At 35.5% G+C, this 144,179-nt stretch overlaps 4 protein-coding genes, 2 long non-coding RNA genes and 1 pseudogene across 9 annotated transcripts in view; 3 read left to right on the top strand and 4 right to left on the bottom strand.

Moving 5' to 3' along the window:
- Positions 1–17,662: 17,662 nt before the first annotated feature.
- Positions 17,663–22,288, bottom strand: LOC146954598 (uncharacterized). The gene is made up of 2 exons (XM_085745228.1): positions 21,242–22,288; positions 17,663–17,755 (listed from the first exon to the last, which is right to left on the bottom strand). The coding sequence occupies exons 1-2, from the start codon at positions 22,286–22,288 to the stop codon at positions 17,663–17,665; spliced, it is 1,140 nt and encodes a 379-aa protein (XP_085601354.1).
- Positions 22,289–31,464: 9,176 nt separating this feature from the next.
- LOC146954597 (sucrose-phosphatase 1-like) lies at positions 31,465–37,142 on the top strand. Of its 2 annotated transcripts, XM_085717205.1 has the most exons (10): positions 31,465–31,759; positions 31,845–31,893; positions 33,007–33,145; positions 33,226–33,525; positions 33,840–33,941; positions 34,182–34,376; positions 34,675–34,962; positions 35,510–35,696; positions 36,467–36,513; positions 36,821–37,142. In XM_085717205.1, exons 3-10 carry the CDS (start codon positions 33,086–33,088, stop codon positions 36,911–36,913), a joined length of 1,272 nt encoding a protein of 423 aa, XP_085573331.1. In that variant the 5' UTR covers positions 31,465–31,759; positions 31,845–31,893; positions 33,007–33,085; the 3' UTR covers positions 36,914–37,142. The 2 variants fall into 2 exon arrangements, with proteins under 2 accessions (XP_085573331.1, XP_085573336.1); XM_085717210.1 differs by lacking the exon at positions 31,465–31,759 and having other exon boundaries at positions 31,769–31,893; positions 32,998–33,145.
- A 10,386-nt stretch (positions 37,143–47,528) lies between these two features.
- On the top strand, positions 47,529–48,008 carry LOC146954596 (putative B3 domain-containing protein At1g78640). The gene has a single exon (XM_085700411.1). The coding sequence runs from the start codon at positions 47,529–47,531 to the stop codon at positions 48,006–48,008; it is 480 nt and encodes a 159-aa protein (XP_085556537.1).
- A 3,242-nt stretch (positions 48,009–51,250) lies between these two features.
- On the top strand, positions 51,251–56,294 carry LOC146954595 (uncharacterized). Of its 2 annotated transcripts, XR_015014124.1 has the most exons (6): positions 51,251–51,639; positions 52,666–53,314; positions 53,977–54,078; positions 54,180–54,285; positions 54,811–55,777; positions 56,088–56,294. It is a non-coding gene; the product is annotated as an uncharacterized LOC146954595 (long non-coding RNA). The 2 variants fall into 2 exon arrangements; XR_015014129.1 differs by lacking the exon at positions 52,666–53,314 and having other exon boundaries at positions 51,256–51,639.
- Positions 56,295–61,487: 5,193 nt separating this feature from the next.
- LOC146954594 (uncharacterized) lies at positions 61,488–72,197 on the bottom strand. Of its 2 annotated transcripts, XM_085717189.1 has the most exons (9): positions 71,873–72,197; positions 70,867–70,913; positions 69,182–69,306; positions 68,152–68,350; positions 67,683–67,982; positions 67,517–67,603; positions 66,716–67,429; positions 65,589–66,244; positions 61,488–64,424 (listed from the first exon to the last, which is right to left on the bottom strand). In XM_085717189.1, the coding sequence occupies exons 1-9, from the start codon at positions 72,120–72,122 to the stop codon at positions 62,969–62,971; spliced, it is 3,834 nt and encodes a 1,277-aa protein (XP_085573315.1). In that variant the 5' UTR covers positions 72,123–72,197; the 3' UTR covers positions 61,488–62,968. The 2 variants fall into 2 exon arrangements, with proteins under 2 accessions (XP_085573315.1, XP_085573319.1); XM_085717193.1 differs by lacking the exons at positions 70,867–70,913; positions 71,873–72,197 and adding an exon at positions 69,448–69,772.
- Positions 72,198–75,515: 3,318 nt separating this feature from the next.
- Positions 75,516–123,726, bottom strand: LOC146954593 (uncharacterized; annotated as a pseudogene).
- Positions 123,727–143,936: 20,210 nt separating this feature from the next.
- LOC146954592 (uncharacterized) overlaps positions 143,937–144,179 on the bottom strand; it is a 4,877-nt gene continuing 4,634 nt past the window's right edge. Inside the window, exon 4 of the long non-coding RNA XR_015014107.1 lies at positions 143,937–144,179. This exon is cut by the window's right edge and continues 560 nt beyond it. This is a non-coding gene — a long non-coding RNA (uncharacterized LOC146954592).

Genomic DNA, 144,179 nt, shown 5'->3' with positions numbered 1-144,179 from the left:
CCATGTCTTGCACCCACTTCTGAGCTCCATCCGGGTCATACCTACCCTTGAACGTCGGCGGACTGTTTCGCAAGAAACGATCCAACCTCCGCTCCTCCGCCTCACCAGGATCACGATGACCAGCTGCCGCCTGCTCATTAACCTGAGCCAACACCTGAGCCATCAAAGTCAAAGCCTGAGCAATCGCTCCATCATCTCTACCACCGGCCATCTCACTTCTACACAAAACCAACCAACAGATAAGAACAACAGCACAACAACACAAGAACAAGTACCGAAGGTAACTCATTACCATTCGCATACTAACTGGGTAAATCAACAAACACTAATCTACTAGTCTAGACAAGACTGACCACGACTCTGATACCAACTTGTAACACCCTATTTCTTTTAAGCGGTAAAACGCGCGAATATATCAGAAATATTCTAGAAATAGATGTTACGTCTCCGAGTAAACCACAAATCATACATGCATAAAGATCATGTTACATAACATAGCAGCGGAACAAACAGATAAATTCATGAAAATCTCTGGATCTCCAAACATAATACAAATGTATTCTCCAAATCTCAAATAACAGAATATCTCCACAACTCCAAAATACAAAGTCAAATAAACAACATGCAAAGACTATCCTAGATCAGAGCCCTAATCTAGACACTTGCATGAAAAAGAGGAACTCCACTCCTCGGCATCAACAAGCAACAACTAAGCATCCTGCACTCCATGTACCCGTCCATACAGAAAGGTAGGTGGTAAACCACTGAGGGTTAGCATTACATCATCATAATCCACGAAAAACATTTATTATGAACATTGGAAATGAAAGGATATAATCAAGAATAGCAATTCATACATATTATTCACAAGTAATCTCAACTCATGCATATTATCATTCCAAGTTCATCTCCACAAGTGTATCATACACATATACCATTTCACCTTGTCAATCAACAATTAACAATCAATAATCCAATTCACAAGTACAGTTATCAAAACTATCATCAAACACCTTGCAAATGCAATTCAATCCACCAACAGTTGATGCAATGATTCTGGACTCATCTAGATGCATGTGGTACCAAATCACCTCAAGGTCGTCACCTTCGATGCAACAAAAACATCGTACTCACCTCAATTGGATATAAAATCCGCCACCATCAGTCTTGGATATAAAATCCACCACCATCAGTCATGAATACATGAATATATGACTCAACTACAAATGCATATGTTCACACAAACAATAATCACCTCACCATCACCAATACATGTATATATGCAATCATCAATAATTCACCACCAATATATCATATATACAATCACCAACAACATTCAAAAATCACACAACATAAAGTTGTCACATAATTACACCACCAATCATCTTCACATACCATATAACAATTCTCCATAAAGGATTCACAATCAATTGGTTCTCAAAAGTCATCTTTAGCCAAGTTCGTCTCTCCAAGACATAACTTAAAATTAATTGAACAATTAATTCAAAACCAAGTAAACAAGCTTAATAGCCTATGCCTTGTATTCTCACAGTCCACATGTGTGTGCAGTAGAGGTTACGTAAGCATTTCATCGGCCAAATACGATGAATTCATAAAAATCACAAAGTTCGTCTCCATTATCATTTTTCAAAGAATTTCCCAATTTCTAAGTAAAAACAAGTAGATTCACTACATCACAGCTTAACCACCTCTGTTGCACTCTTAAAAAATCAAGATTTCAAGGATTAAAAACATTCCACAAGGATTGGGTCGACTTGGAACTAGTTATGCGGGATTTTTCAATAAAACGTTTCAAGAGTAATTTCCCCATAACTTGCAAACCAAAAATCGTATTCAAGTCAAACCAACGCCCTTAGAAAGATAAAAATATTCTCTACAATTTTCATGTTTGCACCAAAAACCATTTCAAAACAAAAACGAGTGAAAAGACACGAAAACGCAAAAACAGGGAACATTGTCCTGTGACAACTCGCCACTGCGAGTAGGGCTACTCGCCACTGCGAGTTATGACAGTTCAGTCTCGGGAAAAAGAGCCATTTTCACCCCAAAACCCCAATTTTGACTTCCCAATGCCCAAATTTGATCCCAAAGTTTGTCTAAACATTTCTAAACATGAAAAGACACTCAATTCCATATAAAATTTGCCCCAAAACATTCTCTTAACAAAAATCATCATTTGACCCATTTTTCATCAAATATTCAACAACAACACAAAGTCATATCAAACTCTCCAATTATGATTACCCAATGTTTTAATCATCAACAACAACATCTATCAACAACAACAGCAGCTAAACATCATGAGTTCACCAACAATTCATCACAACAACATCTCATATCACCATTTTTGGACAAAAATGCAAAGTATACATATAACCACCACTTAAGCATGTAATTTCATCACTAACAACTCAATTAACATTCAAATTACATACTCAAACATTGCATCAAAACATGAACACGAATTTGAAAGCAATTAGGTTCAATTCAACAATTTCACAAAAATGGGTAAAGAGAAAAAGATGTGAATTATGGTTGAAATCTAACCCTCTTACCTCTAACACCAAGATTTTCTAACCCATGCTTCAATTTTGCTCCTAGATGTTGAATCCCCTCTTTGCCTTCTAACCCCTTGTTGTTGTTGTTGCCTCTAGTCTCTATCTCTTCTCTTCCCAAATGAAATGAAATGAATAATGTTTGTAAAACCTAGTGTTACCAACAACTAGAGTTTATATACTAGCTCTACTCAATTGAGCTTATCTCTTAAACCTTAATGGGCCTAATCCATTTCTATTCTAACACCCAAAATGTCACTACTCACTTAATGGTAAATTATAACACTAACGGTCACTTAATGGTAATTTAAAATAATTACAACCCCCCTCTCTAGTAACTTGGTAAAATAATACTCTTACTAAGCACTAAAAATAACCCTCATCCAAAATTACAAAATTACCCCTGCTCTCAAAATGACCAAAATGCCCCTAAGTCCAAAATGACTAAAATACCCTTCTACACCGAATTCTACAATTCCCAACCAAAAATACACACAAAGGCAAATAATCACATAAGAGCACATATATCACACATAAATAAATAATAAAATAAAACTAGCGAAAATCGGGCTGTTACAACTCTCCCCCACTAAAAAGAATTTTCGCCCTCGAAAATTACCTGAAGGAAACAACTCTGGATACGCAACCCTCATCCTACTCTCCGATTCCCAAGTGGCACTCTCACCGGTCGGTCCAACCCAAATCACTTTAACCAAAACGACTTCCTTGCCACGCAAACGCTTCACTTCACGATCCTCAATCCTAACTGGCTAAGTCTCAACGGTCAAATTATCCCTTACTTCCAAATCATCCACTTGAATCACATGAGACGCATCATACACATACTTCCTCAACTGAGACACATGAAACACATCATGAAGATTCGACAAAGATGGCAGTAACGCAATCCTATACGCTACAACCCCTACCTTCTCAACAATCTCAAAAGGTCCAACAAAACGAGGAGTTAACTTCCGACACTTCAAAGCACGTCCAACACCAGTTACAGGATTCACTCTCAAAAACACATGCTCGCCAACCTGAAACTCAAGGTCTTTCCTCCTCTTATCATGATAACACTTCTGCCTACTCTGAGATGCCCTCATCTTCTCCTGAATCATCTTAACCTTCTTGGTCGTCTCTTGCACAACTTTCGGTCCTAACAAAGCACTTTCTCCTGACTCATACCAACACAAAGGAGTTCTACACCTCCGACCATACAAAGCTTCAAACGGTGCCATTTTGATACTAGAATGACAACTGTTGTTGTAGGTAAACTCAATTAACGGTAAACATTCAATCCAACTGACACCTTGCTCCAACACACAAGCTCTCAACAAATCTTCCGAACTCTGAATAGTCCTCTCCGTCTGTCCATCAGTCTGGGGATGATACGCAGAACTCAACCTCAACTTAGTTCCCAAAGCAGCTTGCAAACTCTCCCAAAACTTAGAAGTAAACCTCGGATCCCGATCCGACACAATACTAGAAGGAACACCATGCAATCTAACAATCTGCTCAATGTAGATCTCAGTCAACTTCGCCACAGACATACCGGTCTTAAAAGGAACAAAATGTGCCGACTTCGTCAACCGATCAACGATCACCCAAATAGAATCAAAACCCTTAGCAGTCTTCGGCAACGCTCCAACAAAGTCCATTGATATACTATCCCACTTCCACTCTGGCACAAACAACGGTTGCATCAAACCTGACGGCTTCTGATGTTCAATCTTAGACTTCTGACACACCAAACAAGCATACACAAACTCTGCAACATGCTTCTTCATTCCAGGCCACCAAAACAACCTCTTCAAATCCTGATACATCTTAGTCGCTCCTGGATGAATACTCAAACTACTCCTGTGACCCTCTTCCAAAATCTGTCTCTTAAGCTCAAGAACATTTGGCACACAAACACGATCATGAAACACCAAAACACCGTGCTCATCCAACCTGAAATCTCCACCCTTACCTTGGTTAACCAATACTACTCGATCAACAAGTTCCAAATCTTCCTTCTGACCATTCTTGATCTCCTCCAGAATATTACTTGTCAGCTTCAACATTCCCAACCTCACACCATCCGGTGTCAACTCACTAACCAAACTCAAATCTCGAAACTGCTCAATCAACTCCAACTCTTTCACCATCAAAGCAGACATATGCAACGACTTCCTACTTGAAGCATCGGCAACAACATTGGCCCTTCCAGGATGATAGCTCAACTGGAAATCAAAATCCTTAAGATACTATAACCATCTCCTCTGCCTCATATTCAACTCCTTCTGGTCAAACAAATACTTCAAACTCTTATGATCACTGAACACTTCAAACTTAGAACCATACAGATAATGCCTCCAAATCTTCAACACATACACAACGGCCGTTAATTCCAAGTCATGAGTCGGATAATTCTTCTCATGCACTTTCAACTGCCTCGAAGCATAAGCCACAACCTGACGATTCTGCATAAGCACACTACCAAGACCCATCTTAGAAGCATCACAATACACAACGAACGATTCCTTCGGATTCGGCAAAATCAACACTGGAGCTGACGTCAACCTCTTCTTCAACTCTTGGAAACTCTTCTCGCACTTAGCATCCCAAACGTAAGCTTGTCCTTTCCAAGTCAACTGCGTCAATGGCAACGCCAACTTAGAGAATCCCTCAATGAACCCCCGATAATAACCTGCCAATCCAAGAAAGCTTCTAACTTCAAAAACAGACTTAGGTGATTCCCACTGTAACACTGCATCAACCTTCAACGGATCTACGGCAATACCATCTTTAGAAATCACATGACCAAGGAAACTCACTTCCCGCAACCAGAACTCACACTTCGACAACTTAGCAAACAACTTCTTCTCTTTCAACACTCCCAACACAATCCTCAAATGCTCAGCATGCTTTTCTTCAGACTTCGAATACACCAAAATATCATCTATGAACACCACCACAAAACGGTCCAGAAAAGGATGAAATATTCTATTCATGTACTCCATGAAGACACCTGGCGCATTAGATACTCCAAATGGCATCACAGAATACTCATAGTGTCCATACCTCGTTCTGAACGCAGTTTTGGATATATCTTCCGCCTTTACTCTAATCTGATGATATCCTGATCTCAAATCAATCTTGCTGAACACTTCTGCACCAACCAACTGATCCATCAAATCATCAATCCTCGGAAGCGGATACCGATTCTTGATTGTCACCTTGTTCAATTGCCGATAATCCACACACAACCTCATGCTTCCATATTTCTTCTTAACCAACAACACAGGAGCTCCCCACGGCGAAACACTTGGCCTGATAAACTGTTTCTCAAGCAACTCTTCCAACTGCTTCTTCAACTCACCCAACTCTAATGCAAACATCCGATACGGCGCAATCGAAATAGGACTCGTTCCAGGCACCAAATCAATTGCAAACTCAACCTCTCTCTTTGGCGATAATTCGGTAATGTCGTCCGGAAAAACTTCTGGAAACTCTTGCACTACCGGCAAATCACCAACTCCTTTCTCACTTCTTTCCTTCAAGGAAGCAAACATCATGAATACACTAGCTTCACCATCCAAGGACTTTTTCACTTGCTCTGCGGTCAAGAACCTCCCACCTTCCTCAACTACCGGCTTAGAAAACGTTACACTCTTGGTCAAACAATTAATGTTAACACCAAAAGTCAACATCCAATCCATACCAAAAATAATGTCCATATGCTTCAACGGAAGACACACAAGATCCAACTCAAAATCAACATTGCCAAAACTAACAGGACACTTAGCACACACTAAAGAAGTAGTCAAGGAACCACTAGCTGGGGTATCGATAACCATCCCACGAGACAACGGAGTCACAACCAAACCCAAACGCTCAACACAACTAATTGCGATAAAAGAATGAGTAGCACCAGTATCAATAATTGCAATCAAAGGAGTACTATTGATAAAACACATACCTCGGATGAGATTATCCGGATGCTCCACCTCTTCCGCATTCAATGCAAACACCTTTCCCGCAGCCTTCTTCGGTTTGGTACACCTAGTACTGATATGCCCCTTCTCACCACAATTGTAGCAAGTGATCTCCTTCTTGCACTCAATAGCCTTGTGACCTGCTTCTCCACACTTGTAGCACTTCTCACTACCCCTGCAATCATTAGCAAAATGACCCAATGTGCCACACTTGTAGCACCTCACCTCAGCAACATTCACCTTAGAGCCTCCACCAGATTCCTTCTTCTTGCCTTTGTCTTTGTTGTACGGCTTCCCGAATCCATGACTCTTTCCTTTCTTCTCATTCTGAGCCTTGTAGTGATTAACCTTAGCTCTTCCAGCATCATCAAACATGCGACACTTATGCACCAAAGTATCAAAGTCTCGAATCTCCTGAACACACATATACTGGTAGAGTCGGGCCTCAAACCGCTCTCGAACTTCACACACTTGGAAACCATAGCATCCTCCGCATTGATGTACGGACAAAACCTCGAAAGCTCCTCAAACTTCGCCGCATATTCAGCCACCGAACGGTTCTCTTGCTTCAAGTTCAAGAATTCCACTTCCTTCTTGGTCCTCAAATCCTCAGGAAAGTACTTCCTCAAAAACTCAGTCTTGAACCTAGCCCAGGTCACAGCTCCACCAGCCTCAAGTCTTCCCTTAGCATTGGTCCACCAATACTCAGCCTCCTCAGCAAGCATGTGAGTAGCCAACATGACCTTCTGGTCCTCACTAGTCACCATAGCACGAAAGATCCTCTCCATGTCTTGCACCCACTTCTGAGCTCCATCCGGGTCATACCTACCCTTGAACGTCGGCGGACTGTTTCGCAAGAAACGATCCAACCTCCGCTCCTCCGCCTCACCAGGATCACGATGACCAGCTGCCGCCTGCTCATTAACCTGAGCCAACACCTGAGCCATCAAAGTCAAAGCCTGAGCAATCGCTCCATCATCTCTACCACCGGCCATCTCACTTCTACACAAAACCAACCAACAGATAAGAACAACAGCACAACAACACAAGAACAAGTACCGAAGGTAACTCATTACCATTCGCATACTAACTGGGTAAATCAACAAACACTAATCTACTAGTCTAGACAAGACTGACCACGACTCTGATACCAACTTGTAACACCCTATTTCTTTTAAGCGGTAAAACGCGCGAATATATCAGAAATATTCTAGAAATAGATGTTACGTCTCCGAGTAAACCACAAATCATACATGCATAAAGATCATGTTACATAACATAGCAGCGGAACAAACAGATAAATTCATGAAAATCTCTGGATCTCCAAACATAATACAAATGTATTCTCCAAATCTCAAATAACAGAATATCTCCACAACTCCAAAATACAAAGTCAAATAAACAACATGCAAAGACTATCCTAGATCAGAGCCCTAATCTAGACACTTGCATGAAAAAGAGGAACTCCACTCCTCGGCATCAACAAGCAACAACTAAGCATCCTGCACTCCATGTACCCGTCCATACAGAAAGGTAGGTGGTAAACCACTGAGGGTTAGCATTACATCATCATAATCCACGAAAAACATTTATTATGAACATTGGAAATGAAAGGATATAATCAAGAATAGCAATTCATACATATTATTCACAAGTAATCTCAACTCATGCATATTATCATTCCAAGTTCATCTCCACAAGTGTATCATACACATATACCATTTCACCTTGTCAATCAACAATTAACAATCAATAATCCAATTCACAAGTACAGTTATCAAAACTATCATCAAACACCTTGCAAATGCAATTCAATCCACCAACAGTTGATGCAATGATTCTGGACTCATCTAGATGCATGTGGTACCAAATCACCTCAAGGTCGTCACCTTCGATGCAACAAAAACATCGTACTCACCTCAATTGGATATAAAATCCGCCACCATCAGTCTTGGATATAAAATCCACCACCATCAGTCATGAATACATGAATATATGACTCAACTACAAATGCATATGTTCACACAAACAATAATCACCTCACCATCACCAATACCTGTATATATGCAATCATCAATAATTCACCACCAATATATCATATATACAATCACCAACAACATTCAAAAATCACACAACATAAAGTTGTCACATAATTACACCACCAATCATCTTCACATACCATATAACAATTCTCCATAAAGGATTCACAATCAATTGGTTCTCAAAAGTCATCTTTAGCCAAGTTCGTCTCTCCAAGACATAACTTAAAATTAATTGAACAATTAATTCAAAACCAAGTAAACAAGCTTAATAGCCTATGCCTTGTATTCTCACAGTCCACATGTGTGTGCAGTAGAGGTTACGTAAGCATTTCATCGGCCAAATACGATGAATTCATAAAAATCACAAAGTTCGTCTCCATTATCATTTTTCAAAGAATTTCCCAATTTCTAAGTAAAAACAAGTAGATTCACTACATCACAGCTTAACCACCTCTGTTGCACTCTTAAAAAATCAAGATTTCAAGGATTAAAAACATTCCACAAGGATTGGGTCGACTTGGAACTAGTTATGCGGGATTTTTCAATAAAACGTTTCAAGAGTAATTTCCCCATAACTTGCAAACCAAAAATCGTATTCAAGTCAAACCAACGCCCTTAGAAAGATAAAAATATTCTCTACAATTTTCATGTTTGCACCAAAAACCATTTCAAAACAAAAACGAGTGAAAAGACACGAAAACGCAAAAACAGGGAACATTGTCCTGTGACAACTCGCCACTGCGAGTAGGGCTACTCGCCACTGCGAGTTATGACAGTTCAGTCTCGGGAAAAAGAGCCATTTTCACCCCAAAACCCCAATTTTGACTTCCCAATGCCCAAATTTGATCCCAAAGTTTGTCTAAACATTTCTAAACATGAAAAGACACTCAATTCCATATAAAATTTGCCCCAAAACATTCTCTTAACAAAAATCATCATTTGACCCATTTTTCATCAAATATTCAACAACAACACAAAGTCATATCAAACTCTCCAATTATGATTACCCAATGTTTTAATCATCAACAACAACATCTATCAACAACAACAGCAGCTAAACATCATGAGTTCACCAACAATTCATCACAACAACATCTCATATCACCATTTTTGGACAAAAATGCAAAGTATACATATAACCACCACTTAAGCATGTAATTTCATCACTAACAACTCAATTAACATTCAAATTACATACTCAAACATTGCATCAAAACATGAACACGAATTTGAAAGCAATTAGGTTCAATTCAACAATTTCACAAAAATGGGTAAAGAGAAAAAGATGTGAATTATGGTTGAAATCTAACCCTCTTACCTCTAACACCAAGATTTTCTAACCCATGCTTCAATTTTGCTCCTAGATGTTGAATCCCCTCTTTGCCTTCTAACCCCTTGTTGTTGTTGTTGCCTCTAGTCTCTATCTCTTCTCTTCCCAAATGAAATGAAATGAATAATGTTTGTAAAACCTAGTGTTACCAACAACTAGAGTTTATATACTAGCTCTACTCAATTGAGCTTATCTCTTAAACCTTAATGGGCCTAATCCATTTCTATTCTAACACCCAAAATGTCACTACTCACTTAATGGTAAATTATAACACTAACGGTCACTTAATGGTAATTTAAAATAATTACAACCCCCCTCTCTAGTAACTTGGTAAAATAATACTCTTACTAAGCACTAAAAATAACCCTCATCCAAAATTACAAAATTACCCCTGCTCTCAAAATGACCAAAATGCCCCTAAGTCCAAAATGACTAAAATACCCTTCTACACCTAATTCTACAATTCCCAACCAAAAATACACACAAAGGCAAATAATCACATAAGAGCACATATATCACACATAAATAAATAATAAAATAAAACTAGCGAAAATCGGGCTGTTACAACTCTCCCCCACTAAAAAGAATTTTCGCCCTCGAAAATTACCTGAAGGAAACAACTCTGGATACGCAACCCTCATCCTACTCTCCGATTCCCAAGTGGCACTCTCACCGGTCGGTCCAACCCAAATCACTTTAACCAAAACGACTTCCTTGCCACGCAAACGCTTCACTTCACGATCCTCAATCCTAACTGGCTAAGTCTCAACGGTCAAATTATCCCTTACTTCCAAATCATCCACTTGAATCACATGAGACGCATCATACACATACTTCCTCAACTGAGACACATGAAACACATCATGAAGATTCGACAAAGATGGCGGTAACGCAATCCTAAACGCTACAACCCCTACCTTCTCAACAATCTCAAAAGGTCCAACAAAACGAGGAGTCAACTTCCGACACTTCAAAGCACGTCCAACACCAGTTACAGGATTCACTCTCAAAAACACATGATCGCCAACCTGAAACTCAAGGTCTTTCCTCCTCTTATCATGATAACTCTTCTGCCTACTCTGAGACGCTCTCATCTTCTCCTGAATCATCTTAACCTTCTTGGTCGTCTCTTGCACAACTTCCGGTCCTAACAAAGCACTTTCTCCTGACACATACCAACACAAAGGAGTTCTACACCTCCGACCATACAAAGTTTCAAACGGTGCCATTCCGGTACTAGAATGAAAAATGTTGTTGTAGGTAAACTCAATTAACGGTAAACATTCAATCCAACTGACACCTTGCTCCAACATACAAGCTCTCAACAAATCTTCCAAACTCTGAATAGTCCTCTCCGTCTGTCCATCAGTCTGGGGATGATACGCAGAACTCAACCTCAACTTAGTTCCCAAAGCAGCTTGCAAACTCTCCCAAAACTTAGAAGTAAACCTCGGATCCCGATCCGACGCAATACTAGAAGGAACACCATGCAATCTAACAATCTGCTCAATGTAGATCTCAGCCAACTTCGCCACAGACATACCGGTCTTAAAAGGAACAAAATGTGCCGACTTCGTCAACCGATCAACGATCACCCAAATAGAATCAAAACCCTTAGCAGTCTTCGGCAACGCTCCAACAAAGTCCATTGATATACTATCCCATTTCCACTCTGGCACAAACAACGGTTGCATCAAACCTGACGGCTTCTGATGTTCAATCTTAGACTTCTGACACACCAAACAAGCATACACAAACTCTGCAACATCCTTCTTCATTCCAGGCCACCAAAACAACCTCTTCAAATCCTGATACATCTTAGTCGCTCCTGGATGAATACTCAAACTACTCCTGTGACCCTCTTCCAAAATCTGTCTCTTAAGCTCAAGAACATTTGGCACACAAACACGATCACGAAACACCAAAACACCGTGCTCATCCAAGCTGAAATCTCCACCCTTACCTTGGTTAACCAATACTACTCGATCAACAAGTTCCAAATCTTCCTTCTGACCATTCTTGATCTCCTCCAGAATATTACTTGTCAGCTTCAACATTCCCAACCTCACACCATCCGGTGTCAACTCACTAACCAAACTCAAATCTCGAAACTGCTCAATCAACTCCAACTCTTTCACCATCAAAGAAGACATATGCAACGACTTCCTACTTAAACATCGGCAACAACATTGGCCCTTCCAGGATGATAGCTCAACTGGAAATCAAAATCCTTAAGATACTCCAACCATCTCCTCTGCCTCATATTCAACTCCTTCTGGGCAAACAAATACTTCAAACTCTTATGATCACTGAACACTTCAAACTTAGAACCATACAGATAATGCCTCCAAATCTTCAACACATACACAACGGCCGCTAATTCCAAGTCATGAGTCGGATAATTCTTCTCATGCACTTTCAACTGCCTCGAAGCATAAGCCACAACCTGACGATTCTGCATAAGCATACTACCAAGACCCATCTTAGAAGCATCACAATACACAACGAATGATTCCTTCAGATTCGGCAAAATCAACACTGGAGCTGACGTCAACCTCTTCTTCAACTCTTGGAAACTCTTCTTGCACTTAGCATCCCAAACGTAAGCTTGTCCTTTCCGAGTCAACTGCGTCAATGGCAACGCCAACTTAGAGAATCCCTCAATGAACCTCCGATAATAACCTGCCAATCCAAGAAAGCTTCTAACTTCAAAAACAGACTTATGTGATTCCCACTGCAACACTGCATCAACCTTCGACGGATCTACGGCAATACCACCTTTAGAAATCACATGACCAAGGAAACTCACTTCTCGCAACCAGAACTCACACTTCGACAACTTAGCAAACAACTTATTCTCTTTCAACACTCCCAACACAATCCTCAAATGCTCAGCATGCTCTTCTTCAGACTTCGAATACACCAAAATATCATCTATGAACACCACCACAAAACGGTTCAGAAAAGGATGAAATATTCTATTCATGTACTCCATGAAGACACCTGGCGCATTAGATACTCCAAATGGCATCACAGAATACTCATAGTGTCCATATCTCGTTCTGAACGCAGTTTTGGATATATCTTCCGCCTTTACTCTAATCTGATGATATCCTGATCCCAAATCAATCTTGCTGAACACTTCTGCACCAACCAACTGATCCATCAAATCATCGATCCTCGGAAGCGGATACCGATTCTTGATTGTCACCTTGTTCAACTGCCGATGATCCACACACAACCTCATGCTTCCATCTTTCTTCTTAACCAACAACACAGGAGCTCTCCACGGCGAAACACTTGGCCTGATAAACTGTTTCTCAAGCAACTCTTCCAACTGCTTCTTCAACTCACCCAACTCTAATGCAGACATCCGATACGGCGCAATCGAAATAGGACTCGTTCCAGGCACCAAATCAATTGCAAACTCAACCTCTCTCTCTGGCGATAATTCGGTAATGTCGTCCGGAAAAACTTCTGGAAACTCTTGCACTACCGGCAAATCACCAACTCCTTTCTCACTTCTTTCCTTCAAGGAAGCAAACATCATGAATACACTAGCTTCACCATCCAAGGACTTCTTCACTTGCTCCGCGGTCAAGAACCTCCCACCTTCCTCAACTACCGGCTTAGAAAACGTTACACTCTTGGTCAAACAATTAATGTTAACACCAAAAGTCAACATCCAATCCATACCAAAAATAACGTCCATATGCTTCAACGGAAGACACACAAGATCCAACTCAAAATCAACATTGCCAAAACTAACAGGACACTTAGCACACACTAAAGAAGTAGTCACTGAACCACTAGCTGGGGGTATCGATAACCATCCCACGAGACAACGGATACACAACCAAACCCAAACGCTGAACACAACTAACTGCGATAAAAGAATGAGTAGCACCAGTATCAATAATTGCAATCAAAGGAGTACTATTGATAAAACACATACCTCGGATGAGATTATCTAGATGCTCCACCTCTTCCGCGTTCAATGCAAACACCTTTCCCGCAGCCTTCTTCGGTTTGGTACACCTAGTACTGATATGCCCCTTCTCACCACAATTGTAGCAAGTGATCTCCTTCTTGCACTCAACAGCCTTGTGACCTGCTTCTCCACACTTGTAGCACTTCTCACTACCCCTGCAATCATTAGCAAAATGACACAATGTGCCACACTTGTAGCACCTCACCTCAGCAACATTCACCTTAGAGCCTCCACCAGATTCCTTCTTCTTGCCTTTGTCTTTGTTGTACGGCTTCCCGAATCCATGACTCTTTCCTTTCTTCTCATTCTGAGCCTTGTAGTGATTAACCTTAGCTCTTCCAGCATCATCAAACATGCGAAACTTATGCACCAAAGTATCAAAGTCTCGAATCTCCTGAACACACATATACTGGTAGATGTCGGGCCTCAAACCGCTCTCGAACTTCACACACTTGGAAACCATAGCATCCTCCGCATTGATGTACGGACAAAACCTCGAAAGCTCCTCAAACTTCGCCGCATATTCAGCCACCGAACGGTTCTCTTGCTTCAAGTTCAAGAATTCCACTTCCTTCTTGGTCCTCAAATCCTCAGGAAAGTACTTCCTCAAAAACTCAGTCTTGAACCTAGCCCAGGTCACAGCTCCACCAGCCTCAAGTCTTCCCTTAGCATTGGTCCACCAATACTCAGCCTCCTCAGCAAGCATGTGAGTAGCCAACATGACCTTCTGGTCCTCACTAGTCACCATAGTACGAAAGATCCTCTCCATGTCTTGAACCCACTTCTGAGCTCCATCCGGGTCATACCTACCCTTGAACGTCGGCGGACTGTTTCGCAAGAAACGATCCAACCTCCGCTCCTCCGCCTCACCAGGATCACGATGACCAGCTGCCGCCTGCTCATTAACCTGAGCCAACACCTGAGCCATCGAAGTCAAAGCCTGAGCAATCGCTCCATCATCTCTACCACCGACCATCTCACTTCTACACAAAACCAACCAACAGATAAGAACGACAGCACAACAACACAAGAACATAGCAGCGGAACAAACAGATAAATTCATAAAAATCTCTGGATCTCCAAACATAATACAAATGTATTCTCCAAATCTCAAATAAAATAATATCTCCACAACTCCAAAATACAAAGTCAAATAAACAACATGCAAAGACTATCCTAGATCGGAGCCCTAATCTAGACACTTGCATGAAAAAGAGGAACTCCACTCCTCGGCATCAACAAGCAACAACTAAGCATCCTGCACTCCATCTACCCGTCCATACAGAAAGGTAGGTGGTAAACCACTGAGGGTTAGCATTACATCATAATCCACGAAAAACATTTATTATGAACATTGGAAATGAAAGGATATAATCAAGAATAGCAATTCATACATATTATTCACAAGTAATCTCAACTCATGCATATTATCATTCCAAGTTCATCTCCACAAGTGTATCATACACATATACCATTTCACCTTGTCAATCAACAATTAACAATCAATAATCCAATTCACAAGTACAATTATCAAAACTATCATCAAACACCTTGCAAATGCAATTCAATCCACCAACAGTTGATGCAATGATTCTAGACTCATCTAGATGCATGTGGTACCATATCACCTCAAGGTCGTCACCTTCGATGCAACAAAAACATCGTACTCACCTCAATTGGATATAAAATCCGCCACCATCAGTCTTGGATATAAAATCCACCACCATCAGTCATGAATGCATGAACATATGACTCAACTATAAATGCATATGTTCACACAAACAATAATCACCTCACCATCACCAATACATGTATATATGCAATCATCAATAATTCACCACCAATATATCATATATACAATCACCAACAACATTCAAAAATCACACAGCATAAAGTTGTCACATAATTACACCACCAATCATCTTCACATACCATATAACAATTCTCCATAAAGGATTCACAATCAATTGGTTCTCAAAAGTCATCTTTAGCCAAGTTCGTCTCTCCAAGACATAACTTAAAATTAATTGAACAATTAATTCAAAACCAAATAAACAAGCTCAATAGCCTATGCCTTGTATTCTCACAGTCCACATGTATGTGCAAAAGAGGTTACGTAAGCATTTCATCGGCCAAATACGATGAATTCATAAAAATCACAAAGTTCGTCTCCATTATCATTTTTCAAAGAATTTCCCAATTTCTAAGTAAAAACAAGTAGATTCACTACATCACAGCTTAACCACCTCTGTTGCACTCTTAAAAAATCAAGTTTTCAAGGATCAAAAACATTCCACAAGGATTGGGTCGACTTGGAACTAGTTATGCGGGATTTTTCAATAAAACGTTTCAAGAGTAATTTCCCCATAACTTGCAAACCAAAAATCGTATTCAAGTCAAACCAACGCCCTTAGAAAGATAATAATATTCTCTACAATTTTCATGTTTGCACCAAAAACCATTTCAAAACAAAAACGAGTGAAAAGACACAAAAACGCAAAAACAGGGAACACTGTCCTGTGACAACTCGCCACTGCGAGTTAGCAGTTGCTCGCTGTTGCGCGTATGCTTGCTCGCAGCTGCGAGTTTTGACAGTTCAGTCTCGGGAAAAAGAGCTATTTTCACCCCAAAACCCCAATTTTGACTTCCCAATGCCCAAATTTGATCCCAAAGTTTGTCTAAACATTTCTAAACATGAAAAGACACTCAATTCCATATAAAATTTGCCCCAAAACATTCTCTTAACAAAAATCATCATTTGACCCATTTTTCATCAAATATTCAAAAACAACACAAAGTCATATCAAACTCTCCAATTATGATTACCCAATGTTTTAATCATCAACAACAACATCTATCAACAACAACAGCAGCTAAACATCATGAGTTCACCAACAATTCATCACAACAACATCTCATATCACCATTTTTGGACAAAAATGCAAAGTATACATATAACCACCACTTAAGCATGTAATTTCATCACTAACAACTCAATTAACATTCAAATTACATACTCAAACATTGCATCAAAACATGAACACGAATTTGAAAGCAATTAGGTTCAATTCAACAATTTCACAAAAATGGGTAAAGAGAAAAAGATGTGAATTATGGTTGAAATCTAACCCTCTTACCTCTAACACCAAGATTTTCTAACCCAAGCTTCAATTTTGCTCCTAGATGTTGAATCCCCTCTTTGCCTTCTAACCCCTTGTTGTTGTTGTTGCCTCTAGTCTCTATCTCTTCTCTTCCCAAATGAAATGAAATGAAATGAATAATGTTTGTAAAACCTAGTGTTACCAACAACTAGAGTTTATATACTAGCTCTACTCAATTGGGCTTATCTCTTAAACCTTAATGGGCCTAACCCATTTCTATTCTAACACTCAAAATATCACTACTCACTTAATGGTAAATTATAACACTAACAGTCACTTAATGGTTATTTAAAATAATTACAACCCCCTCTCTAGTAACTTGGTAAAATAATACTCTTACTAAGCACTAAAAATAACCCTCATCCAAAATTACAAAATTACCCCTGCTATCAAAATGACCAAAATGACCCTAAGTCCAAAATGACTAAAATACCCTTCTACACCGAATTCTACAATTCCCAACCAAAAATACACACAAAGGCAAATAATCACATAAGAGCACCTATATCACACATAAATAAATAATAAAATAAAACTAGCGAAAATCGGGCTGTTACACTCTAAAGAAAGATAAATATATCATTCGATCGACAAAGCGTTCGCCTTCGCTCTGGGAGCATGTTGACTCCCAGGATCCACAAACACAGGCTTCACTGACATATTCAATAGAGACTAGTAAAAAAAGTGCATGGGAAAGAAACATGTCTCCCAATCCTCCTTAGCCAATTTCGGTTAAAGTCAACATACCACACAAAGACCAAATCTCAACTTTCATGTATCCACAACAACAAGAACCAAGCCTTATCCCACTAAATCTTTTCTAATGGTTTCTCGAATGGTTTTCTTAGGTCTTCATCTACCTCTTTTAACCTGACTCTCCTTCATTTGATCTACTCTTCTTACAACGGCATCTACGGGTCTTCTCTCTACATGTCCAAACCATCTAAGCCTATTTTCTACCAACTTTTCTACTATAGGTGCTACCCCCACTCTCTCTCTAATGGTGTCATTCCTAATCCTATCCTGTCTAGTCTTACCACTCATCCATCGCAACATCCTCATCTCCGCTACACTTACTTTACTCTCGTGTTGACTCTTAATCACCCAACACTCCGTACCATACAACATTGCCGGTCTGACTGATGTCCGATAGAACTTTCCTTTCAGCTTAAGTGGTACTTTCTTATTGCACAAAACACGTGAGGCTCTTCTCCATTTCAACCACCCAGCTTGAATATGATGATGTACATCAGCTTCTATTTCTCCGTCATTTTGTACTATGGACCCAAGATATTTAAACCGTGTAACTTGGGGTATGATATGATCTCCAACTTTCACCTCCAAAGTAGACCAACTTCTCCTTTTGTTGAAGTTACATTCCATATACTCTGTCTTGCTTCTACTCAAGCAGAAGCCATACGCTTCTAAGGCTTGCTTCCAGGTCTCTAGCCTCCCATTTAACTCCACCCTCGACACACCAAGCAAGACTACATCATTTGCAAAAAGCATACTGTAGACCATGATTTTCGGGTGTCAATCCATTGATTGGTTTTGAACCCTCAATTGTTTGGACTTTCTTGATTTTTCGTGGGAAGGGAAAATGAGTTAAACCCTTATTTGGATCCGGGGGTCGGTTATGATTAGGGAAGGTGTTAGGCACCCGCATCGTCTACGGTACTCCGTGGGAACCTCTTTCTAACTTTATTTTTATTTGAAAATTTATTGTTTAAAGTCTAAGTGAAAGAATGGAAGGAGAAGAAGTATGAGTTTTTGTTATTTTTATTTGATCGATTTGGAAGGAATAATCCCTTGCCTACGTACCCTTAAAAGGGATCAAAACCGCCGTAGTTCTCTCTCATAAAAATTTTTTTTTGTGGGTTAGGTTGATTTTAATTTGGTTTTGAAAATGGTTTTGAGAAGGGTTGCAAGAGCTCAAGGTATAGAAGAATAAAATAGAAGTGAGGTTGTTTCATTTTATTTGAGAAATTTAGTCTAAATTTAATTAAAGTTCATTTAGGAATTTGATTAAGAAAATAAAAGGGAAAACAACTTGGATTTGGATCCAAGATTTATTAAGAAAACAATTTGACTTTTGCTTATTTGATTTTTGAGATAAAAAAGGTTTTTCTAAACTAACGGAAAGCGAGCATAACGACGTGAAAAATAAAGCGAGAGTAAAGCAATAAATAAGGTGATATGGTGTCGGTGCTAGTGTCGGTGTGTGCAATTACTACGCTATTACATACCCTTCCTAGATACACACTAAGAGAAATGCAAAGCCCAAAACAAATTACATCACTTCCCTAATTATACACACTAAAGATTATAGGGCTTTGCAATAGGAAAAGAAATGCAGGAATAGGTTCTAAAATTAAAGCAATCATGATATAATAAGGTAAAGAGAAATTTAAAGGCATCATATGCTAAAATGCAATGCAATGATGTTAAGAAAATTTTAGCAAGGCATAAAATAAAGCAAGATTCACATGGAAAAATATTGAACAAGACATTAAAAAATGCATGAGATAAAACTTTAAAGCAAAGCACAAAAATAAAATGAGGTATAGAAACTAAAGCTTTAGAATGGATGGAACAATATCAATTGAAAGGAAATTAAAATAAAAATGCATGAAATTGTTTTAAAGATTTATGAAAATGAAGCAAACATGCTGAAGGAGTGCAAAAGTATTACTGGTAGGTGTCTAAAGCAAAACAGTAGAGAAAACATAAAACAGAAAGAATAGGCCTTCACTAGATCCATTGGCTTGGGATTTGATCCTGGCCCTAGAATTGTTTGATCATGAGGCTAGCAACAGCAGGCCTACCGTAAGCAAGAACAAGAAGGAAAGCAAGAAAACAAATAGGATGCTTCAGTAACCGTTAGATCTATCAAATGATAGATCTAACGGTTCACAATCCGCGATACATGCAATAACAGACTAAAGCGCGCAGTAATAACCAATAAAAACGAACAGGAGCCGTTGGATCTAACATAAAGTAATAGATCTGATGGATTTAGAGAGAAGGAAGAACCAAAAGAGACCGGTCCGGTTCAGATGAACCAGACCGGTTCACTCCCTCTATTAGAGGCCAGGGGCCGGTTTTCCTTCATAATTCAATGTTTTCCTTCTCTCTAAAACTTTTAAACACAAATAAATCTCTCCCCTCTCTCTAAAAATGGTCCGCCGGAGAAGAAGAAGGAAGAATGTCCGACGCGGCGGCCGGCCGGTTTCCGGCGGCGGAGCCACCGCGTCAGAAGCTTAAAACCTTTTTTTTTTAATTTTTTTTTCTAATCCTCTTCTTCTTCTCCTCCTTGTTTCGGATCTAAACTTATTTTTTCAAAATCATCACTCAAATGCCCTAGATCTACGAAAACATTTCATAGACAAAATCTCATGCATACATATGAATCAGTGCAGATTTGAAGAAGGAGAGGGTAAACAAACATTACCTCGGTTCAAAATTTAAATTAAAAGCTTTTGAAGGAAATTACAATAAAAACAGGACACTAAACACTTAAAAAGAGCGCATAAAATATTTTAAAATACTGATGCACAAAAGAAAAGATTTAAATTACACGAAGCTTGGACAAAAATGAATTTTACTTCAAACTGTAAAATAAAGCCTCAAAAAATTTTGAAAGACGACTAAATGATTTAAAATAGTTAAAGCTAAAAAGAGTTTGAGACGTTTTAAAATATGACTAAAAAAGAAATGACTGGTCCAAAATTGGGGTATGACACATACATCTCGGTGCTAACTCTTGGATGTGTTCCGTCAGTACATCCAAAACTAAAGTAAAAAGATAAGGACTTAGGGTTGACCCTTGGTGCAGTCCTATTGTTATGGAAAAATCTACGGTATCCCCATCCTGCGTCCTCACACTAGTCGAAGCTCCCTCATACATATCCTGGATAACTCTAATATAGGCAACCCTCATCCCTTTCTTCTCCAGGGCTTTCCACAAAATCTCTCTAGGTACTCTATCATACGCCTTCTCCAAATCAATGAAAACTAAGTGTAAGTCTTTTTTATCCGTCCGCATCGCTCCATCACGCGTCGAAGTAAGTAGATCGCTTCCATAGTCGACCTCCCAAGCATAAAACCAAATTGGTTATCCGTAACGTGAGTCTCTTTTCTCAGTCTTCGCTCAATTACCGTTTCCCATAACTTCATGGTATGACTCATGAGCTTAATTCCCCTATAATTCGCGCAATGTTGTATATCCCCCTTGTTCTTATAGATTGGAATTAAGGTGCTTCTTCTCCACTCGTCTGGCATTTTCTTCGTCCTCATAATCTCGTTGAAAAGTTTTGTGAGCCACACAATTCCTCTATCGCCAAGACTTTTCCACACTTCGATAGGTATGTTGTTTGGTCCAACTGCCTTGCCATTACTCATCCTTTTCAACGCTTCTGTGAGCCACACAATTCCTCTATCGCCAAGACTTTTCCACACTTTGATAGGTATGTTGTCCGGTCCAACTGCCTTGCCATTACTCATCCTTTTCAACGCTTCTTTCACCTCGTGCTCCTGAATCCGACGATAATAGTTATAGTTCCGGTCTTCCTCTCTGATGTCTAACCTGATAGAGTCTGGTAAGATCTCGTATCCTTCATTAAATAAGTTGTGGAAATACTTCTTCCACATATCCTTAATATCTCTTTCTTGAACCAAAACTCTACCCTCTTCATCCTTAATACACTTCACTTTGTCCATGTCTCTTATATTTCGTTCTCGTCCCTTCGCAAGCTTGTATATAGATTTCTCCCCCTCCTTGGTACCTAAAGATTGGTATAATCCTTCAAATACTTGAGTTCTCGCTTCGCTCACCGCATTCTTAGCTTCTTTCCTAGCTATCTTATATTTATCCCAAGTTTCGGCATTTTTACACTTAGACCAATCTGTAAAACAATCTCTCTTGATCCGAACTTTACTCTGAACACTGTCATTCCACCACCAAAATTCTTTACCGCTAGGCCCAAAACCTCTAGATTCTCCCAACATCTCTTTTGCCACCTTCTTAATCTCATGAGCCATCCTCTCCCACATATCATTAGCGCCTCCATGTGGTTGCCTGAAATCTCCCTCTAATACCTTGTGTTGGAATATCCTTTGTTTGTCACCCTTTAAATGCCACCACTTGATTCGCGGAGCCTCGCTACGGTCTCTTCTCTTTGCCCTCCTTTGTTTGTCACCTTTCATGCATCCATTTATCGTAAAAGTGGTGGATGGTCAGTGTGGGTTCTGTGTAGTTGCGGGTGTTACACCCTAATTTTGGACCTAAAAATACTAGCTCAATTCTTCTTTTCTTGTATTTCAAGTCATTTGAAATTATCTCTGACCAATTGCATCTTTCTCTGCATCTTATTCCAATATTGTTTGCAAAATTCATGAAAAATGGTATTTTAGTCATTTCCTGTATCCAAACTCATTTTAGTCCTTAAAAAAATTGTTTGAGTCTTTTCAATTGGTTTGTATAAGTCCTTGTTTAATTCCAAATCAAAATCCATTTCAAAAATTATGTTTAAAGTCATTTTGAGTCAGTTTAGCCCCTAGGGGCATTTTAGTCTTTTCATGTGTTAAAACTCTGTTTAATTTCCAAAAAAATTGTCTCTGAGTCTTTTAATTTCGCTTGTATAAACTCTTGCTTTAATTCCATGTCACAAACCATTTTAAAATTGCATCTGAGTCATTTTAGTCCCTAGGGGCATTTTGGTCATTTCACACGAAATTTCGACAGAGAGAGGTTACTTTAAAGTACCTCATTTAAGTAGTTGGTTCGTTTTAGTCCGTTTTGTCATTTTTAATCGTTTCACTTTACGTTATTTCCCATTTATCAATTTTTAATTCAATTTTATTTTTAAATTTCTATTTTAGTCCTAAAAACTTCTAAAAAATTGCACTTTAGTCCTTCAATTTCTAACATTTGCATTTTAGTCCTTTTTGTTATTTTTCTTTTTAGTTTTTTAATTTTTAATAATTGCAGAATGGTCCCTATTTTGTACCAAGTTTGTTTTTTGTCGTTTCTTATCAATTTTTGCAGGTCAGTCCCTTAATTTTCCAGAAATTGCACAAAGGTCCTCAAGGTCCCAAACTCAGCAAAGCCGAGGCCAACCAAGTCCAAGTACAGGTGTCAACAACACATTGGTCCAGAGGATACACATGTCAGCTATAAATAAGTGCACAGTGTCAAGAATCAATAACAACGTGCCAAATCACCACAAACACAATCCAACTTTCTCTCTCTCTTTTTCAAAGATCAAATCGTAACCGTTTTTCCCCAATTCTCCAGAAACTCAAGAACACATAAACCCTAACCGTATCAATTGAACAAAAACTCAACAAATTAGTGTTGATTCTCAGAGATTTCTTGAGAAATCATCATCATCGAATCCAAATCTCTGCAATTCAAGCTTGAATTCATCACAAAAGTGACAAACTCAAACGATCACAGAGACGGAGAAGTGAGAAGAAAAGAGATCGAAGCAGAATTCGATCAGTGAAGAAGAAGAGGATCAAGAACTGATTTATTTTCAGTTTCTTTTCAAAGCTTACCAGAAAGATCAAGAACGAACGTGAAGTTCTTCGAAAGAAATCTCTGTTTGAATCTCCATTCAAATCCAGGTAAACTCGTAAAACCCTCTCGTTTTCATTCTAAATCTTCATCGAGGGCTCGAAATTGAAAATAAACGGTGAATCGAAGTGGAAACTTCGAAAAGATTTGAAAAAAGTTCGAAACGAAACCCTAAAAATGTAAATCCTCAGAGATTCACCGTTTATTTCATGAATCAGAGTTCAAATCCATAATCAGCGTAGAAAATAGGTTAAATTAGGGTTTAGATTCAAGAAGTTTAGAAAAATAGTTGAAACCCTAGAAACCGAAGGTTTAAGATCCGATCTACTTCGTTTCAGCCACAATTTCATAAAAATAGTCTCAGATTCATAAAGAGGGGAGGAAGACGTTTAGTTCTGGGCAATTAGTTTCAAGAAATAGCTTTAGATCGTCGGAGAAGATGAAGATTCCGATGAATCTTCATCCTCCTCCGCCGTCTTCCGCCGTCCTCCCCAGTTTACGGCAAGGCTGAGTTTCAGAGAGAAGATGAGAGAAGAACGAGTGAAGAAAGAGAATGAGAAGTGAAGAATGAATCAGACCGATCACTAGGCATTTATATAAGCCCTTGAACCGGTCTGGTTCAATTGGTTCGCTTCCCTTTTGCGCCCTGGCCGTCAGATCTAGGGTTTGATCCAATTGGATCAATCCAACGGCCTTCTTTGATTCCTGGTGGATCCAGGATCCACTTCCCCTTAGGCTTGGGTTTGGGCTTAGGTTTCCTGCGTGGTTTCTTTGTTTTTTTGCTATTTTTGTCACTGCTTCTTGCTATTTGCACACCTATATGCTCAAATACTTTGATAAAAATTACTAAGAAATTCCTATGTGTTCTTGATCATTTTCTTAATATTTTTGTGATGTTATTATGTGTTAAATCTTGATTAAAAAATGTGTAGTATTTTCTTGTTAATTGTTTACCATTTTGTCAAAATTTGTGAAGTTTTATATGTTCTCAAGCTTTAAAAATCCCTTAAAAATCCTAAAAAATTTCATACATGTTTCTTGTTATTTTTTGTGATGTTTCTATGCATTTTGTTTACTGAAAATCTTGTAAAAAAATAGTATCACATTTTCTTGTATTATTTCTTGATTTTATGTGAAGAAACCTCTAAAAATTGCTCAATTCCATTCTATGTTCTTGATGACTATTTGATATACATGTTATATGATTCTATGAACATTTAGCTACTGTTTGTACATAATTTTGATGCTTGTGTGTGAATCTTGATTAGTTGCTTGGTTTACAAGTTACATTTGTGAATAAATAATGCAAATATGCCTAAATATATCATGAATCTTGACTTGAATGTGTTCTTATCATTCTCATATTATTGATTGTAATAAAACCTTTAGAAAACTGGCATGATATGAGGATTATAGGCCATATACTTGCCTTGATGTCATGGTAAATTTTAGGTGCATTTTGCCACTTTTAGGTTAAGAGTTTCATTACTTTTTGTCAAGTTTTTTAGGGTTTCTTTTGCTTATGATTTCCATTCTATTATGTCTTATGCTACTAACCCCTTTTATTTCATGTTTCATGCATCCCATAAGCTCCTCTCATCTCATATTCATCTCTATTTTTTTCTTGCAATTTAATTCTTGCCAAGATTTAGCATGTAAAAAAAACCCTAGGGATTTTTGTACTTTACTTTTATGCAATTTAAATTTCTTGCAAGACCATAGAATGTATCTAGGCCAATGATGTAAAGGACAATGGACTCTAATGATGTACACTGACACAAGCACCGACACATGCACACACATCACATAGATATCTTTAGGTATACGCTTAGGTTATGCATGTTTAGATGTATGTTTAGGATTGAATGTTTAGATGAATGCCTAGGATTTACACTTAGGAAAAATCATTTTCCAAAAAATATGAACAACATCACTCAAATCACTTTCTAAATAAACCTTGGGATCAAAATCCCATTGTATTTTTCCTTTTATTTTCTTAATCAAATTTCAATGAAAATTAATCATACTTTGACTTTCTTTTCCAAAATCACTAATCACACCTCACAATTTCACAATCTTATGCCCTTGAGGCCTCTCTCTCTCATTCTTCAAATTCCAATTTTCAAACTTAAAATCAACCAACAAAAACAAAAACATTTTTGGAAGAGAACTACGGTGGATTTGATCCCTTAAAAGGGTATGTAGGCAAGGAAACAATATTCCTTCAATTCAAATAAAATAAAAATTCAAACACATTCTTCTCCCTCCAATTCATCACTTAGAAAACTCTTAGATTTAAATAAACACTTTCAAATAGCATTTAAAAATAAAGTGCGCGCGTAGAAAGTAAAGACGGTTCCTATAGGTTACTATAGTCGTTATGGGTGCCTAACACCTTCCCGTAGCGAAAACAACTCCCGGACCTCGATTCTCAAGGGTTTTGCTTATTTTTCCCTTCCCAAGAAAAAATGAGATATCACCGGTTAAAAAGGTTCAAACGTAATCAATGTTTGACACCCGAAAACCAAGACAAAACAGCAGGCTTACGTAAATTGACTATTGATGATCACCATATGATCTATTACCAACTTCAGAAAGAGATTACCGGTGAAAAAAATGAGCACTATCGACGGTTGATTGGGGTGGATATGAGATATAAACAGGTCGTAGACGCTCTAAACTTTTCTAGTATTGGTCCTACATCACCGGATAAATGGATGTCGAATATGAGTTTTCTCATTGCACGGAGATACAAACATTTGGTCCTTCTGCTATCCATTATGAAAGAGCGATCATAAACCTTTTCCCTCTATGCAGTGAACCGTCACATAGAAACCGATTGATGTGTCTAACACATGTGAATGACAACCATTGTATGATGATATATTTGAATGATGGTTGTCCAATTCCTCCCACTTCTAGGTTATGGAGACGACACTCTCGAGATGATGCAAAAGAATGGCCTAATAGATATGTCCATCAGATGAATGACTATAATGCACTATGTCCTTTAGAGAAGCTGAAAACCGACTACCTAACAACCTAACCAAACCTTTCCCAATTAGAAACAAATGATTATCAAAATACATTAATTTTTTGAAAGGAATTGGTACCTATACATTTAAGGGTTAAATAAACAAATGACTCATCATAAAACAGCATAAATGAATAGTTTTAAAGGAATGAGTACTTATACATTTAAGAGTTAAATACATTTTGGATTTTAAAATTTTGAATGAATAGTTTTAAAGGAATGAGTACTTATACATTTAAGAGTTAAATACATTTTGAATTTTAAAATTTTGATTTTAGTTTATGTTACCAACTTTTAGTCTCTAAGATGTTTTTCATCAATATTTTTGTTCTATTTTGTTAAATCCATAATGTGTGGCAAATGAAATTCTATGAGGCACTTGTCACGTGGACAAGGGTTGGGAGTAGACTGTATCTTTGGGGTAGTTAGGCTACCACATTTTTAAAAAACTATTTAAATTTTTTTAATAAGTTAGTGTATTTTTATATTTAACTACTTTAATAATGTATATTTTACTACTCTCCAAATGTATATTCTATTTGAATTTTCGTCCTTGAAGTTACTAATCATTCCAATTTACCACTGTAAATATTAATCATTTGAAAAATGGTCCTAATTACATCTGATTAGTAACTTTAGGGACGAAAATTCAAATGTCCTATATTTGCAGGGACGAAAGACCTATTTAAGCCGACCACCTCGCCCAATCATCACTTGCCACATGGGCACCACGTCGCTAATGACAGCACACCTCAACAAAAAAACCTCATTAGGAACAAAAGTCAAATGATTAATATTTGCAGTGGCGGATTGGAAGGATTAGTAACTTCAGGGACGAAAATTCAAATGACTTACATTTGCAGGGACGAAAAACCTATTTAAGCCTTTAATAAATAAATTATTTTTGTATAATAATGTAAAGTTAGTGGGACCTATTTAAGTATTTTTTTATTAGAGACCTTATTAGTGCATTGCCATTGTAGTCATTGAGTCTTTAATAGATACTTTCATTAAAAAATTATATATAAATGATTTGTACATATGGAGTCCATTTAAGGAGTCTTTATTAGCATAGTTTTAAAACTCGGTTCAGCCATCGAATCGGCAGGGGTACTGGGTCACTGAGTCAATGGTCGAACCATCGAGTCAGTGGTTCAACCGAATGACTAAATCGAATTAAACCGGATAACTCGGTTAGATGACTCGATCTTAAAATAATTTTTTATATGTATTTAACTAGATTAAAAATATATATCAAACTAAATTTATACTCTATTTGTTATTTGTTAAAGTCGTGGAAGTCAAGATAGAAGAAATTATCTTATATCTATCAAAAAAATTATCTTATAAAAAACATAATATCGCCCTTTAAAAAAGTATAATTATTCAAAAAATAATAATAACATTGCTTTATATTTTTGTTGACACGGGCTTTTCTAATTGCAAGTTCTTGAAACATAGAAGGCCAACGGTGGTTGCCCCCCCAGGTTTTTGTTCAGGGAGGACCAGATGGTTGACGCTCAAAAGCTCCTCAAACTTTTTCTTCATGCCTCCCATGGAGAGACTTGATACTCCACCAGTGATGACGTTGACGGTGGGAAACTGTTCCCAAGTGCACGCATATGGAGTTATTTCCAAGTGCTCTGGGAACTTATCCAGCTGCTCCACAGACATAGCGACAACTGCGTCCTTATCTTTTCCGTCGGTGATTAGTTCGACGGTTTGCCTTTCCGACTCGGAGTTATTGGTGAACTACTTGAGCCGGGCTCGTTGTATGAGGATTTCAATTGCATCCTTCAGGTGGTTGCAATCGTCAGTCAAGTGTCTGTGACACCTTTGGAACCAACAGTACTTCGTTTTGTCGACTCATTTCTTCTCTTGCGAGGGAGATTTTGGGGGTTTGATCCCTACCTCCTTCAGTTCGGAGACCTCGATCTCAACGAGAATCTTTTCCCTGGACATTGCCAAGGGGGTGTATTCTGTGAAGCGACCGACAGGTCCTTTACCTTCACGGGAAGGCTTTCCTTCCTTCTTTTTCTCATGGAAAGGCTTCTTGGAAGACTGAGCGGCAAGTTCTTGCTTCCTGTTTTTGTTGAGAATGTCAGCGTACAACTCCTCTTCATACCTGATGTACGTCTTGGTGATCGCTAGGAACTCCCTCAGAGTCCTTGAGCGATCGAGCTAAATAACCTTTTTCATGTTTGTGCTAGCGCGCAAACCTTTTGCAATGAGATACCTCTTCATAGATTCGTCGGCACCTCGTACTTGCACAACTTTTTTGTTGAACCTCTCGATGTAGTCTCGAAGAGGCTCTCTTTTTCCTTACACTATTGCTTTAAGAGACGCTACCATTTTGGGTTGGGTCCTTGAAGTAGTGAAATGAGCAGTGAACTCATGGCACATATCGTCCCATGAGTCGATAGAGATCCTCCTTAGGTTTTTGAACCAAGTCATGCCTCCTCACCGGAGAGTGGTGACGAAGAGCTTGCATTTGACGGCGCCTCGCACCGATCTGTAGGTGAGGATGGCCTCGATGAATTCCATGTGCTTGTCAGGATCCATGGTTCCGTCGTACGAATCCATCTGAGATGGCTTCTCAATTCTGTGAGGGATTTGGGCTTCACGGAGGTGTCGTGCGAAGGGACCGTAAGCATTACGATCGATGCGAGCATCGCGATCATCTTCAAAACTGGAAGAGGACCAAGAGCGCCTGTTACATCTTGGTGGCGACATCCTTGGAGGAGATCTTCGTGGGGATTTCCTTCTGGGCGATCGCCGACTTTGGCTGGGAGACCTCACGCTGACCGAACGTCTGGGAGTTGACCCTAATAGTAAGTACTTAGGAGGTGACATTATTAATGTTGAATAAAATCTGCTAATCCTAGGAGGTAACTAGTTGGTAATTAAGGAAACAAGTACCTACTTGAAGGAAATAAGTCATAGCCTAATAGAACCATTCTCTTAAACCCTTGGTAAGGTAGACGAGATAGGGTTTCCCGTTTGTAGAACTACTAAGTGTGTGAGAGATTGTGCTATGAGTGTCCTAAGATTCATAGATGGATAGACCTACAAGAACCTTGACCTTCATTTCCTTGGGCAATTTTGGAAAGCTAATATAAAGTATATGCTTTCAATTACCTTAGAGACGGTAAGACCCCACACGTAAAGACCATTGTGTGATCAGCAGGTGCAACCAGACTTAAGAGGGATATACCTAGTTAACCGAGATTTATAGACCCCACAAGTAAGGATCACCGTGTGATCAGCAGATGCAGCTTCCAACCTTCTAGGTTAGTCACGTCCCAATGACCTCATCACTTGTATATTCTACCTAAGATAAATAAACGCGACATGACTGCTATTTAATATCCAACAATATAAATTGAGGGGATTCAAATAATCCTAACCGCTGCTTACTTTTCTGCAAGCAAAAACAGGTAAACTTGCTCTGTTGCAAACTGATAAAAATTGCAACTCTTTCTAACTCTTATCTTTTTTTATATTGTCCACTTAAAAATAAGTAACGTGAATTGTTTGGACTGAACGAAAATCCCTGTGGATACGATACTCTACTTATTACTTTATTACTCGGTAAACGATTTGGTACACATGCCTAATCCGCACATCAGGGTCACACTTCATTCCTACTGTCCCTGCGGCATCTAAGGGTTTTCTTTGGAGGAAAGAGATTCCTCTCAAGGTCTCGATTTTTGCTTGGCGTCTTTTTTGGAATAGATTGCCTACGAAGGTGAATTTGTTTCAAAGAAAGATTATTCAGCAAGATGCTAAATTGTGTGTTACTGGTTGCAGGTTGTTAGAGTCGGATGACCATCTTTTTTTGTTATGCAGTGTGTTCGGTCAGGTTTGGCAGCTCATTCGGCATTGGTTGGGTGTCCATTCAGCAGACTCCTCAACCATAGTCGACCACTTTACTCAGTTTGTCACTTCATCAGGTCTTGCAAAATCACGGTGTTCTTTTATGAATTTAATTTGGTTTGCAAGTTCTTCAGTGATTTAGAAGGAAAAGAATGCTAGAATTTTCCGTGCTATAGAAGCTACACCTTATAAACTTTTGGAGAACATAAAGCTACTTTCATTTTGGTGGTTTAAAGCACAATTTTCGGCTTATTACTATAAATTTCATGATTGGTGTCAAAACCTATTTTTATGTTGAAGAATACTAACAACACTCACTTTTCAACTCTATCTCTCTAGCACTCACTCTTCTATTGGATGAAATCAATGTATCTCCCACCACTTTGTGTTGGTTCAATTTTCAAAGTATAGACTCACAATGATTTAAACCAATAAAAAAGTGAATATTAGAGAGTGTGTTCAAAAGAGAGTGTTGCTAGCATTACTCTTTTATGTTTGGGTGTTGGCTAACTGTTATTATTACTGTTTGAAACTCTGTTGTAATTATTGGTTATTCTCTTTGGCACACCTTGTGTTGGAGGGATAGACCGTTGGTTTTTAATATATCCTACTTTGATTTGTTCAAAAAAGTATTTATAAGAATTGATATTATATGCGTAAGTATGTTGAAGGACTAATATTACAATATCAACGAAACCTTTTAACATACAAGATTATTACGACTATCTTTAATTTTTTTGGTTTCGAGGATGCTAGTGTTGTAAATTTGTTTTGGTCTCGAGGATGCTAGTGTTGTAATTTTGTTTTGGTCTTTTTGGCACGTCTTGTTCTAGAGAGCCGACTCCTTTCGTGTGTTAATGTATTTCATTTTGTCTTGTTTAAAAAAGATTATTGTGACTAATATAGTTCACAATCAAAGACTATTGTGATTAGTCGTTGGATATTAAGACCAAAATGACTGTTGTACTCTTTATTTTCTAACAAAAGGTGACTAGGAATATTGGAAGACGGAAAATGGAATCTGTCAAATTAATGAGACCAAACGTTCTTCGAAAATTATTATTAAATATTTGATGTCAGAGGAGTGTAAATAGGATATCAGGGATTGTAACTAGCAAATTATGGTGATGTTACTGATGTATGTCCTGTTAAAATTTCATATAGGAACATGTTAATTGTTAACAACAAGGTAAAAATGAAATGTTTTCGTCTTGTTTCTGCAATATGGTATCTCTCAATCTTTGATTGCCTTAATATTTGAAACTCTGTTGCAGATTCTGTCCATGTACGCATATATCTTCATGTTTCAATCGTCATAACAAGGTAGCTTATATTATTTACAATTTTCTAAAGATGATTTTATGTTTTGCATTTTCAATTCCTTTTAGGCATGTATATGGTCAAATTAGTAACATGCTTGCTTGAAGATTAGATTTTGGGTTGTTTAGATTTGAAATCATGATTTTTTTGTTTTGAAACTTTAATGTCCTTTCACTTGATCACACATCATATTAGTTATATATCTCTTGTATTTGTTAAATTAATTAATTGGGTATTATGTTGTAAATAGTCTTATTGATATTGTTTTACGACACTTCTACTAATTGTAACACATACGGACACGACACGAACACAGACACGACACACCGACACCGCTAATAATTTGTGTCGGTGTCGGACACAACATGTGTCCGACATCGAGACACGTCTAATCCAAGGAGTGTCCGTGCTTCATTGATTTAGGTTGTTCATAAAAAACAGAGATGTACGGCTAGTGTGAGATTCGGTTCTTGTGTTTGCACTTGATCTGGGTATATTTCTGGTTGTTAGATAAGATAGTTTAGGATTTGAACAGTGGTGAATTGTGGCAATGGAGAAAATACTAACATGACAATTTACATACTAACATATGCCATTCAAAGCAAAAAATGGTGAGTTTTGGGATGTGTAGGAGTTGGAGTATAGGGAGGTTAAGGGTTCGATACCCTCTCTTAAGAGTCCCAAATTAGATGAGATAATAAGACCTGAAAACGGGTTTATAAGTAGGAGGCATCCCTCACTCTACAAGCCGGTTTTAAAGAGTTCAGTTAGGCCCAACCCAAATTTGAAGATGGTACAATAACCTGTCCAATATCCATTAGACCACCACTATCATCGTGCCACTCGTGTCACTCTCTGGATGTTCACTCTTGTGTGTTAGGAGTTTAGTGACTGTCCCATATTTGATGAGATAAAGCCAGCATCTCTCAGTATACAAGCCAGTTTTGTTGGGCTAATCTCAACCCAAATTCTTAGATCCTCCGGTTCTACTAATTAAGGATTAACATCTGACTCATTTGCTGTTCAATTTTTTTTTTCTTATTGTTTTTGAAAGAGAATTTAGGATACTTGTCTGAAGTGCATTATTTTGAACTTAAACTATTGAAGAATTTATAGTTACAGGTATATATATTTGTGGAGATACTTGCAAGGCCAACTTTGGGGGTTTCCAGTGTTACAAAAGTAGAGAAACCTTATGGATCGACTCAATGGTTCTGCCAATCTAATGATAGTTTCAGATCTTGATTACACAATGGTAAAATATAATTTCGACAGGGGTCTGACTTTAAATTTTCTTGAAATGAAATGTGGTGAAGCCTGTGTGTTTCATTGCAGGTAGACCATGACGATCCAGAAAACCTTGCTCTTCTCAGGTTTAATGCACTATGGGAAGCTTATTATCGTCATAATTCTCTGCTAGTTTTCTCTACTGGGAGATCACCTACTATATATAAAGAGTTAAGAAAGCAGAAACCTTTGTTGACTCCCGATATAACGATAATGTCTGTTGGAACTGAAATTACATATGGCGAATCAATGGTACCAGATGACGGGTGGAAACAGTATCTGGATCATAAATGGGACAGGGACATAGTTATGGAAGAAACAGCCAAGTTTCCTGAGCTAGTTAGTCAAGTACGTATCTATCATGTATTCTGTTAATTTATGATTATTAAGATGCTTATCGTTTATTACTTGGGTGAGCCTTGAAGCAACCTTATGGTTGTTGCATTGTAACCTGGAGGTCGTCAATTCAAACCGTAGAAGCTAGAATCAGCCTCTCCGTGAGAGCCTCGTGCATTAGGCTACCCTTTATCGTATATCAAAATTCTTATATGTTGAATCATGTAGGGAGAATGACCTTAAATGCAGTGCTGTATTTGCTATTTTAAGAGCATTTATATTTAATTATCAGTATGTTGTCTTTGAAATTTCTAGAATAACTGCAGTCAGAGACAGAGCAACGACCTCACAAGGTTAGCTTCAATTTGGAGAAAGGGAAGGCATCAAAAGTCATGCAAGCTCTCTCAAAATGTTTGGAAAAACGTGGGGTAAGATTATTGTCATTATCCATAGAAACATGGGATAAGATTGTAATTTGTAATTCATAAACAACCTTACTGGTAGAAATTTGTGTGCTTCGTTTGAGAGCTTTACCTGCATTTTGTTTTTTTATGGTTGGTGCTTAATATGGCTGATCAAGTAGTCTTAATCTAATTTACTTTTAAAATGCCACAGTTTTATTGTATTTGAGATTTTCTTACTTCTGAAATTACTGCTTTGTTTTCCAGTTAGATGTGAAAATAATTTATAGCAATAGTATTGCTTTGGATGTATTACCACAAGCAGCTGGCAAAGGAAGGGCCCTTGCTTTTCTGCTCGAAAAATTAAAAGCTGATGGAATTCGACCACTCAACACTCTTGTTTGTGGTGATTCTGGAAATGATGCCGAACTGTTCAATGTACCTGAAGTGTATGGTGTCATGGTTTGTAACATTATGAAAATTACTAAATTTTCTATTTATATACTCCCACATTTGTCTGCTGTGTTTTTAATTTGTGACTGCTGTCGTGGTTGTGGTTACAATGTGAACCTTTATATTGCTGTAAAATGTGGTGTCGAAATTGCAGTTGCGAAGTTGTTGCGGAGACTTCAAAATCTGCAATATTGTGGCCACAATTTTCAGTTCCAGACCACAATTTAAAACCATGTTTGTCACAGTTGTCTATTGTGATTTTTAATTATGATTATACGGTGAAAAATAATTGCTCGCATATTTACAGGTCGGTAATGCGCAAGAAGAATTGGTTGAATGGTATGCTGAAAATGCAAGGGACAATGCACAAATAATTCATGCAACGGAGAGATGTGCAGCTGGTATTATGCAAGCCATTGGTAACTTCACTCTTGGTCCAAATGTGTCTCCAAGAGATGTTAGAGACTCAATGTTAAACATTAAAATTCTTAGTCCTAGCCATGAAGTAGTGATGTTCTACTTATTATACGAGAGATGGTTGCGTGGAGATGTTGATAATTCTGAGCAGTATATACAAAATATAAAATCAATATTTGTAAGTTTGATACAATTTTCGAATTTAATGTATGGTCGCAAAATTGATTAGAAATCCATTGCTAAGCCTGGTCAGTCAGAGTTGAATTGATCTTGCATGCATGAATACCAAATGCCGACTTTTGCCAAGGCCGGCCGAATTATTTTTAATAGTAAGTGGGGCCTAAAGCAAGGTTGAATATATAGGACCTTGCCTCTTCAAAAAAAAAGAATATATAGGACCTTAGTTGTTAGAATATGTGGCCATTTTGCTTGTAAAATCTAATGAAAAGTAATTGATTGTTGGTGGGCCTAAAACGAGGGCTTTAGCAGCCTTACTTTTGGGCCGGGAGTTGGAATAATTCAGAACTGAAATGAAGTTCCAGTTGACATATATGGTCTAATAAATGCAGAATTTTATATAGCCAAATATTTTCTATATATGATTATATGAAACATTAAATGGGTGGACATGTTTTTTGTAACTTGAAATTAAGTGATGTAGATTTTGTGAACCTAAAGAGTAAAACTGCCAATGCTATTTTCTCACATTTTTTGTTTGTCTGTAGCATTCTACTGGGAATGTTGTCCATCCCTCAGGAGTTGAACGACCTATGCAGCAAATTATTGATACTTTACCAAAGCTGTTCGGTGAGAAGCGAGGCCTAGACTTTCGAGTTTGGATTGATCGTGTATCTTTTGCAGAGGTTAGTTTGGGCTCATGGCTGGTCAACTTTGACAAGTGGGAGTTATCTGGTGAGATTATTTTCTAACTCTCCATGGTCTTTTTTTTTATAACTTTGCTTCTTTATTTCCTTCATGAGTTTTTCACAAGGGTTTGAATATGCAAGAATGGACTAGTATTGTGGGAATGTTTGACATTCCTGTTTAATTATTTGACTTTTTTTCATTTTGAGACATCAATTAAAGATGGAAATTAAAGAATCTGAAAGTACGTGTTAGGATAGAACAAAGGTGAATTAGAGTAGTGATGAGGTATTTGAGCAATTGGTTAGTTAGTTTGTAAAGGAGAGTGCTATTTTGTGTTCATCATATATTCTTTTGCTTTTCCTGTTATTGCTTAATACAGTTATCAGTTTGACATGTATCTTCTAAGCATTAACGTGTTGCGTCCTTCATACCTTAATCTTTACCTTGGCACAATTTTAAAATGTGTTCTCGCATATTGCACAAGTTACATGTACTATGAATGGTTGATATTAGAAATACAATTAGTATTTGCTTTCAAAGTATGACCAGTTCTGTGGGAAGTATCAGTGCTCGTTCTGCAGAAACTAGAACCGGATTTATACGATGAATGATTGTTATACGAGTAATTGTCCGATTTTCATCCGTGATCATGCTTCTAAGTTTCCAAATTCAATGTAGTATGTTGATTTTCCTTTTGCTCATTCAAATTGTACTTAAGGGTTCTTATCTAAGGCTGTTAAGTATAATTTGGTTTTATGACTTTTATAATTTGTCCTGCTCTTCTTTGACTTATTAATTTCTGTCATCCAAATCAGGGACTGAGTTAAGGTGTTGTTTAACAAAGGTTTTGATGAACTCAAAGGTGAGTACTCAAGTCTTTCTAAGTATCTGCTCTTATTTTTTATTTAATAGCGCGCTTTGGTCCCCGACGTTATCTCTCATTTGTACTCAAGGTTTTGATGAACTCAAAGGTTTTGCAAACAGAGAGTGACGTTGTGTTACTGACATGGCATGACATGCGAAATGGTCGTGCCACGTCATCATTCAATAGATGACTATCACACGAGAGACAAAAACCGAAAAGAAAAAAAAAAAATGTTTTATATGAATATTTTGATAAATGTTACCAATTATTAATTATTAATTACCAACATGTGGATTTTTGGCAGGTTGAAGCACCAAATGAGTTTACCTGGATGCATTTACATCAGACTTGGTTGGATGGTTTAGAAGGAAAGGATGATACTTCTTGGTTTATCTAATACTGTTAACCTTTTCAATGTATTTAGCTGAGTATTGGACATTGAAATCTGCACTCACACCTTAGAGGTGACCAAGCTGCGAGGTGTATTTTGTTTGTGTAATAATAGTTCTGTCAAGGCAACCTGAAATGTTGATGAAAGAAGTCTAGACTAATAAGAGAAGAAACTAAATTCTACAGTGTAAAACAGTTGGATGAAAATTTTCAAAACAAGTCAATTTATGGTGTGAGATAGCTCAACTAATTTAAGTTAAAGATAAAGCTAATTGACTGCAGTTGCATCATTTGTTATGGGGTGGTGTTAACTTGTGCCCTTATGCGGTCTAAAACAAAGTTATGAAGTGAAATAAGTTAAACACAAAGAGCAAGAGATAACACAAGCAATTATCCTAATTTCCCTCACAAACCGAGGTTAGAGTCCCTTTACACTTTCAAGGGATTTTCACTATAATCTCACTAGATTACATTTTGCTCAAACACACAAGTAAGATATTTCTTTTGTTCAATCACACAAGAAAGAGACTTCTGCAAACAAAGTTTTAAAAATAAATAAGATTGTTTTTACACTTTATATACAATCAGACGTGTAATAAATTTAAGTTCATATGACTTCTGAGACTTAAGAAATTCTAAAAAATAAAAGTTTATACGAATTCGAGCATGCATCTCTAAAGAATGAGCAATTCCTACTAAAGAGTCACATAATATTAATGTACCAAAAACTCCTAACTCTAAGGATATCAGGACATGTGAAGCTTGTCCTAAATTACATGAAGATATCTAGAACAAGCCTCAAGTTCCCATGACCTTTGCTAAAAGATCAAATAACTTTAACTCATTCCAAAAGGTCCTCCAAAAATAAGTTTCAAAACAAACATCGAAATAACAAAGTTCATGGACACAAAGTTATGTGTCATTATTGTAGAGAAGTTGGGTACACCACACCTCATTGCCGTGCAAATTTTAGTTCTGAAAGGGTTAATGGGATGGGTACCAAAACAATATACTTATTTCACTAATCCCAAGGACCCAACGTATGTTGGGGAGCTAAATCTTACCTAAATGTTGTAGGAGTGCTTTGCGACCACTAGAAGAAAATGATATCTAGATAGTGGTTGTTTAAGACACATGATGGGAGACTCATCCATGTTCATCGACTTTAAAATAAAGGAACACGAGTTTGTCTCTTACGGTGACAATAATAAAGGTTAGATTCTAGGTAAGGGTGTTGTGGTAAATCCCTCCACAACCACAATCAAAGATATAATTCTTGTTGAAGGGCTTAAGCATAATCTCCTTAGCATTAGTCAATTTTGCGACAATGAGTTTACTATAACTTTCAACTCCCATGGTTGCATCATTGAGCATAATGATGACAACGAATTATGTTTAAGGGTTTAAGAGTTGATAATGTATATGTTCTTGATTTAGATGATGTATCACTAAGTGACGCTAAATGTCTTATGTGATACTTGTCAAAAGGGGAAGCAAACTAGAGTATCTTTCAAACCAAAAAATGTTGTTTCTACTTCAAAACCTAGCTTCTCCATCTTGATCTTTTTGGTCCTTCAAGAACAAAAAGTCTAGGTGGAAATTATTACGGATTTGTTATTGTTGATGACTATTCTAGATTTACTTGGACTTTCTTCTTGTATAGCAAAGACGAAACCTTTAATGCTTTTGCAAAATTTGCTAAGGTTATTCAAAATAAATTTTCCCTGAAAATTGTGTCCCTTAAAAGTGATCATGGTGGTGAGTATGTCAACCACCATTTTGAAGATTTTAGTGATGAGTTTGACATTTCACACAATTTTTCATGACCTAAAACTCCTCAACAAAATGGTGTCGTTCAAAGGAAAAACATAGTTTTAGAGGAGCTTGCTAGGACAATAATAAATGAAATGAATCTTCCTAAGTACTTTTGGGCGAATGCGATTAATACCGCATGTCACGTCTTAAATAGGGTTGTCATTAGACCAATTATAGATAATACACCATATGAACTACTTAAAGGAAGAAAGTCAAACTTATCATATCTAAGGGTTTTTGGTTGTAAATGTTTTATCTTAAACAATAGCAAGGATAAACTTGGTAAATTTAATGAAAAATTGGATAAGGGTATCTTCTTGGGATACTCATCTACTAACAAGAGGACCCTCATTGTTGAGGAATCCGTTCATGTTGCTTTTGATGAGACACCTCCCTAAGTGGTTGGGAAAGGTACTTCTTTTGATGTTGTAGGAATAAACACTAAGGATATTGTCGAGGATGATGACCAATAAGAAGCTCATCTGAAAGACGAGGACAACAAGGATAAGGAATTTGCGGAATACATTCACGAGGATGAAAAACAAGAAACCTCACCACTGTCTTCTCATGATTGGATCACCACGAGAGACCACCCTTTGGAAAATATTCTCAGCGACATCAAGAAGGGAGTAAGTACTGTTGCTCTATATGGCTATTAGGTTACCAAGCTAGAGGGGGAGTGAATAGCTTTTTGAAAAGTTTTTCCGGAGTTTTAATAAAAACCAATTTTAACGAAATTGACTATTGGAATCGTGCTAGAACAATCACAAACAATGAATCAAAAAGACAAATATATGTGCAGTAAGATTTAATCTTAGAATTAAGAGATTCACGATAAAAATCTTATTATACAATCAAACTTTAATCAACCTTGAACAATGTACAAAACTTATAACAATTTCAAACCAAACCTATATGAACAAAACTACTAAGCTATCAAATTAAAACACAATACGTGTGTAATTGAAGAATTGAATAGATTTTGTAATCAATTGATCTAAGCAAATTATATGAAACCTAATTCAATGAATTAGATTAATTTTCAATGAAAAACAACTTAGATCAACACTAGCAATTATCCTAACAATTATTCAATTAATCACATGCCATAGTAAAAAGTAAAGAGGATAGGGAAGAGAGATAACACCGATAATTTTATAGTAGTTCACTCTTTCTCGTCCTCGCTAGAGCTACGTCTACTCTTCTTGATGAAGTACGCCTTCACCAAGGTCATCCACTAAGTAACAAATGTTGATTACAATGTGTTTACAAGAGTTCCTTGAAATTAAACCTAATTCTTCAACCCTTATGCAAACACTCCCCCAAACTCCAAGTAACCCTTGAATTTGGTGCTCCTTGAATCTTCGAATCCTTGAATACATGTGCACCCCTTCAAACTCTTCACTCAAGTCTTTAATGCTACGTTCGGTAAACGAATCCCCTTCGACTTCAAGAACGGTTAGAAAGACCCCCAGGTCCTTTGGAGGTGGAATGAGATTATTCACTTTACTTTGAAGCCTTGATTAAGCCCAATCAATCTTCTTGAGAGAACCAACTTACCCTAGAGAACCAATGTGACTCAAAGAACAAAGTGATTCTAAAAAAAATGTTTAATCTTGAAGAATTTATGAACAATGAGTTTTTGAGACCTAGAGAGAAAAGTTGCAAACGATTCAATAATTGGGGTGTTATGAGGAAGTGTGTGTGTGTGTGTGTGTGTGTGTCTATATATATATATATATATATATATATATATATATATATATATATATATATATATATATATATATATATATATATATATATAAGGATGGCAAGTGCAAAATTTAGGTCAAAAACAACAGAGTGAATCGATTCACTTTATGTCTGAATCGATTCAGACAGCTAAATGACAAGCCAGATGAACATTGAAGATTGATGCGCATCAGACACTATTTGAATCGATTCAAATATCCCCATATGAAGATTGATACGATTCAAACTCTTTTGAATCGATTCAGGCAGGGAAGAAGTGAAAAATTGATGTTGTCAACATTTGAATCGATTCAGAGTTTAGGAAAACTGTGAATCGATTCACTATGACACTATTCACGAAAACTGTGAATAGATTCACTGTGATACTATTCAAGAAAACTGTGAATAGATTCACTGTGATACTATTCAGGAAAATTTGACTCGATACAAGGGAGTGACACAAGGAAAATGGACAAAAGGAATTCTTGATATGAATCATGAATCGAATCAAGCAATTAACGGAAGAATTTTCCTATACATGACAACACACAAGACATCAAGGAATCACATGACGCAATGAGACATGGTTTGCTAGGTGCTTTAACAAGTTTCTAAGCTAAAGCTAATTAACATAAAATAGCATCATCAAATAAAAAAGCTATCCTAGACATCATCAAAACATAAACTAAAGCAATAAGGAATCCTATCTTTAAGTACTAGGTCTCAGGTAAAAAAATTATGTGGTTACACTACTTTCTGCTCACAAATTGAGCTAAGACCATAAAGGAAGCAATGATTGACGAAAATTGGATTCTTGCTATGCAAGATGAACTAAATCAATTTAAAAGAAATGAAGTTTGGGAGTTAGTTTCTTGCCCAAAGGAAAATCAATCATTGGAACCAAATGGGTCTTTAAGAACAAATTGGAAGAAAATGGAATAATCACAAGAAATAAGGCAAAAGGAGGAGACCTATGCCCCTTAGCCTGTCTTGAGGCCATACGTCTCCTTTTGGCATTCGCTTGTTGTTTAGGCTTTAATTTATATCAAATGGATGTTAAATCTGTTTTTCTAAATGGTTTACTAAACGAAGAGGTATACGTGTTACCACCACCCAATTTTGAAGATCATGAATTTCCAGATCATGTTTACAAGTTAAGAAGGGCTCTTTATGGTCTCAAACAAGCTCCTAGAGCTTGGTATGAGAGGTTGAGCAAGTTTTTATTGGATAAAGGAATTTCTTGTGAAAGTTTTGACACCACTTTGTTTAGTGAACGAAAAGGAAAAGATATTCTACTTGTTTAAGTCTTTGTTAATGATATATATCATCTTTAGGTCAACTGATGAAAGTTTGTGTAGAGAATTTTCCAAGCTCATGCAGGGTGAGTTAGAAATGTCTCTCATGGGGGAGCTCACTTTCTTCCTTGGGCTCCAAATAAATCAAGCCAGGGAAGGGACATTTGTTAGCCAAACGAAATACGCCTTGGAGTTGCTCAAAAATCCGACATGCAAGATTGCAAGTCTATCTCCACTCCCATGGCCTCGGCTGTTTTAATAGAGAAGAATGAGTTTGGCATTGACGTTGACAACAAAAGTTATCAAAGTATGATAGGTTCTTTGCTTTATTTAACAATAAGTAGACCCGATATCCACTTTAGAGTTTTGCATGTATGCTAGATACCAAGCCTCCCCTAAGGAATCCCATCTAACAACTGTTAAAAGAATTTTGCGCTACTTAAGAGGAACTACACATTTTGGTCTATTGTATCCAAAGGGGGGTTCTTGTTGTCTACTTGGGTTTTCAGATTCTGACTTTGCCGGTTGCAACTCAGACCGAAAGAGCACTAGTGGGACTTGTCATTTATTTTGAAATAGTTTAATCTCGTGGCATAGCAAAAAGAAACATAGTGTTGCTCTTTCTACCGCTGAGGCTAAATATGTGGTGGCTGGTAGTTGTTTCTCATAGATTTATGGCTCAAGCAACAACTACTCGACTGTGATTTAAAACTTGGTTGTGTTCCAATTAAATGTGATAACACTAGTGCTATAAACCATACCAAAAACTCAGTTTTACATTCAAGAACTAAACACATTGAGATTCGGCATCATTTCCTTAGGGATCATGTTGAAAAGAATCATGTGACTTTTGAGTATTTTGACACTATGTGTCAACTTGCTGACATTTTTACAAAACCTCTACCATCCGACTCTTTCCTCAAGATCAGTAGGAAACTAGATATCTTAGATACCTCTTGTTTTAAAAAGACCTAATATTTATTACCTTTTGACCATGTCTTCCTTAGGAACACTCCTTACATTTCTCTAATTTGGTAAGATCTCAATCTCTCCATCTATTTATGACTCAATAAATGTTTCTTCTCATTGGTTTGGACAACATCGTGTTTATTTCTCTGCTTTGCATGCCTATAGTTTGTATTTGTGCTGGCATGCCTACAAGTTTCTAATTTTTTCTTTTTTCTTCTTCCCCATTATTTTCTATTTTGGTTACTATCTCTTTCTGACGTTGTCAAAGAGGGAGATCTATGTTGATGAAGAATACCATCTTTATTACCCATAAATGCATATATACATATGCTGCCATGTTTTGTCATGTTTTCTTGCTTGCTTGTTTGGTCTTTTTGTTATGATATGTTTCATGGGGGACCTAAGACCACATCATCAACATTGCTTGACATCATTAAAAATGGGGAGAATGAAGTTATGTGTAGATATAGGCTTTTTTTTATGATGTTCATTAGATAGTTTAATTGGATGATGTTTAAATATTGGTAGTTATAGCCTAGAATCATGTTAAAGTACCTAACAATTCTTTCCTCTTTGTGTCCTATGGTCCCTTGTTGTCTGTGTTGTTTGTATGTAAAAATCTTCATTTTTCATGGTCAAAATGACTTTCTATAAAATTGATTCGATTCAAACTATTTTGAATCGTATCAAGAAATGTTTATGTCATTTTTCCTCAACGCCTGTGCATTTTAAATCGATTCATGAATTGATGAATCATATCATAATTAATCGAATCAGTCTTGTTTTGATTCGTATCACTGTTTTCTTCTGGTCTTTTTTCATTGTTCTTTGAATCACATCAACCTTCATATGGGGAAATATGAATTGATTCAAATATAGTTTGATTTGTATCAATCTTCATCGCTCAGCTTGTTTGTCTTTAGCTGTCTGAATTGATTCACACATTTAGTGATTCGATTCATTATGTTTTTTTTAGCCACAATTTTGCATTTGCCGCTCTTATATATATATATATATATATATATATATATATATATATATATATATATATACTCATATCATGCAAACTACTAAATCACTTGCATCTATTCTCACTTGAGTCTCCAAACCTCTCCAAACCTCTTTATCCATTTTTTCTTCAGATTAAGCACTTTTTCTAAGAATCATCATGGTCTTTGAGTCATAGGTTTCTAGAGTGTTATAGAGATTGTAATTGATTGCTTTCCAAATCCACTTGAGTTGTCCTAGTGGGGTATTGGCTTGGGACCTGGGAGTGTGCTCCTCCTCGAGGTCTCAGGTTCGATTCTCTCCAGTGTCAATTTAAGTGGGATAATTTAGCTTCTTCAAAAAAAATTGATTGCTTTCCAAGATAGAAAGAACCCCCAATATCCTTAGAGGTGGAATTAAATTACTCACTTCACTTTAGATCCTTGATTCCCAATCAATATCTTGGAATTAAATTCCACCTCTAAGGATATTGGGGGTTCTTTCTAACCTTCTCAAGTTCAAGGGGGTCTAATCACCGGACATAGCAAAGAAGAGTTCGAGGGAAGAGCTTCAAGGATTGCATGAGTGATTCATGATTCGAAGACATTGCATGAGTGATTCATGATTCGAAGACTTGTAGAAACACCAGTTTCAAAGGGTATTTGAAGATTGGGGGTTGTGGTTGCATATGAATTGAAAATTACGGTAATTTAAGGAGTTCTTGTAATCACAACATTGTAATCAAACATTCAATTTTAGTGGAAGTCCTTGGTAGAGACATTTTCTACCAAGAATAGTAGACGTACCCCGATGCGAGGAGGAAAAGGGGAACTACTATAAATCTCAGTGTCGTTTCTCTTCCCTTTCCTCTTTTACTTTGTTTAATTTGAGTATATGATTGTTTGATGATTGTTTAGAATTGATTTGAATGTGATCTAGTTTCAATTTGTTAACCTTGACTTAATTCTTTGAATTAGGTTTTCTTTCAATCCATATTGATCACATTTGAATACAATCAAGTCTCAATGCATCAAACACATATATCTTGTGTTCATTAGTTATAGCTCATTTTAATGCTCTTAGGTTTGGTTTGAGAATTGTCTTGTTTGGTATATTGTGTGAGAATTATTAATCATTTATTCTATTAAGATTCAGAATTTGAATCTCTCAATTGAATAGTAAATCTTATTGTACATGTATTGCATTTTCTTAATCTCTTTGTCATTGTTATCGTTTCAAGCACAAATCTAATAAATCAATTTGTTTTCAAACTCGCTTTCGCTAAAAATGCGATAAATTTTGTAAAACGCTATTCACCCCCCCCCCCCCCTCGCCTAGCGTGTATTCTATCTTGCCATATATTCCAACACTCTAATGTTAAAATCTACATTTTACTCCCTCAATAATTGTTTTTTTATTTATAATAATCTAGCAAAAAGAAATCTAACACACTTTAAAAAAAAAATAGCATTGCGGGTTAATATAATCAAAAATTGAAAACAGCTATTTTTTATTCATAATTTCACTAGCATATAATTTTAAACCCTATTAGAAAATATGAAGCAACCCAAAATAAAATTAAAATATGTGAAAAATTACTAAAGACGATAAGGTACGGTTATTTTAAAGTTAATTTTATACTCTAACTTATAAAATTAATAATATTTAAATTTAATAATCATTGACATTAAAATTATAAAGAAATGAATTTATTTTTCTTAAATGGTGGTTCAAAATTAGTATATATCATAAAGATATTTATTTATGTTAAAATAAATTACTGTGTAGTGCATATTTAATTATTAAGGGAGGGGATTGTAATTTAAGCATCTTATAGGGAAGGAGAGTATAAATTTTAGTTTTCATGATAGGGGAGTGTATATTTTAACATTAGATGGAAGAGAAGTCTAATTTAAGCTTCTCTTAGGGGAGAGGAATGTATATATCATTCTAGCGACAAATTTATTTGTCAAAAAAATAAATAAATTATTTGTCATATCTTATATGTCGTTTTACAATACCAATAAATTATTGATAATTACTTTTCTATTACACTCATTACTATTTATTACTCCTTTTTTCCAATTATTTAAATTTCTCTTTCTCATACCTTCAATGAAAGACAATTTTTTAAAATAAGTAAATAACATTATTTTTCTTTATCCTCTAAAAACAAATCATAATTTCTCTTTAAAATAAAAAATTAACTATATTTTTTGATTGTGTGAAATCGACAAAATGACATATAATTTAGGATAGAAACAAAATCTTCAAAAAAAAAGTTATGTGCATTGAACGGATAAAAGTACTAATTACTTTAAATGTACAAATGTCTTGTTTGTATTGAATTAGTTGTTTTCATTTGAAAAATTCCTTTCAAGAAATGTTTTGTTAAACAAATATGTATGTAAGTAATATATTTTTTAAATATACTCTTAATATTATTCAAAAATTAATAATGATTCTTAGATAAAAAATTTGTTGTCCTCGTGAGCTTAACTCAGTTGGTAGTGACAATGCATAATATATGCAAGGTCCAGGGTTCAAACCCCAACCACCACAAAAAAATATAACAAAATTTGTTATATTTTACTACTCTATTATGTATTAATTATTTTATTACTCTATTATGTATTTAATTATTATTACTCTATTATGTATTAATTATTTTATTGCTCTATTATGTATTTAATTATTTATTTTTGAAGATAAAAAAAGTTCAATAATAACAATATATTTTTTATCAAAAAAATAGATATAAGAAATCGTTATTTCAATTTCGTTTTGATTTTTCAAGTAATCCTTTTATGAGATGGATAATTATTCAATTTTATTAATTTTTGTGTTATATAATTGTATTGATAAGGACTAAATAAAGTAATAAAAACTATATAACTTCTTTCAACATCTTTGTTGAGACGATAACTTGCTTTTTTATTGCTTTAAACGATTTAGGGCACTTCCTAGTCTTAACTTTTTTTGTGTTATATAATTGAATTAGTAATGAATAACATCCTCCACGACAATGTACTCGGAATAGGTCAAATTTATAAGCAAAAAACACATTTTTAGGTTCATTGAATAATTAATGTATCCGGTCACATTTATATGTTAGATACATTAGTTATTCAATGTACCTAAAAAGTTGTTTTTTGCTTATAAATATGACCGGAGGGAGTATATTACTAGCAAAAGAAACCCTTGTTAGCAAGAAGATCAACATGATGAATAGTTTCTCCGCAGGTATATGAAACTTAAGTCATCCATGAGAAAATTTAGGAGAGATAAACCTCTTGCAGAAGAGGTTGCAAGAAAGTATACCTAATATTGCATAAAACAAACATATCCAAAAATGCGTTAGAATAAATCTCGAAAATAACCCAAGGAAGAAATATTGTTGGTGACAGCTTAATACTCTATTTTACCTTTTTTTTTTAAATGATACTAAGACAATAAATTTAAAATATTTCTCTCTGAGGAACGATAAACTTGGTAAAACTAACACTAATTGTTAACAAATTTTATAATACTATCCTGTGTTTTCATTCACACTTAAAATTTTAGTAACCTCATAATTTATTTTATATGTGTGTAATCACAATATTAGTAATTCTTTCGCATTTATATCACTTACCATATATGCTCTATATCATTGTTTCGAGACTTGTCCAGATGGACACAACTGTTTTAATATCAATCAATGTAATTCTTCTCTATAAAATGATTCATTGATCATGAGTAAATCAAGTATTTTAATTTCACAAAAAAAAAAAATTATATCACAAAATCCTTACTAAGAACAAAAATATCTTTGCATTCTATATGTCTTACATTTATCCCTTCAACACAACATGCACCCATTTAACATTGGGTGTGTGTCCATGTCCCAAATTGAACACACACACGTATCATATTGGAAGGAGATGGTGGGGTTATTCAACTAACTTGATGCTTTTTGATGATCCTTGGAAGATCAAGAAGGTTCTTCAAGAGGATGATCTTGCTGATAAGCTATTGCTGGACAAAGATTTGGTAGAGGAATTGGTGTTGCCTGTGTTGAGTGCTCGTGCTGATCTTGAAAGAGGAGCTTTGGTTAGGATTTTTGATTATGACACTGAATCCATGCATGTGCTGGTTCATAAGAGATGTGTTTCTTCAGGAAATTATGGTTTCTTTGACAATTGGTTTTATGATTTTGTTAGAAGAAGGGGATTAAAGAAAGGAGATGAAATTGGCTTCCATTGGAATCCATATATGAAACACTTTGATTTCTCTGTTCTATTTAGGACTATTAGGATGTAGTCGCATGCACTAGAAGAATTGTTATGTACTACTCCCTCTGGTCAATATTATAATTAAAAAACTACTTTTTAGATTCATTGAATGAATGATGTATGTGGTCATTAATATAGATCTTATACATCATTTATTCAATGAACGTAAAAAATAATTTTTTACTTATAATAGTGACTGGAGGGAGTTCTTGACTAGTAGTATTTTCAATTTTAAGTGGTTTTGTAATAATCCTTTTTAATTCAAGAAAAAACAATTGGGTAAAAAACTTCACTCTCCAACAAGACGGTCCTCTCTCTCTCTCTCTCTCTCTCTCTCTCTCTCTCTCTCTCTCTCTCTAGGTTTTCTCTTCCAGTTTCTTCATTGAGGGGTGGTTTTGGGTCAATTTTTGACCTAAAATCACTCATCTTCATCTTTTTCTCTCTATTTCAATCCAAATAAGTGATTTTCACATAGATCTAGGTTTTTTCTTCGTGATTTCGTCTTCTGCGTGTGGTGGTGTGTTGTTCGTGATCTTGTGCGGTATTGTTCGATTTTTTGTCTTGTTGCAGTGTTGTTTGATTTCCCGTCTTGTTGCGGTGTTCATTTGATTCATATTGAAAGATCGATTATTCAATCGAAGATTTGGGCGTCAACGTTGGAGATCCAGAGGCATGGGTATTCCGGTCACTTTAATTTTATCATATATTTTTGTAGACATTATGCCGTTATATGCTATTAATTTGGATGTTGTGAGTTTGTTCGCAGATTCAACCTTTATGTTTTTAGTGGTGTTGAATGATGTACTCTATCGATTTAAATGAATGAATATCGTTTTGTTTTTGTCAAAAAAAATACAATTGGGTTTTTTTTTCACAACTATGCATCGCTCTCTTTTGTTCATATGTCATTTGTTCTTCATTAATGTTGGTTATGATGATAATATAAAATTCAAGTTATTCGATAAATTTCCGTTATGCTACAGCTTTTGCTTTCTATCGAGACAACATTATGTTCTATTTTCTAGGTATAGTGTAAGGGAGAGGTAGTTTTTGATCTTTTTGTTGGCTTGGAATAACCTCTCAGCATTGTTGTTTCTCCTTTAATCTAAATAAGTGGTATCCATAGAAATCTAGTTTTTCTTTCATATTTTTCTGTGATTTCATCGTTTGATTTTGACATTGCTTTGTTTGTCTTCTTGTTCCACTTCCAATCTATTTCAGACTCAATCAATGATTCACGCATCAACATTATTGGTGTTGTGGAAAATATACATGTTGAAAGAGTCTCACATTTCCTAGTATTGTAAAATAAAAGGGGGACAAGGCTACATATTGGACTTTAGTTATTCATTGTAAGATGCACAAATCAAAATCACTTTATGTTTATATTTGAATCATTTTCTATTATAATCTTTTTCTATTAGATTAGTTCTTTATATTATACTCATTATTTAAAGTGTTGCAATGGCAGGTTATATATTTTCTTTGGAGAGCTTGGGACTATTTGGGTCATGGGGTGGTTGAGGGTAATCTATGTGTTGTAACATTTTTTATATGTTATTCTCTAATCGATGTGTTGACACATATTTTTAGCATTTTTACAGCTTCTTGAGATTAGAAGATGTAGGGTCCTCTTGTTTTCCATCTTTCAGATCTAACATGATTTTTTTAAGATCTTTCGTATTTTTTTTCTTCAGTGCAAGCTATCATCTTGGTCTATAGATGGTGTGACCCTCAGTTGTTAGACCAAGGATTTTCACTAAAAAATTTGGGTTAATTTTTTTATCTCAATGCCTTTCAAGTTTGAGACAAGAAGGTTTTTGTCATAGAAAACCCTAGAATGCAAATAAAAAGAATAAAGAAAAATCAAGGGATGTGAACTTCCATAAATTGCTCCAACCAAGAGATTCATTGGTCTTTGTGAGATCAACTCCTCCACTAAGAAGGTTCTCAAATTTATACAACCTAAATGCATCAATTGGGTTGGTTTTTCAATTTTTATCACATAAGAATTACACATCTCATTGGATGAGAGGAACGGAAATCATGATATTATTTTGCAATATATATTTTAAAATGTCCTTTCCTTTTGGAATGTTTTGCACATTTCTCAAAGGATTTTAAAGATGTACTTTTTCTAGATGTGGATGAGGATTTCTTAACAAGTTGAGTTTGTGAAGGTGGTATGGAAATTGGTTTAGGAATTATCGTAGGGATATGTGGAGCTGAAAGAGTGTTCTGAGAATCACTATCATGAATATGGTATGTATTTTTGATTCCACAATAGAAGTGTTCTTTCTAGTTTCAATCCCATAAATTATTCTTCCAGACCTTTAGATTTTGGACGTATCCAGGGATTTTATTTTTCCTGGTTTGACAAGAGTGGGATGAGTAGAAGCTATGATTGGTACATAATATGTCCGGTGAGAACGGTTGAGTAGCAACGGTGGCAGAGAATGCTCCAGTGTGGCGGTAAAGGATTTCGACACGGCAGCGATGAGTCTTCCTGGTGGAACGAAAAGTTTATCCAGACTCGTTAGCACTCCGACACTCAAGTCAGTAATGGAACTGAGAAAGAGTGTGTAAAAAGTGTTGTGAAAAGTGATGTGTACCTTGAGGGTGAAGCAAGTTCACCCGTATATAGGCGCGCGTTGGTCATAACCGTCTCCGGGTTATGCTGCATGTGATTATGGACGGAGCAGGACACATGTAGGGTGATCCTTGCGCGAGGGCGTGCTCCTATGTGGCACAATGCATGCAAGCTGACGTACTCCTTCAGACGCGGAGCCTTAAGGCGGCGTAAGTTTGGCCACGTGTCAACGTGGGGTTGGTCTTCTGACCGGTCCAGAACAGTTGCCCCTAAATGATACTATCATAAGAAACGAATACTTATTTCAAAAAGAAGATAAATAAGAAATGGATAATCATACACTATTTTTTATAAAGTATATGATTCAAGCATATCCGCAACACCAAGATATATTCACTACAACATTTTGGCTCTACGGCAACGCCTAATTTTTTGAATGTAAAAAAACTGATTTGGTAGAGCAGTATAGAAAACGATTTTCTAGTTTTGTTTTGTTAGGGTATTCAATTAAAAAAAAAAAATATTCCAACAATTCAACAGCGTTTTGGTATAGGAAATCAAAACGGTATTTTACTGAAAATTTTCAATAACAATTAATAATCGTTCTAATATATATCTTTTAATTATTTTTAATAAAAATAAACACCATTGTGTGGTTTTTTTTTTGAGAGGTTTGTGGAATTTGTTTTGTTCTGCTCGCTAGTCTCAATTAATCAAACAATCTTCTTTGCACCTTAAAAAAAAAAAAAAAAACAAAGTAGAACACTTCCCAAAATCCCATCGAACCTTCCCACCGGTAAAATCTCGTAACCACCGAACCTTCAAAACCGAAGTAGAAGGAAGAAACAAAAAAAAAAGGGCAATAGCTCACACCAACACAACACTCTCTTCGTATCAGATCTAAATCTCTCTTCCCTCTATTCTCTGATTCTGATCATTGGTTCCGATCCCCGATTTCGGCGACTTGATTCATCGAATCCTTTTCTCGCAATTCGGTCTGATTCAACTTTCCCGGCGAACACATGCAATCATCGATCATGAATCCTCTTTCTACAGGAACACATTTAAGGTAATCAATTGAATCCTTCAAATCGAATTAATTTCACACTGTTCTTGCAATGCGTGTGCAGATGCTTTTAATACGTGTATAGATTTTTTTTAATTTATAAGCTGAAATTGGTTATGTGTGTTGATAAATTTTATTCGCTTATGGTTTTAATGTTATTAGTTAGGCTATGTATTTCGAATAGTATTTAGTATTTGAATCAGACATTGAAATTGAGTGAAATGTTGTTGTAATTTATGTATACATAATGCTGCAATTCAATCCAATTTAAATTTAAAGCATAATATTGCCCATCTTCAGTTATGAGTTATGTCCCAGGCACTAACTCATTGACACCGGTAATGATTTGAGAAAGTGAATTATTTGGTAATCACATGTGTCGGTTTCAGACACGAACACACTTGATCAAAGGTTCCACTGGGGACAATTCATAAACAACACGTATTTTGGATATGAAAATAAAAACCAAAGGATTCTTTTTGCTGTTCTCTATTGATTTGGTAAGCACATGTTAAGTTGGGGTTTCTGATTGTGATCTTTTGTATTTTGATTTATTAATTTTCTCCTACTGATTGTGATTCCAATGTGATTTTTCTATATTCTGATTATGATTGCTATTCTCTATTGATTTTTATTTTATTTAAAAGGATTGAGGAATATCAATATCTAGCATAATGCCTTAGACATAATCATCTACTATTTTTTGTGGTCAAAATATATAACGGTTAATCTAATGATTGATGAAAAGATTAGGAATCTAATCCATATATAAACTTTTGTGATGTTTTATAGTAAGCTATTTGTTATATGTGGGAAAATTTTTAGAATTCGAAGACTAAGAAACCTCTTGAAGAATAATTGAAGAAAAGAAAAGTGAATCAAATTTATTTCATAATCTCTACATAAAAGTACAATGCTTATGTAGAGATAAATGTTAAAGTAAAATCCCAAACTTAGCACAACTATAGGAATTATTTTTTGTAATAGAAATATATTCTAATAACTAAATACGTGTTATGATGCTTCTAGATCCTGGTATATTCTAGCAGAAGACTTTTATTTGTATACCACATAGTCCTTGAGTTTGATGGGCGGATTAGTGGACCTTTTGGGCTTATTAGCAGCTGGCTCCTCATTAGTAGGTGAATTGGGCTCATCTGTTGTCACAGTGTCAGGCTGGTTCATAACACTATTTTTTGTCAAGCCATGATCCTTCCCACTGTGTTATTTTATTTTTTCAATTTGAAGTGGTCCAAGATGAAACACTTGTCGAATCCATGCCAATTTAAACATTCCTTTTGACCAAATAGTGTGGGTGTTATTATTCGACCTTTCAAGTATAAGAAGGGAAAAAGGTCCAATTATAATATACATTCTTTATTTGTTTTATTTTTTAAAATTTTTGAAGCTCAAACTTTCATTATTTTAATCGAAATAAGCTATCCTTTCTAACCATGAGTGGCATCTCGTTTTTGGTTTGTTAGTATAAATCATATAATGTCCTGATCCAATCCCTTTTAATTTGAGTTTTTGACAACAATATAAATCAAAATAACCCTCATTTTTATACCTTCAGATCACTTTTTTAGTAATAGGACTTTGTTTCCTTTGGTGGATGTACCTGTTGTGGTGTGTTTTGTTTATTGGTGGCCTGCAGCTGTTCTGCGTTTTAATATGGGTATTGGTTTTGGTGCATAACTGTGTTTTGGTGTCTTGCCTTTGTATTAGCTGCTAGATTTATTTTCGTGGATGGTTTTGTCTTTGTAGAAGCTTGTTTGGCTTGGTTTGGGTGTGCCGCCTTTGTTTGGTGCCCGTTTGCTTTGTATTTCTTCTGTTGAGGCATCTCTGTACTTCTTGTGCAGGGTTTTTGATTGTTTAAAAAAAGAAGAATATCAAACAAAACGGTTCTTACATCTTGAAAGTCCTCATAAAGTTCCTATTGAATTTGGCACTTGGAAACGATGTCTCTAAAAATTAGTGTAACTAGAAAGAATTATTGATTCTATGATTGCATTTTTTTCCCATTTTCCTTTTGGCTGATTCTGTTTTAATGACACTGTTGAATATGAAGCATGTGATTTTGTAAAACTAGCTTTGATTCCTTTTTGGTTTTTACATTATTAACCACCTAATTACTTTAGTGGTTAATTAGTTTATAGACTTGATTTTTTTAGCATAATTTGCTTTTCCCCACATCTATTCTTCAAGATTGTTATTATCTAATCATTAAATAATGTCTGCATGTGGGTCTACACACACTGGACTACTGAAATTTGTTGTCATCTATCTGTGATTAATAACAGTGATTGTAATTTTTATATGTATCTAATAATATTATAGGTTGCGGCTAGTAACTGAAGTAGTTTCTATTCCTTACTCTAACTTCACCACTCTACCAATCAGGACATTTGTTGTTGCTTCAGTGAGTACTCTTCAACCAAGGTATGAACCATTGTCCAATAGTCATAGCCATGCATTGATACAATTGAAATTGTAAATACACTGCAAAAGAAATAACGGTAACTCTTGTGGTTCTGAGATAGCTGCTACCAAAGTGAGAAGATTGAAACTACTGGCTGATTCAATGGCGTTGATGAGATGAGAGTAGATTTCAAGGACAGTCAAGAGTGCTTTAATCTCTTTGAGAAGGTATTTATATGGTTTAAGCTTTGTAATTTTATTTTTTATTAGCTGGTAAATGGGGGAGTTGGTTTTTGTTGCATCCAAAGAATGGTTTGATTTGTTTGAGGAATCAAATTAATTTCTCCATGACCACTGATTTAACACTACTCATTTCAGTCTAGCCATTTCTGGCCAAGGGCGCACAACACTTTCCCTTAACTTATGAGTATAGGAGCTAGTTTGGACAAGAGTCAATTAATTCTCGGCACTATCTCCTGTTTATCATTGTTTATTGTACATACTATGATTAATAAAATATTTCACACCATATTTCTAATTCCTCTTGTAAGATAGTTAATAGTAACAAAATCAGTTAAGTTAGTTTAAGTATGTTATGAATCTTGTCCATCAAATGAACTATAATAGCCTAGCCTTATATCTACTCATTAATAGTAATATATTCACTTAAGTTAGTTTAACAGCGTTGAAGAGCATATTTCTTCAAGTTTGTATCTTAGTGACATGCTTGTTTTTCTTCTGTATTACAATCAGAGACAATGGAATTGAAGCACTTTATTAGCTCTTTAAAAGATCAACAGTGTTGTGATTGACAATGGCTAGTCAACAAGGTTTATATATTTTTTTCCCCATTTAACTTGTTGTTGGGTCATGCAATTAACCTTCTCTTTTTGTTTATTTGTATTGTATTGGGTCAAGTACAAGCATGTGATTGATGTGTGGTTCTCGGTGAAGGAAGATGGAGTGTTGGACGTAGTGATTTATAATTTGTGTGTTCTTACTCTTAGTTATAAGAACTTTAATATATTTTAATTAAAGATATAAGTCTTTTATTTTGAACAATGTTATTTTGATAGATATATGAATGATCTATGATTGAGAAGTATTTGAATTTGTCTGGTTCTAGATTTCAAGAATGGTTATTGAACAAATAAAAGAAAAGTTACTACTATCTGATTAGAACCTACATACTAATAAGTTGGATGAAGGCCTATGGTTTATAACAATACAAAACTTTAGAAAATCACTCTAGGTAAAGTTTCAATTACTTTGTTATAGGATTACATACTTTTGATGTTGTGATATCAGCATTGTTGGTGCATTTAATGTCTTAAATTCAAATAGTTATATGTATGCTATAAAGTTAAGCTTAATCACTTAATATTAGTGGTTATAGAGCTCATGCTTCCACTTTTAGCACTATTGGAGTTGATTTTTTTTTTTTTTTTTGATATTGTTGTGTAGATCAACAAAACTATATGGTCTACTACTACTCTAATATAAGAAGACTTAAGTTTTTTTTTCTCTGGGAGTGTATATGGTCTGTTGTAGTTGACAAGTCGTTTGCAGAAGTACGAGTTCTGAAAAAGGAAATTGGAGGCTGGACCAATGAGTACTTCTACTATTAATTTTCAAGATGGTTTTATTGGTAGTTATAAGGCTCATATCTCCACAGTTGCATAGTATGGAGGACAATATAGTTATGTTGATGGTTCAGCAGGTATGTTATAATATTTTGTAGAATGTGAAATTTAATAACGTGTGTTGTGGAGCAGTTTGTGATGCAGTATGAGTTTTGTGTTAGTCTTAGAGTAGAGAAATATTCTATGTAGGTGGCCTAGGATCTTGATTGAGGACCTACTAGTTTAGTATTATCATATGAAAAGAAGGATAACAAATGTTTGAAATATAATAGTTTAGTACACTTTATTGTTGTGTCTCTTTGGAAGGGAGTGGCTTTGAAATTACTACCTCAGTGTTTGACATATACAATTTAATTGTTTATTGAATATATTTCTTTTATTTTGTAGATGAATCGTTAATGATGATATCAATGAAGAATTTCAAGATTTTGGAGTACAAGAGATGAAGACATATGTTGATGTTTAAGTGTTGTTTAGATTGTGAAAATGATAATTGACATTTTGACTTAAAAGTGTACATTAAATATTCGAGTACTTTATTGGTGAAGAATGTTATTTTTGATACGTATCTGAATGATATATTATTGGCAAGTATTTGGTATGTAATTTTGAATTTAGGAGTATATTTGAATTTTGTATGTATAACATTTCACTGAAGTCAAATGATAGTTTTATTTCTGACATGAACAGAGTAAGGGAAAAAATAATGATTAATGCAACATAATTTTTTAAAAATTACAAATTTATTCACAACGGTGAAGAAGCGTTGCAGTAGCTTACAGCAGATATTTACCCTTGGGTCTAAGAGAACGCTTTCTGGAATAACATCAATCCAAAACCGTTGGAATAACGCCGAAAAGGCCGTTCTTAATTTGAGGCAATGGCAACGGATTTTTTGTCGGGACGGCTTAAAACCGTTGAAAATGTGAAATTTCAAAACCGTTTTAAAAGTGTACCTAAGACCACGGTTTTATCTATGCCGTTACCGTTTATGGAAAAAACCGTTTCGAAAGGATAAGACAACGCCTCAGTCCGCCACGACCAGAAAAGCGTTCTGGTATCCTACGGAAACGGTTTTTTTATATTACACAACAGAATTTTAGCGTTTTCATAGGATGGAAATGTTGATTCAATATTATAATCTGATTTAGTCAAGGTTACTAACTCTCCAAGAGTTGTTTCCCTTCACTTTGCTTCCAAATCTTTCATCTCAAATCGGTTCAAGAATCGTATAAAACTGGATTGAAAATCATTTGAAATATATGAATTAGAAAGAAGAAAAAAAAAATCTCGTCCAAACGTACACTTAAAAATATGTGTGATGTTTAAAGAGTAGACATAGAGAAATAGGATACTTGACTAGTCAATTTAGTTGAACATACATATAAGAGTGAGTGGTGGTTATTTATAAGTATGATGTGTTCTTTACAAAAGGTTTCATGATTGCCCCTAAATTCGTTGATGCCTTTATGGCTCAATGGCTTTAACAGAGGAGGCGTTCGACAAGGGCACTGCTGATGGGGCGGCCTTCGATGTGTTTGTTAGGAAATTTTGATATCGTTCGCAAAGAGGTGGCGCCCGATTGTGAGTTAGTGGAAGTAGTTGACATTTAATGCTTCAGCGGAAACGGTTGCGACGTGATGGATGTTCAGTTTCACTTTTCCACGTGTCTGATTCATGTGCTACACCCGTTCCGGGCTTTGCGCCGCAAGAGCGCACTACTTTAGTATTTTCCTCAGTTCGAAGTTGTATCTTGACCGTTGAATTGAAAACCTTTGGTTTCCTTGACCCATAGCCGTCGATCCTTGGTTACTGAGTCTTATAAAAGGAGGCTCTTCCTCCATCTCAACTTTTACTTCTTGTTCTCTCTATTTACAAAAGGTTTCATGATTGGCCTTTGGTGAACTCTGTTCTTTGGAGACACTTTCTAAGAGTTTAAGAAATTATGAAGGAAGGTTTGAGTTTAATGGGTTATATTTTATATATATATATATATATATATATATATATATATATATATATATATATATATATATATATATATATATATATATAGGGGTGTTCAAATCTAAACCGATCCAAAACAAAACCGCAAACCGATCCAAAAAAAACCGAAAACCGCAAAAAATCAAATATTTTTGGATGTGTTTGGATGCTGTTTTGGAAAAACCGCTATGATCGAATCGGATTTCGGATTGCCTTTTCAAAACCGAACCGAACCAAACCAAACAGAACCGCAAAAGTAAATTTTTATACTTAATTATTATTTTATTAGTATTATATATTGCATTAATATATTTCTTATTGGTATTTAATCTTAGATATTGCATTAATTTAATCTATATTGTTACTACTTCATCTATTTCAAATATAATTAATCATTTTCATTGGGTAATGTTAACTTTTTTTAATAAATTTGTGTGATATTTTGTATCAAACTTATTATTTTACGGTGTATCAGTAATATTAATATTAATAAAAAAATTATATGTTGCACTTTGGATATCCAAAAATCGATCCAAATTAAACCGCACATATTTGGATCGGATCGGTTTGGATTTTTTTAACACAATCATCCAAACCGAACTGAACCGCACGTGATTTTTATTTTGGATCGGTTGATTTTTTTACCTCAAAACCGATCCAAACCGAACCGCGAACACCCCTATATATATATATATATATATATATATATATATATATATATATATAGAGAGAGAGAGAGAGAGAGAGAGAGAGAGAGAGAGAGAGAGAGAGAGAGAGAGAGAGAGAGAGAGAGAGAGATGTTTTGTTGGGAAAGTACACGAGAGTACACTTGGAATATTGTAGCGGTTGTTTTCTTGAAAAACTAAAAAAGAATAAAACTTGAAATTTCATATTTTGACGAAATTGTCTCATATTTAAAAGAACAGTGTTCTTGTAACATTCAGAAACAATTACTTAGTTTGCAAGAATGTTACCCAACAAATTTTGCTTGAATTCTTAATAATTTTCAAATTTTGTTTGATTAAATTGAAATGATATTCACCAAGAGGTTTTGTAAAGATGTCATGTAATTAATTTTCATTATAAAAAAAAAAAAGAATTTCAATGTCCTGTATACTTATATAATCACGAATAAAATGGTTTTCTTTGACAAATCAATTTCATCGGTATTAATGAGAAATCTTTAAGTTGATTTCTGATATATAGTACTTGTGAAAAATAGTTAGCAGTTGAGACATATTCAGTTTTAGTTGTTGGTTATGCTATGGTTTTTTGTTTTCTACGACACCGACTTACAAGAGATTTACCAAGGAATAGATAGGAATCACTTGTTCTTTTTCTTTCAAACTTATCGCCAGAAAAGACAACATCACAGAATGTTATAAGATTAAAGTGTGAACTTTTTCTATACGAAAGGCCAAGATCAATAGTATCAACTAGGTATATGAAAAATTATCTTAACTACAGTAAGATAAAATTATTTAGGAGAACGTTGAAATCTTGCACATAGACCAACGGAAAACACAATGACACGTCTACTGAAAGTTAAGTATAAAAGAGAACTAATCATTCCTCTATATTCCTTTTCATAAATATTTTTTCATTTTATATCATTGTCTAAATTAGATTATGAATGCATGGGAGTTGTCATAGATTTGGATTCACTTTGGATGAGGCTTAAAAATTCCTCACACATATTTTTCATTAGTTGTACCAAATATTATATCACCAACATACGCTTGAACAATCAACAAATCATTTTTATTTATTTTTTCTCAAACGTGTGTTGTCACTTCTGCCTCTTGAAAAACCATTCTTAAATAGGAATGAACTTAAACTCTTCAACCTTCTAGGAGATTGTTTAAGTCCATATAGAGCTTTTGTAAGTTTAAAAATATGATTTGGTTTTCTTGAATCTTCAAATCCAGAAGATCGATGAATATGAACTTCTTAATTTAGAAATCCATTTAATAATTCACTTTTAGCATACATTTTAAAAGTTTGAAACAATTTTGAGATGCATATGAGAGCAAAATTATTATATCTTCTAACCTTTCCATTGGTGCAAAAGTTTCTTAATAATCAATACCTTCTTGTAGACTATAACCATGGTCTACAAGTATTGCCTGGTTACAAATTACATTGCCATTCATCTAGCTTATTTCTAAAAATCCATCCAGTACTAACGATAGATTGACCTTGAGAATTTGATACCAGGAGATGATTTGGTTGGTGATTGGAAGCAGTAGGACTTGATGCCATTGATAGATTATTGTAGGTTGTCACCTCAGTTTAGAGTAAATGATTAGTTTAGATTTCTTCTCGTAGAGTCTTATGCTTATTTACTCTAATTTTGTTTAGACACCATTGTAAATGATACTATCATAAGAAACGAATACTTATTTCAAAAAGAAAATAAATAAGAAATGGATAATCATACACTATTTTTATAAAGTATATGATTCAAGCAGATCCGCAACACCAAGTTATAATCAATATTATAATCTGATTTAGTCAAGGTTACTAACTCTCCAAGAGTTGTTTCCCTTCACTTTGCTTCCAAATCTTTCATCTCAAATCGGTTCAAGAATCGTATAAAACTGGATTGAAAATCATTTGAAATATATGAATTAGAAAGAAGAAGAAAAATCTCGTCCAAACGTACACTTAAAAATATGTGTGATGTTTAAAGAGTATACATAGAGAAACCGGATACTTGACTAGTCAATTTAGTTGAACATACATATAAGAGTGGGTGGTGGTTATTTGTAAGTATTATGTGTTTTCATCGAAGATTCTTATGTTTCTTTTCAAACTTTGCTCGTAACAATAAGGGAGTATTTTATTGGAAATTACTTTTAGGCTTTCAATATATTTTCAAGCCATCCGAAAATTACCTAACTGCATGGCGTTGGGGAGACTTTTAAATCGGTTGCACTGTTTTAAAAAAGTGATTGAATCGTTCTAAAAAATATCGTACGCACTTAACTGTCGTTAGGAAACCGAAAAAAGTGATTGAATCGTTCTAAAAAATATCGTACGCACTTAACTGTCGATAGGAAACCGAATGATACTTAAGTACTGCTGAGACCGGCAGTGGAGAAAAAGAGAAATTGAAGAGACCTAAAGAGTAATGTTCTATTTATTTTTTTTATGATTGCATTATTCCTTAGAATAATTTACCCATTAAATTATATTCTTATGGATTATATTCTAAGAGTTTGACAAATTAACATTCAACTATACTATTGTTTCAAAAAATAATGAAGAAAAAAAAAAAAGTTTCCTTTTAAAAAACATGGACCAAACTGCTCTCAAAATTAACAATGCTAGAGAGGGCAAGGGAGTGTCTACGGAACCCAATTTCTTTTTTTTCCTTTTTTTTTTGTTAAATAGTCTACTTGTGAAAATCACATATTATAAATACGTTCAAATATACATAAAATATCGAGACAAATAATTACAGAATATTGGAATTCAAACATATGATACTTGTTGTCAGCAAAATGGTTAATAAATAATATCTTGTTTATATTCATCAATCATCTACTAAACATAATGAACCATATATTTAAATTGCATTCATCACTCAATTTGTTGTCAAATACAGTTCTTTCATTGTGTCAAATAAATACACCTCTTGTTCTTTTTTTTTTTTTTTTGACATTAAAGAAAATTCATTAATGAAAGTCTGGCAATAAATCAAAAGCCAAAACTACAGAAATACAAGGTGGAGTCTCTTCGATCCATATTTGATCTAAATTATGAAGAGCATGTTTAGCTAAATAATGGGCAAATAAATAAATAAACATATCTCTTTAGATTAAAGTATTTCAAGTCGTTCACCAAACAGAAAGCTTGTGCTAGAATAAATGGAGGCCCTACAAGAATAATCGACAGGCTCCGCCCAGTTGAAGTTATTTGATCACCAACTAAGCCATATATCAAATCCATGCCTAATTCGGGCTATGATACAAGTAAACGATAAAATACAAGGATTTGAGAACAACACAACAGATCAAATCTTGATCTAGAACTATTACAGATCATAGTAGTTAATAGCGGATAGCGGCGCGTAGCGGCCGACCCCAAAAATGCTATAGCGGGATAGCGCCTAGCGCTATGACCGCTATTTCATAACTTTTTGGACAAATTATATAAATAATACACTAGAGTTTACATCACCCGAAATTCCTAATTGGTGTCTTCTTCCCCTACTAATTCCTCCACCGCTGACCTTATCACAGAAATCACAGTAAATCTTTTTCTTATCATTCAAATCCTTCCAATGATTAAATTGCCAAGCAATGTCGAGATTATCACCGGTCCGTTTATGTCTTTGAGCACATGAGTCAACAGACACAGAGTTTGATTGAACACCAGAAGCTGATGTTGCCATGACTGTGTTGTCCACAAAAGCAACAAAAATAAGGAAAAAATAAGGAAACAGAGAGCAGAAGAGAGGATGAACAAAACAGAGGATGTTTGTGATATGTTTATGAACAAGCAGAAGAGAGGATGAACAAAACATAGGATGTTTGTGATATGTTTATGAACAAAACAGAGAGGAAGATTTATAGAAGAGAGCAAACAGAGAGGAAGGTTTATAGAAGAGAACAAAACAGAGGATGTTTGTCAAGAAGTTACAAACCTGAGAGAGCAGATGCGAACAGATCTGAAGGAAGATGCTTTTTAGAGAGAAGATGCTTTTTAGATCTGAAAGGCGATGTAGTAATGAATGAAAGAAGGAAGAGAGAAAGTGAAGTTATTAGGGTTTGACGAAAATGACAAAAATACCCTTGTTTTTTTATTTAAAACCAAGGAGAATCTTGTATTTTCACGTAAAATGAAATAGCGGTGCAAGAGTGCAAAACCGCTATGCAGTGTTGCGGCCGCTATTGCGCCGCTATCTCATAACGCTACGCCTTGGCTTATTGCATAGCGGTCCGGTACCGCACCGCACCGCGCGGCCGCTATTGGCCGCTATAGCGCCGCTATTAACTACTATGTTACAGATACATCAAATAATGTAATATCATATCATATACTAATACAAAATTTTGCAGAGTTATACCATGCATTGTATAAGAAGCAAGACAAACGAGACCGACCTGCATGTGTTGATTTTTTTTTCTTTTCTCAATAGCATCACTTGTCCAGAATTCAACCTCAACAGTTAAATTATGGAATAATAACTCACGTTTCGAGCTTATTTATTTGTTGCACTAATCAATAGCAGACTGTAGCAGTGACAATAATAACCATTTCCATAAACAATAGTCTTATTTCTTACGTTGCCTGTTGTGTTTAATACTAATACGTTTTCGACCAGACTTGTCAACACCACCAGTGCCCAACGAGAAACTCCCTCCGGCATTAAATTCTAGACTGCCAGAAGCCTGAAATGGAGATGGATTTTGAGGAGCAATATTCTGTTGACCCCCAAACTGGAAAGGATTCTGTGGAGCAATATTCTGTTGACCTCCAAATACAAAATTTGATTGAACTGGGACAGGTTGTTGACCAAATACTGGAGTGACGGGTGGTGTTGCTTGAAATGTGTCCTCAGCCATACTGTCCTCCATGCTTGTCTGATCATTATTAACAGAAGCTGAACCAAATGGAAAGACGGGACTAGGATTTCCAAAAGTAGGCTGCGCATTGGTATTAGCTGCAGCTGAAGTGAATGAGAATTGAGGAGCTGATGCACCTGTGGATGATCCAAATACCATCGGAGAACTGGTAGAGGCAACGGGAGTGGATGCTCCAAAGGAGAACTCAGAGGTAGATGCAGATGAAGATGACAATGATGAACTAAAGGGAGTACCGAAAGGAGAAGATTTGCTGGGCTGCCAAGCGCCAAACAATGTAGAACTTGTGCCATTATTGGAGCTAACAGGGATGGCTTCCGAAGAGGAAGCAGGGGTGCTTTGTCCAGAAGCTGTACCAGAGTTGAAAACATTTGTTGCAGGACTTGAAGAAGGGGCCGATGAACTCCCTGAAGAAAAAGATGTATTCCCAGTCTGCCCAAACAACGGGGATGATGAAGATGAACCAAATGCCACAGGCTGACTCTGTGTTGAAGTTGCAAAACCACTAGTAGCACTAGGTGCTAGAGTACCAACGGTGGACCCACTTATAGTGCTGCCAAAGACAGAACCCTGAGTCTGAGACTGACTATTTGCAGATGATGCCGACGAACTAAACCCAAAAATGCCAATTCCAGCATTCTGTCCGCCCTTGGTTTCCACTGGTTCTGAGCCAGAAGATGATACAGGTAAACTTATTGATGGTAAAGGGGTGGATCCAAATTTGAAAAGGGAAGTTGTTGGAGACGAAGATGATGTCACTGAGGCAGAGGAACTGCTACTGCTGGATGCATTTACAGCAATGTTGCTAGTTGTCATGCTAGTACTGAAAGTTGCAGGGGCACTAAGGCTGCTGCTACTTGTTGCAAGGGTTGAACTGCTGAACATATTCTGACTTGTAAAATTATTTGTAACCACAGGTAGAAATGGGGAGGAAAATGTAGAGCTTGAAGCAGCAAATCCATTATTTTGACTTGAAATGTTGCCAGAGGTAAATACATTCGTCGTTGATGTTGACAATGATGTAGATACTGCAGACGGTTCTGATGATTGGGCAGGGAATCCAGAAACTATATTAGTCTTGGCATCAGCATTATCCGGTTCAGGAACTTTTGGCACGGAAACAACATCACCAGCAGCAGTAAATGAACTGTAAATGAAAGGGTAATTAGTGCATTGAGTGTCTGTATCACTTTACTGAATACAATGCAAAATGCGTCTATATCTCTTTCAATTCAACAGGGCATCAAAAATTAAGACAACATAATTATAATTATGATAATCACGGATATCAGAGTCAAACTGTATAATGTGCGGGATAAATTGTCACTGATACAAATTTTAAAATACCTATTATACACGGGTAAGTTATTACTGATAAAAATTTTAAAAATTATTATTATACACAGGACAAGTTACAGATTTTAAAATGACTATTATGTACGGGATAAGTTGTCACTGTACAAAATTTAAAATAATTATTATACACAGGACAAGGTGATGTTATTAGTTTTTAAAATCGCATAAACAAAATGCCAAACTGAAACAAATCATCCACATCATCGAGCGCCCGTGCGTAATTTTAATAGTTATGACAATCACGGAAATCAGAGTCAAATTGTATAATGTATACAGGAAATAAGTTCAAAATGCATTTTCAACAGTAAATGATAAAACTGAAGTTGAAGATAACACACAACAGAGCATGATAATTTTGTTGAGCCAATGAGTAGACTCAGAATGTGAATGCAAAACGTGTTGTGCAAATCAAAATGATACCTAAACAATAATAGGGAATAATGAAAAACATTAAATGAATACATATAAGTTTGCTCTAGCAAACACAGGAAACATATTATTGGGAAAAACCCAAGTCCCACATTGAATAGATAAGACTTTTGATAAGAGTTTATAAAGAGGAGGCACTCCTTACCTTATGAACCGGTTTTGTAAGGATGAGTTAGACCCCAAATTTCAACATGGCATCAGAGCTTGTCGAATTCAAGGGCCACCTACCTATTAACACACCAAGCCCAAAAAGAGAGCTGGGTGTGATGGGGGTGTATTGGGAAAAACCCAAGTCCCACATTGAATAGGTAAGACTTTTGATAAAAGTTTATAAAGAGGAGGCACCCCTCACCTTACGAACCGGTTTTGTAAGGATGAGTTAGGCCCCAAATTTCAACATGTATAAGTTAATTGTGAAAGAAAATATATACTCCCAAATTCCCAATGAGATTACTGGTCCAGAGACAAGTTCTAAACTGATGAAAATGTCAATAAAACAGGCAGAACAAAATACAATTGCACCAACCTGGTCGAGCTCAGCTTTGAGTCGGAAGCTCCACCAAATTTAGAAAAAGTAGACTCTCCACCAACCGATGAAGAGAAAGTAAATGGCACTTGTGGAACACTGTCAATATTTTTGTTGAAACCAAAATTAAATGATGGAGCATCAACACTTGTTTCCTTTGATGGTGCAGCTTTGTCCAAACCAATTGGACCTGTTTTAGTGGACTCTTTCGATTGACCATCAGCACCTGACAGCTCTGTTGATTTCGATTGAGCATCAGCACCTGACAGCCCTGTTGAAGGAACAAAACTTTTCCCCAAGTTAAACAGGGGAGGATTAGCAGCTGATCCATTTGGTGTAGACTTGTCGGAATCTAAAATAGTGTGTGTCGATGCTTTAACTGAACCCGTATTTGGCTTAGCTGTAGAACCAGCAACAATAGATGAAGTTATTGGTGTTGGTGTGTCAACCTTCTCATCAACTATAGAACCATCAGCATTCCTAAGTTTACCATCTGCTATAAAACTTTTGGATGACGACACTGCAGATGAACCTGGTGGCGTCTCCTGTACAGGTTTTTCGATGGCAAAGGTTGTTTTCTCAGCCGCATGAGTAGAGACAGGGGATGCATTTTCATTAGGATAGGCATCATCATCATCATCCAACTCCAGATAATCCTTTGAGGGAGAGAAAAATAACAGTCAATAATCAGTCAAAAAAAAAAAAATAATCATGTTTCAATAGAAAGCTAAGAACCAAAATCAAAGGTGTAAAACAAAAAACATCTAGAAATCTGCTCCAATCATCATGTGAGAACTAAATGGAAGAAAGCAATAAATCAATATATAAACACAGTTGAGGGCTCATTTATCTAAAATCTTAAAAACGTGATTTTATAATGCAGTTTTTAAAAGATTTTTTCACAAGTTACAATTATTTAGTTCCGTGAAGAGCAATGACAGATCTGTCATGATTTTCTTAATTTCAAGAAACATGAATGTTTGGAAACATCTATTAAATAAAAACAAGAATGCAAACAAACTAACGGTAATAGTCAAAGACTCGTAACATAATAATTCCAAACACTTACAGATAACTACAACATAACATCAACTAGATAACAATTAAGCCAAATATAAGTCTCAAACCTCATGTGCACTCATACAGAATGCCCTCTTTTTTGAGGGAGGGTTGGAAGAATCTCTAGACTTTCCGATAGATATGACTTGGTTTCTTGGGACAGGTGAGTCTGAACCAGTTACTGCAGGAATTAATCCATCATTCGGTGAAACAGACTTCAGGCCATTTTCCACCTTGCTTACCTTTGATGTCAACTTTTGAGTACTAGCAGACAAACTTCTAAGAGTGCCATTTAATTCATTATCATGTAGATTATCCAATAATTTTGATGAATCTACTGTCTCCATGCTTCGAAGAGCTTGTCCTCGTAACATGGAAGATGACAACTTCGATGGAGAATTATCATTCACATGTGGCAGCCTTAGTACCGATGGTTTTTCTTTGGGAGAAACCATCTTATCAACTTGCTGCAGAATTTTTGATGCCATCTCACTAGATTTTGATGGTAAAGGAGGAAAGCTGCTACTAGGCATGGTGTGATCATTTTCCACTGACAATTTGGCACGGCTATGCTTAACTTCACCCGTTAGAATAGGCTTCTGCATGGAAGACGATGGTTGCTGCGCAACATCAATCTCACTACTATTTATAGATACAGGGATGTCTGAATTGGTCAAGGTCAATCCTTTTGAGGATAGAAGACTAGCCTTGTGACGGATTCGGCGTATAGGACCAAAAGACCCTATATCATTGCCTAATACAGTACTTCTGCGTTTTAATCCCTGCAAGGTGGGTGTATCAGTAACATATCACTTAAAGAACTCGAAATATTATAAGAAGATAGACCTAATAATCGAAAGTAATTGTACCCCTTGTTTAGTTCCAGAAAGCACACCATGATCGAGTGCATGCTGAGATGAAGATGACGGCCCATCTTCAACACCAACCCCAGCACCCTGTAAAGTTAGAGAAACAAGATATTAATTTCGATGTTAGAAACATCGCGATCCAATATACTTTAAGTAAATGGCAAACCTTGGGTGTGGAGTCTGGATAAACTCTAGGATAAGGTGTTCGAGCCATGTTATAAATAACCGATCTGCCACGAGATCTTGGGGTCAAAAAACCATTTTCATAAACCCTGGCATGGTTAATAACCCTTGGTACAACTGACATAATAGGGGATTTTTGAGCAAAGTGATGGCCTTTTAGTAAAGTTGAATCCTCCCCAGTAGGACTTTGCATGCTTAACATTGATGGGGAAACCTTGGAAGGCCTGCTCCCAATGTAAGCTTTTGCTAGTTGCACAGGTGAAGCAACATCTTCAACAGAAACCTATACACAGTATATGGTTGTACATGTCAATTAGATCATGATAGGGTTGTACATGCCAAGTATGTGTGTGTGTGTGTGTGTGTGTGTCTATATATATATATATATATATATATATATATATATATATATATATATATATCAAAGATAGGTACGAAAAAAATTGTCATACACTGGAAGTGGCATGTGCTGTTGAAACAGGATGGATTTTTATCCCATTTTCTACTGCTGGGGTACGGGGATACTCTTCCTTTTGGTTAAGAGGCAACATTGATTCTAATGGATCTACTTCTGTCTTCTTCCCTTCTTCCCCAACAGCTGTATCTACAGATCTTGAATGCATAAGCTCTACCAAATGATCAATCTCTGATCTGTGGAAAAGTAGACAATTATCATGTACAAATCAGCAAGAAGCTATCACAAAAGACACGTGAAAATAAGAAGAAACAGGTTGGAAATTTAACCACAAGAAATAAGCTTCAATGAATTAGACAGGAAGTGCAAATTACATTGCCATCAAGTATAACCCACCAAGTGGACACAGCTACATAAATCATACAATGACATCGGTGATTGCTTGTATGAAAAAGAACAAATGATTGCATTACTGTTCGCCAATCCGTGTCATCAAGATTCAAAACATCAACCAACCCAACAGAAACCTCCTCTTTTATTTATATGATAAACATACCAAAATTATTTTACTGACACAGCACAATACAAACCAGGTAAAATTTAATGTCACTCAATAAGCAAGCCTATATTACACTATATGACACAGCATAATCACGTAAATGCACATCACTATAAAAAATAAAATTGAAAATCACATGAATATCTGCTTAAACCACTGATAAAGCAAGCCTATACTACACTATATGACATCACAGGCAGCACCGAACTTGGTCTTTCATGGGAGGTGGATGTAATCCATAACATACTATAGTATAGGACAATTCGAATTAAGTAAAATAATCTTAATTATTTACACATTATTGGACAATCAAAATTAGCTCTTCTCACCTCTAACCTGATACGCCTAACGTGTTTGTGTTTGTTGTGTTAGAGTTTGAGATTATTGAAATAAAAAAATCCGAGAATTCAATGCAGATAAGATTATTCAAATGCAGGCAATAAATGCATTTCTCAAGCAACCCAATACTAAAATCAGTTATGCCACACGCACTTCATACCAAGCATACCTGGTGAAAGTCTTCTGCTTTAACACTTCCTCAAGTTCAGGTAAACCAACTCCATCAGATAGGTTAATTTGATCACTACTTTCACCTAAAACTCTTTGTTGCTGGCCAGATGACTCATTTGCAGCCTGTTCCTCCTCGTACAACAAACAATAACAAAAACCATCAATGATGCAACCTACCAACTTGAAGAATGTCGACTAAAAAAATAATTAAAATTAGACAAGAATCATGCACAGTGACTAATTGGAGCATGGATGGCTCTGTACATTGAAGGAAGCATATTCGGATCCAGTCCAAGTTCTCGTTGATCAAATCATGAGTGTTGGCTTGAAGCATACCCATTATCTCTAAAACAAGAGTCCAAGTAATTGCCTAGAGAGGAAGGATACAGGTGCTATGCAAAGTTCCTCCACACTTCCTTAGTTATTGATCTCTTTAAACAAGATCTGAGTATACCTCCTTTTCACATGCTTAAAGCATCCATGCTATTATCAATAATAACAGCAACCACTCCACAACCAATGATGAATAATGCTCTCCAACACAATGATATCAATACCAGATGCCGGATCTTGACGGCCAGCAAAATATCTGCCATATAAATATGGCTCATTGATAAAATTCCTTTTTAATTATATTTTGTTTGGTGAATAGCGACGGAAAAAAAGGGAAGTTTTATTATTGGCCATTACCCAACCATCATGAATTCCTATTTTCAAAAAAATAAATATAGGGTTTCATAATCTTAAAGCACCATAAGTACAAAAAATGATAGAACCATATCATTTCACCATGCACAGTTTATATTTCATATACCTCAAAACTGCTATTAACTATTAAAACTCCATGCTTACAATGTTACCGATGGTAAATGGCGGACCATGGCAGAAAGCCAAAAATCAACCAGAAAACGCCATGACGTGGCTATTGTAAAAAAATCTACCATAACCGATATTTGACAACACTGTGTGCTTAGGTTTCCATTAACCAAGCATTAAGCAATAGTTTATTTAAATGGAATAGGTATATTGTTCATCACAAAAATGCCATATCAAAACACACATACCCACTTCATCCAGAAGATTACCAATTTAGTTATTCCAATTCCAAACACAAACACTTTTCAGTTTACTTCATCTCCTGCTGAGATAACTAACAATAAAATGCAATACCCAACCAATTGTGCTACAACAGATTTCAAAACACTGCAATACTACTGAACAACACAACTAAATCATTCCATGAAAACTCGATTTGTTACAAAATATGTTGTAATTAAGTATCATCAAAGTTTTAAACAAGTTTCTTTTCATAAAAAAATCTAACAAACTCCTATAAGTAATGTTCATTAGTCTTAAGCATGGATTTCTACTCAATGCAGAAGTAGGTTCAATCACCGTCAGTTGAACATGCCACAATAACCCATATTGAGGGCCTAGAAAAATGAACAAATAGTACTTAACTAACAAAAGATAAAAACAGACAAACATGATGCATAAGTTAACCAAATTTCGTCAAGTTTTGATTAAACAAATGAATAACCAGATTGTTATTAGTAGTAGCTTTATGAAAACACACAACGATATACAATTTAATTTAAAATGAAGTAAATGCAAAGCACATCTAAGGAATGACTCTTTAAGAAAAGCAAATAGTGAATATACATCAGAAGCAAGCATACTTACAAAGATAGCTGCTTCCTGGCGATTGCCCCTTGCTTCTTGTACTGTTTCTGTGCCCAAAAAAATCACAAAGGATAAACATGTAATCATGAGATTGCTTCAACATCAGAGAATAACTACGCACAATTTTCATAAGCTTTTTTAAACTTATTTTCATAATTTTGCAAATAAAGCTTGCAAAAGCAACTTATAGCGTATGCAAAACAATTTAACAATATTTTATCTTTTGCAATAAAAATAGCTTATGCAAGCTTATCACGATAAGCACTTGTGCTATAAGCTGTTTATCCAAACAGGCCTTAAATGTGTGAACTAAAAATTCTTTTGCTTAGAAACATTCTGATTCAAGTGTAAAAATTATACTATTTTTATCATATTCTTGAACATACTTAATGTTTAAAAATCAAAGTGTGTTCAGTGATCCAGTCCAGCTCAATAACCGCATAAGCACTTTTCTCAAAAACAACATCATTTCCATAACTTATTGCTGAGTGACCACAAGGGTAACTTGTATATAAACAAGTCTCTACTATCTCTGTAACTAATATTCTCATTAAATCATAATCACAACTCAGATCTAACAAATCATAATCACAACTCAGATCTATCAAATTTTCCCTCTCTTTCTCACTGTTCTCTATCATCATATCATGAATTTCTCAAACTCTGTTATGCCTTAACTACTAAATCCCAAGGCAACATGCAGAAAATATAATACAATGAATTGTAATTTAATAAGCACCACAACATAAAGTACGAATCACCGACACATACACGACAGTGAAACGTCGACATAGTAGTAAATTTAAGTAAATGACATAATTGACTAATCATGTAATCATATGTGTCAGTGTCAGTGTCAGACACATGACGTACACATCTTCAATCAGAAGTGTCGGTGTTAAATCTTATAGCATTAGTAAATCTTCTACTATTCGAAACTAAAATTCAATCAATTATGAAACGCAATTATTCAAACGAAAAGCTAAAAAAATGAAAGAAGAGGAACCTGAAGGTGGCGGTGGATTAAGGCGTTTACGGAAAACGGAGGAGAAGAGCTTATGAGCGCTGTAAGTGATGAACCTCTGTGCGGGATCAATGAGTTTCGAGAGCCAACCGTTGTTTCGGTTAGGGTTTCTCAGAGCTGTCGGCGGTCGATCGTACGGCGTCGTTTGAGTTCTCTTGAAGGGCCGTTTTCGGAACTTTCCGTATCCTCCACCTCCGTTTTCGTAACCGTTTTCTTCACGCGCCGTCGCCATAAGAGAAGAGAGAGAGTGGTGAATGAGCTTTGAATTCGAAGGTTGGGATCGTGCAAAAATTAGGGTTTAATCGGCGATTGAGAGAGAGAACGAGAAAGTGTAATAATATGAGAGGTTTTTGCTTTTGTCTAAAATAATTAATGTTTTTTTTTAGAGCAAAATAATATCTTTTATGGGAGCAAAAATAATTTATTTTTTTGAGCGAAGGGGGGCAAAATAATTTTCTTTTTTAAGGGGGAGCAAAATAATTATTGATGTTTTTTTGACAAAAAACTAATTATTGATGTTGAAAATGAAAATAATGATAATAATGTCAGAAAAAAAAAAATAATGATGAATGAAAAAACTATTCATGTGAAAATGAAAATAATGGTTAGGGGAATGAAAGTGAAAACTATTATTGATCGTTATTTACATACTTCCCCCATTCCTTTTCAAGTGTTTTTTTGGTTAGGGTGAATTATGCATTCCTATTTAATTGTCGTTTTGATATTTTAAGGGTATAATTTGTCAATTATACCATTTGTCAATTACTCTTATATTTTTCAATAAAACTAATTAATGCTACAGATTTGAAAAACTAAAGTTTATTTTTTAAACAAAGTTTGTTTGTTTTGTTCTAAAAAAAAATTGTTTCTTGTTATCTTCAAGTTTAAACAAATTTTTGTTACCTATAATAATGGTTTCATGAAAAGTTTAAATTCCAAAAACAAGATGAGTAGTACTTGTTAAAAATTTCAAGCGCAAAGTAAAAGAACATATATATGTCACACAGTGTGAATCTAACAGTGGTTGAAGCTATAGTTGAAGCCTTAATTTTGATTAAATGAGTCGGAGGAAAGTTCATTCTTTCTTATCTTTTGACTAAGTTGAAGTTGGAATAATTTTGATACAGACTTAAAATAATTAAAGATATATGCACAATATTTAGAGAATTGAAAATTGTTTGTTTTGAGAGAAGGATAAAGCGCGCAAAAAAAAAATTGAAATTTTTGGAGAAAGAGAGTAGTAACTAACAATTGTCAGTTACATATTAAATTTATTAGAAACATAAAGTGTGTGCAAAAAAATAGGAAATTATTAGTAGATTAAAATGAGGGTATAATAGGAAAAAAAAATGTCCAAAAACTCATTTCGCTATTTTATGTTAAAATTCAAAACGACGATTAAAAAGGAACGGAGGGAGTATTAAATACCACGACCAACGAAAGGCCACACAGTGTAGGACATGGGCACCATAAAAGACACAACTGGCAGACCAAAAGGAACACACAGATTTTGCACCACTTATTTGGGAATACTATGCCAATTGAACAACACGAATTTAACACCTAAACTGGAGATTTTGTCATTACAATTCCTCTCAGTGGGCAACAGCTAGGAAAGCAAATAGCAGCAAAAGCAGAAAGGAAAGCCCTGTCAAACCACATCTAAAGCTGTTATAATTTTGACCAACGACCATAACACAACACTATGATTTGTAAAAAAACAGTAACATCCTCATGTGAAGCAACAGCAGCAATAATATAAATTATGCACACTACACTCTATAAAAAAGATCATCCTCCCCACACATTCTTCACTCCAATTATAAACAATTTGTTCACAGTACAAAAATTGGGTAAGTTTTTTCTCATCTACATTACTTTGTATTTATTTTCTTCCTAGTTACCATTATCAACATCGAAGAAGTGGGCGCATACAACGTAGGAATTATCATGGTTTGCATCTTACCACTGTTAGGCCTTGCATGGATCGTTACTATTTGTTTCGAAAGACAAATGTAGTAAGGTTGTGCCTGGCCTCTTGTAATTTCAGCAACTAAATGAGGTAATTAGGTCATGTTTGGGATTCAAAACAGTTCGTTTGCTTCAAAGTGGGATGCTGATTTTGATCTCATGTCTCATGCTTCATCGTAAGACAACCCATAAGATCAAATCGAAGTCAACATGTTGCTCGCATGGTTGCATTCAAGTATGGTCATTAATCTTTAAATTAAACCTTCCAACTATATTGTAATATCATATATCACTTAGTTAAGATAGGACCTTATGTCATTTTGTTACAATTGTTGATCAGTAGTTTTAACTATATTTCAGCTGGAAAACAAAGTAGTTTTAACAATTGTTGATCAGTAGTTTTAACATTATTGTTGCTCAAAAATTTAAGTTTCGAAATGTTCGACGGAAAAGAACATTTAAGGTTCTTAATCAAACATATGAAAATGGGTTGGGGTTCTGGAGAGGGATAAAAATGAAAAAAAATAAAATTGAAAAAAAAGATGGTCTTGTAGTTTGGAGGTAGTGGTAGGAATAAGGATGTAAACTGCGAGATGTACAAAAAGTGTAGTAATTAAATTGAGGTAATCAGAGCTTCCTGATAAGGTAGAACTCGGGAGGTTCTTTCCATTTAGGTGCAGCAATCAAGGAACCATGGATTTTGACAAAGCTAGTAACAGAAGTAGGAAATGGATAGGAAGAGCATGGTAGGTAGGACATGTAAATTGGATAAATAATTACACTAATAAAATTTCCCTATGTCAATGTGAAATAAAAGAAAAAAAATGGACTTTAAAACGAATTACATAATGCACTTAACCAAATAAATATTAAATTACAGTGATTAAATTACATTGATTGAATTGCATTCTTCCAATGTATAGTGTTTGACAACCCTTATTTTCCAAATGTTGATAAGATCTAATTCAATAATTATTAGTGCTTGAACCTAATTAATGTTAATAACCAAATAGACCATATAACTCTTATATTTAGTGAGGTGTTCCACCATGGATATAGGGCAATTTAAAGATTTTCATAGTACTTGGATTTTTTATATATGGAAGGATATCAGGAAAGGATGCATATGTAGGTCAAAAACTCTTAGCCTAATAATTTGCTAATAACTTCACGATTACATTATAACTAATGAAAGATTGCAATTAAAATAGTAAATTAAAAATTTCCAAAAAAAAATAACAAATTAATATCAACATGGAAAACAAAGTAGCCGAATTTCCTTGGAATAAAAAACACAACTTATATATACACATCAGAATGCAACAACACATAATAATTAAGCTTAAATCTTAATAGACAAATAGGTAAAAACACTTAGCAAACTATAAGGACATTACCTATCTGGTGAATAAATCTGATAGATAAGGGATCTAGAACTACATAATAATGATCAACCTTGAGAGCCTATCTCAAAACTTTATTCATAATCTTTATTACACATTACCACTATGGGTTGTCTTCAACACTTCTACCATCGTCCATAACATTTGAGCTGTAACCAAGACACCATATAGCATCCCCATACACACAAAGGTAACGCAATAACAACCTCCAAACAAAGGACATCATCATAAACAGTCCGCATCCCATAAATCTATATCTTTCGAAAAACTTCTTCGTACACCATATTTATAGTAGAAGTTGACGGCTATCCATCATCACCAAGCTCTAATATCTTCAATCGCCGTCTACTTTTCACGCGAGATACCGCCACATACAATTGCCCGTGAGTAAACACAGGTCTAGGAAGATAGAGACCCACGTGCGACAATGTTTGACCTTGAATCTTGTTGATAGTCTTCGCAAAACATAGACCCAGTGGAAATTGCCTCCTCTGAAAAGTAATTGACTCATTAGCATCCGATGAAATTAAATTCATCCTAGTGATGTATACTCTTACATTACTATGAGAACCGTTGACAACCTGCGCACAAATGACATTTTTTCTCAACGATACAACAGTCAATCGCGTACCATTGCATAGTTCAGACGCAACATCAATATTTCTATGCAACTTTACAAGAACACCCACTTTTAAAACCAACATGTGGTTAGCCATACCAGAACACTTGATGTCATTCAGGAATTCTATCGTAATCCATCAATGATCAATACCCACATCGTCGTCTCACTTGCATACAATATCATAACTCAAGTACTCCCTCTCCTCCGCTGGCATCAAATCAATAACAAAATCATTGACCTTCTCAACTATCTCAAGACTAGGTGCCAAAATAGCCCGATCTTGGAAAAACATCGGATCTTGCATACTTTCAAGCAAATTAGGGTAGGTCGAACCAACAATATTCACTAGATGATTTCTAGAACTTCTCACACAAAAATCGTCGGGAATCTGAATCAAAGCCTCACCATCCCTCACCTCTCCCAACTTACCATCACCAGTATCAAGAATCCACTTTGAAAACTCTCTTAATGAACAATCATCATTGTCATTTGAAGAATTTTCCTTAGCTTTAAAACTTTACATCCTCGCCATAACAAAGATGAGTTAATCACAGCATGAACAATATCTGCGTGACCACCCTTCGGAACAACGGGGAGGATTTGGCGAAAGTCTTCCCTAAACACTGTAGTTTTACCACCAAATGGTAAATTAAAGGAACCTTTATCAAACGTGTTCATTATATCACGCATAGTCCTGTCAAAGGCCTCAAAAGCCATCCTATTAATCATCAGAGCCTCATCCCATATAATCAAACTCATCATAGCCAATAGCTCAACTTTTTTGCTTTCTCTATCTATTCTACAACATGATTCCTCAACCAAAACCAACGGAATTGCAAACTGGGAATGAGCAGTCCGGCCACCAGGTAGAAGCAAAAAGGTGATTCCACTTGAAGCAACATTGAGCACAATCTTACATTCAAAACGAATGCGAAATGAAAGAGTGTTCCATAAATAGGTCATACCAGTAAGGGTGGGAATAGGCCAGGCCAGGCCAGACTTTGATAGGCATGTGCCTGGCCTACTAAAATATTTACAAGCCTCAGCCTGGCCTATGGCCTATCATAGACCGTTTTTCTTAGCCTGACCTATTTAAAAGCCTGGAATGACTTAAAAGCCTATTTACATGCCTACTTTACATAAAGACCATCAAATAGTTCATTTGGCCTACTAAACAGGCCTTAAAGCCTACTTAAAAGCCTATTTCACTCCAAGTAAATTTTAACTAGATTAAAGCCTACTTAAAAGCCTATAACAACAAAGCCTATTAAGGGACTAATAGATAGCGAAAAAGATGTTTATATTTTTAATGTGCAATTATTTTAATATAAAAAAAAACATTTTTTAATAAATAAGTATTAATAGGCCAGCCTATTAGGCTTAACAGGCTTTTATGGAAGCCTAAGCCTGGCTTATTGAATTAAACTGGCTTTCTAAAAAGCCTAAGCCTAAGCCTATCTATTAAACAGGCCAGGCCAGGCTAAGCCAAAACAGGCCAGGCCGTAGGCCCCTGTAGGCCGGCCTGGCCTATTCCCAACCCTACTTACCAGTACCACCGAAGCCATCGACAAAAAACATCCCTCCCAAATTTTTTTCAACATTTACAATGCGGTGATAAGCAGCCAACTGATCTTCATTCAAATTGACATACAGATCATTGTGCTTCGATAGCATCTCAGACACTTCATATGACAATTCATTAGCCAACAACATGTTATCGAAGGGAACAATAACATGAGACTCAATCTCAAGCATGCGATCAAAATCTTCAAGTGATTTACCATTCAAGCGTAAGAATCTGCCACTCTCAACCAAGCAAAGCTGCTACAAATCATCATTAGAAATGACCAAATCTGCAAAAGGAATCGAAAGAAACATACTTTAATAATTTAGAAAATATATCATGACATACTTAAACATCAATACCATAGATATCTTTAACATGTCCACTCAACAACTCTAAACTGGATTATTGAGCGAACGTTGTCGATCATACAAAATTCCATCAACCAAAGTTTCCCAGGTCTTCTCCCAAACATTCGTCGGATCACTCAACGAAGATCCCATCAACAACTCAGCGAAAGTTTTTCGTGTTGGTACTGTAAGCCCTAATAGCCAATCTATATTGATTGGGTTTGGCTTTGTATCATGATATTGATATAAATATATATTGTGAAAATATAAATTATAAGGCGTTTCTTTATTGATTTTGTTTTGTTTCAAAATAATAAAGTCCCTAGAATAGTTAGTCCGTTTAATGGAACATTAAGTATAACTTAATTGTGGGACCTCGTTAAACATAAGGAAACTATTCTAAAAGTATCCGTAGTCAAGATTTATTGAGAAGTGGGATATCATTAAAGCATAGAGACTATTATGTGGGTAGACTGATGATCACATCTCACAGATTATGGATAAAGAGTTATCAAGTCTTCACATAAATATAAATATTAGGAGTAATATTTATATTGGATTGACCCGCCATGAGAATACTACATAGTAAGTTATGCAATTGTCATAAGATATTCTCACAATGATAATAGTGTATATCGCTCTTAGTCCAGAAACCACTATGATCCCTAGATGTGGACTCAAGTGCTTTGTTGCCATTCTAACGTTGTCTGTAAAAGGATAACCATAACGTTAGTTGATGGGTACTTGATGAAGCATGCTGAGGGACATGAGTGTCCTAGATGGGATTTGTCCCTCCTCATAAACAGGAGATATATCTTTAGGCCTCTTGATGAAATATGACTGTAAAATTGCATGGCCATGCCGAACTAAGTCAATATAAGATATTGGACTTATTCGTTATTCAGTATATTTCGGAATCAAGAAATATAAACATTGATCTATACAAGGGTGACAATATCTATGCCTTGGGAACAATAAAGATATCGAGACAAAGGAGTAATTGTACACATAAGTATTATCATGGAAAGGTTTCGTCAGATCACTTGACATTCTTGTCACTTGGGTAGCAATGATGTGTTGCTAGATACCACTCATTGTTTATAATATTCAATATTAGATTTAATATTATTGCCAACGTGACTAGAACCTATAGGGTCACGCACAAAGAACAATCAAAAGAGAGATATATCAGTATGACTTATATAAGGGGTGCATTTAGTAAATAGCGCTAATTAGTTAGCAAAATTACTAAACTCGTTGTTGGGCTTACTGAAGTCAAATAGTGACTTCTGACTTGCAGAGCACACTAGAAGTTCTATAAATAGAACTCTAGTGCTGAAGTTTTTGGTTACAAGTTTTGGAGCAACCCTTTCTTCTCTGCACTTCTGATTCCTTGGCTAGCACCGAGTTTTGGAGGAGCACTGTTCGTGTGGACTAACTAGAGGCATCACTGCTTTGCTTTGCTCGTGGTCAGAAACAATTCTACTACAAAGGTTCTGCTCTTCAAGAGGTAAACACATGAATCCTTAAATTGTTTAAGCATGTGTTTGATTTGTGATTAATGATTTAATCAAGATCCGTTTCAATGGGATTTCTTCCGCAAAGAGGATTAAAATTTTGAAAAACTCCTCTTAAAATCCCTTCATTCCGAACATAAGACCCGAAGCAAAGAACAACTATTTCGTTAATAGCATCAATGAACTCCCTATCATCAGATAACAACCCTAAAGCGCACATTTTTCGCGGTAGGTATCGAACACTTGCCCATCAACCGTTCTTATATCCTCAAAGCTCGTGCAACCAACTTGAACATTCGACAAAGGCCTCATGTAGTATAACTCACGCGTGCTAGGTGGAATAAAAGTTAATCTTCCCATACGATTGCTTGTGTCACATACGAACTTCGTCGAAAATTTTGTATAAGTTAGACCCCTCCCAGCAACATATTTCTTGTTAGCTTCCATCCACGCAAGAAACATTGTATTTTTGTTCTTGTCTCCAACACCCTTTCTAAATTAGAGTTCTCTTTAAAAACAACCCTCTGCTCACCCTTGAGATGAAATGTCAAACGTTCTACTGGAGGCCACCTCCTTTGGATATCAAACTTGAAAATTCTCCACCTTGAATCACATGGGGATAGATACCGACAACCACAATATTGCTGAATCTCATCAATCCACTCCTCATCATTTGCCTTCAAAGTAGCGGTGACTCTATCAACACCCTTTGTTATATACTTAAAAAGATACTTAATGCAATTTGACCTATTACAGTACTCAGTGTTGACATGTGCATTATACCTCATTATAAGGGTAGGGTTATATGGCACAACATTGCAATTATTCAACTCCACATGCTTCTTCACAACTTTGTAACCAAGGTCTCTACGTTGATAAACAGGATATCCCCTCTCATCAAAAGAAGTTCGAGAAACGAATTTTTTTGGATAAAATTTTGAACAACATCGATCTTTCATGCAAGGAGAGTTAGGTCTAGCAAAATCACATGGACGATGAATCATGAAACTCGTAACTGATGCATATAATCTAGGGTAAATTTTTTGATCAGGCAACTGTTGGAACAAAATGTGTTTAACAATGAACCTTAAAGAGTTTTGATGATAACAAGGTATTAAAAATTGTAAATTGGACTAGCTAATATTTGTTCAAGTGTACAGGACCACAGTTAAAAAGTTACATCATTGATTGGTTCTGAATGAGCAAATAAAGAGCAAAAGAAAATGAAGCTTAGATGATTCTGAAGGCAAAGCGCTCCTGAAGTCAAGCTGCTCCTGAAGAAATAGCGCTCCTGAAGAAAGGCTGCTCCTGAAGAATAGTGCTTCTGAAGACAAGAGGTCCAGAAGCCACCTCATCAGAAGCTGCATCATCAGAAGCTGCCTCATCAGAAGTCATTTCACCAGAAGCTGAAGATCAACTGGATTTGCAAAACATTCAAAGATTGAAGAATCTACATTGCAAAAGCTGTCTATTGGTTTCGAAAACACAGCAGAAAATCAGTGGAACATTGCAACGGTCATTTCAAAGGTGTTTGAAGGCATGTGCTTGCAATTTGGACGAAAGCGTTGACATTGTACTATTGTACGAATTGTACAACCACGTTCTCCACTACTCTGTTTTGTGTCCACGCTACAAGACAAGAAAACAGCTCCAGAATACGGTCTCGCCTACATATATGTTCCTTTGGATAAGGAATGGATTTCAAATTGGTTCTTCATAGGACAACAACAACCAAATCAGGCAAAAGATCATTGGTGAAAGATCAAGCTTCAACAACGACTCTTTGGTGTGCTGGCAATTTCACAACGTCTCTTTCACACCTCTATATAAAGGAATGAAGACCTAAAGATTTGGTAATGCAAGAACGCTGAACGAAAGACTCATAACATTTTTACAAGTGCCAAATCTCTGCTGAAATTGTTCTGCATTCACTTAGAATTTCTGTGTCTCAAAGTCATATCTTAGAAATTCTTAAGTCCATGGAGTCTGTATCTGATTTGTATTGTGAGCACCTCTGATTGTATATCAAGTGTTCAACCTTAAACAATTTTCTGTGTAATTTTGTTTAGTTAGGAAGTCTCTTGCAGTTGTGCTTGAGCAGGAAGTCTCTTGATTGTGTTCTTGAGCAAAGGAAGTCTCTAGCTTGTGTGCTTGAGCAAAGGAAGTCTCTTGCTTGTGTGCTTGAGCATTTGTAATCAGATATTACTCATAGTGAAATCTCCTTGGAAGTGCAAGGGGGACTGGACTACTTCCGGATTGTGGAAGGAACCAGTATAATTGCTTTGTGTCGTTCTTCTTCTCTCTCTCTGTTTTATTCCGCTGCATTTAGATTCTGATTATCACTTCAGAAGCTGTCTCACTTAGCTTCTGATCAGTGTGTTCAGTTTTTAGGAGAAACGAAGAATTTTTAAAAACACAATTCAACCCCCCCTTCTTGTGTTTTTCTCACCTTCAATTGGTATCAGAGCCTTGGTCTGTTGTGTAACACTTAACCGTGCAACAGTCAAAGATCTGAGAAAAACATGTCTACTCCTCCTCCTTCTGGTTCTGATGATACTAGCTATAAACATGTCTCACATGATTATAGTGACAGTAAGAAATCCAGTGTTGGAAAGATTCCAAAATTCAATGGAGATGCTGAAGAGTTCTCTTGGTGGAAGACCAACTTTTACAGTTACATCATGAGCCTGGATGAAGAATTATGGGATATTCTGGAAGATGGTGTTGGTGATTTAGTCCTTGATGAAGAAGGAGCTGCTGTGGATAGAAAGAAACATACTCCAGAACTGAGGAAACTTTACAAGAAGCATCATATTATCAGAGGAGCTCTTGTCACTGCCATACCCAAAGCAGAATACATGAAGATGAGTAACAAATCCACTGCTAAAGCTATGTTTGCTTCTCTCTGTTCAAATTATGAAGGGAGCAAGAAGGTCAAAGAGGCAAAGGCTCTTCTGCTCGTACATCAGTATGAGTTATTCAAGATGACGGATAATGAAACTATTGAGGAAATGTACTCAAGGTTTCAAACCTTAGTTTCTGGGCTACAGATTCTAAAGAAGAGCTATGTTGCTTCTGATCATGTAAGCAAGATACTCAGAAGCTTACCTGCCAGATGGAGACCAAAAGTGACTGCCATTGAGGAAGCTAAAGATTTAAACACTTTAAGTGTCGAAGATCTTGTTAGTTCTCTCAAAGTTCATGAGTTAAGTCTTAATGAACATGAGTCTACTAAGAAGAGTAAATCAATAGCTCTTCCATCCAAAGGCAAGTCATCAAAAGCTCTCAAAGTGGTTGAATCTGAAGAGGAAGAACAGTCAAGTTCAGATTCTGAACCAGATGCTGCTGAAATGGCCATGCTCTCAAACAGACTTCAATATCTGGCCAAGAAGAACAGAAAGTTTCTCTCCAGAAGAGGTAACTCCAGAAGCTCAAAGAAAGAAGATCAGAAGGGATGCTTCAACTGTAAGAAGCCTGGACACTTCATTGCTGAATGCCCTGATCTTCAAAGAGAAAAGTCAAAGGACAGGTCAAAGAGGTCTACATTCAAACCAAGCAAATTCAAGAAGCAGATTAAGCAGAGTTTAATGGCAACCTGGGATGATTTGGGTAGTGAATCTGGATCTGATAAAGAGGAAGCTGATGAAGATGCAAAGGTAGCTGTTGGGTTGGTAGCAACAGCAACTTCAGAAGCTGGATCAGATTCAGACTCAGAAGATGAAAACGAGGTATATTCCAAAATTTCCAGAGATGAACTTGTTAAGTCACTTAAAGAACTTCTTACACATTTTGAAGTAAGAACCAATGAGTTGAAGGATTTAAAAGAAAAATATGCTGATTTGGTACAACAGCAAAAATCAACTCTATTGGATCTGAAAGCTTCTGAACAAGGACTTAGGGGCTTTGACTTCATGTGTAAAACATATGAAGATCAGCTCAGGTTCTTATGTCAGAAGCTACAAGAAAAGTGTAATGAAAAACCTTTAAGTAACCATGAAATTGCTCTTGAAGATTTTATTATATCTGGCATTGACAGAAGCAGAGTAGCTTCTATGATTTATAGCATTTACAAGAACAATGGCAGAGGAATTGGTTTTCCAGAAGTGAAACTTGAGAAAACCAATCTAAAATCTTGTTGTGAATGCATCAAGGAAGGTCTGAAAACATTCTTTGTACCAGAAGGGGCTGAGTTGGAAACTGTTGTTCAATCAGAACCTGAAACTTCTAGTTCTAAGGCTAAGATTACCTCAAAGCCAAAGAACTCTAAGTCAAAGGCTATGATCAAATCTGATTCCAAGACTTCAAAGGTTAGGATCCTAAAAAGATCAGAACCTATTCCTCAGAGTCTGGTGAAACCAAAATCTGGGGTTCTGAAGTCTAAGTTTCAGAAGAAGACAGTTACTGCTTCTAAAGTACCAAAACCTAAGGTGATGGTTAATCAGAAGCAACCCAACTCACAGCACAAGGTACAAGAAGTGAAGAGTAAAGCCTTAAGTACTAACCTTCCAGGACCCATAGAACAATGGGTACCTAAATCTAAAAATGTCAATGATGCAGGTATGTCTAAGAGCAGTGCCAAAGCAAAGATCATGGTACCTAGACAGCGGTTGCTCAAGACACATGACAGGAGACAAGTCCATGTTCCTCAGCCTAACAATGAAAGAGGGAGGAAATGTGAAATTTGGAGGCAACCAGTCAGGCAAGATCATAGGTACAGGAACTATTGGTAATTCCTCTACCTCAATTAATAATGTATGGTTGGTAGATGGTCTTGAACATAACCTTTTGAGCATTAGTCAATTTTGTGATAATGGTTATGATGTGCTTTTTGAAAAACCCAACTGTACAGTAATCAACAAGGAAGACAAATCCATTGTGTTCAAGGGAAAGAGAGTTGACAATGTCTATAAAATCAATTTTTCTGAACTGGCTGATCAGAAGGTGATTTGCCTACTATCAGTGAATGATAAGAAATGGATGTGGCACAGAAGGTTGGGACATGCTAACTGGAGGTTAATCTCTAAGCTTAGTAAGTTACAACTTGTGAAAGGGCTACCAGACATTGACTATCATTCAGATGCACTCTGTGGTGCATGTCAGAGAGGGAAAATTGTGAAATCATCTTTTAAAACCAAAGACATTGTTTCAACCTCAAGACCTTTAGAATTACTCCATATTGATTTATTTGGACCAGTGAGTACTGCATCCTTATATGGAAGTAAATACGGATTAGTCATTGTTGATGATTACAGCAGATGGACTTGGGTGAAATTCATAAAGAGTAAAGATGTTGTGTGTGATGTATTCAGTAGCTTCTGCACTCAAATTCAATCTGAAAAAGAATCAAAAATTTTGAAAGTCAGAAGTGATCATGGTGGAGAATTTGAAAATGAGCCATTTGAAGCTTTTTGTGAAAAACATGGAATTTTCCATGAATTCTCTTCTCCTAGAACACCACAACAAAATGGGGTTGTAGAGAGAAAGAATAGAACTTTACAAGAAATGGCCAGAACCATGATTCATGAAAACAGTTTACCAAAACATTTTTGGGCAGAAGCAGTGAATACAGCATGCTATGTTCAAAACAGGATCTATATCAGACCTATTTTGGAGAAAACAGCATATGAACTCTTTAAAGGAAGAAAACCCAATATCTCTTACTTTCATCAATTTGGATGTACATGTTACATTCTGAACAACAAGCTCTACCTAAAGAAATTTGATGCCAAGGCCCAAAGAGGAATCTTTTTAGGTTACTCTGAAAGGTCAATGGCATACAAAGTGTATAATTCAGAAACACTCTGTGTTGAAGAATCTATGCACGTTAAATTTGATGACAAGGAGCTTGAAGATAAAACTTCAAAGCAAGGTGAAAGTTTTGCAGAGATACAGGTTCCTGAAGCTACTCCAGAACCTGATCAGATAGCTGAGTCTGAAGATAGTCCAGAAGCTGAACCCACATCAGAAGCGCAAGATGAAGCTGCTTCTGATGAAGCACAAGATGGCTCACATCAAGAAGATCCTCCCAGAAACACATTCAAACACAAGTCTTCACATCCTGAGGAGCTAATCGTTGGAAACAAAGATAGTCCAAGAAGAACTAGATCACATTTCAGACAAGTAGAGTCAATGATTGGACTAATCTCAATGATTGAACCTACAACAGTTGATGAAGCACTTTCAGATGATGGATGGATCCTAGCTATGCAAGAAGAGTTGAATCAATTTCAAAGAAATGATGTGTGGGATCTGGTACCCAAACCTCAACACAAGAACATTATTGGAACAAAATGGGTATTCAGAAACAAGCTGAATGAGCAAGGTGAAGTAACAAGAAACAAAGTCAGGCTTGTTGCACAAGGGTATAGTCAACAAGAAGGCATTGATTACACTGAAACGTTTGCTCCAGTTGCAAGATTGGAAGCAATCAGGTTACTTCTTTCCTATGCAGTTAATCATGGCATAATATTATATCAAATGGATGTCAAGAGTGCATTTCTAAATAGTGTCATAGAAGAAGAAGTGTATGTCAAACAACCTCCTGGATTTGAGGATATTAAATATCCTGACCATGTTTTTAAACTGAAGAAATCACTATATGGCTTGAAACAAGCTCCCAGAGCTTGGTATGATAGACTAAGTAATTTCTTAATCAAGAATGATTTTAAAAGAGGACAGGTTGATACTACACTCTTCAGAAGGACCCTTGGGAAAGATATTCTTGTTGTGCAAATATATGTTGATGATATAATATTTGGTTCTACTAATGCATCTCTTTGCAAGGAATTTTCTGAGTTAATGCAGGATGAATTTGAAATGAGCATGATGGGAGATCTGAAGTTCTTCCTTGGCATTCAAATCAATCAATGCAAAGATGGAGTCTATGTTCATCAATCAAAGTACACAAAGGAGCTGATATATCTCTGGCAAGTGCACCAAATACTATCGAAGTAGTAAAAATATCGATCCCACGAGGACTGTTTTTAACTTCAATAATTCAATTGCGTTATATAATTAGGATGTATAAAAGTTATTTTTGGTTTGCCACTAGGCAGTAGATTTGGTTTGATTTTACGAAATCAAATAAAAGAAGTAAAGATTTGATTAAGAAAATATGAGAGAAAGATGAGATCAGATCCTTCGAATCCTCTAAGTTCCCCTAATTGGTCTACTGCACCTATTTGTTATGAATCCTCTTCTAATTTACGATGATTAACAAAATAGCCCTAATCAATCCCTTGAGTTAGGACCCTCTTCTTAAACTACAGCCCCTAATTCCTTAGGTGGTCTAATAATTCTTGAAGGTTTTACCGAACGTTAACCTATTATCACTAACAAACGATTATCTATTCCTAGACTAACCCTGTTTATTAGAACAATTCAATTAGGTCTAAGTCGAAAGCCATGGTCAGTGGTCGTTCGTTCTCACGAAATCAAGTTATATGTGATCAAGATATAAAAAGCATTAAGAACAATTGAATTGAATAAACTAGAATTGAATTCATAAACAAAATAGAGTTTCACAGCAACATGTGTCAATTAGGGTTACAAAGATTCATCTTGGATCTAATCTCTAAGAGATTTAGCTACTCATAATCGAGTTTACAAATAGCATAATCAATGAAATAATTAAAACATACATGAATTGGTAAAAGGATGAAGAAATCGCCCTTCTAGCCGTCTCTGATGTCTCAAAATCGCACTTTGCTCTCCAAAATCGTAACCCTTGTTCTTCAGATTGAGTGTAGTATTTATAGAAGTCATGGGCCTGACCCATCAAAATCGCGCCGCGCCTTGTTAATTGGCGTGCCGCGATTTCCCCTTTACAGGAAGTGCGTATTTTTGCTTCAAAAATCGCAGCACGGCTTGAAATTGGCGTGGCGCGATTTCCTTCGAACAGACTTCAAATTTTAAGCTTTTTGCACTCCAGAACAGTAAAAATTGCATGAGAACTCTATCAAAATGTCACAATAAGTCCCTAATATTACGTAATGACAGAATGTCATCACAACCCCAAACTTAAACCATTCCTTGTCCTCAAGGAATTTGCTTGCAACAGTGACAAACGACAGTAAAATAACAGTTACCTGACAAAACGATAGTACCCAAAAGTTCATTCTCCTTCTAGCTAAAGATGAGCTAGTTTGACTTGTTCGCATCCACCAGTTCACAACTCCACGCATCAATATGAAATAGGGTTCTACCAGTCGACATGCAGGTCTACATATTACCATACGCTTGAAAAGTTTCTAAACATCAATCAAAGTCAATATCATTACACACTTTTGAGGTCTTTAGGGTTATAACGGGGCTTAGGTGAAAGGTGGGATATATTTGGATAAGTAGGCTACACAAAATTTGAGTTAGGCATTCCTACGGAAGTTAAAGCACAAAATTCATTCCTTCATTCATTCACCTTGTGGAAATACAATCAATGCAAAGGTACTAGAGAACATTTTTAACATTTAGGGACACTCGAGTTTGAAGTTACTCGGATTTTAGATGTTTTGTCCCTTTTTCATCATTCAATTTTTTTTTTTTGATACACATTTTTAACATTTAGGGACACTCGAGTTTGAAGTTACTCGGATTTTAGATGTTTTGTCCCTTTTTCATCATTCAATTTCTAGAAATTTTTTTGATACACCATTTTTGTGTGTATTTTGCATGTCAATTTCATATTTCTTTCATTTTTGTTCTCTAATTCTCTAGTACCCCCACCCCAAACTTAGTTGGTTGCAAATTCCAATAGCAACCCCAAACTTAATTTTTAGCAACATTCTACAATGCCTTAACTCAGAAAATACATTAAGGGACAAGTCCTAAAAGTTTCTAGGCTTGTAATGTAGTTTGTCACCGAACAAAAAGTTCTAATCCTACCGGCTCACAATTGGTTAAGAAAGGATAAATTTAACAAATTAAAACAGGGTAGGCTTCAAAAAGGCTCACAGGACCAAGCACTTTTGCCTCAGTGTGTAATTGACAGAGACCAATCAATAATAGAGAAACAATGCAAGTTCTAGAAATGTAGTCGCATGGAAAACTAATCTAAATATAAGTAAATTGAAAAACAAGATTTGGCAATGAACCTTATGGCTGAGATTTCTGGGAGTATGTGACTACCTAGCAACGCCGTACACTTCGCCTTTGAATCAAGTCACCCCTCCTTTAGAACTTTTGGAACACCGTTTCATCAAACAACTGTTACTAAACTGGAATAGGTCACATGAAACAAAACAAATTCATTAATAATAAACAAGTGCAGGAGCAATTACAATAGGGAAGTAAGTTCAATGGACTTCGACATTAAAAAGAAAATAAAAAGAAAATACACCAAAAGAAAAATGACTGAAAAATAAAATACAAAGCAGAAAATGCTAATCCATCAGTAGATCAGCCCATGTCCTGATCATCATCCGAGTGTCCAGCCCCCGGTGTCCTCAATCCTTCAAAGATGCCATCCCCTTGATCTTGCTCGGTGGTATTGAAATCATCAGTGATTTCCCTCCTCATGCGCAGCCCATACTCTTCTTGATGTGTAAAATATTGCTCCATGCGCTCACGGGAGCCTCCAAACCTCTCATAAGACCCACTAATCGGACCCATATGCAATTGAGCCTCCGCAGCAAACGCAGCTGAGAACCTAGGACGGTTCACCCACAGCTGGTCCGAAGTCTCATTCATCCAATTAGCTTGCACATGCATGAATTCCTCAAGCTTTGGGTGAAGGGGAGCATAACCCCCTTGGCTACTACTCCCTCCTTGCTCCATTTGTTGTTGCCTCGCTGCCTCCCTCTCTCTCTCCTTCATATAGCCCTCATATTTCTTCATAAATCCATCCATTACCGAGTCGGTGATTGGCTTCATATTGCTTGTGTTGAGATCACTATCATAAGCCGGCACCAACTCTTGCTCACACAACCAATTAATTAGACTCCCATGCCCCAATTGTGTGGTGTTTCCGGTTGCTAGATCATGAAGACTATTGGCCAAGAGGCGGCCAATATCTATAGGGTGCTCCTTGATGATGGCATAGGCAGCAAGCACCCTCTTGAGAGGAATTTCAGAAGTGCAAGATGCACTCTCAAGAGTCTGGACCACATAAGACACCCATGCCTTGGGTACCGGCAGCATCTCCGCATAAGTAAGCATCCGGGACTTTTTCCAAGTCGACCCAGGCCTACACATGGTGGTGATGATCTCATCAAAGGTATCCTCCGTAATAGCAAATCTCTCCCTCCTCAATTTTTTAACCCAACACTCCTCCGGTGCTTGAACATTCAGCCATGCGTTGAGAGCATCCGGGCTGAAATCAATGTACTTTCCTCGAACAAAAGATTGAAAGGGTGTATCGGACACCCTTGCATTTGCAAAGAATTCGACGATCACCGTTTTGTTGTTTGCTTCGTCGATCATATCATTCAACCTCGTCCACCCCCTCCTTCGTAATTCAGACTCAAAGAAAGGATATTTCACAAGCTTTGTGAAATCAAACTTCCTCTCCCCTATGACCTCGAAACTCTTCATAGATTGATGGAACTCTTGGGCTTGGTCATTGATGAAATGGATGGCGTTTTCGGGTGGTTCGGATGCGGCACGAGGGCGTTTGGATTTGCTTGTGGATGGTTTGGGGTTGGTGGCTTTCTTTGAGCGGGTGTTTCTTTGGTTGGAGGCCATTTGTGAGTGAAAGGAAGATGGTGAATGGGAAATTTTGTGAAGTTTGGGAAACTTGTGAATTGTGAAGGTTTAGGTTGATGAATGGATGATGAATTTGTGGTTTGATGATGTTTAGGAAGTGAAAAAGATGATGATAATGAAAGAATTTCGTGGTTAGGTTTCTAGGGAAATTTTGACAGAGTAACGGTAGGAAAATGGGAATGGGAAGAATGGTGAAAAAGGCTGGTTTTATAGGCCTGTTTGGTGAAAATCGCGGCACGCCAAAATGCAAGGCGCGGCGCGATTTTGTGTTGTAACGGCTAGTAACGGCTAGTTTTGCAACGGTTGGGAAATGGTGGGTTGAGTAACGGTCAAATTTTTTTTTAAAAATCTGGGCAGACACCATTCAAAATCGCGCTGCGGCCAAAGGATAGGCGCGGCGCGATTTTATTCAAACAGGGAGGCTGCCTTTCTGTTCCTCAAAATCGCAGCACGCCTAAATACACAGAGCGGCACGATTTTGAGCAAAATGGGAGTGTGTTTTGCTTTTTCAGGCCAAAAAAATTTTGTTTTCTTGAAAAATGCCTGAGTTCCTTTAATTTCTGAAAAACTTTTGAGGAGAGAATCATGCAAGACATCAGTACCTTGCATGATTTTCTTGGCAGGAGGTATACTTGAACAAATTTTTTTTTTTAAAACTTTCCTGCCTTGTATTAAAAGAAAAGAAAAAATATTTTTGTGATTTTGTTTTTGAAAGCAATAAAATCATACCTGAAAAATAAATAGTGGGTTGCCTCCCACCAAGCGCTTTCTTTTACGTCATTGAGCTTGACGTTTCAACCACTGTTAGGGTGGCAAATATGTCAAAAAGAACACATCATCCTTCTTCTTCCTCTTGTTTGGTAGGAATTCCATGAATTTGTAACAAAGAAGTAGATGCTCCCATGCACTCACAGTTAAACCTTTGGAATTTAAGCTCTCCCACCGTAAAGAAGGACGTGCATCCATTTGCACACGAGTGATTTCCTCAACCTCCGTTGGTTCAGACTTCGGGAAAATGTCAACACTCCTTACTTTGGGATTTTCTTCCACAACAACCTTGTGACATTCAGTCTCCATCTGAACTAGCTTGCTCTGAGACTCATGTGCTTTCTCAACAAGATCACCACACTGAACATCAAACTTCTCAAATAAAACTTGATTTGACACCAAGAAATCATCTAAAATATTCTGAAGTTGAGTATTGTAATCGATGTTGATCACCTCTTTCTTCCCTTCACCATCACTACCTGGTTGATTCGCCTCATAATGACCACAACTCGAGATTTTGTTGTCCAGAATTTTGATCTTAAAAGATAGCATATATTTTTCATACTGCAACTTAGCAATCTCTTCTGTATCATAGAGGAGTACCCTGTCTATCATAGCTGCAAAACTTGGATAAACTTTTCAGTAGCACAGTACAATGAGAAGAAAACAAAGAGCATAATATTTTTTTTTCTTTTTTTTATAAATATATATACAAAAATATAAATGACAGAAATCCTAAATAAAAACAAAATTGAAAAATTGAAATGACTCAACAGTCCCCGGCAACGGCGCCAAAAACTTGATATATCTCTGGCAAGTGCACCAAATACTATCGAAGTAGTAAAAATATCGATCCCACGAGGACTGTTTTTAACTTCAATAATTCAATTGCGTTATATAATTAGGATGTATAAAAGTTATTTTTGGTTTGCCACTAGGCAGTAGATTTGGTTTGATTTTACGAAATCAAATAAAAGAAGTAAAGATTTGATTAAGAAAATATGAGAGAAAGATGAGATCAGATCCTTCGAATCCTCTAAGTTCCCCTAATTGGTCTACTGCACCTATTTGTTATGAATCCTCTTCTAATTTACGATGATTAACAAAATAGCCCTAATCAATCCCTTGAGTTAGGACCCTCTTCTTAAACTACAGCCCCTAATTCCTTAGGTGGTCTAATAATTCTTGAAGGTTTTACCGAACGTTAACCTATTATCACTAACAAACGATTATCTATTCCTAGACTAACCCTGTTTATTAGAACAATTCAATTAGGTCTAAGTCGAAAGCCATGGTCAGTGGTCGTTCGTTCTCACGAAATCAAGTTATATGTGATCAAGATATAAAAAGCATTAAGAACAATTGAATTGAATAAACTAGAATTGAATTCATAAACAAAATAGAGTTTCACAGCAACATGTGTCAATTAGGGTTACAAAGATTCATCTTGGATCTAATCTCTAAGAGATTTAGCTACTCATAATCGAGTTTACAAATAGCATAATCAATGAAATAATTAAAACATACATGAATTGGTAAAAGGATGAAGAAATCGCCCTTCTAGCCGTCTCTGATGTCTCAAAATCGCACTTTGCTCTCCAAAATCGTAACCCTTGTTCTTCAGATTGAGTGCAGTATTTATAGAAGTCATGGGCCTGACCCATCAAAATCGCGCCGCGCCTTGTTAATTGGCGTGCCGCGATTTCCCCTTTACAGGAAGTGCGTATTTTTGCTTCAAAAATCGCAGCACGGCTTGAAATTGGCGTGGCGCGATTTCCTTCGAACAGACTTCAAATTTTAAGCTTTTTGCACTCCAGAACAGTAAAAATTGCATGAGAACTCTATCAAAATGTCACAATAAGTCCCTAATATTACGTAATGACAGAATGTCATCAGGAGCTTCTGAAGAAGTTCAAACTTGAAGATTGTAAAGTGATGAACACTCCAATGCACCCTACGTGCACCTTAAGCAAAGAAGATGAAGGAGCTAAAGTGGATCAGAAGCTGTATAGAGGTATGATTGGTTCTTTGTTATACCTCACTGCATCTAGGCCAGATATTTTATTCAGTGTATGCTTGTGTGCAAGATTCCAATCAGATCCTAGAGAATCTCATATGACTGCTGTCAAGAGAATTTTCAGGTATTTGAAAGGAACAACTAATCTTGGACTCCTTTATAGGAAATCCTTAGATTATAAGCTAATTGGATTCTGTGATACTGATTATGCTGGTGATAGGATTGAAAGAAAGTCAACCAGTGGCAATTGTCAATTTCTGGGTGATAATCTTATATCCTGGGCTAGCAAAAGACAAACAACTATTGCTATGTCTACAGCAGAAGCAGAATACATTTCAGCTGCAAGTTGTTGTACACAACTACTTTGGATGAAACATCAGTTGGAAGATTATCAGATAACTGCTAACAGTATTCCCATTTATTGTGATAATACTGCTGCTATTTGTTTGTCTAAAAATCCAATTTTGCATTCAAGAGCTAAGCACATTGAAATCAAACACCATTTTATCAGAGATTATGTTCAAAAAGGAATCTTAGATATACAATTCATTGATACTGAAAATCAATGGGCTGATATATTTACTAAGCCTTTAACTGTTGAAAGATTTGATTTTATAAAGAAAAATTTGAACATGCATTACGTGTCTGATTAGATGTTTGCTTGCTCCTGAATAGGATATTTGGTTCTGAAGTTAGTTCAGAAGCAGTAGTCCATCAGAAGCTCTTTATTGAGATTCTGAGGAAAACTCGCTTCTGATGATGACGTCAGCATCTGAAGTCCAGAAGTTGGATTTATTGCTTCTGAATAGTTGAATTAGTGGAAACGTTGGGAGTTACTTTTTAAAAGTAACTTCTGGCCCACTAACTTGGTAGTTACTCTGTGAACTTCTTACGTGGCCTGTATGTGTTGGTGTATAACTAAAAGGGCAATGATGATTTAATAGCTTTGAAAGTACTTTTCACGCGCCCCCAATTTTGTCATTAATGTTATGTTTATTTGTCTCGTTTGAATTGCAATCGTTTTACTTTTAACACTTTGTCAATTCACACACTACTCACTCACAACAAACACATTTTGCTCTCAAACCTCTTGCGAAGTAAGCGCAAAAACCTTAGAACCCTAAATTCTCTAAATCTTCTTCAATCATCATCAAATGGCATCTTCAAGCTCAAAGGTTTCAGAATCTACTTCAAGCAAGCAAGGCGCAACAGGATCTGGGTCAGTCTACAAAAAGAAGACTATGGATATTCCATGGAAATCTTTAATAGTTCAAATAGAATCACCAGTGGATTTCACTTCACTTAAGAAGTACAAGGTGAACATGGAAGGATTGATAGAAACTCAGAAGTTGTCTGAGTATTTCAGGATGCTAAATGGGCCAACATACGTGAACTTGGTCAAGGACTTTTGGTTAAAAGCTGAAGTGTACAATGAAAAGCCTGGGAAGGTAGCAGGTAAACAAGCTGGGTCGAAGAAAGGAAAGATGGAGATAGAGTTGAATCCTACTTCCTTCAGTAGCCTTGAGATAAGGTCTGAAGTGATGGGTATTCCCGTAACCATCACAGAAGAGATAATAGCTAGAGCTTGTAGAATGAATGCAGAAGGAAGGTTTCAAGAAATAGTTAAAAAGGATGATGTCCTGCTGCAAAGCTACTACAACACTCTTCTGGGTGGTAACAAAGATGCTAAGCCTTCTGAAATGGAGATTCATCACAGGATGTTGGTGAAATTCTGTACTGATTGCTTCTTTCTAAGAGCAGGAGGGTCTGACCAACCAAATCATCAACAGAAACTGGCAATCTAATTCATGGCCATGCTTGAGAAGATTAATTTCCCCAGATATGTCATGGATTATCTCTGCTGGGCTATTAATGAAGGCACTGTCAAAGGAAGGAAACAAGTGCCTTGTGGAAGATTGTTATCAGAAATCTTTTATCAAGGAAGAGTGCTGGATTTCTTGAGAAAGACAAGAGATGCTTCTGATAAATGCTTCGAAGTTTCCACTGCTGAGAAGACTATCAGTAGCAAGACATTGCATTCTATGCATGTTTTCAAGACAGCCCCAAAAGATGAAAAGTGGTTGGAGATGACCACAGAAGAATCTGAGATAATCAGGGACTTTCCTTCCATCTTTAAGGAAAGTAATCCTGAACACTTAGCTAAATTAGTAGCTGAGTACGTCTTGGATGAAAATGCGAGCTCTCAGGAGGAAGCTGCTGTTGCTAAAGGGAAAGGCAAGAAGGCCAAGGCAGTTACTGTGTCAGAAGCTGTTTCTGATGCACCCAAAGGGAAGAGAGCCAGAACTAGTTCAGAATCTGATGCTGCTCCTACTAATGGAAAGAGGGCCAGAACTAGTACTGTGTCAGAAGCTGCTGAAGCTAAACCTGTTTCTGTCAAGGATAAAGGAAAGATGCAGAAGGTTGGTGCTGCTTCTATTACTCAGAAAAGAAGAAAAGGTAAGGCAGATTTGGTAATCACCGAAGAGCAGCTGGAGGAAGCTCTTAAAGAAATAGAGAAAGAAGAGGCTGAGCCCAAGCTGAAGAAGAAGAAGGCTCCCCTTCAACTTGTGAGTCCTATGGTTGAGATGACTCCAAGAAAGAAAAGGATGGCAGATGAACATGCTTCTGATATTTTATCAAGCAAAAAGGAACTAAAAGCACAATACATTCAACAAAGAGATGACAAGCTCAAGACCTTGGGTATGGAAGACTGTGATAGGTTCTTCAAAGAGAAATTGGCCGAAGTAAGAAAAATTGCTGGTAAGACTGATGAAGACAACGAGGAAGAAGAAATGATGATCATTTTTGAAGATGCTCCAGAAGATGGAACTTCAGAAGCAGTAGATAACTCTGCAAAGTTATCTAAGGTATCTCAAGTTTCTCACACATCTTATAGCACATCCTCTATTCCTTCTGAGGACACATCCCTTTTAGATCACCTAGAAAGTCATTATCTAGGTGAACTACCTCAAGCTGGTTTTACCACAACCTCAGAGAAAGCCTCTGAGACAACTCCAGAAGCAGCTGCTTCTGATAAAGTTGTTTCAGAAGACCCCCCACAACAAACACCTTTACCAGAAAAAGCCTCTTCACCCTCTACAACTTCATCACCCCCAATTGTTCCTGAACCATCTGTTCCTGAACAACCAACTCCTCAAAAGACCGTTCCTGAACAACCAGTTACTAAACCCACTTCTGAACCTGAACCTGAAACTGCCGCTCCTGAACACATTGTTCCTGAGCTAACCTCTGCTTCCATATCTTCTTCACCAGTTCAAGTCATCAAGCTCATCCACCATACTGGTGTATGTGATATGGACACAGATTCTGAGGATGATCAGTATGATCATGCCTCTGATATGGTAGTTGACCCCACTCCTGACCAACCATCAACCAGCCAATCATCAACTACAAATGACCAATCATCATCAAACCTACCAATTATTCCCCTAGCCCCTCCAAAACCCTCTAAACAACCTTCACCTCCCACCATATACCTGGATTCTCAAGTTCTAAAGGATGTGTGGGAAGATATTGCTTCTGAAGTTCTCAGACTGATAGCAAGTAGAAATGACTTGGGTCATACAATAAGCTATCAGAAGCAATGGAGAAGGATCAAGGAAAGGGTCATCAACCTGATTTCAGCTCTGCATGATTCCTGCATTGAGGCTCAAGAGCAAGCCAAGCAGAAGCTGGAAGATTGGTTGAATGGCATTGAAGAGAATGATGGAGATGTAGAAGTTCTTGGTACTTGGGTGAAGAATCCACTCAGTATCAGAGGCAGAGAACCTGATGAATTCCTGCCTAAGGAGCTGAATCTGATCATTCCTTCTGAGATTCTGGAAAAGATTGATGCACCAAACCTGGCTCTAGCTCAGGAGAACAAGGTGCTCAAAGAAGAAAATGACAGGCTGGAAACAGAGCTACTAGAGCAGAAGCTGAAGATATCACAGTTGGAAGCTGACATGCAAGAAGCCAAGATCAGAGAAGACAACTACAGAAAAGTTATGGACAAGAAGTATGCTGATGTTCAAGAGCTTCTGAAGAAGATTTTAGAGAAATAAGCCAAACCCTTAGTTGCACACTTATAGCTTATTTTTCTGTCTTTTTAGGCTTTTGATATTCTTTGTTCATTTCTGCTTCTGAATTAGTTCTTTTTGCTTCTGATATTAGATGCTTCTGAATTCTTCCTGCTTCTGAATATCTTTAACTGTTTATACCTTGTGTGTTATTATTTGCTTTCATAATAATGCTTGCTATGACTGTTTATTTATTCCTTGAAGATGGTTAAAATGCTTTAAATTTATTTGAATTATGCTCTGAACCTTTAATCTTGAGTTTTTTCTCATCTCTTCTTTTTGTTTATGTCTTTTTGCTAATGACAAAAGGGGGAGTATATGTGATAGTATTTAAAGGCTCTGAGCCCCATTAATTAATGTTTGAAAATTTTGAAAATTTCTACTCTTTTTATCGGTGTATCAAAAAGGGGGAGTATCAAATTTCAAATAACAATTAATTGAACCATTCTTCTTATCTATAAGTCAATTCTTTCAATATTTTTTTTATAGCTCTGATATTATTGTGCGAAAAATGAATTTAATTAACCTGGATAGAACTTAGGGGGAGCTTACAAACCTCACCTTAAAGACTATCAGACTCAGGGGGAGTTAGAGCTTACAAACCTCAGACTCTGAGCTTACAAACCTCAGAACCCCAAGGTCAACTTGTTAATTAGATTAACAACAATTGATCAATTTTTAAATACTATTGTTTGTCATCATCAAAAAGGGGGAGATTGTTGGAACAAAATGTGTTTAACAATGAACCTTAAAGAGTTTTGATGATAACAAGGTATTAAAAATTGTAAATTGGACTAGCTAATATTTGTTCAAGTGTACAGGACCACAGTTAAAAAGTTACATCATTGATTGGTTCTGAATGAGCAAATAAAGAGCAAAAAAAAATGAAGCTTAGATGATTCTGAAGGCAAAACGCTCCTGAAGTCAAGCTGCTCCTGAAGAAATAGCGCTCCTGAAGAAAGGCTGCTCCTGAAGAATAGTGCTTCTGAAGACAAGAGGTCCAGAAGCCACCTCATCAGAAGCTGCATCATCAGAAGCTGCCTCATCAGAAGTCATTTCACCAGAAGCTGAAGATCAACTGGATTTGCAAAACATTCAAAGATTGAAGAATCTACATTGCAAAAGCTGTCTATTGGTTTCGAAAACACAGCAGAAAATCAGTGGAACATTGCAACGGTCATTTCAAAGGTGTTTGAAGACATGTGCTTGCAATTTGGACGAAAGCGTTGACATTGTACTATTGTACGAATTGTACAACCACGTTCTCCACTACTCTGTTTTGTGTCCACGCTACAAGACAAGAAAACAGCTCCAGAATACGGTCTCGCCTGCATATATGTTCCTTTGGATAAGGAATGGATTTCAAATTGGTTCTTCATAGGACAACAACCAAATCAGGCAAAAGATCATTGGTGAAAGATCAAGCTTCAACAACGACTCTTTGGTGTGCTGGCAATTTCACAACGTCTCTTTCACACCTCTATATAAAGGAATGAAGACCTAAAGATTTGGTAATGCAAGAACGCTGAACGAAAGACTCATAACATTTTTACAAGTGCCAAATCTCTGCTGAAATTGTTCTGCATTCACTTAGAATTTCTGTGTCTCAAAGTCATATCTTAGAAATTCTTAAGTCCATTGAGTCTGTATCTGATTTGTATTGTGAGCACCTCTGATTGTATATCAAGTGTCCAACCTTAAACAATTTTTTGTGTAATTTTGTTTAGTTAGGAAGTCTCTTGCAGTTGTGCTTGAGCAGGAAGTCTCTTGATTGTGTTCTTGAGCAAAGGAAGTCTCTAGCTTGTGTGCTTGAGCAAAGGAAGTCTCTTGCTTGTGTGCTTGAGCATTTGTAATCAGATATTACTCATAGTGAAATCTCCTTGGAAGTGCAAGGGGGACTGGACTACTTCCGGATTGTGGAAGGAACCAGTATAATTGCTTTGTGTCGTTCTTCTTCTCTCTCTATTTTATTCCGCTGCATTTAGATTCTGATTATCACTTCAGAAGCTGTCTCACTTAGCTTCTGATCAGTGTGTTCAGTTTTTAAGAGAAACGAAGAATTTTTAAAAACACAATTCAACCCCCCCTTCTTGTGTTTTTCTCACCTTCAGCAACTCATCAACAATTACAGAGTTTAGAGAATCAGCAGACTCTAATTTATCCCTTAGATCAAACCACAATAGAATATGTGCATGAGGCAAGCCATGCTTTTGAAATTCAATAATGTACAAGCCTACAGTTTAAAAAAAATAAATAAATTGATATTTGGTACAATCAAATAAACAGATAATCATCAAATAATCAAAAACAAAAATACCAGCAAAACAATTGCAAATTTTTCGAGAAAACAAATAATAAACAAAAATTACATGTAATAACTCTTCCAAAAACCTTTCCACTCTTGAAATCAGACACCATTTCTTGCAACTTAACCTAAAAAAAACTGCATCAAATATCTGGTCGATACACTGCATGGTTTCCAGACTTCAACAAATGGCGTTGAATCTCAAACCATTTGGGATTACAGATGAATGTGAGAAACAAATCAGGATATCCAAACTTTTTTCATATTGTCATTGCATCCTGACAATTATTGAACATATACTTCCGTCCTCCAATGAATGAAGCAGGCAAAACGACACGATTTCCAATCAACGAAGCATCATATTCCCCACGGCCAACAACCTCCTCAACACCCAACAAAAATCCTGAATGAATGTTACCCTGGTTTGCTCTCATGAATGATAGACGCTGGGACTCTATCATAGAATATAGGTCTACCACAAACTGCTGGAATAGTCGCCTGCCATGCAAAACAACGGAATCCTCAACAACTCTTTCCTGGATCTTGAACGCGACAAACTTACGTACGCTAACGCGTACACGTTTGAAGACAATCCCTGTTGCAGTCAATTCAGTCAACTTAATATGTTCCTCACACTAGTCCTTCCCAAACGGAAACAACAACGGATATTGTAAAGGAATATACTTGGCATGAGTTTCATGTATACGCTGGAAACAACCATCCCTTTCTTTCACCACGATGTCTCAACCATCTTCAGAATTATCAAAATCACCAACAATAAGTGCTGCGACCTCATCAATTTGAGGTACATTATATGTACGGGGGTCATGGTTTTTATCACGAAACAAACGCAAGCGAGGAGGTACATTCTCGTTAGTCAAACGAAAATCACGAACCATCCTAAAAAATTTCACCAACTTATTGTGCTGATTCAACAGACCCAACAAATCACTAATTAGCGATGGATCTAGATACAGTAGAAACTCTATAAATTAATAATGTCAGGACCAGAGAAATTTATTAATTTAGAGAGTTATTAATTTATCGATAAATTAATAATTATTAATTTAAAGAGTTTTTAAGTAATTACTAGACTATGACCCGTGCGCCGCACGGGTCTAATGTGCTATTTAACATTTGAGTAAATAATTATTTATAAATCAACCTATATTAAATTAACTTTCTATCATATAAGATGTATTCCAATATTTAAAGGGTTGAGACGTTAAATAATTTAAAAAAGAGATCCATGGTTCAATTTGTAAGTAGTTGAGTAGTGTTTTTTTACACTGAAAAAGTGTATTTAGACCATCCGCAATAAGAGGATCTTGCTCGGTAAGTACCTATTACGGCAGAAGCAAAACCTGCTGCTCAAACAACTAAACCGGTTGAGAACTTGCTCCAAATAATCTCCCAGTCGATAGATATCTTTCTCGTTTTGATATATAGTTGTCATATTCAGCAAGCAACTTCAATTAATCAAACTATTTGAGAGAAAACACCATTTGATATAAACTATTTGAGAGTCAAATGATTTATGCTATAAAAATAAAATCCTTTCAATTAAAAAAATAGAATAAGGCAACATATGCATTAGAACAGTAAGAATTAGAAAGTAATAATGCATTATATATATCGAGAATTACACAAACAGATACATTACACTATAAAGCAATATCCTTGAGGTTATCATTAAAGAACATGTTCAACTTCACAACCAAAACCAAAGCTAAGCCAACTGCTGGAAAAATTTAGACAAATTGCAAATAATCCAACCTTGTAACACCACCAAACAGCCCCAATATTGATCTAAAACTCTGCTACCCCCAATAAACAGATGTAGAAAACTCAGCAAAAGAGCATAGCAGTCCTTGCAAACAACAAAATCTCATCAGCCAAATAGAAATAAAACAAATCCACTACCACACAAAAGAATTATTTGGGTCCCATTAACACTTGTAAAAGATTGAGTGTTACTCGTGGTTGAAATATGAAATAGTTGTAGGGCCAATTTGTTTCGGAAGTAGAGATAAATTTGAAATAGTTGTTTCGAAAAATAGAAGAGATAAATATGAAATAGTTGTTTCGGAAAATAGAAGAGATAAATATGAAATAGTTGTTTCAGAAAATAGAAGAAATAAATATGAAATATGATCAATGGCTAAAATTGAATGGCGCCTAAATGTGCAAGATCCAATGGCTCAGAAAAGTGGAGGGAAAAATGGGGGGGGGGGGGGGGGAATATTAGGGTTAGGGTTAGCTTCAGGGGTTAAGCTTTAGTAAATAAGATAAGATAAAAGATAAATAAATATGAAATAGTTGTTTCGGAAAACAGAAGAGATAAATATGAAATAGTTGTTTCGGAAAAATAGGGCTATAGATAAATATGAAATAGTTGTAGGGCCAATTTGTTTCGGAAGTAGAGATAAATATGAAATAGTTGTTTCGGAAAATAGAAGAGATAAATATGAAATAGTTGTTTCGGAAAATAGAAGAGATAAATACGAAATAGTTGTTTCGGAAAATAGAAGAGATAAATATAATATGATCAATGGCTAAAATTGAATGGCGCCTAAATGCGCAAGATCCAATGGCTTAGAAAAGTGGAGGAAAAAATGGGGGGAAAAAATTAGGTTTAGGGTTAGCTTTACGGGTTAAGCTTTAGTAAATAAGATACTGTACATACCAAACAAAAAGGCAAATTAGTCTATGCCTCTTAGAATTATGTTGCAGCGAACCTTGGGACTCAACGTAAATTAGTAACTATTGTGTTCATATGTATTGGAAATCAATAATGACTTTTGAACTTTAAAGGAAAACGGACAACTATTGAATCATATTTCAATAGAGTGTAATATATTTTTTTTCAGTTTCTATGAATTATTAATTTATGATTTTCTTGGGACCGAAAATTATAAAGGGATCTCCTGAAAAATTATTATCTTATTATTTTATCGAGTTTTTCAATTTTTTACATTGGCCCAAGTCGGGACAGGACAAATTTATTATTTTAGAGAGTTTATTAATTTACCGAGTACTAATTTAAAGAGTTTCTTCTGTAATTCCCTTTAGAACGATCACTGAAATAAAACATAAAGAAGCAATCTAATAAAAATAACTACACAAATAGGGATGGTGGACCAACAACTATAAGCAACATCATGAAAACAATTCAAGCATAAGTAGTCACTCAAATGTAAAAGTCAGTACAAACCTAAATTCCGACAACCGATTAGACAACTCGTTCTGAGTATCGTATATGTAAAGCTGACAGAACTTTGGGCGTTGACCATCTTCGGGAATAAGACTTCTAATTCTATGATAGTTTTTGGCAGATATAACAAAAGTTGGGGACATCCACCGTCATTACCACCAGATTCAACTTTGCCCCCCATCGATGTGAAAGAAAACATATTGTTGTAAGATCTAATGTTCGTAATAAAGTGGCTACTTCTTGCATCTAACACAAGAAATAAATTTCGAATCAATGGAGGGGGTTCCAACATAAGCGAAAGAGAAATTTTCCTTATTATACAACACAACGATATTTTTGGCGCAATAACGACATAGTGTTTGTCGACCCTCTCAGCATACTGTATTCATATCACCGATGTCTATATATTCTGCATAAATTCAACACAATTATATTCACCAAATTAAGCCTCAATAATATACACACCCCGCACGCCGATAAAACAAAGATACATAGGCCAGTTCAATCACCTTGCTCCTCGCTTCTGTGAAACAAATTCAACAATCCAATGTCATTGTCCATGAAATGAACTTGTGACGAATCCACATCTTGGTTTACATTATTGGCTAATAGAAAAAAAGACACACTTAGCAACAAATACATACATTTAACCATCGAACATCGTACATAATTTGCATAATTTTTTTTACATGATGACACCACATCTATAGAGAGACGACCATTAATGATAGAATGACTCTTTCATCCAATTACCCTGACCACTGCATACCAAAAACATAATAGACACAACCTATATTTTGTTTCAAGGCAACATATTTCTTGGAAATTAGGGGCCAACAATGAAGATTGATATTTTTTTATCCTACTCTAACAAAAACTTTTTTTAAGCCTAATAAGTAACTTTTTAAGTGTGCAACTCTTTTCTGCGACCTAATTAACATTTTGTTGGCTTAATTTTTTTAGTTAAACTAATTTGAATATTGACCTCGATGAAGAAAAAAAACCATGGATTTTAGCGTTTGAAAAAATGGAATGAACAAGTGTGATTTTAATCTATACACAAACACAATATAACCAGTAAAAAATTGCATATCCTATAAGAAAATGCTTCGATGGTCAAATGCTTATTTCTTGTATATTCTGACATTTAAGTGGAGTTTTATAACTCTTTTCACTTCTGCCATTTAATATCTGAAAACTATTACACATAATTAAACTGTTCAAAAAAACTTGATAATGAATGGGAGGAGGTGTAAGTGCAAAAAAACATGATCAATTAGAGACTTGTGTGTATATAACCAATATGCCATACACAGTTATCCACCACACCTCATGGTTTGCCAGTAGTATAACTGCTGCAACTATATTAGGTGTGATTTTAATCTATACACAAACACAATATAACCAGTAAAAAATTGCATATCCTATATTATGAACAAATCCTGTTCATAAATTTGACCATACAACATACATATTCTGACTACACTAAAATTTGAATTTTGACAATACTATTGATCTTAGGCTATACACAAACACAATAAAACCAGTAAAAAATTGCATAACATAACCCGTAAACTACCAAAAAACTCATCCACGTCTGACACCAAGATTGCTTGAACCAGTAGAATGCATGATCCTCTTTGATCTCAGCTTCTGCATCCTATCAAATCGCCTCTGCCTACCTGCATCTGCTCTGGTACAACGGTCCTGAGAACTCATAGCAATTTGGAAATAACTTCTAAATGAACCAAGATGTCAAAAATTCTGAATTAGAACAATTTCAGCAGGCACAATCGCAATAGTGCATTGTATAAACACTACGCCATGACACCCATATATACTTTCCCAACACAAACATATGTCTCCTGATATAAATAAAATATACAGAATAAACCCATAGAAAATTTACCACGTGTAGAATATTATAATATTAAATTAGTTTTCTTCACCAAGGAAACCCCACTTGCAAATAAACAATGGAGACAATGAACACAGTGTACGTAATTGACTTTGGTACTACATGTTAAGAATATAACCAATATATGAATGCTTGACATGTTATAAGCCAAATTGACCTTACATAAAAACAACCAAATCAGGAACAAAAGATTTGAAACATTCCAACATATACACTATGAGACAAAGGAGTGATGCAAATGGAAACAAAATTAGGTCACCAAAGCAAAGGGGTACATAACAAAAGAGAATTCATTTCCTTATTAGGGAAAAGCGGTGCACAACCCTTAAAAAAGGGTAAGTACGATAACAGTTGATGACAACAATAAAAAATCTGAGGAAAGCAAGATCCAATTGTAACATGAAAAATGACTATTATAAACTTCATCTATAAACAAAAAATCCAGTTGATATTTTTCCCACTTCTTAAACTTTGAGGCCCCCAAAAATAACTGCCTCAAGCCTATGTTTCATAAATACAATAACAGGTGAAATTAGAGTGTTATACCCTAATTTTGGACCTAAAAATACTAATCAATTCTTCTTTTCTTGCATTATAAGTCATTTGATATGTCTCTGATCAATTGCATCTTTCTCTGCATTTTATTTCAATGTTATTTGCAAAATTCACATAAAAGGGTATTTTAGTCATTTCCTGCATTCAATTCATTTTAATCTTTGAAAATTGTTTGAGTCTTTTAAATTGGTTTGTATAAGCCCTTGTTTCAATCTCATGTCAAAATTCATTTCAAAAATATCAGTTAAGTCATTTTTTTAGTCAGTATAGCCCCTAGGGGCATTTTAGTCATTTCCTATGTCAAAAGTTCTTTCAGTCTTTTAAAGATTTGTTTGAGTCCTTTCAAGTAGTTTGAATAAGTCTCTGTTTCATTCTATGTCAAAATCCATTTTAAAATTGCATTTGAAGTCATTTTGAGTCAGTTTTGCCCCTAGGGGCATTTTAGTCTTTTCATGTGTTAAAACCCTGTTTAAATTCTAAAAATTTGTCTCTGAGTCTTTTAATTTGTTTGAATAAACTCTTGCTTTAATCCTTTGTTAAAAAATCATTTTAAAATTGCATTTGAGTCGTTTTTAGTCGTTTTAGTCCCTAGGGGCGTTTTGGTCATTTCACATAATATTTCTGATTCGTTTTAATCTGCTTTGTTGTTTTTAATCGTCTCGTTTTACGTTAATTTTCAATTTACTTTTTCAATTCAATTTTAGTTTTAATTTTCATTTTTAGTCCTCGCATTTTTTGTTATTTACATTTTAATCCCTTTTAAGTTTGTTAGAGTCCAAGTGCCATGTGTCCAAATGCTATTGGTCCTTAAGAGTTTGTTACAAGTTCGTGCCACATGTCTCTATCCTATTGGTCCAAGGTCAATGACTTAGCCTATATAAGTCAAACCATGGTCAAATTTTCAACACCAATTATTTTTCATTCATTTTTCAATCATTTACACACAAAAATCACAAAAAACTCTTTTTCTCTTTTCCTCCTTCTTCTTCATTCACGTGAACATCACCACCACAACCAATTCCTAACTAACTTTCACCACCACCAAAGCCACCCTAACTACCTCATTCCACCACCTTAACCACCTCTCCTAACCAACTTAAACCTCCATCATCTACCAAAACCTCCATCTTCCACCACCAAAACCACCACAATCTCCAACAACCTTCATCATCTAGCATCAACAACATCAAAATCTGCATTCAACTATCACCAATTGAACCGAATTATCATCATCATCGACAATCATTTCACCGCCGCATCCAACAGAGCCAAAGCTTCAAGGTTCGGACAAGAAGAGGCGAAGGAAGCAAGGATAGCAACGGCAAGAGAAGAGAAGAGGTGCGAAGCTTCAGCCATACCGGAACACATTCGAAAGAGAAGAATCTGAGGCTTCGGAAGGTAATTTGTTTCTTCTCCTTCCCTAGAGTTTTGAATCAGAATATACGTAGTCGCGCATTCATGATTCCGTTCGGAAAATTCCAAAAAACTCGATTCATCTTTTGCGTGAACAATTCGTTGAAAATGAAGGAGGATTCAGGTTCGGAGGGAGTTTTCGAAAGCTCCGTCGCGGCGGTGCCTGCGGCCATCACCGTGCCGGAGTTACGAAGCTTCGCCGGATTCTGTTTCTTTTCCTTTGCGAAGAAGATGAATCGGAGTCTTTGTTTGTATGGTTTTGCGCAAATAGATGAAGGATTAGGACTGTTTTCTGTTAATTGGTAGTGGATTCTTTAGAACAAAGAAGAGGAACAGTGCACCTTGCCGTTAGAAAAGAAAGAAAATCGATAGGAAGAAGGAGAAGTTGCGTTTTGCTTCTCCTTGTAGATTGGCTTTGTACAGCATGCGTTAATCCATGGCCATCTCTATTAACCAATTCACCACAAGCTTATGGGCCCATATGTTCTCCTTTTATGATTGTTTCTTTGTAGTTTTGTTGTTTGCACCCCCAGTATGCTTACCGCACCCCCCTGTTTGCTTCAAAATTCATGATAAAATCTCTAAAAATTTATCAATATTTTCCTTGTTAGTTTGAGTTGTTCTTGTTGATTTTTTACATGTTAAATTTGACTGAAAAATATATGGAGATGTGTCTTAGTATCCTTGTTAGTTCAATACTTTTTCTTTTGATTAAATTGTATAGAAAAACCTCCAAAAAGTGCTCATGTGTTTTTTATACTTTGATGATGATTCTTGATGTCAAATATGCTGAATCTTTCACCTTTGAAATGTATGCAATTTCCTTGATTTGTGTGTTGAATTTTTGGTACCTTGTGCTTCAAGTAACTTGGTGTTTTCTTGTAAAAATAAGGTGGTGAATACACCTAAAATTTTGCTATGTTTGCTTGGCTTGATTGTTTTTACTTAATTTCCATGTTATGGCTGAAGGAAAAATGCTCTATAAAATTGCCATAATATGGGAACTATAAATCCTACACTTGCCACTATCTTGTAGTGAACTTTTAGGTGTATGTAACATCTTTTCTTTGATAATTCTAGTATGTGTTTAATAGCCTCTTGATTGCTTAATAATCATCATGATGTTTCTCTATATTGTGTTTCTAACCTTTCATCTCTTGTTCTATAAGCACTTCATAAACATTCCCATCATTTCATACATTTTTGTTCACTAACCCCTTTATTTCCATCTTGTGTTTCTTAGCTTTACTTTCCTCGCAATTTAGTTTGTACCAAGAATTAGAATGTAATAATTAGGAGTTCTTGTAATATTTTACTTTTATGCCACTTTTAATTTCTTGGCAAAGAGGCCATAGAATGTATCTAGGGTATGATGTAAAGGACAATGGACTCTAACGATGTACACCGACACAAGCACCGACACATGCACACACATCACTATAATATAGCTAGAATATGCATGTTTAGATGTATGGTTAGGATTGTATGTTTAGATGAATGCCTAGGACTTATACTTAGTAAAAAACCAATTTTCCAAACAAATGTGAACAACTTCACTCAAACCTTTTCCAAATAAACCTTGGGATCCAATATCCCATTGTATTTTCTTTTCCATTTTCTTAATCAAATTTCAATGAAAATAATCAAACCTTGACTTCTTTTGCAATTCACTAATTCAACCTCACTATTTTCCAATCTCATGCCCTTGAGGCCTCTTTCTATTCTTCAAACTCCATTTTCAAACTTAAAATCAACCAACAAAAACAAAAACATCTTTGAGAGAGAACTACGGTGGATTTGATCCCTTAATCGGGTACGTAGGCAAGGAACAAAATTCCTTCAATTCAACTAAAATAAAAATCCAAAAACATTCTTCTCCCTCCAATTCTTCATTTAGTAACTTTTAGGTGTAAATAACATTTTCAAATAGCATTTAAAAATAAAGCGCGCGCGTAGAAATTAAAGACGGTTCCTATAGGTTACTATAGTCGTTATGGGTGCCTAACACCTTCCCGTAGCGAAAACAACTCCCGGACCTCGATTCTCAAGGGTTTTGCTTACTTTTTCCCTTCCCAAGAAAAAATAAGATATCACCGGTTTGAAAGGTTCAAACGTAATCAATGTTTGACACCCGAAAACCAAGATAAAACATAGAGTAAAAAGAGGTGCCTATAGAATGAGCAAGTGACTCTATGGAGACTCCATATCAGAAGAATGAAAAAAGAGTGTTGGAGTCCATTCTAAAGCTAGTATAGAATGAATGGAGGGCTATGTGTAACCCTTGTTTTATAAACATGAGATCAGAGTGATTGAATAATCAATATGACACATGTTCCATACCATGAAAGTAAACCACACAAATTTTTCATTAAAATAACTTGAACACTAATCTCTTGCTCAAGTCAATCAAATATATTCTATTATTCAGTTTAATACTTATAATATTTATGTTGCGTTAGCTTGATTAAATCAATTGTCTTGAATATATAGCTTGCTTCATGTCCTGATAATATACTTCAGTAAGACATATAATTTAACAACACCAATGGCATTGCATCCCAACAAACAAAACAGTTAATATGAACACATACAACAATATAGCACACAAACTAAATGATGATTGCAGTATCATATACATAAAATCAGTACAGACCATAGCTATTAGCCTAGGATCATAGTCCAAAATAACAATACTTTCTCTAAACACAAACGACTATTGATTCAATATAAACCTTTGAGATTATAAAATAAAAGTCGTATTCCATCGCAAAAAAATTCAACGGAACGTTAAAGATATATATGTAACATAAGGTTAATGCCCATTAGACAGATGATGACAGTCAGTCATGCACTATTTTTAGAGTCTTTTTCATGATATTTTTGAGTTCACAAGCAAGTTTAAGCAGCAAGAAGAGCAAGAAAAGCAAGAAAATTGGAAGACTTGGAATCCAGGAATCGCGGTACGATTTTCACCATCGTAATACGATTTTTGAAGTCAGAACACATGTTTTTGAAGAAGCTTAATCGCAGTACGATGAAACCAATCGTGATACGATTTCAAGAAGGATCTGGAAGGAAATTAGGGTTCAAAGAGACCATCGTGGTACGATTTCTAAATCGTGGTGCGATTTTGGGCGATCCAGAAGTTGCCTATTTAAGCTGAAGTCACTCTCAAACATAGGTATTACGATTTTGGAGAGCTAAAGTGCGATTTTAACACCCAGAAGGCTGCAGCGGAGAGGATTTCATCATCTCTAACCCAGTTTATGTATGTTTTAATTCTTTCATTGATTATGCTATTTGTAAACTCAATTATGAGTAGCTAAATCTCTTAGAGATTAGGTCGGAGATGAACCTATGTAACCCTAATTGATATTATGTTGCTGTGAAACTCTATTGTTTATTAATGAATTTCTAGTCTTTATTCAATTCAATTGTTCTTAATGCTTTTTATATCCTGATCAAATATAAACATGATTTCGTGAGATCGAATGACTACTGACCATAGCTTTCGACTTAGACCTAATTGAATTGTTCTGATAAACATGGTTAGTCTAGGAATAGATAATCGTTTGTTAGTGATATTAGGTTAACGTTCATAAAACCTTCAAGGATTATTAGACCACCTAAGGAATTAGGGGCTGTAGTTTAAGAAGAGGGTCCTAACTCAAGGGATTGATTAGGGCTAATTTGTTAACTATCGTGAAACTAGAAAATCATTAGTAATAATAGGTGCAGTAACCAATTAGGGGAAACATAGAGGATTCGAAGACCTGATCTCATCTCTCTCCATATTTTCTTAATCAAATCTTATTCTTTTATTGGATTTCATAAAATCAAACCCAATCTACTGCCTAGTGGCAAACAAAAATAAACTTTTATACATCCTATTTTTATAACGCGATTGAATTATTGAAGTTAAAAACAGTCCTCGTGGGATCAATATTTTTACTACTTCGATAGTATTTGGTGCACTTGCCAGAGATCTATCAACAGATCACTACAACACAATTAACTTAATTAGACAAAAACAATTTCGAAAAAACAACCCTGCACACGTAAATTTCTACCAATCTCAATAGGATTACTAATCTCAAATCAATTAACGTTACCTAAACCAAAAGTGAATTATCAGAAACTTACATCACACTTAATGGGCTAAAAAAACAAACAACACCTACGGTCCAGGAACAAAAAAAGGAATAACCATAGTACCAAATCAATTATTTATGTAACTGCTATTAACACCTAGCTTAGACACACCTAACATCAACTGCAACAAACAGATTAAAAATCATCATCTCAGGCATCTATTTCGCAATCCACCACCAACCATGTTTTTTTACATTTTTTTTAGGAGCGTATCAATATTTTATTCATGCTAAATCAATACTGTAACGTCCTCCTTTTATTTAATTATTTTTTTATTAAGTTGGAATCTATTTATGTGATTTATTTATATATATGAGGTGTTAGTATTTTATTATGTGGCATTATTCTATTATTTATTAGAATATGAGAATTATTAGTGTAAGTAGAATTGAAGGTTAGAATAGAAATAAGAATAAGTTATTGGGCCTAAATAGATTTAGGAAGAGTGATTAGTATTATAAATAAGGAAGCTTAGGTTAGAAAGAGTTTTTACGTTAAACCGCTTTTTGGAGAAAGAGGAGAACTCAGAGAGAGAACCCTAGGAACGAAGAACGCTGCTTTTGATTTCAGAAAAACAATTTAAGGTAAGGGTGAGACTATCTTTCACTAATATTAGGTCTGTGAATCATTAGATTGCATCTAACATGCTTTAGGATGAGTTTGTAAGAGGGGAGTCTCTATTCATCATAAGGGTTGTATAATCATATGAGTAGTGAAGGGTTTTATTTTCTATTGATTTTCATGATCTTTTAATGAATCCATGTTAAATTCGTGTTCTTTTATGTTGCGGTTTATGTTTCTGAATTGTGATGTTCTCATGTTGAATTTGTGATTGAAATATAGTTACGATTAAACCAATAAATTGAACCTGATGATTATATACTTCATCGTTTTTAATGATTCAGTCGGTATGCATAAATTGTTTTGTGAGCCTTTTATTTTGTTTGATTCGTTTTCGATTATATGTGATTAAGAATTTTATTCGTGAGCTGGATCAAATTATCGTGTATATTTCTTATACATCAATATACATGTTCTACTTTTTTTTAATTTGACACAGTTTTTGGTCTTGTCTGATTAGATATCTAAAAATTGGTTTATAGTTATTAATCATATTTTATTGAGAATATGTATATATATATATGCGACTTAGTGCTGTATTCTATTTTTAAATTTCTAAATAAATTGAATTGAATCTTAAAATTTGGATAAGTTTATATACATATATGTATTTCTTCTTGGGTGGCCGTATCTGTTACTATTCATGTTTCATGGTTTAACTTCAATTAATAATACAAAATCATGTTCTAACTATAGTCTAAAATTAGGCATATTCTATGATCTTATATGTTCTCCCCATGTTCTATGTCTCCAACTTTAAGATTAACAACTACTAAAATGCATGTTATGGTTTAATGTTTTAGATAATGAATTATTATTTGTGTGGGTAGAAGATTATAGTTGAAAGCCGTATTTTATAAATATGAAGCTTTTCTTTGAATTATATCCTGAACTCATTATTTAGTGCTACTTTTTGGACTGTTCACTATATTAGTAATTATATGTACATCTAGCTAATGATATTAGAATTGAGAAAATGAGTGTATATAAATATACACGTACAATGGGGAAATGAAATTATAATAGTTACAATAATATACTATGGACTTGGTGCTTTTTATAGAGATCATTGTTACTATGAAAATTATTTGCATTATTTTTTTAATGCGTGTAGATGTGATATTTGATGATGATGCTATTTAAAGATGTGTTATATAAAGATGTGCTATTTGAAGATGTATGATTTAAAGATGTTAAGATGTTAAGACGTTAAGATGATATGAAGTTGTTAAGTCGTCGAGTCGTTATGAAGTCGTCAAGTTGTTAAGATGTCATAGATGTTCATGAAGTTTCTAAGACGTAAGATGTTGAGTCCATGCATACTCATTTAAAGATGAGGGCTCATGCCCTGGAGCTTTTGCTCAACCACGACGATGGAGCTTTTGCTCAACCACGACGATGAGGGCTTATGCCCTAGGAGTATATTTATGCTCAACCACGACGATGAGGGCTTATGCCCTAAAATGGTACCACATACATTTGCATATCAAGATGATTTAAGACGATAAGAGTTGCATAGTCGAGTTGAGTTGAGTCAAGATGATTTAAGACGAAGAGTTGCATAGTCGAGTCGAGTCGTTAAGTTATGAAGTTTTAAAGAAGTATCCAATGATGAATAACATATGTGATGATTGTTTGTGATTATATTTAAGATGATATATGATGTTTATATGTTGATGATATATGATGATGCTTATAAATAATGTTTGATGAAATGTGGTGACGTTTGTGATTAATATTGATGCTATGTGATGATTGTTGGTGACTATTATTTGATGTTATATGATGATGTTTAAGATTAGTAATTGATGATATATGAAGATGTTTATGATTAGTATTATGATAGTTTTATGACTAATATAAGAAGATTAATGATGCTAGTTAATGAAGTTTAAGATGTTAGATATAATTATTGAATTATATGATGTTCACGTTGTTAAGTGTAGTTTATGATTTATATGCTTAATATTATTGTTTGAGAAATCTCACCCCTTTGCTTGAAAATGTTGCTCTTCGTATGGGTAACTTGCAGGCAACCAAGATTAGTTGCGGTCGTGAGTGGACTCCTCACAAGTGTGTGTCTTAGGTGCTCTGATACGTAACGGGATGGGGACTTTGCTATTGTTTTCTATTCCTTACGTATTGTTTTAAGAGATTATGATTAAGTTGTTTGGATTTGAACTAATGAGATGTTTTAGACTTTTTATGAGACTTTTATGATGAGGCCTTTGTGCCAAAGACTATTTTAGATGATGAATAATTCCGCTGCAAAGTATTAATTAATTGTTGATTGAATTTTGAAGAATAAATATTAATTTATTCCATTTATGATTTTTAAGAAATGTGACATTCCGTTTTGCGATGAAAAACTCTGATAATTGTTATGAAATTTTTAAGTTGGGAAAACGGGGTGTTACAATTGGTATCAGAGCAGGTCGGTCCGTCCGGCCAAGTAGATGAGTCGTTGTGTCGTGTCATCATGTTTTGTAGTTAGTAGTTATGTTTTTATGTGATCATGTTTAAGTGACTAACTTGTTGTGATTTTTGTGAAGTTCTATTTTGACATATATGGTTTAAGATGCTGAAGCCAAATTAAATTCATTTTCTCTTATGCTCTGAATTTCAAGGACGAAATTCTTTTAAGTTGGGGAGAGTTGTAACGTCCTCCTTTTATTTAATTATTTTTTTTATTAAGTTGGAATCTATTTATGTGATTTATTTATATATATGAGGTGTTAGTATTTTATTATGTGGCATTATTCTATTATTTATTAGAATATGAGAATTATTAGTGTAAGTAGAATTGAAGGTTAGAATAGAAATAAGAATAAGGTATTGGGTCTAAATAGATTTAGGAAGAGTGATAAGTATTATAAATAAGGAAGCTTAGGTTAGAAAGAGTTTTTACGTTAAACCGCTTTTTGGAGAAAGAGGAGAACTCAGAGAGAGAACCCTAGGAACGAAGAACGCTGCTTTTGATTTCAGAAAAACAATTTAAGGTAAGGGTGAGACTATCTTTCACTAATATTAGGTCTGTGAATCATTAGATTGCATCTAACATGCTTTAGGATGAGTTTGTAAGAGGGGAGTCTCTATTCATCATAAGGGTTGTATAATCATATGGGTAGTGAAGGGTTTTATTTTCTATTGATTTTCATGATCTTTTAATGAATCCATGTTAAATTCGTGTTCTTTTATGTTGCGGTTTATGTTTCTGAATTGTGATGTTCTCATGTTGAATTTGTGATTGAAATATAGTTACGATTAAACCAATAAATTGAACCTGATGATTATATACTTCATCGTTTTTAATGATTCAGTCGGTATGCATAAATTGTTTTGTGAGCCTTTTATTTTGTTTGATTCGTTTTCGATTATATGTGATTAAGAATTTTATTCGTGAGCTGGATCAAATTATCGTGTATATTTCTTATACATCAATATACATGTTCTACTTTTTTTTAATTTGACACAGTTTTTGGTCTTGTCTGATTAGATATCTAAAAATTGGTTTATAGTTATTAATCATATTTTATTGAGAATATGTATATATATATGCGACTTAGTGCTGTATTCTATTTTTAAATTTCTAAATAAATTGAATTGAATCTTAAAATTTGGATAAGTTTATATACATATATGTATTTCTTCTTGGGTGGCCGTATTTGTTACTATTCATGTTTCATGGTTTAACTTCAATTAATAATACAAAATCATGTTCTAACTATAGTCTAAAATTAGGCATATTCTATGATCTTATATGTTCTCCCCATGTTCTATGTCTCCAACTTTAAGATTAACAACTACTAAAATGCATGTTATGGTTTAATGTTTTAGATAATGAATTATTATTTGTGTGGGTAGCAGATTATAGTTGAAAGCCGTATTTTATAAATATGAAGCTTTTCTTTGAATTATATCCTGAACTCATTATTTAGTGCTACTTTTTGGACTGTTCACTATATTAGTAATTATATGTACATCTAGCTAATGATATTAGAATTGAGAAAATGAGTGTATATAAATATACACGTACAATGAGGAAATGAAATTATAATAGTTACAATAATATACTATGGACTTGGTGCTTTTTATAGAGATCATTGTTACTATGAAAATTATTTGCATTATTTTTTTAATGCGTGTAGATGTGATATTTGATGATGATGCTATTTAAAGATGTGTTATATAAAGATGTGCTATTTGAAGATGTATGATTTAAAGATGTTAAGATGTTAAGACGTTAAGATGATATGAAGTTGTTAAGTCGTCGAGTCGTTATGAAGTCGTCAAGTTGTTAAGATGTCATAGATGTTCATGAAGTTTCTAAGACGTAAGATGTTGAGTCCATGCATACTCATTTAAAGATGAGGGCTCATGCCCTGGAGCTTTTGCTCAACCACGACGATGGAGCTTTTGCTCAACCACGACGATGAGGGCTTATGCCCTAGGAGTATATTTATGCTCAACCACGACGATGAGGGCTTATGCCCTAAAATGGTACCACATACATTTGCATATCAAGATGATTTAAGACGATAAGAGTTGCATAGTCGAGTTGAGTTGAGTCAAGATGATTTAAGACGAAGAGTTGCATAGTCGAGTCGAGTCGTTAAGTTATGAAGTTTTAAAGAAGTATCCAATGATGAATAACATATGTGATGATTGTTTGTGATTATATTTAAGATGATATATGATGTTTATATGTTGATGATATATGATGATGCTTATAAATAATGTTTGATGAAATGTGGTGACGTTTGTGATTAATATTGATGCTATGTGATGATTGTTGGTGACTATTATTTGATGTTATATGATGATGTTTAAGATTAGTAATTGATGATATATGAAGATGTTTATGATTAGTATTATGATAGTTTTATGACTAATATAAGAAGATTAATGATGCTAGTTAATGAAGTTTAAGATGTTAGATATAATTATTGAATTATATGATGTTCACGTTGTTAAGTGTAGTTTATGATTTATATGCTTAATATTATTGTTTGAGAAATCTCACCCCTTTGCTTGAAAATGTTGCTCTTCGTATGGGTAACTTGCAGGCAACCAAGATTAGTTGCGGTCGTGAGTGGACTCCTCACAAGTGTGTGTCTTAGGTGCTCTGATACGTAACGGGATGGGGACTTTGCTATTGTTTTCTATTCCTTACGTATTGTTTTAAGAGATTATGATTAAGTTGTTTGGATTTGAACTAATGAGATGTTTTAGACTTTTTATGAGACTTTTATGATGAGGCCTTTGTGCCAAAGACTATTTTAGATGATGAATAATTCCGCTGCAAAGTATTAATTAATTGTTGATTGAATTTTGAAGAATAAATATTAATTTATTCCATTTATGATTTTTAAGAAATGTGACATTCCGTTTTGCGATGAAAAACTCTGATAATTGTTATGAAATTTTTAAGTTGGGAAAACGGGGTGTTACAATTGGTATCAGAGCAGGTCGGTCCGTCCGGCCAAGTAGATGAGTCGTTGTGTCGTGTCATCATGTTTTGTAGTTAGTAGTTATGTTTTTATGTGATCATGTTTAAGTGACTAACTTGTTGTGATTTTTGTGAAGTTCTATTTTGACATATATGGTTTAAGATGCTGAAGCCAAATTAAATTCATTTTCTCTTATGCTCTGAATTTCGAGGACGAAATTCTTTTAAGTTGGGGAGAGTTGTAACGTCCTCCTTTTATTTAATTATTTTTTTTATTAAGTTGGAATCTATTTATGTGATTTATTTATATATATGAGGTGTTAGTATTTTATTATGTGGCATTATTCTATTATTTATTAGAATATGAGAATTATTAGTGTAAGTAGAATTGAAGGTTAGAATAGAAATAAGAATAAGGTATTGGGTCTAAATAGATTTAGGAAGAGTGATAAGTATTATAAATAAGGAAGCTTAGGTTAGAAAGAGTTTTTACGTTAAACCGCTTTTTGGAGAAAGAGGAGAACTCAGAGAGAGAACCCTAGGAACGAAGAACGCTGCTTTTGATTTCAGAAAAACAATTTAAGGTAAGGGTGAGACTATCTTTCACTAATATTAGGTCTGTGAATCATTAGATTGCATCTAACATGCTTTAGGATGAGTTTGTAAGAGGGGAGTCTCTATTCATCATAAGGGTTGTATAATCATATGGGTAGTGAAGGGTTTTATTTTCTATTGATTTTCATGATCTTTTAATGAATCCATGTTAAATTCGTGTTCTTTTATGTTGCGGTTTATGTTTCTGAATTGTGATGTTCTCATGTTGAATTTGTGATTGAAATATAGTTACGATTAAACCAATAAATTGAACCTGATGATTATATACTTCATCGTTTTTAATGATTCAGTCGGTATGCATAAATTGTTTTGTGAGCCTTTTATTTTGTTTGATTCGTTTTCGATTATATGTGATTAAGAATTTTATTCGTGAGCTGGATCAAATTATCGTGTATATTTCTTATACATCAATATACATGTTCTACTTTTTTTTAATTTGACACAGTTTTTGGTCTTGTCTGATTAGATATCTAAAAATTGGTTTATAGTTATTAATCATATTTTATTGAGAATATGTATATATATATGCGACTTAGTGTTGTATTCTATTTTTAAATTTCTAAATAAATTGAATTGAATCTTAAAATTTGGATAAGTTTATATACATATATGTATTTCTTCTTGGGTGGCCGTATTTGTTACTATTCATGTTTCATGGTTTAACTTCAATTAATAATACAAAATCATGTTCTAACTATAGTCTAAAATTAGGCATATTCTATGATCTTATATGTTCTCCCCATGTTCTATGTCTCCAACTTTAAGATTAACAACTACTAAAATGCATGTTATGGTTTAATGTTTTAGATAATGAATTATTATTTGTGTGGGTAGCAGATTATAGTTGAAAGCCGTATTTTATAAATATGAAGCTTTTCTTTGAATTATATCCTGAACTCATTATTTAGTGCTACTTTTTGGACTGTTCACTATATTAGTAATTATATGTACATCTAGCTAATGATATTAGAATTGAGAAAATGAGTGTATATAAATATACACGTACAATGAGGAAATGAAATTATAATAGTTACAATAATATACTATGGACTTGGTGCTTTTTATAGAGATCATTGTTACTATGAAAATTATTTGCATTATTTTTTTAATGCGTGTAGATGTGATATTTGATGATGATGCTATTTAAAGATGTGTTATATAAAGATGTGCTATTTGAAGATGTATGATTTAAAGATGTTAAGATGTTAAGACGTTAAGATGATATGAAGTTGTTAAGTCGTCGAGTCGTTATGAAGTCGTCAAGTTGTTAAGATGTCATAGATGTTCATGAAGTTTCTAAGACGTAAGATGTTGAGTCCATGCATACTCATTTAAAGATGAGGGCTCATGCCCTGGAGCTTTTGCTCAACCACGACGATGGAGCTTTTGCTCAACCACGACGATGAGGGCTTATGCCCTAGGAGTATATTTATGCTCAACCACGACGATGAGGGCTTATGCCCTAAAATGGTACCACATACATTTGCATATCAAGATGATTTAAGACGATAAGAGTTGCATAGTCGAGTTGAGTTGAGTCAAGATGATTTAAGACGAAGAGTTGCATAGTCGAGTCGAGTCGTTAAGTTATGAAGTTTTAAAGAAGTATCCAATGATGAATAACATATGTGATGATTGTTTGTGATTATATTTAAGATGATATATGATGTTTATATGTTGATGATATATGATGATGCTTATAAATAATGTTTGATGAAATGTGGTGACGTTTGTGATTAATATTGATGCTATGTGATGATTGTTGGTGACTATTATTTGATGTTATATGATGATGTTTAAGATTAGTAATTGATGATATATGAAGATGTTTATGATTAGTATTATGATAGTTTTATGACTAATATAAGAAGATTAATGATGCTAGTTAATGAAGTTTAAGATGTTAGATATAATTATTGAATTATATGATGTTCACGTTGTTAAGTGTAGTTTATGATTTATATGCTTAATATTATTGTTTGAGAAATCTCACCCCTTTGCTTGAAAATGTTGCTCTTCGTATGGGTAACTTGCAGGCAACCAAGATTAGTTGCGGTCGTGAGTGGACTCCTCACAAGTGTGTGTCTTAGGTGCTCTGATACGTAACGGGATGGGGACTTTGCTATTGTTTTCTATTCCTTACGTATTGTTTTAAGAGATTATGATTAAGTTGTTTGGATTTGAACTAATGAGATGTTTTAGACTTTTTATGAGACTTTTATGATGAGGCCTTTGTGCCAAAGACTATTTTAGATGATGAATAATTCCGCTGCAAAGTATTAATTAATTGTTGATTGAATTTTGAAGAATAAATATTAATTTATTCCATTTATGATTTTTAAGAAATGTGACATTCCGTTTTGCGATGAAAAACTCTGATAATTGTTATGAAATTTTTAAGTTGGGAAAACGGGGTGTTACAATTGGTATCAGAGCAGGTCGGTCCGTCCGGCCAAGTAGATGAGTCGTTGTGTCGTGTCATCATGTTTTGTAGTTAGTAGTTATGTTTTTATGTGATCATGTTTAAGTGACTAACTTGTTGTGATTTTTGTGAAGTTCTATTTTGACATATATGGTTTAAGATGCTGAAGCCAAATTAAATTCATTTTCTCTTATGCTCTGAATTTCGAGGACGAAATTCTTTTAAGTTGGGGAGAGTTGTAACGTCCTCCTTTTATTTAATTATTTTTTTTATTAAGTTGGAATCTATTTATGTGATTTATTTATATATATGAGGTGTTAGTATTTTATTATGTGGCATTATTCTATTATTTATTAGAATATGAGAATTATTAGTGTAAGTAGAATTGAAGGTTAGAATAGAAATAAGAATAAGGTATTGGGTCTAAATAGATTTAGGAAGAGTGATAAGTATTATAAATAAGGAAGCTTAGGTTAGAAAGAGTTTTTACGTTAAACCGCTTTTTGGAGAAAGAGGAGAACTCAGAGAGAGAACCCTAGGAACGAAGAACGCTGCTTTTGATTTCAGAAAAACAATTTAAGGTAAGGGTGAGACTATCTTTCACTAATATTAGGTCTGTGAATCATTAGATTGCATCTAACATGCTTTAGGATGAGTTTGTAAGAGGGGAGTCTCTATTCATCATAAGGGTTGTATAATCATATGGGTAGTGAAGGGTTTTATTTTCTATTGATTTTCATGATCTTTTAATGAATCCATGTTAAATTCGTGTTCTTTTATGTTGCGGTTTATGTTTCTGAATTGTGATGTTCTCATGTTGAATTTGTGATTGAAATATAGTTACGATTAAACCAATAAATTGAACCTGATGATTATATACTTCATCGTTTTTAATGATTCAGTCGGTATGCATAAATTGTTTTGTGAGCCTTTTATTTTGTTTGATTCGTTTTCGATTATATGTGATTAAGAATTTTATTCGTGAGCTGGATCAAATTATCGTGTATATTTCTTATACATCAATATACATGTTCTACTTTTTTTTAATTTGACACAGTTTTTGGTCTTGTCTGATTAGATATCTAAAAATTGGTTTATAGTTATTAATCATATTTTATTGAGAATATGTATATATATATGCGACTTAGTGCTGTATTCTATTTTTAAATTTCTAAATAAATTGAATTGAATCTTAAAATTTGGATAAGTTTATATACATATATGTATTTCTTCTTGGGTGGCCGTATTTGTTACTATTCATGTTTCATGGTTTAACTTCAATTAATAATACAAAATCATGTTCTAACTATAGTCTAAAATTAGGCATATTCTATGATCTTATATGTTCTCCCCATGTTCTATGTCTCCAACTTTAAGATTAACAACTACTAAAATGCATGTTATGGTTTAATGTTTTAGATAATGAATTATTATTTGTGTGGGTAGCAGATTATAGTTGAAAGCCGTATTTTATAAATATGAAGCTTTTCTTTGAATTATATCCTGAACTCATTATTTAGTGCTACTTTTTGGACTGTTCACTATATTAGTAATTATATGTACATCTAGCTAATGATATTAGAATTGAGAAAATGAGTGTATATAAATATACACGTACAATGAGGAAATGAAATTATAATAGTTACAATAATATACTATGGACTTGGTGCTTTTTATAGAGATCATTGTTACTATGAAAATTATTTGCATTATTTTTTTAATGCGTGTAGATGTGATATTTGATGATGATGCTATTTAAAGATGTGTTATATAAAGATGTGCTATTTGAAGATGTATGATTTAAAGATGTTAAGATGTTAAGACGTTAAGATGATATGAAGTTGTTAAGTCGTCGAGTCGTTATGAAGTCGTCAAGTTGTTAAGATGTCATAGATGTTCATGAAGTTTCTAAGACGTAAGATGTTGAGTCCATGCATACTCATTTAAAGATGAGGGCTCATGCCCTGGAGCTTTTGCTCAACCACGACGATGGAGCTTTTGCTCAACCACGACGATGAGGGCTTATGCCCTAGGAGTATATTTATGCTCAACCACGACGATGAGGGCTTATGCCCTAAAATGGTACCACATACATTTGCATATCAAGATGATTTAAGACGATAAGAGTTGCATAGTCGAGTTGAGTTGAGTCAAGATGATTTAAGACGAAGAGTTGCATAGTCGAGTCGAGTCGTTAAGTTATGAAGTTTTAAAGAAGTATCCAATGATGAATAACATATGTGATGATTGTTTGTGATTATATTTAAGATGATATATGATGTTTATATGTTGATGATATATGATGATGCTTATAAATAATGTTTGATGAAATGTGGTGACGTTTGTGATTAATATTGATGCTATGTGATGATTGTTGGTGACTATTATTTGATGTTATATGATGATGTTTAAGATTAGTAATTGATGATATATGAAGATGTTTATGATTAGTATTATGATAGTTTTATGACTAATATAAGAAGATTAATGATGCTAGTTAATGAAGTTTAAGATGTTAGATATAATTATTGAATTATATGATGTTCACGTTGTTAAGTGTAGTTTATGATTTATATGCTTAATATTATTGTTTGAGAAATCTCACCCCTTTGCTTGAAAATGTTGCTCTTCGTATGGGTAACTTGCAGGCAACCAAGATTAGTTGCGGTCGTGAGTGGACTCCTCACAAGTGTGTGTCTTAGGTGCTCTGATACGTAACGGGATGGGGACTTTGCTATTGTTTTCTATTCCTTACGTATTGTTTTAAGAGATTATGATTAAGTTGTTTGGATTTGAACTAATGAGATGTTTTAGACTTTTTATGAGACTTTTATGATGAGGCCTTTGTGCCAAAGACTATTTTAGATGATGAATAATTCCGCTGCAAAGTATTAATTAATTGTTGATTGAATTTTGAAGAATAAATATTAATTTATTCCATTTATGATTTTTAAGAAATGTGACATTCCGTTTTGCGATGAAAAACTCTGATAATTGTTATGAAATTTTTAAGTTGGGAAAACGGGGTGTTACAATTGGTATCAGAGCAGGTCGGTCCGTCCGGCCAAGTAGATGAGTCGTTGTGTCGTGTCATCATGTTTTGTAGTTAGTAGTTATGTTTTTATGTGATCATGTTTAAGTGACTAAATTGTTGTGATTTTTGTGAAGTTCTATTTTGACATATATGGTTTAAGATGCTGAAGCCAAATTAAATTCATTTTCTCTTATGCTCTGAATTTCGAGGACGAAATTCTTTTAAGTTGGGGAGAGTTGTAACGTCCTCCTTTTATTTAATTATTTTTTTTATTAAGTTGGAATCTATTTATGTGATTTATTTATATATATGAGGTGTTAGTATTTTATTATGTGGCATTATTCTATTATTTATTAGAATATGAGAATTATTAGTGTAAGTAGAATTGAAGGTTAGAATAGAAATAAGAATAAGGTATTGGGTCTAAATAGATTTAGGAAGAGTGATTAGTATTATAAATAAGGAAGCTTAGGTTAGAAAGAGTTTTTACGTTAAACCGCTTTTTGGAGAAAGAGGAGAACTCAGAGAGAGAACCCTAGGAACGAAGAACGCTGCTTTTGATTTCAGAAAAACAATTTAAGGTAAGGGTGAGACTATCTTTCACTAATATTAGGTCTGTGAATCATTAGATTGCATCTAACATGCTTTAGGATGAGTTTGTAAGAGGGGAGTCTCTATTCATCATAAGGGTTGTATAATCATATGGGTAGTGAGTCTCTATTCATCAAGGATACACCATATCTATGAATGATGTAATTGTCATAGGGGACAACCATGGTGGTGGTGAGAATCTTTATCTTATATCTATGTGAAGTAACCCTCGTACTACCCACATTGGGTATCAAATGGAAGTTTGCTATCACATACACACGATTCTCGTGAAAGACCCTTCCAAGACGTTCCATACATAGAGTTGGAAGATAGGCTTGAATCTTATTGCCCTGCATTTCACGTTGAAAGGTTAAACATAAAAGACTTGGACTGAAAAACTCTACAGAACGATCGGTCAACCTTCTGAAACAAAAAAAAAGATACAAACTTAACTTACATCTTCATCAAGGAAAACCATGTTAAAGTGATATAATCCTCTCCGACATTAACACACTCCAGTGCCTCCACAAGCGAACCACCCTGACCTTCACCTTCCATTTGGTTCTCTCAGGACCAAGGTTCACAATAGCATTGACACAAACAACCATGATAGGGACGAAAGTAAGATCCAAAACTTGAGAGAAATCTAGTGCTAAAAAAGTAAGGAATGGTGGTATGAGTTCTGTTAAGTTAACCACACAGGCGTGATATATATAGAAGTAAGGAAATGTGTAACCACTTGCAAGTAAGTAGAGCTAAAAAGAAAGCCTCTCTCTCTCTCTCTCTCTCTCTCTCTCTCTCTCTCATCAAACTAAAAAAATAAATTAGTTTTTCAGAAGGAAAAGAAGAAAATCAAAGTCAACATATAAATGATAGATGGTTACTTACAAAGATGTGACAACACTCTTGGATGAATTACCTAAGCATGGTTCTCATGTGCAACCTCTATTGAGAAGTAGGAAAAATCAACCACTACAAATAGCCAAGGTCACAAGTTACATATAAAAAGTAAGTAAAAAATTATAAGTAAAAAATCAAACACTCAATTAGAAAATATAGGTTAGCTAATAGCTTCATAGAAGATATTAAAAATAGCTAAACACACAAAAATTTGGCATGACATACAATCTCTAAAAATGATTTCTCAATGTCACTTTTAAAATAATATATCAGGTTTAAACATTTAAGTGTAATCTGCAAAAAATAAACTTGGGTTGACATGTTTAACGCGTACACCCTTTTGTACGACCCTAAATGATCTCAGTTAACTAAATAGCAGGTTCGTGTCGCACACCAAATAAAATGTGGTCACGCAAACTATTCAGAGCACCACAAAGTTGTGTACAAACTAAGGGTGTAAACCATTGGAGGTTTATAAAAAAATTTGAATTAAACTAAATAAAATTTCAGTTACACTAAAAAAATTTAAATAGAACAAACTAAAGATAGTGTCAAGATCATTTTTTACACTACACCAAGACCAAAAAACCAAACGCAAAACCGTAAGTAAAGGTTAAAACTTGGTTCATAAATTTACCAGAAACCGTTTGATCAATTATGAAGTGAAGATGGGCTTCGGAAAAATTGAAAAGTGATACCGCAACCACCATATTTGAATAACAACAATCGACATGACACACTGAGCAGTTTAAGCAGACCACCAATCACAAATTTCGAGTCTTGATCGGAACAATAATGAAAATAAATTATACAACTCCTACACAAAAGACCACAAATACTCTAAAGTTGCGACTGAGACCATCAGATAGATAAAAAAAAAATCAAATTAACTACAAAAAAACTAATTGTGTCCAACATCGGAGATATTAACAAAAAATAAGCAATTTAAATAAACAAAACCAAAATAATAAAGTAACAATTATGTCGAAACAATTTTTTTTATAAAACACCAGGACGGAAATAGCGAAAGCACACTGTAAGCTAAGAACTAAATCATGGTTCATACAATAACTACAAAGCTTTGATCAAACAGCGAAGTGAATATAAGATTTCGGAAAATTGTAAACGTGATATCGCAGAAAAATTATACGATAAAACAATAGTTGCAAAATCAGAGTTCTGATCCAAATCAAAAAGAACCAAAAATCTAAACAAATACTGTGCAGTAAATCAACATAAATCCTAAGGTGAGAAAGAAAATATATTTTACAGTTTTAGTAATAAACAACACTGAAAAATTACCATTAATGTCTTATGTCCACACACCCACACACACACAATCAAATATTTTTATAACCTATAATTTGGTAAAGGTTAAAAATAATTAATAAATATATGACATTTAAAATATGAATATCCTAACCCATCAACAACAAATATCCATCACACATCATATCAAAACTTTCAACCTGATAATGACAATGACCAATTCAATATAATATTTTCCAATGGATAATGACCTCAATGAAAATAGTCTCCATGCGCAAATCACTAAATAACCACGTGCTGCCAATTATTTTCCAAAACTATAGCATACTAATCATAATAATAATGATAGGGCATTTGGAGTAATAGCCCAATTCTATTCAATTAGAATAATAGCATGCATACATGGAATTAAAATAAATAAAATATTTATTTTTTATGCATTTTTTATAGGTTTCCTTCCACCTGCTTAATGAGCTCATGATCACATCAATAATATTACAAGGAAATAAGATATCCTAACTAAGCCTAGCAATCAATTTTTCCACCAAAATTTTCTGAAGAAAAAAAATCCTAGTCATGTGGGGATCTAAGCAAGCTAATGCAACAAAAATCTTCCTGGCTTGTAACACCATCTTTCATAGCTTCACTTGTAGCAACAAAAGTCTTATAGCTACAAGTATTTAGAAGGAATATGAGAAAAAAACAAATTAAAGTAAATTTGAGGTAGAAATGATTGAACCAAATCCAACAATTACTAAAAAATTGAGATACAAAGATGTAGTAGAATTTACCTTTACTAAAGATGAAGCAAGCAACAAAATCCTATTGATTTAAGTGTTGCTACTTTCTGAACAGAGGAAGGATCTGATATATATATATATATATATATATATATATATATATATATATATATATATATATATTGTTATAACCCTAAGCACAAAAAACAGCTAGAATCACAATAACCACACGAGTGAACATACAAGCTACTCAAATAGTGATCAAACATAGAAACCAACCGAAAAGGAAAAGCATGATCGAATCAAACACCTCTGTTCAGTTGAACAAGACAACATACATGGATCATGTTAAACTCTTGTTCAACAAGAACAACACACACTCATTGCGAGCCACAAAAGGGTCACCCTTAGCATCAACCCCCTACATTATGTATTTTCCACGTAGTTGGCAATTGACATGTTTGGCACCTAACTCTGATTTGGTAAACTTTCACCAAGATTTGATAATGCATTAACTATGTTGCTCATTTTTATAAATAGTAAATAAGATTAAAACCCATGCCTGCTAAGTGCAAGTAGCTTGATGACATTATCTCTAGCCATAGAGCATGAAACACAAAACCAGTTACAAAGATCAGTATGAAGTTCAGAACCTAAGTTTTGCCTGTTTTAATAAAAGTGTGTTATTATTACAAGGAAATGACATTCTTCAATTGGATTGGCTATCCAAAATTGTGGATGATTCTTATGATGAGAATCTCACAGTGAAAAAATTGGAGCAAAAACCATCATCATCGGTCAACAAGGATGATTTTGTGCTCCTTGAAAGCAGTAGTTCACCCACTCATGGAAAAACCACAATGAGCCGTACACACTCCAGGCGTCCACGTTTTGCAACCTTCAGCCCCCTCATTCAACCATGCAACTCATTTCTCCCATTTCCTCTTTTATAAGGAAGAATATGCAGAATAGTATTATCTCCAATAAGGCGGTGTCTTCAGAAAACTCTCCTGACTCTCAAATTGCGGCCAAGAAACAGGAGAGTTCAAAAAGAAAAATAAAACAAAGACACCACTTCTGGAGCAGCAATAAGTGGCGCCTTTGTTTAATTTTTGGACTCTCCTGAAGAAAGATTCCGTTTCTTGGCCGCAATTTGGGAGTCAGGATAATTTTTCAAAGACACCTCCTTATTGGAGATAATGCATATTCTACCCCACAAAAGAGGAAATGCGAGAAATGAGTTGCATGGTTGAACGAGGGGGCTGAAGGTTGCAGGACGTGAACGCTTGGAGCGGGTACGTCTCATTGTGGTGGTCTTTTCATAACTACTGCTTTCAAGGAGGTGAAAATCCTCCTTGTTGACCGATAATGATGGCTGTTGCTCCACTTTTTTCACTTTGAGATTCTCATCACAAGAATCATCCACAATATTAGACAGCCAATCCAATTGAAGAATGCAATTACCTTGTAATAATAACAAGATTGATCAAAATCACACTTTTATTAAAACATACAAAACTTAGGTTCTGATCTTCATACTAACACCTCAAAGCAAAAGTAGTCTAAAAACTAATGTTGCTCTGATACAGTAGCTAGCACGAGTCCAAACCTAGATAACAAGATCAAAACTGTAGAACACAATAACAATATTACCTCTTCATCACATATTTCTGCATGAGTATTTTTTTTCTAGTGGTGTGACTACTTGTAAATTTTGCTCTACATTTTTTAGTCTTCTCGCTACATAACCAATAGCTATGGTGTTCTACTGTTGCAATAGAGACTAAACTATAGAGAGTGTGAGTTGTGAAATTTGCAGTAAATAATACTCCTTATACCGTTGCATAGCTTGTGCAGAGAGATTTGTCAAAGAACAGTTCAGCTGCAACATGATCATATATAATAAGCACACATCTCTGATTTGTCAAAGAACAGTTCAGCTGCATCAGGAGCATACATAATAAGCACATATCACTAACCAACAATAAAATGAAAACAAATAGGCCAATAACATATAAAAATATAGAGGATTTCATATAAAATAAAGATTTATCTTGATAAAAATAAAGGAAAACACACATAGTTATCAATACATGACATTAAGCACAATGTGCAAAATAATTTAGTTATGAGTAATAAGTACAAAAGTTGCAAGCATGAAACTAGGCATGGCAACAAAAACAATACCCGTGGTTACCCACCCTAACCAAACCCAATTTGACGGGTTTTCCCTGTTTTGACTGAGTTTGGATACGGGTTTGGGTTTTCCTCGATTTCAAAACACGGGTATGGGATAAGTAACGAGTATATAGGTACCCACCCCGAACCCATACCCAAACCTGTCCCGAATTTAGAAAACTACTTTATGTTGATATACCATGTTATTTTATTTGATAATTGCCATGTTATAAAAATTACCGTTGATATTTAAAGGAGCAACTAAATCAATCGGTCAAATAAATGTTAAAGTGAACATATTGTTGGATAATGCATTACAATATTTCTCTAGTGGTTGCAAAAAAACTTCTATTTTTTATTAAAAATAATTATTCAATGCGGGGACGGGGATGAAGCGGGGATACCAAACCTGTCGGGGACAGGGATGGGGTTCAATTTCTCATCCCCGTTGGGTATGGGTAGGGTATTGGGTAAGTATATGAGAATCAGGTATGGGGACGGGGAATGTAAAACTCGTCCCCACCCCGCCCTATTGCCATGCCTACATGAAACTATAATTCATGCTAAATGAAATAATCAACAAATGCAAGCTTACCAGAAAAGAGGAAAACAATCATTCTGCCATAAAATTATTCTTGTTAATCACCAGCTCCTCTACCCAAGTTCATAATATCTTCGACAACGGAAATACCAACTTCAACCATGACTGATTCCATGTCTCAAATATTACCTAGCAGTAAGAGTTAAATTATTCTGTTAGTCATAAGAATATACCTTAAAATATGGCCAATTAGTGGTGTTAGCAAAGCAAGGATGGTTGGTTATCTTTGACTATGTGTGTTCAAATGAGCTCTACCACATTTCTTACAAGTTGGATAAGTCTTGGGTGAACCAGACTGCTTTCCTTTCTGAGGAGAGCACTTTGGTTTCAATTTCTCATGATGCTCATCGGCAAAGTTACCCTTCTTTCTTTCAAAAGCTGTAGAACCTTCGCTGGCCGCCTTGTCAAAACCTCTTTCAGCTTCTAAACTGTTGTGCACAATATCATCAAAGTTCGCCAACCTTTGCTGACTAACCACTGCATATATTTCACCCCTTAGAGAATGTCTGTACTGATTAACTTTCCATGTCTCATTTCATGCATACTCATTGTGAGAAGAGTAATGAGACAATTCCTCAAACTTCTTGGTGAATTCTGTAACTGACATGTTGCCTTGCTTCAACTGCAGAAATTCTTGCTCTTTCCTGACTTTGTATGACAAGGAGAGATACTTCTCGAACATTACGTGCTTGAAATTCTCCCAGTTAATCTCCATGCCACTTGCTACCATTCTACGTTGAGCAATTTCCCATCAGTCTTCCGCTACGCCTCTGAATTGATTTGTTGCAAAGATCACCTTTTCTTCATCAGTACATTCAACCATTCGGAAAATCTTCTCCATCTGCTTAATCCACCTTTTTGCTTCTTGTGGTTCACCGTCACCATCAAACTCAGGTGGATGGTTCCGGTTGTACTCCCGAAAGGCTGGGTTTCCAATGACTGGTGGTGGAGGATGTTGTTGATGAACGCCTTGACCTTGCTGCATAGCTGCAGTCCATTGCTGTTGAGACTGAGCATTTTGCTGGATCTATTGTTGCATCATTTGCCTCATCTGTTGATTCTGCTGCATCATCTGGGCCCACATGTTAGCATCGGGATTGAAATCCCCTTCCTCATTCCGATTAACTCTTGGCCTGCCACGTCCTCTTCATTCTCTGGACATTTTCCTCTAACTGTCATATTCAAGTCAAAGTGATCAAGCTCAACTAGATATAACAATAAGAATAAATATCCTAAATTCAAAGGAACCAGCTACATGGATTGTATTCTTAATGACCCAAGGCACGATCTAAATCGACCTGCTCTGATACCAAATTGTAACACTCATACTAAATGTGTCTAGAATATTTAGCATGTGCGTTAAAACGGATATTGGATACATTAATTATACAATACGACATACAACATAAGTTTAGATTCAGAGTACAAAGTTGTCTCTGTTGGAACAAAATGTGTTTAACAATGAACCTTAAAGAGTTTTGATGATAACAAGGTATTAAAAATTGTAAATTGGACTAGCTAATATTTGTTCAAGTGTACAGGACCATAGTTAAAAATTTACATCATATAAAGGTTCTAAAGAACAAAAAGAGAGCTAAGGATTCAAGAAAAAGAAGCTTGAAAGCATCTGAAGAAGTGCATCTGAAGAATGATGACGTCATCAGAAGCTGAAAGTCATCAGAAGCTGAAAGTAATCAGAAGCTGATAGTCATCAGAAGCGGATAGTTCAGAAGCGACTTCATCAGAAGCTGAAGCTCATCAGAAGATGATTATCACCACAAGCTGAAGATTCAAGGATCAACACTTCAAAAGCTGTCTATTGGATTCGAAAACATTGCAGAAGGCTAGTGGAACCTTGCAACGGTCACTTTGGTGAAGATTTGAAGGATTTGGAAGCTTATCTTCAAAAAGCGTTGACATTGTACTTTGTACGAACTGTACAACCACCTTCTCCACTACTCTGTTTTCTGTCCACGCTACAAGACAAGAAAACAGCTCCAGAATAACAGCTATGCCTGCAAAGATGTTCCTTCACAATGGGAATGGATTTCAAATTGGTTCTTCATAGGACAACAACCAAATCAGGCAAAATATCATTGGTGAAAGATCAAACTTCAACAACGACTCTTTGATGTGCTGGCAATTTCACAACGTCTCTTTCACACCTCTATATAAAGGAGTGAAGACTTAGAATTTTGGCAATGCTGAACAAAAGACTCTCAACATTTTTACAAGTGCCAAACCTCTGATGAAATTGTTCTGCATTCACTTAGAATTTCTGTTTCTCAAAGTTCTAATCTTAGAAATTCTTAAGTCTTAGAGTCTGTATCTGATTGTATTTTGAGCACCTCCGATTGTATATCAAGTGTTTAACCTCAAACATTATTCTTTGTAATCTTGTTTGTTTAGAAGTCTCTTGCAGTAGTGCTTGAGCATAGAAGTCTCTTGATTGTGTTCTTGAGCATAGGAAGACTCTTGCGAAGTGTGCTTGAGCAAAGGAAGTCTCTTGCTGTGTGCTTGAGCAATTGTAATCAGATATTACATTCTAGTGAAATCTCCTTGGAAGTGCAAGGGGGACTGGACTACTTCCGGATTGTGGAAGGAACCAGTATAATTGCTTTGTGTCTTTCTTCTTATCTCTCTCTGTTTTATTCCGCTGCGTTCAGATTCTGTTTATCACTTCAGAAGCTATATCACTTAGTTTCTGATCAGTGTATTTATTTTTTAGGAGAAACGAAGAATTTTTAAAACACAATTCAACCCCCCTTCTTGTGTTTTTCTCACCTTCAATTGGTATCTAGAGCCTTGGTTCTGTTGATAACACCTAACAGTGTAACAGTCCAAGATCTGAGAAAAACATGTCTGGTGAATCTCCTATTCCTACTGATCAAACTAGCTATAATAATGTCGTACATGATTATAGTGATGGTAAGAAATCTAGTGTTGGAAAGATTCCACAGTTCAACGGAGACCCTGAAGAATTCTCTTGGTGGAAAACCAACTTTTATAGTTATGTCAAGAGTTTAGACGACGAACTCTGGGACATACTAGAAGAAGGTGTTGGTAATGACTTGGTTCTTGATGAAGAAGGAGCTGCTGTTGATAGAAAGAAACATACTCTTGCTCAGAAGAAGATTTACAAGAAGCATCATATCATCAGAGGAGCACTTGTCACTGCTATTCCTAAAGCAGAGTACATGAAGATGAGTGACAAGTCAACTGCTAAAGCAATGCTTGCTTCTCTCTGTGCTAACTATGAAGGGAGCAAGAAAGTCAGAGAAGCAAAGGCTCTTATGCTTGTACATCAATATAAGTTGTTCAAGATGAAGGATGATGAAACTATTGAGGAGATGTACTCGAGGTTTGGAACCTTAGTCTCTGGACTACAAATCCTGAAAAAGAGTTATGTTGCTTCTGATCATGTGAGCAAGATACTCAGAAGCTTACCTGCTAGATGGAGACCAAAGGTGACTGCCATTGAGGAAGCTAAAGATTTAAACACTTTAAGTGTCGAAGATCTTGTTAGTTCTCTCGAAGTTCATGAGTTAAGTCTTAATGAACATGAGTCTGCTAAGAAGAGTAAATCAATAGCCCTTCCATCCAAAGGCAAGTCATCAAAAGCTCTCAAAGTGGTTGAATCTGAAGAAGAAGAACCATCATGTTCAGATTCTGAACCAGATGCTGCTGAGATGTCTATGCTCTCCAACAGACTTCAGTATCTGGCTAAGAAGAATAGGAAGTTTCTGACCAAAAGGAGTAATTCCAGAAGCTCAAGGAAAGAAGATTAGAAGGGATGCTTCAACTGTAAGAAGCCTGGACATTTCATTGCTGATTGCCCTGATCTTTAGAAGGAAAAGTCAAAGGACAAGTCAAAGAAGTCAACATTTAAACCAAGCAAATTCAAGAAGCAGATTAAGCAGAGTTTAATGGCAACCTGGGATGATTTGGGAAGTGAATCTGGATCTGATAAAGAGGAAGTTGATGAAGATGCAAAGATAGCTGTTGGGCTGGTAGCAACAACAACTTCAGAAGCTGGATCAGATTCAGACTCAGAAGATGAAAACGAGATATGTCTAAGAGCAAAGGTGAAACAAAAATCATGGTACCTGGACAGCGGTTGCTCAAGACACATGACAGGAAAGAAGTCCAGTTTCCTCAGCCTAACAATGAAGGAAGGAGGAAGTGTGAGATTTGGAGGCAACCAGTCTGGCAAGATCATAGGTACAGGAACTATTGGTAATTCCTCTACCTCAATTAATAATGTATGGTTGGTAGATGGTCTTGAACATAACCTTTTGAGCATTAGTCAATTTTGTGATAATGGTTATGATGTATTATTTGAGAAAGCCAACTGTACTGTAATCAACAAGGAAGACAAATCCATTGTGTTCAAGGGAAAGAGGGTAGAAAATCTCTATAAAATCAATTTTTCTGAACTGGCTGACCAGAAGGTGATTTGCCTTCTGTCAGTGAATGATAAGAAATGAATGTGGCACAGAAGGTTAGGACATGCTAACTGGAGATTAATCTCTAAGCTTAGTAAGTTACAACTTGTCAAAGGCCTACCAGATATTGACTATCATTCAGATGCACTCTGTGGTGCATGTCAGAGAGGGAAAATTATTAAATCATCTTTTAAAACCAAAGACATTGTTTCAACCTCCAGACCCTTGGAACTACTTCACATTGATCTATTTGGACCAGTGAGTACTGCATCCTTATATGGAAGCAAATATGGATTAGTCATTGTTGATGATTACAGCAGATGGACTTGGGTGAAATTCCTAAAGAGTAAAGATGTTGCTTGTGATGTATTCAGTAGTTTCTGCACTCAAATTTAATCTGAAAAAGAATCAAAGATTTTGAAAGTAAGAAGTGATCATAGTGGAGAATTTGAAAATGAGCCATTTGAAGCTTTTTGTGAAAAACATGGAATTGTCCATGAATTCTCTTCTCCTAGAACTCCACATCAAAATGGGGTTGTAGAAAGAAAGAATAGAACTTTACAAGAAATGGCCAGAACCATGATCCATGAAAACAATTTATCAAAACATTTTTGGGCAGAAGTAGTGAATATAGCATGTTATGTCCAGAATAGGAAATATATCAGACCTATCTTAGAGAAAAAAACATATGAACTCTTTAAAGGAAGGAAACCCAATATCTCTTACTTTCATCAATTTGGATGTACATGTTACATTCTGAATAACAAGCTCTACCTAAAGAAATTTGATGCCAAGGCCCAAAGAGGAATCTTCTTAGGTTACTCTGAAAGGTCAAAGGCATACAGAGTGTATAATTTAGAAACACTTTGTGTTGAAGAATCTATGCATGTTAAATTTGATGACAAAGAGCTTGAAGATAAAACTTCAAAGCAAGGTGAAAGTTATGCAGAGATACAGGTTCCTGAAGATACTTCAGAACCTGATCAGATAGCTGAATCTGAAGAAAGTCCAGAAGTTGAACCCACATCAGAAGCACAAGATGAAGCTGATGAAGTACAAGACGGCTCACATCAAGTAGATCCTCCCAGAAACACATTCAAGCACAAGTCTTCACATCCAGAGGAGTTAATCATTGGAAACAAAGATAGTCCAAGAAGAACAAGATCATACTTCAGATAAGAAGGTTCAATGATTGGACTGATCTCAATGATTAAACCTACAACAGTTGATGAAGCACTTTCAGATGATGGATGGATCTTAGCTATGCAAGAAGAGTTGAATCAATTTCAAAGAAATGATGTGTGGGATCTGGTACCCAAACCTCAGCACAAGAACATTATTGGAACAAAATGGGTATTCAGAAACAAGTTGAATGAGCAAGGAGAAGTAACAAGAAACAAAGCAAGACTTGTTGCACAAGGATACAGTCAACAAGAAGGCATAGATTATACTGAAACATTTGCTCCAGTTGCAAGATTTGAAGCAATCAGGTTACTTCTTTCCTATGCAGTTAATCATGGCATAATATTATATCAAATGGATGTCAAGAGTGCATTTCTTAATGGTGTCATAGAAGAAGAAGTGTATGTCAAGCAACCTCCTGGTTTTGAGGATATTAAATATCCTGATCATGTTTTTAAACTGAAGAAATCACTATATGGCTTGAAACAAGCTCCCAGAGCTTGGTATGATAGACTAAGTAATTTCTTAATCAGAAATGATTTTAAAAGAGGACAGGTTGACACAACACTCTTCAGAAGGACCCTTGGGAAAGATATTCTTGTTGTGCAAATATATGTTGATGATATAGTATTTGGTTCTACTAATGCATCTCTTTGCAAGGAATTCTCTAAGTTAATCCAGGATGAATTTGAAATGAGCATGATGGGAGAGCTGAAGTTCTTCCTGGGCATTGAAATCAATCGATGCAAAGATGGAGTCTATGTTCATCAATCAAAGTATACAAAGGAGCTTCTGAAGAAGTTCAAGCTTGAAGATTGTAAAGTGATGAACATCCAATGCATCCTACGTGCACCTTAAGCAAAGAAGATGAAGGAGCTAAAGTAGATCAAAAGCTGTACAGAGGTATGATTGGTTCTTTGTTATACCTCACTGCATCTAGGCCAGATATTTTATTCAGTGTATGCTTGTGTGCAAGATTCCAATCAGATCCTAGAGAATCTCATATGACTGCTGTCAAGAGAATCTTCAGGTATTTGAAAGGAACAACTAATCTTGGACTCCTTTATAGGAAATCCTTAGATTATAAGCTAATTGGATTCTGTGATGCTGATTATGCTGGTGATAGGATTGAAAGAAAGTCAACCAGTGGCAATTGTCAATTTCTGGGTGATAATCTTATATCCTGGGCTAGCAAAAGACAAACAACTATTGCTATGTCTACAGCAGAAGCAGAATACATTTTAGCTGCAAGTTGTTGTACACAACTACTTTGGATGAAACATCAGTTGGAAGACTATCAGATAATTGCTAACAGTATTCCCATTTATTGTGATAATACTGCTGCTATTTGTTTGTCTAAAAATCCAATTTTGCATTCAAGAGCTAAGCATATTGAAATCAAACACCATTTTATCAGAGATTATGTTCAAAAAGGAATTTTAGATATACAATTCATTGATACTGAGAATCAATGGGCTGATATATTTACTAAGCCTTTAACTGTTGAAAGCTTTAATTTTATAAAGAAAAATTTGAACATGCACTTTGTGTCTGATTAAATGCTTGCTTGCTCATGAATAGGATTTTAGGTTCTGAAGTTACTTCAGAAGCTGCGGTCCATCAGAAGCTCGTTATTGAGGTTTTGAGGAAAACATGCTTCTGATGATGACGTCAGCATCTGAAGTTCAGAAGCTGGATTTTATGCTCCTGAATAGTTGAGATAGTGGAAACGTTGGGAGTTACTTTATTTGGCAACTCCTGGCCCACTAATTTGGTAGTTACTCTGAGAACTTCTGACGTGGCTTATCTGTATTGGTGTATAACTTAAAAGGGCAATGATGATTTTAAAAGCTTTGAAAGTACTTTCACGCGCCCCCAATGTCATTAATGTTATGTTTGTTTGTCTCTTTTGAATTGCAATCGTTTTTACTCTTAACACATTGTCAATTCACACACTACTCACTTCACAACAAACACATTGCTTTCAAACCTCTTGCGAAGTAAGCGCAATTCTCATAACCCTAGAACCCTAAATCCTCTCCATCTTCTTCATCATCATTCATGGCATCCTCAAGTTCGAATCAACAAAACGTCCAAGAATCTACTTCAAACATGCAACGACAAGGTGTTCCAGAATCTGGGTCAGCTATCAAACCAAAGACCATGTCCATTCCAGCAGAATCTTTGATCGTCCAAAAGGAAACACCTTTTGACTTCGCTTCTCTGAAGAAATACAATGTGGACATGGAAGCTTACATCAAACCTCAGAAGTTACATGATTATTTCCATATGTTGAATGGACCAACATATGAGAATCTGGTAAAAGACTTTTGGCTAAGGGTTGAAGTGTATGACATGGAAGCTGAAAAGGTGGAAGAGAAACAAGCTGTATAGAGAGATTCTAGTCTGAAAGGAAAAACTAGAGAAGAAATGGGTCTGAAACCTTTTGAAGGGTTGGAGATTAGATCAGCAGTAATGGGTGTTCCAGTAACCATCACGAAAAGAGCCATTGCTAAAGCCTGCAGGGTATCTTCAAAAGGGTATTTCAAGTGGGATGTCAAGGATGATGTCCTGTTAGAAAGCTATGTAAGATTATTCTGCAAAGGAAATCCAAAGGCTAAGACTACTGAAATGGAGATTTGTCACAGACTGCTCCTGAAGTTCAGTGCTAATTGCTTCTTTCAAAGAGGAGGAGGAGCTGATCAACCGAACAAGGATCATCAACTAGCCTTATACTCCATGGCCACTTTTCAGAGGATTGACCTCCCAAAATACCTCTTGCACCATATGTGCTGGGCTATCAAAGAAGGTATCAATAGGGAAAGGAAGCAAGTACCTTGTGGACGGCTTCTGTCAAAAATCTTTCACCAAGGTAAGATGTTAGAGACTCTGAGGAGATACAAAGAAGCATCTGATAGCTGTTTCACAGTTACCACTTCTGACCGTATCTTAAACAGCAAGTCCATGTATGCTATGAAGATCATCAGCAAACTCCCTGTTGATGAGAAGTGGATAGACTTAACGATAGCTGAGTCAGAACCTCTGAAGAAATTTCCCTCAATTATTCAAGAAAACAATTCTGAAGTCCTGGCCAGTCTGGTAGCTGCTCATGCCAAAGAATCAGGAGTCAACAATGAAGCTATTGCTGCTGTTCCTGATGTATCCAAAGGAAAAAGGGCCAGAACTCAAGTTGAGTCTGATGCCTCTGATGTTAATCCAAAGAAGAAGAAAGTTGCTGCTGCTTCTATTCCCAAGAAAAGAAGTAAAGCTAAAACAGAAAAGATAATCACCAAGGAGCAACTGGATAAAGCTCTTGATGGAATAAAAGCAGAAGAACATCAATCCAAGAAGAAGAAGCAAGCTTTAGCTCCAATTTTCACTCCAATGGTTGAAGTGACTTCTGATATGGAGAAACAGGCTAAAGAGCAAGCTGATCAGATGTTGGCTGATCAGAAGAAAAAGGAAGCTCAGTACAAACTGGACAGGGATGGAAAGCTTAAAGCTTTAGGGAAGGAAAAGTGTGATGAGTTCTTCAAGGAGAAGATTGTGGAAGTCAAGGAAATGGGCGGTAAAGTTTCTGAGAAAGTTGGAACTTCTGAAGCAATTCTACAAGCTGCTAGTCCACAACCCAATGCTATTGAGTTCACTTCTGAAGCTGGCACTGCAGTTCAAGTAAGTCAGATTCCAAATCCCTCAAACAATGAACCACCCTCCTCATTACAAACACCTGCACCTGAACAAGTAGAAGACAACTCTGTCTTAGATAATCTGGTCAGTCACTGCTCAGGTGAACTACCAGATATTAACCTTAACTCAGAAAAAGCCTCTGAAACAACTTCTGAAGCAGTTGCTTCTGATAAAGTTGTTTCAGAAAGCCCCCAACAACATACACCAGAACCACAAATGACTTCATCACCCCAACAACAACCAACCAACACTCACATTGACCCACAACCTGACCCTCAACCAGAACAAACATCACCTCAACCTACAATCATTCCAATGGATATTGACAATGATCAAGTCAATCTCCAAGCTTCAACTTCATCTGCACAAATTAACCCTGACCAACCATCCTCTTCAAACCAACCTAATCAAAATCTCACTATTCTAGAAACTGAACCTATTCAAGCCCTTTCCCTTAGTGCTTCTGACCAACCCCCAAAACTAGAAATCCTTGAACAGCCACCCCAAGACATCCTGGAATCTGAATACATTGTAACTGAGCTACTCAACATTAGTTCAGAGATGCAAGATTTGGTCTAGCTCAGAAGCTTGATTGACCTGCCAATTGCTTTTGAGGAACAATGGTCATCCTTGAAGAAGAAAGCAACTGATCTGATAGAAGCTGTGAGCAGAAAGTGCATCAGGCTTAAAGCTGCTACTGTTAGAAGATTTTTGGAGAATCTGACATCAGCTGAGCAAGCTAAAACACCAATGATGCTTCTGGCAAATGTGCCCTTCTACTCAGAATCGGAATATACTTCAAGGGATGAAAAGATCTTTAAGAAGCTAAAGCCGAAGCTGATAAAGCAACAGGAGGAATCTAGAGCAAGGGAAGACGCTCTTCTTCAGAGGCAACTGACACTTGAATAAATAGTGAAGAGGCAAGCTGAGCAAATGGAGAGAATGATGAACATGATCCAACAACAACAACAACAAACCAAGCCTTAGTTGCACACCTTAGTTGATTGTTTTTGTTGTTTTATGTTTTACTTCTGAACATCTTTTGTCTTGCATCTTTTACTGTTTCTGAATATTATTGAAATGAATGAGTATGCTTTGATACATATTGCTTTGATTTACTTTGCTCTGATTTACTTCATTTTATTTCTGCTCTGATTATACTGTGATAAGATTATAGGTTCTGATTATAGTTATACTATCTTCATATTTGAGTTTTTCTCAATATCTTTTTGTCTTTTCTGCTTGATTTCTTTTTGCTAATGGCAAAAGGGGGAGTATATGTGATAGTATTTAAAGGCTCTGAGCCCCATTAATGATATTTGAAAAATACTTTGAAAAACTTCTATCATTTTTACCTGGAAGGTATAAGCTATGAACGAAAGAAGGAGTATCAAATTTCAAATAAAATTAAATGGACCATTCTTCTTATCTATAATCTACTTCTTTTCATTTTTAAGCTATGATATTATTATTGCGCGCTCAATGAATTTAATTAACCTGGATAGAACTTAGAGGGAGCTTACAAACCTCACCTTAAAGACTATCAGACTCAGGGGGAGTTAGAGCTTACAAACCTCAGACTCTGAGCTTACAAACCTCAGAACCCCAAAGTCAACTTGTTAATTAGATTAACAACAATTGATCAATTTTAAATACTATTGTTTGTCATCATCAAAAAGGGGGAGATTGTTGGAACAAAATGTGTTTAACAATGAACCTTAAAGAGTTTTGATGATAACAAGGTATTAAAAATTGTAAATTGGACTAGCTAATATTTGTTCAAGTGTACAGGACCATAGTTAAAAATTTACATCATATAAAGGTTCTAAAGAATATAAAGAGAGCTAAGGATTCAAGAAAAAGAAGCTTGAAAGCATCTGAAGAAGTGCATCGAAAGAATGATGACGTCATCAGAAGCTGAAAGTCATCAGAAGCTGAAAGTCATCAGAAGCTGAAAGTCATCAGAAGCTGAAAGTAATCAGAAGCTGATAGTCATCATAAACGGATAGTTCAGAAGCGACTTCATCAGAAGCTGAAGCTCATCAGAAGCTGATTATCACCACAAGCTGAAGATTCAAGGATCAACACTTCAAAAGCTGTCTATTGGATTCGAAAACATTGCACAAGGCTAGTGGAACCTTGCAACGGTCACTTTGGTGAAGATTTGAAGGATTTGGAAGCTTATCTTCAAAAAGCGTTGACATTGTACTTTGTACGAACTGTACAACCACCTTCTCCACTACTTTGTTTTGTGTCCACACTACAAGACAAGAAAACAGCTCCAGAATAACAGCTATGCCTGCAAAGATGTTCCTTCACAATAGGAATGAATTTCAAATTAGTTCTTCATAGGACAACAACCAAATTAGGCAAAAGATCATTGGTGAAAAATCAAGCTTCAACAACGACTCTTTAATGTGCTGGCAATTTCACAACGTCTCTTTCACACCTCTATATAAAGGAGTGAAGACTTAGAATTTTGGCAATGCTGAACGAAAGACTCTCAACATTTTTACAAGTGCCAAACCTCTGCTGAAATTGTTCTGCATTCACTTAGAATTTCTGTTTCTCAAAGTTCTAATCTTAGAAATTCTTAAGTCTTAGAGTCTGTATCTGATTGTATTGTGAGCACCTCTGATTGTATATCAAGTGTTCAACCTCAAACATTATTCTTTGTAATCTTGTTTGTTTAGAAGTCTTTTGCAGTTGTGCTTGAGCATAGAAGTATCTTGATTGTGTTCTTGAGCATAGGAAGACTCTTGCGAAGTGTGCTTGAGCAAAGGAAGTCTCTTGCTGTGCGCTTGAGCAATTGTAATCAGATATTACATTCTAGTGAAATCTCCTTGGAAGTGCAAGGGGGACTGGACTATTTCCGGATTGTGGAAGGAACCAGTATAATTGCTTTGTGTCTTTCTTCTTCTTCTTCTCTCTCTCTCTCTCTCTCTCTCTCTCTCTCTCTCTCTCTCTCTCTGTGTGTTTTATTCCGCTGCGTTCAAATTCTGTTTATCACTTCAGAAGCTGTATCACTTAGCTTCTGATCAGTGTATTCAGTTTTTAGGAGAAACGAAGAATTTTTAAAACACAATTCAACCCCCTTCTTGTGTTTTTCTCACCTTCAGTCTCAAGCTACATGTTACAATAATTATACATAATCAGTCGAATGAAACAAGAAACATCGAGGTCTATTACAACTATTACATAAAAACATAACATCAGCAAAAGGACATAAGCACAAAATCCCATAAGCATGATCAATCTATAGCCTTCTCCTTACCTTTGCCACGGGCAACCTATGAACCTGGACAAATGAAGGATTGGGATGAGACATAAAGTCTCAGTGAGTTCTACCTAATTAGATAACCTCGGGGAAACCTATGGTTACCACGTGTCTACAATACAACCGTTCGGTTGATTATACGTGTGTGGACTCATGCATTCCTAAACGATCATGCATAACTAAGATCTTTGTACTTATACTTGTTTCGTATCATATCATATCATATTCTTGTCATGAGCATAATCATATCATAAGCAAAAAATTTCATTTCAGAGTTTAACATATGATTATTTGAGTTGATTTTACGGAGTGTAATCGGGTGGAGTAACACCAAGTACAATCCCATAACATAACCGACAAATTCCTAGCTAAGGTCACATCAGACTCCTCTTAATGCCGTGCGGGCCTACCTTACAGAGCGTATCCCGTCCCCCTAACGTGAACCTCTTGAATCCCCCTAGCGTGGATTACAAGAGACACGAAATGTCGTAACATAATCATGGTCATATCATAACTTAATACGCCTTGAAGGCGTGCTAGCATGCATAATATCGACTACCTAAGTCGAGGCTCTAGAGATTCCCCATACTTAGGACTGAATCTTACCCGAGCATAGATCATGCCATTCTCTCGTGTGCCATTCATCGTTGAATTCATTAATGTTTGCCCATGTATTCCATTTGAAAACCTTTAGATGTAATGTACATTAGACACTTGATGTTTGAGGGGTTTTAAAGTTAGAAAAGACTGCAAGAAAATGCCTCGGACGACACCACGGGACCCTCAGCACGAGCCAACAACTTCCAAGAAGCTGTGGAGCTCGCCACCAACTCGCCATTGGCGAGTAGTCTCTGGAGTAAATTCGTAATAAGCGAGTTTTTCGCTTATGACGAGTTTCTTCAGGCCCTGAAGTGCAGAAAACGTGTTTCTAGTCCCAAAACCTCAATTTCAAGTCTTTTAATGTACACAATGCTTCCAGAAACATAAAAATAGTAATAGCTTTTGGCATGGCAAACACTAACATCAATTCTATACAATTCATGGCACAAGGGAAACTAATTTCATAAATTCATAAAACTAACATTTCAATTATCTCACACAATGACACTTTCAACCCATAGGTATAAGCTAGCTAGTGAACTCACATGTAAGATTCAGAGATTAGGCTTCAAGCTTCTAAGTTCCACACCAAACCCTAGCCCAAAGAATTCATTATATATGAAGTTTCACGTTGAAAGAAGTTTGATCCAAGTACACCATAGTTGCATGCACGTTGCCTACATTAATCCTTGATCATGATCCTTCTAGGAGATGAGTTTTGAGAAGATTGAGTGAAGGAATGGAGGGAGGGGTTCGAAATTCTAGAGAGGGAAAGGAGAGAAATTCTGATTTCTAATGTCTAATGTCTAGAGAGAGAAGTGCTCATGAATAATGAGTAATTTGGACCAAAAACTACTTATATAGGCTCGTCATGAAAGTACCAAAATACCCCTTGTCTTAAACATGCACAATCTTAAGTTAATAGGTAAAATATTGCGAAATTAATAAGCGGGATATTACATTATCTGTGATATGTTATTTGATACAAAAGTTGTCAAATATTGTTCCATAGCAGAGTTTGATTGAACCACTATTTTCTGTAATCTTTGATTGACAACACTGGTCAACATGTCATTGACCGACTTTATCTCCCTGTTTTACTTTTGTTTTGTGCATGCGTGTGTTGAGTTCATGACTCATGCCAAATATATTCGGGGCTTATCGTTATCACTGAATTATTTTGTTACTTAATGCAATTACTAATAGTTTTTCCTTGATTGGGTCCCTTGGGTGTCACCATTGTCAAACTTAGAGCATCTTGATAGATGATTCCACATACCACTTGTCTTATTACTGCACACAATGAGCTTGCCGCAAGATCATTTTCATGATCAAGTTCATCTGATAGTTCATTATGACACTTTGAGGTTAGTATCACGTGGCATTGTGAAGTCTAAGATATCATCTGACATCTGAGTAATAAAAAAATCAATATACTAGTTAGAATTAAAATAAAACCAAAAATATTCAGAAGCAGAAAAAAAACATCAATTATCATTATAACTTTCATCTCGTATACCAATTTATATACACCATCAAGGAATAATTTTTTTGTTACATCTCTTCAAGAAGGAGCATTTTAAAGAACCTAGTTCTCAAACAAGTAATGTCCACTAATCTACCTCCGTAGAAGATCCATAGATAATAAACTAAATAACAATCAAAATCAGATTACCTATAAACCATATATAGTGTAAAGATTATTGTACAATACCAAATCCTATTGAAATACCATCTTCTAACCATGAATGCAGGTTTATTTATTTACAAACCAATAACTGCCAATTCCAACATATACACTAGCAAAATAATATTCAATAATGAAAACCATGATATATAATCAACCACTAATGTTGTTAATGTAGCTAACTAGAAAACTTTTGCCACTTCATGGAATCTACATACCACTTGATTCCACATACCACTTATCATATAATTGCTTATAGCACAATGAATTCTTAATGCATGAACTAGGAAATAATCACCAATTACTAGAGAAGTCATTGAGTCACAAATAATAACTTCTAACTGTAAGCTATGTATATAACCACAATCATAAGGGAATAAAATATTGTTAACAAAACAGATAATCAATTAATCCATCAATCAATTCACGTCTCACTTTATCTTAT

The sequence above is a fragment of the Medicago sativa genome, chromosome 1 (assembly GCF_051527215.1).
Source record: "Medicago sativa cultivar Bolivia chromosome 1, Bolivia_mono, whole genome shotgun sequence".
In the NCBI taxonomy this organism is placed as follows: domain Eukaryota; kingdom Viridiplantae; phylum Streptophyta; class Magnoliopsida; order Fabales; family Fabaceae; genus Medicago; species Medicago sativa.
This window is presented reverse-complemented; position numbering and strand designations above follow the sequence as displayed.

Excerpts from the sequence above, each read along its gene's own strand:
- LOC146954596 (XM_085700411.1), top strand. The coding sequence starts at position 47,529 with ATGTCTTACATTTATCCCTTCAACACAACATGCACCCATTTAACATTG.
- LOC146954597 (XM_085717205.1), top strand. The coding sequence starts at position 33,086 with ATGGATCGACTCAATGGTTCTGCCAATCTAATGATAGTTTCAGATCTT. Across the intron at positions 34,377-34,674 it reads CTGAAGTGTATGGTGTCATG|GTCGGTAATGCGCAAGAAGA; the intron begins GTTTGTAACATT and ends GCATATTTACAG. Across the intron at positions 35,697-36,466 it reads TGACAAGTGGGAGTTATCTG|GGACTGAGTTAAGGTGTTGT; the intron begins GTGAGATTATTT and ends CATCCAAATCAG.
- LOC146954598 (XM_085745228.1), bottom strand. The coding sequence starts at position 22,288 with ATGAAAGGTGACAAACAAAGGAGGGCAAAGAGAAGAGACCGTAGCGAG. Across the intron at positions 17,756-21,241 it reads CCATGAAGTTATGGGAAACG|TCTCTATTGAATATGTCAGT; the intron begins GTAATTGAGCGA and ends TTTTTTTACTAG.
- LOC146954594 (XM_085717189.1), bottom strand. The coding sequence starts at position 72,122 with ATGGCGACGGCGCGTGAAGAAAACGGTTACGAAAACGGAGGTGGAGGA. Across the intron at positions 68,351-69,181 it reads AAGCAGAAGACTTTCACCAG|ATCAGAGATTGATCATTTGG; the intron begins GTATGCTTGGTA and ends ACTTTTCCACAG. Across the intron at positions 67,604-67,682 it reads ATCCAGACTCCACACCCAAG|GGTGCTGGGGTTGGTGTTGA; the intron begins GTTTGCCATTTA and ends CTAACTTTACAG.